This window comes from Loxodonta africana, chromosome 12 (assembly GCF_030014295.1).
Source record: "Loxodonta africana isolate mLoxAfr1 chromosome 12, mLoxAfr1.hap2, whole genome shotgun sequence".
In the NCBI taxonomy this organism is placed as follows: domain Eukaryota; kingdom Metazoa; phylum Chordata; class Mammalia; order Proboscidea; family Elephantidae; genus Loxodonta; species Loxodonta africana.
The window spans coordinates 43,842,180-43,986,358 of record NC_087353.1 but is presented as its reverse complement, the minus strand read 5'-3'; the positions used below and the strand labels follow the sequence as shown (position 1 = coordinate 43,986,358).

Below are 144,179 nucleotides of genomic sequence, written 5' to 3'. Positions count from 1 at the left end.
TTCTGAATCTAATCCTAACATGAGGCCCCAACAAGCTAGGGGAAGCTTTTTACTATCTATACCTTTAAAAGGCCAGAGACACAGTAGGATAAAGTACAAAGCTGAGATCAGAGAATTTTAAACATATTCTGTGAACGAACCCTCTGAACCATACTTAGAAATTAAAGCAGAAAATTATTTGTCCCTCCAGAGCTACAGAAAAAAAGGACTCTACTCTTTGCCTTTTAATTACCCTTTACTTGACCTCCCATCTCTGATAACTCAAGGTAAATAAGTGCTTCATTCAAATGTTAATAAACTTTACACAGTAAAGAACACAAAATGAATAATGATCACATTTCAATTTACATCATCTCCCTTGCATCCAAGCACATTCAGACAGTAAGTTCCAGGAAGATGGGGATGAGTATCTTGAATACTGCTTAAGCCCCTAATGCCTGGCTCAGAGATGGTACTTAGCTATCTGTATAAGAAAGGGAGAAACGAAGGAAGACATGAAGGAAAATCACTGTTTTCTAAAAAGAGAGAAATCGTGCTCCCTATACCACACTTCTTTGGTCTGTTTTGCCATGACCTTGAATGCTACACTACTACTACTCTGGTAGTTACATCTGAGGAGTTGATTCCAGAAAGGATCTCACTATAAGGCCTCTCAGGCCTCTTTTCACTTCCAAGCAAGTAACTGAGGCCACAAACTGAGCTCCCCTGTTCCCCGGCCAGAGTCTTACGGCCTGCTGCGTGCTGTGATTTTTCCATGCCCACCACCTTGCCATTTAGTCACTCCACTCACCTCTACCCCCAATCTTCATCAATCAACATTCCTGCAAGCTGAGAGACCCAACACCCACTCTTACACTCTCTTGTCTCTTCCCCATTCTAACATCTCTAACAGAGTTCTCTCCACACACACAAACTGCTAACCTCAAAGCAGGTTATCCAGTAATTTTCCCCATTTCAAACCACTGACAGCAAAAGGAGCCTGAGACAGAGAACAAGGGACAGTGACCAAGCAGGAGTGGGGTGAGAGTGTGTTAAAAAAGGAAGCACTATAGGTTAAACAGTAATTACAAATTTTTCAAAACTATCCACTATAACCTTTTAATAAAATCCATTGTGAGTGTTAGATAACCAAAAGAAGAAAAAACAAATTATATAATTTTATATCTAACTTAAAATATAACTGATGTAATGTGGCAAAGAACCCAACTCATACTGTGACATATAAATTCGTTTTTTTTTCCTGGTGTTACTTGAAGATTTTAGGCTCCATCGCTTCCGTTTGCATAGATAATTGACAGCAGACAGCCCCAACAAAATGCCAGGTACTAAATATTTAATTTAGATCATTTATGTATCCTCACAAGACACCTTTTATCCTCTTGGAACAAGGTATGAACATGATAGGCAAACATGTGAGCATATATATAAATTTAAGTTTTTATGGATCCCTGGTGAGGCAATGGTCAGGCACTCAGCTGCTAACCCAAAGGTCGGCAGTTCAAACCCACCAACTGCTCCACAGGAGAAAGATGTGGCCACTGGCTTCCATAAAGATTTATAGCCTTGGAAACCCTATCAGACAGTTCTACACCATCCGCAGGGCTGCTATGAGACGGAATCGATTCGATGGCAGTAGGTGAAGTTTTTAAAAGGAAGTAAAGGGATACTATAATATAAAGGCAACTTTGCTGTAAAGGTTATATGTATAAAAAGCATCTGAAGGGAAATATGGATGGTTTTGTTTAGCCATCAGTATAATCCTTACGAAAGTCAAACTATTCCTACTCAGCAACTATACTGAAAAGACTTACTGTGGATAGATATGATGCATGAACCGTTAACACACATTTTAGCCACTGAACCATTAAAAGAGCACTGAAAAAAAAAGGAAAAAATCCAAGTAAACTAGTGTTCACATATTCAAAATTAAATACAACTCAATTCAAAATCAGAAAAACTCTGATAGGCAAAGTGAATATCTAAAAATTGTATTCTGTTAAGATGATTATAATAAATTACTATGAACTTGACCACTCTTTCATTTTTCACTGAGTCTGTCTGAGATTTGTGTTATAATAATCTCTGGTGGCGGGGGGGCACAAAGCAATGGAAACAGGAAAAAATTCTTTCCTCTAAAACAATTCAAGACTAAAACCCACTCATTATTTTGTAATAAACTGGTAACGAGGCAGCAATATTTATCTAAACTGGGCTCAATCAATTTTACATTTTATTAAAGCCCATGTTTGAGCCTATCATCTATTCAACGACAGACACAAACAGTGAAGATTTCTACCCCGACACTAAAAGGTAAGTAAAAAAAAAAAAAAACAGATCAAAAATGTGTGAACTTGGCCTAAATCATGAATTCTTTAGCCTTCTTCCTTTGTGAGCGTCAAAGGCTAATTAATGAAGCTGATCAGGAAAAAAAATTTAGAAAGGACAAACCTGTATATTGTAGACATTGGTAATACTATACTACAAACTTAGGGTCTTATCAAATTACTAAGAAAAAAGACCCCAAAATTTTTGTGTTTTAGCTAAAATATTTTCTTATACTGTCTTAAGCAGATATCAGAGGTCAGCAAGTTCTATGACAACTTTTTATATCATGGTTAAGACTAAACCATTAAATTCACTTAAATAATAGTTGAAATATCTACATAGGAGTTTTCTAAAAGAAAAATGTTTATAATAAAATCTTAGGAATAAGAATCATTCACCTTAAAAAAGGTGAGGGAGCAAATAACATTGATACTTAAAGAGTGTTATTAGTTAGAATTGGGGCTACCCAGTATTGAATTTCATACAGTTTTTTAACAACAAACTCTCCTAGATTTTTAAGAACTATCAAGTCAAGCCGCCTAAACATCTCACCTGTTAGGATGTCCTTGCAGTCTCTTCGTCAGCTGAGGAGGAGAAAAGACCGTTAGCAAACAGCACTTTAGAAGCAACCAGTCACCATCAACTCCCAGGGGACACACATCCACAACAACACAGGAAAACAACTGTGTTAGGAAATCATTATTCCATTTAGTGGTGTATTTTCAACCAAAATAATATATTCTAGGAATACATTTCTATAGCAAGAGTAATTTTGCCTGGGAAAAAAAAAATCTAGCCTAGGATTTATATGAAATGTCCAGAATAGGCAAATTCACAGACAGGAAACAGATAAATGGTTGCAGGGGGGGTGAGAGGGAGATGGGGGAGTGACTGCTAATGGGTAAGGGATTTCTTTTCGGGGTGGTAATAAGCACAATTTCATGCACATACTAAAAAAACAATGAATTGTATGCTTTAAACGGGTAATTTTATGGTATGTGAATTGTACCTCAATTAAAAACATACACAGAAAATAATCTAAGCTAGGCAAAATTCATTTGAGTAAACAATATTCTAAAAACATAACTAGGGCTCTCCTAACACACGATAATAATTTTTTAAATATTAAGGTTCCCTCTATTAATAATGGTAAACCACCCACCTTAATACCAAAACTATGCTCATAAAACATAGTATTTTCAACAAGTATAATCTCCAATCACAAAGGGTCCGTTTTATCTTTAAGCCTAATTTTAACAACGTATACACACTCTTTTAGGGTAGCTTCTGTTAAACTGGAAACCCTGGTGGCGTAGTGGTTAAGTGCTATGGCTGCTAACCAAAGGGTCGGCAGTTCGAATCCGCCAGGCGCTCCTTGGAAACTCTATGGGGCAGTTCTACTCTGTCCTATATGGTCATTATGAGTCGGAATCGACTTGATGGCACTGGGTTTGGTTTTTGTTTTTTTTCTGTTAAATTATGCATGGACTTAAAAGGGATAAAGGAAAATTTTTTTTCTTAAGGTATGTAGCGATTATACAATTATTTGAATTCAACACATGACACACCCCAGTAAACGGTACCTTTACTGGATCTCAAATGCCTCCTGAGCCTAGCATTTGGTTTAGTTTCAGTTCTCCCTTGGTGCCCTTACAGGCTACCAATGACTATACACAGGCTTCCTGTGGCCTGGCACTCCCACTACCCTTTTCTTATCTAGCTGCTACCAACCCCTTTCATAACACCATTTAAAATAGTTACTTAAGCAAAGTCAGTTCAACCACTTGTCAGATAGTAAAAGTTACTCTTAAAGATGCCAGACATGATGCCACTACTAGATAATCTTAATGTCCTCTCCAATTCCATGGAGCCCTGGTGGTGTAGCTGTTAAAAGCTCAGTTGCTAACCAAAAGGTCAGAAGTTCAAATCCACCAGCCGCTCCTTGGAAACCTTGTGGGGCAGGTCTACTCTGTCCTATAGTGTCACTACAAGTCGGAATCAACTGGATGGCAATAGGTTTTTTGGTACATGGAGATTAAGAGCCCTTCTCGGGTTAAAAAAAGAATAAACACAAGTTAGGTTTTTACTTAGAAAAATAAAGGTAAATATTAACGTAACCACAAAGAGGTATAACAACTCCATAACTCAAAATAAAAACCAAGAAAAACGTAACGACTCAGCAAACATAAAGTCAAATACTATGAAAATGAGGAACACACGATTTACAAAGAAAAACGTCTCAGCACAAAAAAGTGGAAAAATGAAATTGTCAACAACACACATAAAAAGGCATCAAAATGACAACACTACTAAACACATACTTATCTATAATTACGCTGAATGTAAATGGACTAAATGCACCAATAAAGAGACAGAGAGTCTCAGACTGGATAAAGAAACACGATCCGTCTATATGCTGCCTACAAGAGACACACCTTAGACTTAGAGACACAAACAAACTAAAACTCAAAGGATGGAAAAAAATATATCAAGCAAACAATAAGCAAAAAAGAAGAGGAGTAGCAATATGAATTTCTGACAAAATAGACTTTAAACTTAAATCCACCACAAAGGATAAAGAAGGACACTACGTAATGATAAAAGGGACAATTGACCAGGAAGATATAATCATATTAAATATTTATGCACCCAATGACAGGGCTGCAAGATACATAAATCAAATTTTAACAGAACTGAAAAGTGAGATAGACACCGCCACAATTATAGTAGGACACTTCAACACACCACTTTCAGAGAAGGAAGGACATCCAGTAAGAAGCTCAAGAGAGACACGGAAGACCTAACTACAACAATCAACCAACTTGACCTCATTGACTTATACAGAAATCTCCACCCAACTAATGCAAAGTATACTTTTTGTTCTAGTGCACATGGCACATTCTCTAGAATAGACCACATATTAGGTCATAAAACAAACCTTTGCAGAATCCAAAACCTCAAAATATTACAAAGCATCTTCTCAGACCACAAGGCCATAAAAGTGGAAATCAACAACAGAAAAATTAGGGAAAAGAGATCAAATACTTGGAAACTGAACAACACCCACCTGAAAAAAGACTAGGTTATGGAAGACATCAAGGAGGGAATAAGGAAATTCATAGAATGCAACGAGAATGAAAATACTTCCTATCAAAACCTCCGGGACACAGCAAAAGCAGTGCTCAGAGGCCAATTTATATCAATAAATGCACATATACAAAAAGAAGAAAGAGCCAAAATCAGAGAAATGTCCCTACACCTTGAACAAATAGAAAGTGAGCAACAAAAGAATCCATCAGGCACCAGAAGAAAACATACAATCAAAATTAGAGCTGAACTAAATGAATTAGGGAACAGAAAAACAATTGTAAAAGCTGGTTCTTTGAAAAAAATAACAAAATTGATAAACCATTGCCCAGACTGACTAAAGAAATACAGGAAAGGAAACAAATAACCTGAGTAAGAAACGAGATGGGCCACATCACAACAGACCCAACTGAAATTAAAAAAATCATATCAGATTATTATAAAAAATTGTACTCTAACAAATTTGCAAACCTAGAAGAAATGGATGAATTCCTAGAAAAACACTACCTACCTAAACTAACACAATCAGAAGTAGAAAAGCTAAATAGACCCATAACAAAAAAAAAGAGATTGAAACGGTAATCAAAAAACTCCCAACAAAAAATAGCCCTGGCCCGGATGGCTTTACTGCAGAGTTCTACCAAACTTTCAGAGAGGAGTTAACACCACTACTACTAAAGGTATTTCAAAGCATAGAAAATGACTGAATACTACCTAACTCATTCTATGAAGCCACCATTTCCCTGATACCAAAACGAGGTAAAGACTTCACAAAAAAACAAAATTACAGACCTATATCCCTCATGAACATAGATGCAAAAATCCTCAACAAAATTCTAGCCAATAGAATTCAACAACATATCAAAGAATTAATCCACCATGACCAAGTGGGATTTATACCAGGTATGCAAGGCTGGTTTAATATCAGAAAAACCATTAATGTAATCCACCATATAAATAAAACAAAACACAAAAACCACATGTTCTTATCAATTGATGCAGAAAAGGCATTTGACAAAGTCCAACACCCATTTATGATAAAAACGCTCTCCAAAATAGGAATTGAAGGAAAATTCCTCAGCATAATAATTTTTTTTTTTACACAAAGCCAACAGCCAACATCACTCTAAATGGAGAGAGCCTGAAAGCATTTCCCTTGAGAATGGGAACCAGATAAGGATGCCCTTTATCACCGCTCTTATTCAACATTGTGCTAGAGGTCCTAGACAGAGCAATTAGGCTAGACAAAGAAATAAAGGGCATCTGGATTGGCAAGGAGGAAGTAAAATTATCTCTATTTGCAGATGACATGATCTTATAAACAGAAAACCCTAAGGAATCCTCCAGAAAACTACTGAAACTAATAGAAGAGTTTGGCAAAGTCTCAGGTTATAAGATAAACATACAAAAATCACTTGGAATCCTCTACATCAACAAAAAGAACATCGAAGAGGAAATCGCCAAATCAACACCATTCACAGTAGCCCCCAAGAAGATAAAATACTTAGGAATAAATCTTACCAAGGATGTAAAAGACCTATACAAAGAAAACTACAAAGTACTACTACAAGAAACTAAAAAGAACCTACTTAAGTGGAAAAACATACCTTGCTCATGGATAGGACGACTTAACATAGTAAAGATGTCTATGCTACCAAAAGCCATCTATACATACAATGCACTTCCGATCCAAATTCCAATGACATTTTTTAATGTGATGGAGAAACAAATCACCAACTTCATATGGAAGGGAAAGAAGCCCCGGATAAGCAAAGCATTACTGAAAAAGAAGAAGAAAGTGCGAGGCCTCACTCTACCTGATTTCAGAACCTATTATACAGCCACAGTAGTCAAAATAGCCTGGTACTGGTACAACAACAGACACATAGACCAACGGAACAGAATTGAGAACCCAGATATAAATCCATCCACATATGAGCAGCTGATATTTGACAAAGGCCCAGTGTCAGTTAATTGGGGAAAAGATAGTCTTTTTAACAAATGGTGCTGGCATAACTGGATATCCATTTGCAAAAAAATGAAACAGGACCCATACCTCACACCATGCACAAAAACTAACTCCAAGTGGATCAAAGACCTAAACACAAAGACTAAAACAATAAAGATCATGCAAGAAAAAATAGGGACAACGTTAGGAGCCCTAATACAAGGCATTAACAGAATACAAAACATTACCAAAAATGATGAAGAGAAACCAGATAACTGGGAGCTCCTAAAAATCAAACACCTATGCTCATCTAAAGACTTCACCAAAAGAGTAAAAAGACCACCTACTGACTGGGAAAGAATTTTCAGCTATGACATCTCCGACCAGCGCCTGATCTCTAAAATCTATACGATTCTGTCAAAACTCAACCAAAAAAGACAAGCAACCCAATCAAGAAGTGGGCAAAGGATATGAACACGCACTTCACTAAAGAAGATATTCAGGCAGCTAACAGATACATGACAAAATGCTCTCGATCATTAGCCATTAGAGAAATGCAGATTAAAACTACGATGAGATTCCATCTCACTCCAACAAGGCTGGCATTAATCCAAAAAACACAAAATAATAAATGCTGGAGAGGCTGCGGAGAGATTGGAACTCTTATACACTGCTGGTGGGAATGTCAAATGGTACAACCACTTTGGAAATCTATCTGGCGCTATCTTAAACAGTTAGAAATAGAACTATCATACAACCCAGAAATCCCACTCCTCGGAATATACCCTAGAGAAATAAGAGCCTTTACACGAACAGATATATGCACACCCATGTTTACTGCAGCTCTGTTTACAATAGCAAAAAGCTGGAAGCAACCAAGGTGTCCATCAACGGATGAATGGATGAATAAATTGTGGTATATTCACACAATGGAACACTACGCATCGATAAAGAACAGTGACGAATCTGTGAAACATTTCATAACACGGAGGAACCTGGAAGGCATTATGCTGAGCGAAATTAGTCAGAGGCAAAAGGACAAATATTGTATAAGACCACTATTATAAGTTCTTGAGAAATAGTATAAACTGAGAAGAACACATACTTTTGTGGTTATGAGGGGGGAAGCGAGGGAGGGTGAGAGAGGGTTTTTTACTGATGAGTTAGTAGATAAGAAGTACTTTAGGTGAAGGGAAGGGCAATACTCAATACATGGAAGGTCAGCTCAACTGGACTGGACCAAAAGCAAAGAAGTTTCCGGGATAAACTGAATACTTCAAAGGTCAGTGGAGCAAGGGCGGGGGTTTGGGAACCATGGTTTAAAGGAACTTCTAAGTCAATTGGCAAAATAATTCTATTATGAAAACATTCTGCATCCCACTTTGAAATGTGGCGTCTGGGGTCTTAAATGCTAACAAGCAGCCATCTAAGACGCATCAATTGGTCTCAACCCACCTGGAGCAAAGGAGAATGAAGAACACCAAGGTCACACGATAACTAAGAGCCCAAGAGACAGAAAGGGCCACATGAACCAGAGACCTACATCATCCTGAGACCAGAAGAACTAGTTGGTGCCCAGCCACAACCGATGACTGCCCTGACAGGGAGCACAACAGAGAACCCCTGAGGGAGCAGGAGATCAGTGGGATGCAGACCCCAAATTCGCACAAAAAGACCATACTTAATGGTCTGACTGAGACTAGAGGAATCCTGGCGGTCATGGTCCCCAAACCTTCTGCTGGCCCAGGACAGGAACCATTCCCGAAGACAACTCATCAGACATGAAAGGGACTGGACAGTGGGTAGGAGAGAGATGCTGATGAAGAGTGAGCTATCTGTATCAGGTGGACACTTGAGGCTGTGTTGGCATCTCCTGTCTGGAGGTGGGATGGGAGGATGGCGAGAGTTGGAAGCTGGCAAAATTGTCACGAAAGGAGAGACTGGAAGGGCTGACTCATTAGGGGGAGAGCAAGTGGGAGTACGGAGTAAGGTGTATATAAACTTATATGTGACAGTTTGACTTGATTTGTAAACGTTCACTTGAAGCTCAATAAAAGTTACTAAAAAAAAAGAATAAGCAAAGCACACAAAAGAACTTTTCACGTTAGGTCAGGGTACTTTGCAGGACATAATGAGAAAAACCAACATGAAAATCTGGGTTCTACACTGGGATTTCTGGAACAATCGTCCTCGTGAAGATGACATCCTGCACGTAAAGCACTCTATGGCTCACTTTAATACTCCAAGTGCCTTTCAGGGAAACTCACACATACTAGTGGAATAAAAATAAAATGCCAAAGTCATTTATTTAAAATAAAAAATATGCCAATGACATTTCCTTTCACTGCCTAAGGAATTCATCAACTTACTATTCTTTCTAAAGTACTTACAAGTTCTTCCCAGTTATTCACTCTCTAAATGCCATGCTACTTACATATTATAAATCCAATTCTCTAAAATACTGAATTTTCTTCTACATATATAGTATTAGAACTTCAAAATGAAAAAAGCAGTTACCTCTTGCAACAAGGGAATAACAGCATGCAAGGGCATCCTTAACACGGTCTTCTTTATTAGGTTTACATTCCTAGTTTGCAGTACTTTCTGCAGGAAAATAAAAGAAGTATAAAGATGGGCATACTCGGAAGCTAATGATATCACAAGGAAAAATGTCTGTAAAAATGGTTAAAGAGACCAAGACAATAAAACTACCAACTCGATTTTAGCCAGCAAAAGTGGGAGGGACTGAATCTGAGTGGACAATGTTATGCCTTATGGTACGGCCTTCAGTTATAAAAAATTTACTTCAATAAACAGGTTTCTTCTCTATAAATTCTAATGTTTTATGAACCAAAATTTTGTTCAAAACACAAAAGAACACCTCCAGACATTTAAGTACAGATACATACACTTTAGAAAACTGAAGTTTCCAAATCTTCGTTTTATGACATTAGAGACAAGTATGGGGCAAACACATACTTAAAAAACAACAAACCTTTTAAAACAAAGCGTCACCTTTTTGACAAAATTTTAAACCATTCAAAAGACCATACAGTCAAAGTCTGAATCAAAACTGCTTTGCCTTTAGGGGAGAATCTATGAGGGAAACGCAGGGTCAAGCCCAGGTTAGAAAAATGGAGGCAAAGCAGATGAGTCCTGATCCTGACACTTTGGACCTGCATCTCCCTGTAGTGGCTGCTCAACTTCTCCAGATCCTAGATGTTTCATCTACAGGACAGGGTACAAAACAGGAACCCCTTCAGGTCTCAAAAATCCTGATCCCCCATCTCTTTCCTCTTAAATACTTTTAAATATTCTTCCAAAATGTTTTGTTCCTAGAGGGACTCCCCTGATGGTGAATGTTTTGTTTTGGTTGTTGGTGTAAGACAGAACAGGACACAAGCACCAGATTGCTGAAGGGCAAAAATACAGAGTTAGTTTCTAACCTATCCTTTCACAATTCCCTATAGCTTTCATTTGCTTATAAAAATATCTTTACACTAATACTCTCCCAAAAAATCAAGTACTATTTAAGAAGTATCACTTATATAGTTAGGAAGTACATAGTTTCTTAAGCAAAAAAAAAAAAAAAAATTATACACAATTACTGGGAAACTGGGAGATGGACTATTTTAATTTGATAGCCTCAATTAACCTAAGTTTTTCATTTTCAAATAATCAGAACACAAGATGCAACGCAAAATATGCTAATCATAACTTTAAAAATTCAGAAGGTGTTTGAGAATATTAAATATTCCTCAAATCCTCTTTATCATATCAGTTATCATAAAATTCCAATGATGTAGAAGCTATAGGAAATATTCCATCTTAACTAGTCTACAAATTACTTTGAGATACGACATGTGCACCCCATCACGAGGCTTCGCTGTCTTACATGGGCAAGTAGAGTAGCAGCATTTTGGGCCAATGAATACAATCTTAAACTTGTTGCTACCCATTATTTACACCAAAAGCTTGGTTAAGAAATATGAGGAGGACTGAAGGTTTAAAAGATGTTTATTCTGTGAAACCTTCTAATACTCTAAAAGTAATGATACAATTTGTCATCTAAACTGGGTCACTTCTGAGAATGAAAGCAATCCTGTTAATAACTACACTAAGATAGCAGGTGAAAAAAAGGACAGGCAAATAAGAATACACGTGGTCTGGCTATTCAAAAGTTATTCCAAACTGGAGGGCAGAATAATTTTTAACAAGTTTTCGGGTAATTCTTATGCCCACTAAAGACTGAGGCTCTTTGGTAACAACTTTCAAATTTTAAAATTAAAACAAAGGTTACCCCAAACCAGCAGCACTGCTTGAATTTTGTTGAGGACATATTTAAAGAAATTCTATAAGCCACAGTTATAACTACCAAGAAGATAATGCTGAGAATGGGTTTTTTTCTTTTACAACTTTATTGCAGTTTAACTGAAACATAATAAACAGCACACTGGTGGCGTAATGGTTAAGTGCTACAGCTGCTAACCAGTAGGTCGGCGGTTCAGATCCACCAGGCGCTCCTTGGAAACTCTATGGGGCAGTTCTACTCTGTCCTGTAGGGTCACTATGAGTCGGAATCGACTCAACAGCACTGTGTTTGCTTTTTGGTTTTTTTTTTTTTTTTGTAAAGTGCACAGTTTGATCAGCCTGGCATACATATACATCCAAGAAACAAACACTACTATAAAAATAAGCGTTCCATTACACTTAAGTCTCCTTAGTCCCCTTTACAATTCATCTCTCCTTCTACCCTCCATCCCCAGGCAACCACTGAACTATATGCTGGCTTGCATTTTCTAGAATTTTTAAATAAATGGAATCATATAGCATGTACGTTTTTTTGTCTGGTTTCTTTCTCACAGAATTATAATTCTGGGATTCATCTATGTTATTGGTGTATCAAAAATCCATTCCTTATATTGCTAAGCTAACAACTGGTTTATCCATTCACCTGCTGAGGGACATATGGGTTCTTTTCAGCTCTGGGCTATTACAAAGCTGTTATAAACATGTATGTGTTAAGTCTTTGACTGAACATACGTTTATTACCTCAAATGGCTAGGTCTCATGGTAGGTGTATGCTTAACTTGGAGGAGTCCTGGTGGGCAGTGGTTAAAGCACTCAGCTAACCAAAAGGTCAGAGGTTCAAACCCAACAGCTGTTCTGCAGATATGGCAGTCTGGTTTCCATAAAGATTTAGAGCCTTGGAAACTCTATGGGGCAGTTCTACTCTTTCTTACAGGGTGGCTACGATTTGGAATTGACTGGACAGCTAGTGGGTTTTTTATGTTTAACTTGAGAGTTTCAAGTTATTCCACATCTTTACTAGTCTTTTTCATTTTAACCAATCTATAATCGGTATACAATTATCTCCCTGTAGTGATAATTTCCATTTCTGTGGATTAATGATATACAGTGCCTTTACATGTGCTTACCAGCCATTCAAATTCTTATGTGAAATGTCTGTTTCAAATCTTTCACCATTTTTTAAAAAATACGTGCTGTTTTAAGAGTTCTTACATATTTTGGAAACAAATCTTTGTCTGATTTTTCCCCCAGTCTGTGGCTTGTCTTTTCATTCTCTGAACAGGGTTGTTTCAAGAGCAGAGTTTTTTAATTTTGATGAAGTTCAACCAACCACTTTTTTCTTTAATGTTTCATGCTCTTTGTGATATATCTAAGAAACCTTTCCCCATCCAAGGTCATGCAGATTTCTCCTGTTTTCTTCTAGAAGCTTTGTAGTTTCGGGTTTCATGTTTAGGTCTAGTGTACTTTGAACTGATTTCTACATGCAGTGTGAGGTAAGAGTTGAAATTCATTTTTCTCCATATGCATATTCAGGTGGTCCAGTACTAATCCACTAATCCTTGAAAAGACTTTGCTTCCCCCCTCCACTGACTCGCCCTGGCATCGTTGCTGAAAATCAGCAACTACTTCTGGACTCTAGTCCCTTAATCTACACCTAATTTTTTTTAACCAATATCAAACTTATTAATTATTACAGCTTTATCTTGAAATGAAGTAGAATAAGTCCTCTTTGTTCCATTTTATAACCACTTTGGTTACGTCATGTCTTTTTGCATTTCCATACAAATTTTAGGGTCAGTTTGTCAATTTCTACTAAGAAGGCTACTGGAATTTTGATTAGTTTGGGGAGAATTTCTCATCTTAACAATACTGAATATTCTAATGCATTAACATGGTTTAACTCTCTATTTGTTTAGGTCTTCATTTAAGTTCTCTCAACATTGTTTTTGCAGAGGTATAGGCATCTTTTTTTAGTTTTATCCTAGGTGTTTTTTAGTACTACCGTAAATGGAATTTTTTAAAAAATGTAATAATTTAAATACTTTTTAAAGATAAATGTAAAATCATCTTGTCTCACGGATACTAAGAATTACATAAACGACTAGGCTTCTCTTTTCGCATAAGCTATAGGGTCAAAATTCTACCTTCCTAATGCCAGAAATTTTAATGTCAAGTTTTTTATGGTAGACATTCTTAACCTCACTTCTGGTCCCATGTTGTATCCCTGCAATTGCTCATTTTACTCGCTTGTTCCTATTTTAATGTCCTCTTATTATAGCTTACGTAACCTCAAAAGCCACCTTTTGAGAATAAGGGAAGATTATTTTTAGGGAAAAAAAATATTTAACATTTTTTTACTGGCCTTTTTCTCTTTAAAGGGGAATGCAGAATGTGTAGCTGCACAATCTCCTAGGTTATACACTATGGAAATATCATCATACTTTCTTTTAAGGGTGTTATTTTAAGCTCTTCACACTAACTTTTCGAGGTCTTTTGCAGCACACAATTTTTTTTAGCATTCAACTAGTTTCAAATTACTTCTACCTAATTAACAAAACAAACCACCTTAAACTCCTTACTAATGAATGACAGTCTTACACGTATGATGTTCTACAATTTAAGATGTGCTTTTGTAAAGAGTATTTCACTTGTCCGTCAAACGATACTGAATTATTACAAGGAAAAATAAACTTCTATGGAGCTATTCCATTTTGGGTTTACCATACTCTAACTGTACTTATTAACTGAAATGAACATATAAATTAATACTTTGCATTCTTAGAAAACTCTGGGACCGTGGAATACATATCAATAAATACGTGCAATTAATTTCTAAGCACAGTGGATTTAATTCCCCTCCCTCTTTCCTTTCCAATGCTCACCTACTTTTTAAACATAAGCAGTTTTATTTTAAACAAAATGATTTTAGATAATTTTTACTATGCTTAAAATCAACTGGCAATGGTAAACTGAAAACACATGAAATAAAATGTTTAAATCCATGTGTTCATAATGTCACAAAGAAAAAGTCATTGGCCTTCTATGGCGGATGCTAAGGAACAAGTTTTCTGAAATCTGGTAAATAAAGGGCAAGAATAAAGCATTTACTAATCCTGCATTTCATAAACAAAGTGTACCTCAGGATAACAGAAAAAGACCACTTTGCAAACTCAAATTACGAGTCTAGGCAATGATCGTCAGCTGCTGCTAATATCACAAAGAAGAGAACGTCAGAGCTCCTGACAGAAGTGCACATCTATAAGCATTCTTGCCAAAAATATTCCAACCTGAATTTCAAGCTTCTAGATCTAACAGTGTACAGGAAATATGACAAGACAGAACATGTTAAACGGCATCAGAGATGCAGTAGGCAAAGTTCAGAATATGCGAATCTCTACAGGGCAAATAATCTAGCTTCTCCAAAACAGAAACTGCAAAAAGAAAGAGAAGAACGAGGCATATCATCCAAATATTTTGTGCACTCCCTATTGGGCTCCTGTTTTGAACTATGCAAAAATAAAACCTGTAAAAGTTCATTAGGCAATCAGGGAAACTGAAACGCTAACTGGATATTTGATGATTTTAAGAAATTACTGTATTTTTTTAGGCATGATAATGAATTTTCATTTTATTTTAAAAAGGAGTTGATATCTGCAGAATTAACAGGGATGTATTTATGGATGAAACGCAGGGCCAGATTAAGGCACACGAGGGCCCTAAGCATTGATAATCTGTGCTGCCCCTTCCTCTGCTTACTCCCGCATTTGAACAGGATGTGTTTTTTGTGTGTGTGTGTGTCTCTCTCTTAGCTACCCATGACGTGACTTCTTTTTAAATGCAACTACAATATTAGTGATCAAACGCAAACCTGGTGTATGTCATTTTAGTGGAATGAAGTAAACAGAATTATAACATTTTTAGTGTATGCTGGGTAGTAATATTTTTACTATATACCGTATTTTCTACAAAAAGAATATTCCACACCCACACCTCCTGTTTACCAAAAAGAAATAGTATGCTCCCAAGAAACCCACTGATAACCAGTTTCAATTACATGGGAGGGGACTGTAGGAGACAGATCCCAACAAAGGTGTTGAAGTGGTAGGGGCCTCATAGCTTAAACAACCTTGCCCATGGGCACCCTCATGACCCTGCGTGAACTTTATTTCCTGCTGGCACATTCTCACTCACTGGAGCTGGTATCAATTCATTTACTGCCTTGCCAGTTCCTTCTACCGCAGCACTCACTTTTCCTTGTGTCCTGTTTGCTTGGCATCTATGGGTCTTTGTTTTGGACAACTGATGTCCCTGTTTTGCTGATGCCCTGAGTACGTGCTTACCTTGCTTACTGGGTAATCTATATTTTATGAAATGATATGTCTGGGATTTGCTTCACCACAGTCTGGGAGTGGTAAGGGCGGGAGGTATGTGGGCAGATGAAGTAAGATTGGCTAGTGCTGATAACTGGTGAACCTGGGTGACTGATTTATGGGACCACTGTACTATTCTTCTGTTTTAAAATTTTTCTTAATAAAGTCAAAAAAAGAAAAAAATTGGTAACTGATTCACTTTTATCTACTAAGGAAAAAGGCTTCAAAGCATAGCTCAATTGCTAATGATGACATATAGGTTATATTACATTTCAAAAACATGGTCAATTGCTTTCTAGCACTTCTTTATTTTTCACCAAATCCTCATCTAGGTTTCTAGTGCAATGGTAAATTAAAATCTGTCTTCCAAAATACATAAAATATTCTCATTTGGATCAAAATATAAATTAGAAAGACACTATTCATGGGTTATGTATAATATTAAAGTCATATCTATACCAAGCGGCGCAATAATTCTGCTATAAATCACTAAAATAAGTGCACTTAAGAAATATAAATGCTTTTACTCTGATCAGATAGTGCTTAAACTCAACTGTTTTTACACTTAAATTTGTTATACAAACAACTGTCAAATTCTGGAATTTAAGAGAACAGAATTAAGTAACTTCATACAAGCAGTCACCAACTTACAAACATAGAAATTATAAATCCCTTTCCCTATACAAAGTTTCTATTACTTTTACCTCTAAATACTTCACAACATCACCCCCAACCCTCTTGAACCTTTCCCCCAAACCTCCTACCCATTGCCAAGGTTCCACCTCACTGCCCCCTTCACGGCCAGGGGGAAATAAGTTTCTGGAATCCAGAGTAAAAACTCAGGAACGCATTTTCCTACAGAAAAAAATATAAATTGTGATCTAGAATGCTGAGTATCATAGTTCAGCTACACTATGTTTATAAAGGCTTTGTGGGTTAAGCCTAAGAACCTAATAACCATTCAGAACAATATTTCTATGAGAAAATGCATTCCAGGTTTAAATTAAACCAACACAATCCCTTTGTAGGTTGGTGACTGTCTGCATAGTGCCACCAAGTGATATATATTTGACTAAATTCATGAAACATTAAATTCAAAACAGCTATACAACATGACTATTCACTCTATAAATATGATAAAATCAATCACTTTGTAAGAAAAATTAATCATATTTCATCCCTTAAAAAGCTACCATAATACTTACATTTAACATTTCAAAATCATTACTTTCTAAGCCCTGTGTAAGAAGAACTGGAAAACTATTCATCTGTGGGAGGTCATCTTTTCCTTTTTTTGAATCTATATCCATTGCTCCCAGGCGTTCTTCAATGCTAACCTACAGAACAGAAATGATCCGGTCAATACTGACTGCACCCTATTATTCAGGTAGATTGATTAGACAGACAAGGCCTAAAGCAGTTTGTTCAAATTACTTTGTGTCTATTTCTCAGAGACAACAAGCAATTGAGGAATAATTTAAGAATGGCGGAATTATCCCTGAGCCTCCTCTACCCAAAAAGTAGGACATTTAAAATCAGCTTTAGAACAGAACCATCTTCCTCTAATGATAAAACACTGAAATTCTAGATTTCTTAGACAAGCGTAGACAATGTAAAGGGTGATGAAAAAGAGGACTCTACATACATACGTACAGGGATGTTTTCGGAGCTGAGAAAGAGGTCTATAAGTCCCTTTTAGACACTACAATGATGACGACTTCTAAAGATCAACAAGGGCTAAACCAGCCAGGAAAACTCAGACAACCAAGAAAAAATGGCATCATTGGAACTCAGCAACATGTAAAACCCAGTGAAAGTCATCACGGCAAGTCCTGGCTTCACTTACTCAATTACATGTTATTCAGCTAACTATTAACAAATGGCCAGAAAAGCACCCTCTTCAATTAATAAAAGTTCTGTCTTCTCCAAAGGTTACAGTCTGGAATTTCAGAACCTACAACGCCAGGGATAAAAGAGGGCAGGAGTAATCTCAACTACATTTCTAAAATTCCAACTTTGGATCTACCCGATATATTTGTCATAATCTCTCAGGTACTCTTACATTTTAAACTCAAATATTTGAGCACAGCCACTGCATTACCTCCTTTTCCCCTAATTTCCTCTTGCTTTCTAATTCCTCAGCTTGTGGAGTAACGGGCTTGACCGCTGCACGATGGCCAGGAATCCCAGGCACCAGAACTTTTACTTCAGAATTCATCACTGGTGTTCTCACCTGTGAAACAGGATGGCAGGGGTATGCCAAAGGAAATTATGCCTTAGTCTTCCCAAGATTTACCCTCAGTGAGAAAACTGACAGCTTCTGAAAGCTTTTTCTATTGAAAAACTCAAAATAATTAACAATATAACATGAATTAAAGATAAATTTTAATTGAATTTGGTAATTAAGTTTTAAAATGATAATCTGAAAGTTCATAGTTTTAAAGCTTAAAATACCACTTAAGAGTAAAATCCAGGGGGCAGGGGGGTCTACAGATTATACAAGGGCATTCTGGTTTAAAAACTACTAGACCGTGCAGTTGCACACTTTCTGACTATCTCCAGTAATCTAACTGCCAGAAATGCTCAGACAGCCAAGAGAAGTGTCATCACTGAAACTCAGCCAGAAGCGAAACCACGTGGATGTCATCACAGCATGTCTTGGCTTTCCTTTTCTCAACAAACTTCCAAACATACAAGATCTACATGTAGTGGCAAAGTTATATTCAAAATAGAGCACCATGACGCTGTTCTTACATTTAACGGTAAATTCCGGACCCATCATGGTTTAATTTCAACCCTGAAATACAGGATCCCTCTCCATCAAACTAAGTACTGAAATTGATTTAAAAAATAATGATAATAATTTCTTAAAAACAAATTTACCTGAGTAAGTCCAAAGCATGTTACTTGAATGTGTATATAAGTATGATTCACAACTCAAATGAGTCAGGAAATAGGGAAGGACTTTGTTCCTTTATACTTCCTTGACACAACTCAGACTATGCCAATTACAAACACATTTCATGTAACTAAATGTAAAGAACTCAAATCTCTTTTTTCTCAACTTCGAATCTGCAATGCACTTACCTTTGTTATGGCAGTTTCTACTTTTGGGGCCCAGCAGTTTGAAACATCTCTTACTAAACACACATGAGGTTCTTTGGAGTTTAAAGCCTGGGAATACATTTTTAAGAGAAAGAGGAGGGATGAAAAAGAAGTGTGTCAAATAAAGCAACTGGGAATAAAAATAAAATGAAAAACAGATGACCAACCGTGCATTTTTACCAAAAAGAAAAATATATGGAAGGCTTCAACACAAAACTGTTGGCCACGATCACCAGGCAGATTGATGGCAGTTGAAGAGAACAAGTAAACTCTAAAGACACGGGGCACAACATTTATTATCTTCAGTTATGAATTTCTTAAATTTTTCACATTTAAAGTTTTAAAAGATCAACAGATTTTTCAAATGTAACAGGTTCCAAAAGAAATCTATCAGTTAAGAAATCACCCGTATAAAAAATAATCTGTGCATACACACAAAAAAAAGGTCCTACCCTAAAACTTGCCACTGCTATCTTTTCCAAAAGCAATCAAAGACAGTAGTGCTGACTAACAAAATGCTCTGAGGCAGGTCCTGACAGGAATGCCCTCGAAGACATATTAAATGGGGGAACAAAAGCCAGATGCAGCAATGTATGTATCTATTTATGGTTTAAGGTTATACGTAATTCTGTATGCCCGTATGAACAACCAGTATCAGTGAAGGGATACCAAACAAACAGGTAACATATGGAATGGAGGCTTATATTTCACACACCTTATGCATTTCTCCTTTTTTTGGTTAAACCATATCTACACATTAATAGGGAACCCTGGTGGCATAGTGATTAAGTGCTACAGCTGCTAACCAAAAGATCAGCAGTTTGAATCCACCAGGTGCTCCTTGGAAACTCTATGGGGGCATTTCTACTCTGTTCTATGGGGTTGCTATGAGTTGGAATAGACTCAACGGCAACCGGTGTATGTATTAATAAATTTTTTTTTTAATAAGTTTTTTTTTTTTTTTTTAATTCAACCAGAGTTTGCTTGGACATGTGATATTCTACTCAGTCTCCCTGAGGGTTTTACTAATATAAATGCATGCTTCAGAAATCATCTGCTATTAGACATGCTCATGATAACTCACTGAAAGCCTTTAAAGAAACATTGTATTAAAAAACATTAAATCACTGCACTGCCCATTGTATTACCACTTAGAAAACTCAATGAGTGCTACTACTAAGGGTTCTTTTATTCAAAGGTTTCCTTTTGTGTAACTGGACCAAGTTCTCACAGAAGTTATACCCATGCTGACCACTAGAGGCACATATGGCTGCTGAGCGTCTGAAATGTGGCTAGTCCAAACTGCGATGGATTTTAAGTGTAAAATACATCAGACTTTGAGGACTTAATACCAAAAAAAAAAATGTGTAAAACTTCTCAAAGTATTTTTCTTTTATACTGACTAAATGTTAAAACAATTATTCTGGATATACAGCACTAAAGAAAATATAAATAGAGTTCTCAGAAATCAAACCACCCCATGAAAGGTCCTCTTATTAAAGGAAAATACACTATTTCTTTTTCAGTGTTCCACTAAGCAGACCAAATAACCATTTTCAAATCATTCTTTTCCATGGACATTTTGATGCTATATTGTTTTACTTCAGAGTAGCATCTACGTACCACTCGCTCAATGGTGGGTTGAAACCAACTGCCATATACAAGCAACAGGGATATTTTGTCTGAGCAAAAACCAGCTGCTAGAATAGGGATGGGTTTTGGTGTAGATTTCTTGCCTTTCCCAGATGTTGCTATCTGAATTGTGCAGTTTGAAGTCAAAGGTTTTTTACAGAATCTAGAAATGAAAAAAATCAGAGAATTTGAAATCAGAACATCTCATACTAATTCTGTGAAGCTGGCATCAAGTCACAAGATGGGACTACCTCCTCCAGCCACTACCCTTCCTTCAAAACTGACCAGGGTCCTCAGACCACTAGCATTCCTGATCAAGACTTCCCCTGCTCCTCATACCCACCAACACTCAAAACTTCACCACCAAAATCTGCCTTGACATCCATCTACTCTTCCATCCCATTTTGTCAGACCCCTCGAGAAGCCTAGGTTCCCAAGTCCCCTCTCATGACCCTGAGCTTCGGACACAGTTTGGCTCTGTATCTGCCCTATTCCAACCAGCCATCTCCTATTGCTCCTACCTCCCAAAAGCCTCATCACAACCTCTTGAATGCAGTCATTGCACCTTCTTGCTCCATCCTGATTCACCCTGGTAACCCTAACAAGTTGTAGCTGTTTTTCCACCATACCCTTTGTGCCTGGGGCCTTGGACGCATATGCTCCTTGTTCTTCAATGACACTTCTCGACAACGATCTTTCCCCTCTGTCTCTAAAACCTTTGAAATTCTTGTAACCAGATACAAGCTACCCCTCCTTCCTCATCTTTGAGTCACTCTGCACATTTCTAAAAAGATTTTAGTGACACACTGTCATTCTTTCCAACACTAAACCCAAAAACCAAACCCACTGCTGGCGAGTTGATTCTGACTCATAACAACCCTACAGGACAGAGCAGAACTGCCCGATAGGGTTTCCAAGGAGCAGCTGGTGGATTCAAACTGCCAACCTTTTGGTTAGTAGCCATGGCTCTTAACCACTGTGTCGCCAGCTTCCCTTTCCAACACTACTCCTACTGAATTCCTTTCTTAATGGTTTCTATATCCAGCAACCAGGCTGATGATCCTCCTAACACGCTGGCCTCTCAGTTCCTTAAGCCTACCTTCACTGTCTCAGCCACTCCTCACACCCTAGACACCTTATTATACTCATTACCAATATGTGCATGCTCTACTTGCTCCTTCTAGAATCCTGACTCTACAACTATCTATACCCAGGATTTCTGGCATCTGCTTTGGTCTTTACCCCTCTATAGTCTATTCTCACTATAACACGTAAAATTACTGTCTTAAAACTCAGGTCAAATCCCATCATTCTGCCCTGCTTAAATACTTTGGTGGTTTACCAATGCCCAAGCAGAAATGCCCAGGTCCTTACCACAGCCCATTTCTGGGCCCCAACTTCTTCTGGGACCTCAATTATCTACTCCATGCATACATAACCCAGTGCCGTCGAGTCGATTCCGACTCATAGCGACTCTATAGGACAGAGTAGAACTGCCCCTTAGAGTTTCCAAGGAGCGCCTAGCGGATTCGAACTGCCTACCCTTTGGTTAGCAGCCGACCCTTTGGTTAGCAGCCGTAGCACTTAACCACTTCACCACGACACCACCAGGGTTTCCATGCATACATATAACTATGTAAATAAAGGCCTCAAATGTTACACACCAAAATGTTCATTAACTTATCTCTAGGGAGTAGAATTCAACGCAGTGGTGACTCAGATTTTACAATCAATTCTTCTATACATCCTGAATGTTTTAAAACGGGTATATATTACTTCCATAATTAGTTTACCTTTAAATAAATGCTTATTCTAGGATTTTTAAAGGACACCAACTGACAATAAAAATTGAAAGTATTTTAAAGTTTAAAATAATTTGCGCATAATTCAGTCTCAGACCGTGTTTACAATATACGGCAGGGGTTGGCTAACTTTTTTCTGTAAGGTGCTAGGAAATAAATATTTTAGGTTTTCCAAACCATCTAAGGACTCTGTGGGAGGCCACAGTTTGCTAAGCCCTGCTCCATGACTACTACACAACCTAACAACAGCACTCCCTCTCTGTCCACCAAAACTCACTCCTATGCTTCCCTGGACTGCATACATGTGGCAAAGGGAATTACAGCACTATCAAAGACAGAAAATAAGGCACTACCCAAGTTCACAAGCAAATCTCTTCAACTTAGCCACTTTCTTTTAAAATTTGTCATTAGAAGTACCAATACTTACTAGGCACACATCCTAAGAAGCCACTCCCCTAACCACAAATACATGAAGAAATGGTTCAAGCCTTAAGACTGCATTCAAAACAATCAAAACGAAAAGTAATACAATGCAAAGTACACTGAGGTAGGATTATAAAGAAGTAACAGTTCAGAGGAAAGAGAAATAAATTTCCACTTGAAAAACTTACCCATTTAGTACGTGTTCAAAAAGATGAACTTGACCATCTCTGCAAACCACAGCTAACCTGACAGGCTGAAAGAAAAATGTAACTAATTACTCGAAAATAAAACATTATACCAGTCAAATCTAACCAGTCTTTAACTTAGGAAAACTCAATTTTCTTCCCACATCTCTAAATAACCTGAGAAAGAGAAGCACAAGAATATACAATTCTTGCAATTAGCTGTCACAATAACAATGATTATTGTTACTGTCGCTCAGATTATAAGCAAATTTTTAGGTCAAGAACAATGCAGCACTGAAGTCAGATGAACAAAGTTACTACCAATCCATAGGTTGGCCACCTGGAATGGACATGACTCACCCACCTCAGCAGTCAGGATTGGTGAAAATGCCCTTTTGCATTGATGGATGGGAAGGAGTGAGGTTGGTGGGGGGGCTCCTAATCCCCCAGGACTGTCCATGCTACTAGCCGGGCTGTCTGGACACTGCACCACTCTCTGCTGTCAGCCCCACACCCCAGCAGTGCCTACAACTCATTTTAAAAGTTCTGAAGCTTTCCTAAAGAAAGTTTACATGAAAACTTAGCACACCCAAAAGGCACTCCCAAAAAGCTGCTATCTCTACTCTAGTTATAAACGTAGTGGGAGGATTCGGGGAGCAGCCAACGTATTGGGAGAAACGGAATTATATAAAATACGTTAAAGCTAACTTTACATTGTGAAAACACTTTAAAGAATTTACTGGTATATCCAAAGATAAAAAATCTCATAAAGGGGAGAAGTAACTAATTTTTATTTTCTTTCTGATGTTTAGCAGCAAATGAAAGTTGCAAAGGAGGTTATTTTTCTCCATCAAGTTTTCTAGTTCTCCTTGCTGCATCCCCCACTAACAGGCACCAAATCCAGCCCCACGAAACAGCTAGAGAGGCTGATATCTTTTTAAGAAAACACAAGCAGAATCGAAGTTTTGTTCTAGAATTTTAATTTGAAATGACTGCTATAACTATAAATTTATATCAAGTGCCAGAATTAGAACATGGCTTCCTGAGAAGTAGATTCCATCACTCCTACTTTAATATCTTAAAAATGTCTAAAAAGTTCTGATGGTGGGCAGGTATACCCCCCTTATTATTGATAATGTTAATGTACGATGTCGGTATTATTCTAAGATCATTTAAATGGAAGATTAACATCAGAATTCAGTCAGAAAAAGAGAAAGCAACAACGCAGTCAATTCTCTAAACAGACTAGGGGCAAGTTTTTGCTATTCCAAGGGAGGCAGACTTTTTATCACATAAATTACCTGGTTAGGAGTTTTAAATAATCACCCACACACACAATAAAAATAATTTTTTAAGTCACTTGAACTGAAATAGTTATGGAGACAAATACCAAGGTGTTTCTGTTTTACTACAGTTTCCTACGCTCCAAAAAAAAAAAAGAAAACCTAAACCCGTTGCCATCCAGTTGACTCTGACTCACAGCAACCCTGAAGGACAGAGGAGAACTGCCCCAGAGGGTGTCTGAGGACCGACTGGTGGAGTCCAACTGCCAGCCTTCTGTTTAGCAGCCATAGCTCTTAACCACTGCGCCACCAGGACTCCACTGCTATGATCAAAACCTCTAATCATCGTATCAGTGTACCAACCACACAGGATTAAAATTTACAGTGCATTACTGTTATAAAACATAGGATTTCTATTAGGTTTTTGTAAAATACTGAAAATAATTCCTGGAGCCCGTTACTCCCAGATCTGAGTCCCTTAAGAGACAAAGGTCTGTACAGGGCATCACTGATGTATCGACACCACCCCCGACTCACCTTAGAGAGCTGAGATTCTTCAGTTTGTTTACTTGCCCTTAGATCACATTAGCAGCAGAATCAAGACTTAAACCAAAAATCTTGATTTTTAAGCCAAAACACTTTCTATCATAACATTTTCAAAACTATCAAAACACGATAAAAAACTATTAAATTATCTCTCCCTATTAGAAGTTTAAATAACATACACATATCAAAACTGAGATTGTGTTACAAGTGAAATGCTCTTAGCTTTCATTTCAGGACTAGGAGTCTGCTCAAATGTAAATCTTAAGTAGCTTTAGTCAAATAGAAACACGAATATGAAGCACTTCCAAGATGTGAGGTTTACCAAATGCTGAAGATATATTGTAATCAAATACCTAATTTTTACATGAAAAAACAAAGTATAAAAAAGTAACTAATAATAATACATCTTAGTCAGGGCCTACAAGATTTTATGACAAAATAAAGCCTCTGATAGAAGAATCACACATAGAACTCCTAGTAACAAAAATCCATCCCGATAAATTTTATTAATGCACATAATAAATTCCAAAATGTACTGCCTTTGCATATAAAATTTTCCCTTCCCCTCAAAACCTTTTCACAGAAATTTAACGATTTTGCTGAACAGTTAAAAAAGATTTTTGTTCAACCATGTAAGATAAAACTATTGGTCTCTAGTCATTCAGAACAAAAGAGATAGAAGGAAACCCAACACTCAAAGAAGAAACTAGTCTACAGAACTAACAGTCTACACAAACCACAGCCTCATTTACACTGAGACTGAAAGAGCTAGATGGTGCCCAGCTACCACTACTAACCATTCTGATCAGGGCCACAATAGATGGACCCTAACAGAATGGGAGAAAAATGTGGAATAAAACCTCAAATTCCATTTGAAAAAAATACAAAACAGACTCACTGGGCCAGGTGAGACTGAAGTAGTCTACAAAGACTACTGCCCTGAGATATTCTTTAAACCTTGAACAAAAACTAGCTCCTGAGGTTACCTTTTAGCTAAATAACACACTGGCTCACAAACAGTACCACCTGTGAGTACTGTGCTTCTTTACAAAATCTAGATCTCTGTGAGACCAAACTGTCAACAATAACTTTAAAACAGGGATAAGCGTGTAAGGGGGCAGGGAAACTAGATTAATGGCAACGGAACAACTGGAACGGAAATGAGAATGTTCACGCATTGTGAAGAACGTAACCAACGGGAACAACTTAGAAAGTTGTACAGAAACTGTTGAATGGGAATCTAATGTGTAAACCTTCAACAAAAACACAATATTACTTAAAAAAGAAAAAAAAAGGCTTTTGCTGTATTTTGCTGTTACACCCTCATGACCCCTCTTTCCCGATGCATTGTTAAATCATCAAAACTCTGATTTAAAAAAAAAATAACGCTTATAAAATCCAAAAACAAATTCTCAAAAATTGAGCCATTTACCTCTTCTTTGTTTTCTGACAAAGTCAGGTCAATATAGACCGGTTCATCTGTGACTGTGAAAGACATCACTGCATTCTTTTCTTTTTTCTCTGACCGGACCTGCCTAGATAACAAAACCAGTAATTAGATGATGAAACAGATTTAAAAAAAAAAAAAAAAGCAAGCACCTAAGGGATAGAGATCACAGCATTAGACTTCCAGTAGGGTTTTCACCAACATAAGATGACAAAGATCAAAATAAGAGGTGTGTTCATGTCACTACCATATAGTATGCAGTACTTGGAAAAAAGGAAAGCATTAATCTGTGGCAGAGTTCAAGAATGCATAGCATTCTATATTCTTCCCACTCATCTATTTGTCTATCTTGATGTCAATACCATAGTGGTCTGCATTACTGTAGCTCGACAGTAAGTCTTGAAATGAGGCTATGTTAGTACTCCAGCTTTGTTCGTCTTCAAAGTTGTTTTGGACAGTCTGTGTCCTTAGCATTTCCATTTGATTTTCGAATCAATTTTTCAATTTCTACAAAAAAGCCACGTCAGATTTTGACCAAGATTGTACCGAATCTAGTTTTTGCATATCCAGAATGCAAAAACATGAACTTCAATGCATTCCTTACAGTATATATAAAAACTAACCCAAAACAGACCGTATGACTAGTAAACGAAAACTAAAACTATAAAATCGAAGAGAAAATTTTCATAACCTTTAGGGTCAGACAAAGATTTGTAAACATGATCTGGACTTCATCAAAACTAAGAACTTCTGCTTTTCAAAAGACACTGTTAAAGAATTAAAGACAAACCCCTGACAACAAAAAAGTATTTGCAAAGCATAAATCTGATAATTCAGAATATACACACAACTCTCAAACCTCAAAAATAACTCAATTAAAAAATGTGCAAAAATATCTGGACAGCTACTTCATTAAAAAACATATCCAGAGGGCAAGTAAGCACATAAGACTCAAAACACTGGCCATTCTAAAACCAACCAAACTCACGGCCATCGAGTTGATTCTGACTCACAGTGACCCGACAGGACAGAGTAGAACTGCCCCATAGAACAGCTAGTGGATTCAAACTGCTGACCTTTGGGTTAGCAGCCAGGTGCTTTAACCACTGAGCCACCAGGTCTTCTTATTAGCCATTAGGAAATTAAATTAAAACACATCTTTTAGAATGGCTAAAATTAAATAACCATACCAAGTGTTGGTGAAGACGTGGAGACACTGGCATCTCATCCATTGCTGGAGGGAACGTAAAACGGTACAACTACCAAGAATCTGGCTATTTCTTCAAAAGTTAAATGTATAAGGTACCTACCGCATGATTCAGCCATTACACTCTGAAGATGTACCGAAGAGAAATGAAAAAATGCCCATACAAAGACTTGTACATAAACGTCCGCAGCAACATTTGTAATGACCCGGAATTATAAACAAGTCTGGAGGCTGGGGTAGGAAGGATTATGGAGGAACAAGAGCAAATTCTTTGGAGCAATGCGTATGTTTATTATCTTGATTGTGGTTATGGTTTCAGTGGTATATACGTATGTTGAAACTTATCAAATTGTACACGTATGTGCAGTTTCTTGTATGTCAATTATACCTCAATAAAACTGTTAAATAGAGATGTAAAAGTGCTGGCACTGGGGCATCGGACTTCCTCCTCTAACTTCACAAGTGGGAAGGAGAATCACAATCACTATCAGCATCAGCCTGTGCGTGATTCCTACAAAGCGAAGTCAGACACACCTCCATCCTCCAAACTTTGTACCGATTCTGACACCAGCCATCCCTCCCACAGCACTCTCTATTTCTCTGCTGCGTTCACTAGTTCACTGCAATGGCCACACAGAACTCACAGATCATACTCACAGTTATGGGGTTTATTAGGGAATAACAGGTTACAATTCAGGATCAGGAACAACTCGGGATACACTTCTTCGGTCAGAACAGCTTCTCAGCTGTACCTGCAGGCAGGCCTCTCTCTAGCTCTCGACTCAGCCTCTGCCCTACTCAGCCAAGTGTTACGAAGCTCTTTAGCTCTGCCAGAAGTGCCCGGGGCACCCTACTCTGCCAGTGAGCCTCGGCCCGAAGGTGCTCAGCTCTCTTGTTCCCCGGGTCTGCGACCCAGCTCCACCAGCAAGTGCCCAGAGCCACCCCACTCCACCAGGAAGCCTTCTGCCCAAAGGCTCTTAAGCTCTCTCACTCCATGGGTCAGCATTCCCACCACTGCCACCTTGCTCCATGGGCCAGGAAGCTCACTGGCCGTCTCAAGCTGGTTTCCTAGTTCTGCTGCTGCCAGTTCTTTGCCGTCACTTCTTGCTGTCTCATGTCATCTCCAGTGTTACAGCTCTCTGTCTCCTGGGTCTAGGAGGTTCTCAGCCCAGGGACCCTGGATCTAAAGGACACGCTCTGCTCCCATCTCTTCTTCTGGGAGGTAGTAAGGTCACTCCTTTCCACCTCTGGGACTGCTCACTTTAAGCCTAGCAGGATGGCAAAACTGACCAGTGCCCTCATTAGGGTTCCATACACCTTATTTGCATGGTCTCATGCCCACAAGCATGCTGTGAACCTTACTGCATTATTTAGAAAGCTGTCCAATCCCCTAGGTGAGCCATATGCACCTTATTTGCATAATCCCATCCAATCATTTGCTGGGAGTTACAAAACCATGGCCAATAAGGCCATATAAAAGTGATCCATTGCACCGCAAGATAAAAATAAAGAACAAGTAATAACATAGCTTACAAGCATGATTCAAAATCAGTTCCTTTTTTATCAATTAGTAAGACTTCATATATTCACCACTAAATATGTTCCAATATTTTGTGTCTGGAAGAAAATTATGAGTTGATTTGATGAACTTCCAATGTTTTCATCAGGAGCCTAGTGGTGCAGTGGTTAAGTGCTCAGCTGCTAAATAAAAGGTCAGTGGTTTGAACCCACCATCCATCCATGGGAGAAAGATGTGGCAGTCTGCATCTATAAAGATTAGAGCCTTGGAAGCCCTATGGGGCAGTTTTACTCTGTCCTATAGGGTCACTATGAGTCAGAATTGACTCGACAGCAACAGGTTTAAATGTTTTCACGCAAACTAAATTCCTAATAAAACAAAATTCATTCTAACATGAAGTCACACACTATCCATGTTCAAAATCACTGCCTTTAGACCACCGTATAAAGATAGTACTATCTCCTTATAGTAACATGAAAACTCAGGACACTATAGACAGGTTCATCTGTAACTATGAAATACATCGCTGCATTCTTTTATCTTCTGACCAGAACCTTCAAGTCAGAAGCAAGAAACCTTCAAATGTTATTTCCTTACAGAAATATGCTCTTCAAAGGTGGCTACCAGGAAACCTCAGACGTACTCTACCCACCAACTCACTGAGTTTGTAGAGCTTCACAAATGGTCTTGTCAGGTAGCCTTGCAATATGGGTTCTAAATTTGTTTGCTTTTTAAATTTATTCTCCGGTTAACAGAAGTTCCAGGTATAAAAGATGCTATTTTCAGGCTCTTACAAAATAGAAATCAAACTCTTCTTTTAGAGAAAGAAATTTTGTAGCTGGAAACCCTTTCATACTAGGAAGCCAAAGAGGTGAAGTATTTACAACTGAAGCACCTCAGTAATGTCAGGAGATCTTGATGGCAGATTTTAGCTTTCTGACATTATTAATTTTTTACATAGTGATAAAGCCTCTAGAACTAAAACACATGAAACAAAATCAAATCAACTTGATTAGAAGTATCACCAGAAACTATGGGCTAGCAGGTGGTTTTAAAGGTGAACAGAGGTACACATTTTGTATCATGAACCTTTCCCCATACAACTATTTTTTAAGGAATAAATGTTTTATGATTCCCACTTCTAAATGAGTATTTGGTATAAATTCATAGTAACTTTATATAAAAGAGCATGTTCAACTAATCATTACTAAGATAAGAAACTACTTCTGTTTTCAAAATCTCTTCAAACACTATACATACTTATTTTGTCTATGAACAGCAGGTTTAAAAAAAAAGTCAACTTCGCCATCAGATGATGTCAAAAAATCCAAGAAAATTGTTCTTCTTATATTTCATAAATTTTCTTTAATGCTAAAACTATTTTTTACTTTTAAAAATAGTTTAAAAAGGAATTAGTAATAAAAACTACTACAAAAAAGGGTTACTGGGAATTCTCAGGCACACCAAGGAACTTAACGATCAATAAATGGACATCAGTTCATTATCCCAACGTGGCACCACCTATTTCTTTTCAACAAAATCAAATGTTTTCCTATTTAAACAAACAAAAGCTATTTTTAAATTACCTAGCCACAAAAAGATTCAGTCAACTATACCTCTAAACAAGCACAGAGGAGGCTACATTATGTAATGCCCTTCATTTTTCTCATAAGACGTTTTCAGGCAGGCTCAATTGTTTACTACAAGTTAATATAAATCCAACATTAAATACAATATAACAGGTTTCATACTCATATTTACAATAACCATGTAAAATAGCCACGTAACCAAATGACAGGGTCATCAAGGTAAAACTACCTCCCCAATCTAAAAGACTAAAAAAAAAAAGACTACATACCAGATATTAAGTAACCGGTCATGTACTGCTCCAGATAAGAAATAAAGACCTGTAATTCCATCAAAGGGTTGGCTCTCATTAGGAGGTCTGATAGTAGTGAACATAAGTGATGAAACTGGCGTCGCATGTCCTGTGAAGTGCTAGAGAAAGCAAAATCTCATTTAGTCTTGACAGGATGGATTCAAAGCAGTAAGAGTCCATACGTATCATAAACAAGACACATGTGATACATACCTGAAAGCAGGACTCCAGACTAAAGGTAACAGTTAAATTTAATTTTAACAACTGAGGTTACTTGGTATGTTCCCCTTACTTAAAAAAAAACTGAAAATACTAAAAATTGAGATGTTCCTCCTACCTCCTATGACTATACCCCACACAGTCCCTATTTCTTTCAATTCTGAGTTAAAGAGTCACTTAATTCTATATTTAAAGGGATACTTTGGGTGCTCAGACACAGCCAAGGAATTGTAGGTCTTCATTTACTCTCAGTGAGTCGAAACCACAATTTTAAGGCATCATCACAGCACCATAAGTTTAGCAACCCCTCAACTAAAATTTGTTTTCCTTCTCAAAAAATACAGTACTAAATCTGAGTGGCACAAATGGTTAAGCGCTCAACTACTAGCCGAAAGGTTGGCAGTTAGAACCCACCCAAGTAAACATGGTGCCTTGGAAGACAGGCCTGGTGACCTGCTTCTGAAAAGTCACAGCCTTGGAAATCCTGCGGAGCAGTTCTACCCTGCATACACGGGGTCAGGATGAGTTGGCACTGATGCAATGGCAACAACAATAAAGCTCTGCATTTAAATACTGTAAGTGGGCAAAATGCTAGATGCAAGTTACAGTAATCACATCAGAGTAAAAGGTTTTTAGTTCAAATTTTATTTATATGTTCTATTCATTTTTCCAACGAATGTGAATGTTTAACATCAATAAAACAGACTAATAAGCTAAGTTTTGTGTATTAATTCTACTAATTGATATACTTGTAAATAAAGAAATTACATCCTTAAACAATACCCCATGGCTCAGATTTCTGCCTTTCTCCATATTTACTCTATATGACTGAGATTTTACTATGCTTGCAACTAATTTGATTCACTCACTCTGTAGACTTCTTTGGTCTCCAAAACCCATAACTTGATTGTTCGACCAGCAGAAAGCAACATCTTTCCATCCGGGCTGATACACAGGGAACTGACGCTGCTATTGTCACCTTTCCATTTGCTGTATTGAGAAGAAAAACAAAAATTTCAATGAGGGAAACCGTTACTCAGAGCATACAAAACAAATAAACAAACTAAGCCTTAAAAATACCACCTAAGGTTCTATGCCAAACTGCATTCCCTAAAAGCTTGTGCCATATAACTAACCCTGGACAATACTAGAGTAAAGCCTCCCCAATGGGTTTCTCTTGACCCAGAGGGATCACCCTTGAGGATAAAGATTCTCAAGGCGTATCAGGAAATGGGTGGGTAAGAGTTACAGGAATGTAAAATGAGGACTTGGTGTATCCTGTGACCTGTAACACAGGTTGTGTTAACGCCCAGGAAACTGCCAGAGTGGCTGGACCTTTACAAGTCTATCCTACCCCCAACGTGTTCCCTGCATTCTCTTGAAGCTTAGCAACATATATAATTTCTCAAGATACAGTCGAGAAAGACTATTTCTAGCCCAAATCCACACAGATAAGTCCCCATCTGATAGGGCCAAGTTAATTAGGCATAGATGATCCCTTTTTAATACCTCAAATATGATTAGACGTTAAGTCTTTGCAGTTCGTTGCACGTTATTAATGCTGCTATGGGCAACAGGGAGCTCAACTATCCACTTATAAAATCAAGAAATAACAGTAGGAAACTTATTACTAAAAGGCAGCAATTCTAGAGTAGGAGAAAAGGTATTGTTCTGTCAGTCACGTTGGAATATGTCAAATTAGTCATTTGGAAAAACAAAGTATCTTACACTACACACACAAAAAATTAATTGATTTAAAAGAATTAAAGTATCAGAAGAATATATAGGGGGATGTTATTTATAATCTTAGGGTAAGGTTTTCTAAAGCAATAACAAACCAGAAATCATAAAGAAAAAAAGACCCGATTTAATTACATAAAACTTCTGTAATGAATCATGGAATTAAAGTACAAGTAAAAGGCTAGGAAAAATAGCAAAAATACATATTATAGACAAAACATTAATACTGAAAATACATAAATTCGTTAAGAAAGATAACTCAAAAGTAAAATTAGACAAGGATATAAGCATGCAATTCATTAGAAATACAAATTGTCAACTAATATGAAAATAATCAACCTCACTAGTAATCAAGAAAATTCACCAATAATGTATGAGAATGTATTTCCTTTACCTTCACCTGTTCCTAAATTTTTTGCCAATTTAGGTTAAAAAAAAAAAAAACTTCTTACATCATATCTCATCGAGTCACATAGCTTCAACTGTGACATTATTCCAAAAGAAAAAAATATATATACGTATGTGTGCATGTATATACGTATACAAAAGACAGGCATGGTCACCACCCAACCTTGAGAAGGCCAACAAACTTCCTGGATCTACTTCCCCACTCAGCTCTGAGAATGCCAGCAGAGAGGCAACCCCACCACCCTATCATCTCCCTACCACCCAGATGAAATGCCTTGCAACTCAAAGTGTAGCTCTCCTGCATCAACATCACCTGGGAGCCACAGAATCTCAAGCCCCAGCTAAGACTTAGTGAATCAGAGTTGCACAAGTGATGTACAAGCATATGCACATTAAAGCTAAAACAGCACTAGGTTAGACGATTCCTCTCTGAAAAATGTGACTGGCTCCAGAGAAAGGACCCACATACTGACATTTGAAGGCGTCCCAATGACGCAAATGAAGCCTAACACAGTTGACAAGCCACACCCACACACAGCCCTTCCAAAGAGCTTTTTAATGCTTTCTTCAAACAGCAACAGACAGCCAAGGATCTCTGCAAGTCATCTGAAGGATGCCTTCAACATGAAAGACAGAGATCAAAATCAAACCAAAAACACCTTCAAAAGGGAGATGATATAAGGAACAAGAGAAAAAAAACTTTAAATCCTATAATTAATATCGTCAGAGAATTAGAAGATATTACATACATCAAAGAAACATGATGCAATAAAAAGAAAAATTAGAGGATACAAATAGCTCCTAGAAATTGAAAATATGCAATTTCAAAAGTAAATATAATATGAAATATTACTATAAATAAAATATTTAAGGAGATTTTTTTAATAGAAGGCTTGGAAGATGAAATTTAAGGAAATCTTCCAGGTAACAGAACAAAAAAGAAAATAAAAGAATTAAGAAACTGAAAGGGTCAGTACAGGAGATACAGAGAACATCCAAATAGCATACGTAGTGCTGGAGAAAGGAGAAAACAACAGGGCTGAAGTGATCAAATTTAAGTGGTACAAGAAAAATGAAGAACAAATTTCCTGACGAATGGTCCCATCAAGTGCCAATGTAATTCATTAGTTAAAGAAGGCACAGGAAAGTTTAAAATGTTAAGTATAATTAACACTGTAAGCTAAAAATAACACAACGGAACAATGCCTTCAAAATCCTGGAACTATTTCAACCTAAAGTTCTATACCCTCAAACTATCAATAAATATCAAGTGAGAAGGTGAAATGAAGACATTAGCAGACAAGCAAAATCTGAAAACATTTACCACCCATACAGGATGCTACCAGATGATGCATTCAACCAAAAGGGTAGAGTAAACCAACAGAGAAAAATGGGACCCAGGAAATAGGGCTCCTGGATTTTCAGGATGATGGTGAAAGGAAATCCCAGGACAATCGCTGTTCAGCAGACCTGGAGTATAACCAGTAGAAAAAGGAAGCAGGCAGAAAAGCCCACCAATAAAATTTTTAAAAACTGGCTGAATAACTGACATGTTTGAAAATAACTGAGATTTACACAACTGTCGGAGCAAGAATGAATTAATGATAGTTATATACAAAACCGAGGAGCCTTGAAGGCGCAAACTTGTAAGCACTCAGCTGCTAATCAAAAAGTTGGCAGTTTGAACCACCCAGTGGCTCCGCAGGACAAAGACCTGGAGATTTGCTTCCCTAAAGATTAAAACCCATGGCCTTTCAGTCGATTCTGACTCATAGGAACCCTTTAGGACAGAACAGAACTGCCCCACAGGGTTTCCAGAGCTGTAATCTTTACGGAAGCAAGCTGTCACATCTTTCTCCTTCAGAGCAGCTGGTAGGTTTGAATTGCTGACCTTTTGGTTAGCAGCCAAGCGCTTAATCACTGCGCCACCAGGGCTCCTCCGTAAAGACTACAGCCTAGAAAATTCTATGAGGCACTTCTACTCTGTCACATGGGGTTGCTGAGTTGCAGATAACTCAATGGCACCTAACAACATATACAAAACTTGTAAAAATGGCGTGGTAGGGGAGGCGTCTGACCTCCTCTAACTTGACAAGGCGGGAGGAGAATCAAGATCAACAGCCCATGGTTGACTGCTATGAGGCAGAGGTCAGACATGCCTCCACTCTCCAACTTTTTTTTTTTTTAACCAATTCTGACATCATCTTGTCCCTCCCATGGCACTCTCTACTTCTCTGCTTGGTTTGATAATTCACTGCAATGGCCACAAAGAACTCACAGAGTACTAGGGAAGTAACAGGTTACAACCCAGGTTCAGAAACGCTCAGGATACAGTTCTTTATCAGCAGGACAGCCTCTTCTCAGCTGTGCCGCAGGTAGGCCTCTCTCTGGACCTCAGCAGCTCGGGCCTCTTGGGCAGGCCTGGTCGCTCCCTTGCTCAAGCTTTACAAAGCGTTTTAGCTCTTTTGGTAACTGTTTGGAAGCACCACGCTCCACCAGCAAGCCTCAGCATGAAGGCGCTCTTGCTCCATGGGTGGGTAAGCCTAGCTCCACCAAGTACTCAGAGGTACCCCACTCTGCCAGTAAGCCTCCTGCCCGAAGGCACTCAGCTTTCTCACTCCGTAGGCTGGGAAGCCCACTGCGCCACCTCCTGCCAGTCCCCTGGTTTTGTTGCCTCTGCTGCTATCTCTCTGCCACTGCTTCTCGCTGTCTCAAGCTGTCACCAAGGCTAAAGCTCTTGCTCCACGTCTCCTGGATCTGGGAGGTTCTCAGTACAGGGATCCCAAGTCTAAAGGACACATTCTACTTCTGGTTCTTCTTTCTTGATGGTCATGAGGTCCCCTCTCTGCTCTGGAATTGGCTCTCTTTTAAGCCTAATGGAACTGCAAAACTAATCAATCCCTTCATTAGGGTTCTATATATTTTATTTGTATGGTCTTACCCCCACAAGGGTGCCATGCACCTTATTTATATTAAGTTATCCAATCCCCTTGGGGGGCTATAAGCACTTCATTTGTATAGTCTCATCTAGTCATTTGGTGGGAGTTACAAAGACTATGGCTAGAAGAACCATAGTGCTAAGCAAACAAAAAATTGGGCAATGACAAACCCCAGGAAAAGCAAAAATTTGTACCAAAAAGAAAACATAAACCTAATACAGTCCAAGGCTCAGCTGTAACAATACCTCAGTCATAATGTAAACAATAAATACTGCTTGGCCAAAAGCTGTGATATTAAGAGGACAAGGAGTGGGGAAGGAGTGAGAACAGTAGATATCAATAGATAATACCTAAAATGGAAAACAAGATCAATTACCAGCAGCCTAAAAATGTTATCTAGAAGCATAGAGGTAAATACCTACAGAAAAGCTAGAGCAATCACCAGTGGTTACCACTAAGGACAAGGTATTGGAGACAGTAAGGTAGGATGGAAATTCCTGTTGAGCTATTTGACTTTTTATAGTTTACTCTGACTAACAAACAAAAAAAAAGGGTAGCCACAGAAAGAAGGATATTTAAGGCAGGACAACATGGGGGCAAGGGGGCAGAACCACAGAAGGGTGTGCATCTGAAGACCGGTAAAGACTGTTCTCTGGGAGGAGAAGCTAAGGACGAAACTGAAGTAGCATAGCTTAGAGAACCAGAGCTCGGGCTCTTATTTAACCTATTTCTCAACTGTGAAATACAGATCTTTCGCCTCATAGTGCTGATTAAGTAAATAACATGCCCAACAGTGCCTTGAACATCACCAGTCACTATGAAAAGGACCTGACTTTGTGAACTCTTATCCAGACAACTTTTTCAAAATACAGTTGCATAGGCCCCACCCCAGCCCTCCTGCAGAATCTGCAGGTGTTTCTGACAGGCCATCAATGTTCAAATTTCTGCTCCAAGTAAATGGGGATAAATGGAGATATTTTTATCCATGACACTTAATGCCAGGCTCTTAAGACACCCATATCCTCTACCAGCCATTACTTCCAAATACGCCCCTAGTTTAAATTCTCAGTTTCAAGTAAATCTTTCACTTCCGTCTCCCAGCCTATGCTCTTGCCATGTTCCCACCCTCCTTTCCCTACCCTTGAAAACATTCTCTGACCCTCTTCTATCCAAATCTTATCTATCCTAGAAAGCCCAACTGAAATGCTTTCTCTTCCACCAGGCCTTCTCAGCATGCTACTACTGGTAATCACATGTTGTCTTACGGCATGTCTTATACCATTATTTTACTCTTTTATATATTGAAATCTTGCATGTCCAATTTGATTACAAGTTCCTTGAGAACAGAATCTATAACCTTATTCAAGCTTACGTTACCCCCCCATACCACAGAACCATCAACGTTACTCACCACTTTACTCTGCATGTCTGTGCATTCCATTCCACAATATGCTTATCATCTGAACAACTATACAAATAGCCATTGTCTTGATGCCACTGTATACAATTGACTTTGTTGTCATGTCCACCGCTCTACAGATTTAGGGGGAAAAAAGATTAAAGCAAAAAATAAAATGTATCCTATGTAACATAAACCTGGAATCATTACCAAACTGTTAATTAAAATGGCCTTAAGCTACATCTATCCATTTTAGTTTTCCAACATCAAAAATGGGGGCTAGAACTTCAAAATGTTAACTTTCCCTTCCCTACTGAAAACATCTTAAGTCAAAGTATACTAGTCCTAAATGCCATTTGCTTTTGATGCAAATGCCAGCTCTAGGTGTGACAAAATATTTTATGTATAACGGCAAAAAGTTTATGACCTACGATGAACAAAGACAATAGAGTTAAAAAGTCAACGCTTAAGACGAAAATCATGTCTAGTCAAAAATACCCTTGGAAATCCCTTTTAAAAGGGCACCAAACCGCCTCTCAAGAAAGAAATCACTGTTTCTTCAAGTAGACATTAAATATTCCCTTATGTTATGAATCATGCCACATGAACAATAAACATACTCAGAATTGGAAGATGCTCACCCACTAAGAGACACACAGGAATGGAGACACGAACTGGAGAAGGGCAAATTCAAGTCTCCCATTTCACACTCAATCCAGGACAAACCCTCTAAGCAGAATGAGGTGCTGAATCACCTACACTGTAAGCAAGTATTATTTTTACTTTTTCTACCTCAATTCACATGGATTAAATACACACACAATGGACCACCACTACATACATATCTAAGCTAAGGATATTGGAGCCCTGGTGGCACAGTTTAAAACCTTGGCTGCTAACCAAAAGGTCAGCAGTTCGAATCCACTAGCCACTCCTTGGAAACCCTATGGGGCAGTCCTACCCTGTCCTATACAATCACTATGAGTCACAATCGACTTGATGGCAACAAGTTTAAGCTAAGGATAAAAGTAAAGTTGTAATTCAAAATCAGTGATGCTATTTCAAATAGACTGTTCTCACTTCAAAAGAAAAAAAAATTCAAAATGTTACATTCAATGAACGTACCATCCCCTCTCATCGGCTGTCTACTCAAAGAACACACACAACGTGCACTGAACAAAGGATAAAAAACAAATTTCATAAAAAGAACTTGGTAAGAAAATACATTAAAACACTCAAACTTGTGAGTCATCAAAGAAATATAAAGCAAAACATAGTAGCATTTTCAGTCTCTTCACCTAACAATTTGTTTAGCATTATAACACACATGCTGGTGAAGTCACAGGACAAACAGCACTATAATACACTGCTTGTTGATTGTTAGGTGCTGTCAAGTTGGTTCCGACTCAGTGATCCTATGTACGACAGAACAAAACACTGCTGGGAGCAGTGAAAATTAGTATACTCTTTTCTAAGGCAATTTGGCACCATGTTCACTCATTCATTAACATACTTATTCAACAAACTTACTAAATATCAACTCCATTCTAGGCACTGCTCTAGGTACTTTCAACGTATTATTTCTCAATCTTATTAAAGTCATGCCAGGAAGACTGTATAATATCCACTTAAGACACAAGAACTTAAATTACTTTACCCATGATCATGTAACTAATGCAACGTCAGTACAGTCTAGCTCCAAAGCCTACTCTCTTTCTGCTTCACCACACAAGCCCACCACGCCTCACCCTTACCCTCACAGCTCCTTTTGATAAATTCATCCCTGTTAAAGATGTATTTATAATCCGGTGAGGTGCTGAAACAATCTGAAAAGAAGTTCTAGGCTCTCTAAGTATCCTGCCTGCAGCACAGAACGTCGGGTGCCTGCTAACCAAAGAGGACTGACCAAATCAAAGGACAAGCTCTAAACTACAGTGGGTAAGACCTCATGTGAGGACCACACTCAACTTGGAGGAGAGGAGGGAGGAGTAATGCGAAATTCCTGTCTTGCTGTATATACTGCTGAATTTTGTTACAGCTGTATATATTACTGTTATAATCTTTAACATAAAACCAAAGAACATATTTTAAATGCATATTTAAAACCAGAAAAAAAATTTCATCTACCAAATTAGCTGGGGTTTGCTGTTGTCACTACTGTTCTAGGGAATATTCAATGGTGGCATAATACTATTAAAATACAGGTACCTTTCCAGAATCGACTTGATGACAACTACCACCACACCCTCCTTCCACTGCTGATATAAGTACAAATAAGGAAAACTCTTTGGGAAGTATTTTTATACGGTGTATAAAGAGCCTTAATGCTGAAACCCTTTGACTCAGTAATTACAAGTTAGTAGTCAGGGAACTCAGGTAAGAAAAGAAAAACATTCATTGTCTTCTAACAACAAAAAAATTTAGAAGCCACCTAAACGGTCAAAAACTAACCAATGGACTATCCAATTCAGTGGAATTTTAGGCAGTCATTAAAAAATGCTTATAACTAGTTTTTGACAAATATGAAAACTGCTTATGAAAATATACTGCATGTTTTTAATGAAAAAAATCAGGGTACAAAATCCACAGACAGAACCCAATCATATTTTTTAAACACGCACATAAAACAAAGAAATACGCAAACTATTAACTACCGGTGTCTTGGTGATAGATTTAGGTATAAGTTTTTTCCCTTTTCAACTTTATGTGGTACCAAATTTTCTATGAGAAAAATTATTTGTTTTATTCGTACATAGTCTACACACAACTCCAGTGAACAACAAAAACATATTGTCATAGATATTGCCTGAAACAAAGTATGCCATGTAAGTGGCTGGCGCAGTGCCAAATCCACCCTTCTTTACACTGCTCTGTGATGTTGGTGCTGAAACTCTGCAATCCACGTTTCTGCTTTGCCAGCTGGATCCCTACCCTAGTAAGCTCTGCCAATAAGGGATGCAAGAGGGAGACTATGAACGCTCAAGGAGAACATAGGATTTGGTCCTTACTGCCTCATTTGCATCACCCCAACAATGTTTTTCACCCCAGCAGCAACAATTGCCTCCAATAGCCGCTAAACCCAATGTGCAATTTTTTCAACACTTGGAAAAACTGATATCCCTTCAGAGATATCAGTTCCAGGCAGCTGCAGGCTCCTCCACAGAGGTCTGGACCCCAAATCCACGGGGTCACGTCTCAAGAACAGCAGCACCAACAGCGCACCACTTCTTCCTAAGAGATCTGAGTTTCAGCCCTACAGTGCTCCTCCGCTTAAGTTTTAATAATTCCAACCTCTTCCTTTGTTCCCCTAGCCCTAAACGTGAGGAGCTGATTCCTGCAGTTGCCTTAGAGATTTTTTACCCTTTTTTACTTGAAGCCTCATTAGCAATTCTTCACGTTAAATTCTCTCTTCAAATAATTAAGGTGGTTTCTGCTACCAACCAGGCTCTAACTGATACTGGCACTCTCAGGCTATAAAACCAGCCTCAATGTGGGAAGTTTAAACACAAGAAAGAACAAGGAAAAGAAGGCATACAGCCACAAACTGCTTTCAATCCATTCTTCTTCCCAGAATCTACTTTTTTGTTTGGCTTTAGGAATCTGGGGTACAGTTTAACAGGAGTAATAGAAGAGGCGGGAAAGATTTAAAAGGGTGATGAGTAATTATCAGAAGATAAAATCCAGTTCTCTTCTTTCCCAGACTAAAAACCACTTAAATTTCCATAAGATCTTCAACTTAAAGAGTACTTTCAATGTTATTTCAGTTAGTCCTCACTGCAAGCTAGTGAGGTAGATATTATCCAAACTTTACTGATGACTGCCAGCATCCAACGAGGCTGCCCGAGGAGTGGTAGAGCTGTGCTGTCCAACACGGTATTCACTAGCTGCATGTGGCTATTTAATCAAATCAGAATTAAATTGCATTAAAATTCAGTTCCTCAGTCATACCAGCCACATCTGAAGTACTCAACAGCCACATGTGGCTAGAGGTTACTGCAATGGACAACACAGATTCAGAACATTTCCATCACCACCAAGAGTTCTATTGGACAGCACTGCGATGGAAAGTACGGCCAGAACCCAAAACTCGGGAACCAAACTTCTAGTTCAACATCTTGCTCTAGAAGTTAACAACTGTGTCACCTTAGGATAGTATGGTACTTAATCCCTCAATTACCCTCCCATAAATTGGGGATAATAACAGGATCCCCCTATTAGTACTGTTGTGAAGATTAACTAAAGTACCTACAACAGTGTCTGACCTATGAGGGCTATGTTATTAGTACTGTTGTGAAGATTAACTAAAGTACCTACAACAGTGTCTGACCTATGAGGGCTATGTTACCTAGTGTAGCTATTACCAAATATTACTATTCAGTACTTTACACGCAGAAGGGGCAGAAAGATGCCTCTCTAGCACAGATCCTACAGCACACTCTGAAGTGCTTTGTTTTTAATATAACTCTAATTATGAGTTTCCCTTTCTTATTTTTATGTATAAAATATATATATACACATATATACTTACTATTAATTTACTGTGTAACTCTCCTTTTACTGTGCTATATAATAAAATGCTACCAACTGCAGTACCAAGAGCCAACAAGTCAACCTGGTCACTTGTTCCTATAGCTTCTGATTTCCTTTTTTTCCTCTGGGGACTTTCCTAGGAAAAAAGAACAAAGTTTTTCATTTAGTATTTCAAACACTAAAACATCATTAAGGCACAAGTGTGAATGTTCATTAGCCCATAAAAGAAATGAGACTGATACTTAGAAACACTTTTTAAAGGGGTGGTCCGGGGGGGGGGGGAACATCTTCCCAGGTGACTTCTTTCTCACGACGTACAGGAAAAAAAAAAAAAGAATAGTACTCCCACGGGAAAAGCAGGAGCTCACCATTCTGCATCCTGTCTCCTGCCCCTCTGGAAGAAGGCAAACAGGAGAGCCTGGTATGATAGGTTCAGCACCTCACTGCTGCCTCCACTTCTCAGAAGCCACCCACCCCGACAGGTCCAAGTGCAACCTCCAGCACCCAGACAGAGGGATCACACTGCCATGCCCGAGCAGACAGCTCTTCCCTTTGGGTCCCCTAAATCTCTTCCTTCTTTCTAGCTTAAAAACCCAGAGAAGTGGGTTCGAATGTCTTAGCATTTATAAACACGCGTTTACTTCCATTTGAGTCAACAAACAGCTGCACCTAGCAGAGAGGCTCAGGGCAAGCATGGGAGAAGTTGCTCTAGTGACTGATCGAGGGCTGGGTTGGGAGCTCCATGCTGCCTTGGCGCTTCTATGGCATAAGAGATACAAGTTTCAAAAGACAGTGACAAGTGCCACAAGGCTTTTTTGACTGATTTTAAAAGTGATAGTAACAAATGGTAACTTTCAAAAAGAAAATCAATGATCACAACTTAAGAGCACTACATTCAGTTTACAGACACTGAAAAATTATTTACAATTTCAGAACGTCTCTTCCACATGTTTGAGTTTTTTTTTAATTAAAGCACCCCAGACTACACATTTTAGCATAAAGAAGTTCTAAAACATCCATTCGTAAATGTAAAACAGACCAATACCTCAGAAAAGAGAACATTTTCTTAATACTGCAGGATCATTGCTCCACAGCACAAAAAAGCAGCCCAGGACACATAAAAATCTGCCCAGCCCAGGAATCACCAATGAAAACCTGCAACGTTATCAATGTACAAAGATAGCAGAGCATATTTATAAGTCATTTCTCTTTTTTTCCCTTTTAGTTATTTTATGGGAATGTTACATTTGAAGACTTTGATTTATTAGACATAGACCAACAAAAAGTAAAAACATTTAACAAAAAAAAGTCAGGTACCTTTTACATACAGGAAAAATAATCCTGAAAATGTATCTAATTAATAGATCCAGAGAAGTTACAATTAAAAGCCAAAGTATAAAGAAGTCTGCAGGTCTCATCAGTAACAATTAATTTGCTTGAAACACTGAAGCTTTAGCACAGCGAGTGCCCTAGTCCCACTGTCAGTTCACATGAATTTCTAAAAGCCACCTCTGAATGGCCCCCGTGGGTAATGGCTGCTGCACAAACTTCTATCTCAGCCAAGGAGAAGGGAAGTATTCACAAAGTATGTTAACCTCATCAGAAAAGTCTTCTCTGAAAGAATCTAGAAAATATTTCTACTCTTTGTTTTTTAAAATCAAACAAAAATTATCTCAACTGAGGTTTCTCAATGTGTGAATAACAGTGGGCCCAAATATGTCTATGGTTTACTACAGATTTGAATTTGCACTAAAAAGGACAAAAATTCTTTTCAAATCAAGCATCACGGTAGTCAAAGCCACAAAGTCCCCGTCAGCAACTTCTTGACATTTTCTGGTAAACACAAGCAAGGGAAGGAAGGAGTATCCACAGGATCTATGCCCAACTTTCAGGCTTACTGGTCTAACTCTAAATAATAATTCAATTAATTAATTAACTGAACTTCAAACTACTGACTCACATGTTTTCTCAGGGTGGAACGATCTCTTTTTTAAACTTCCCATTCAGCAAGGTGAGCATGTCTAAACACATAACACATTGTCAGATCAAAAGTTTATATAACCAATGTGCTTTGGTGAAATCTAATATTTTAAATATTATCCCTTACTCAATATTTCTGAAAAGAAAAGTTTAATGCTACTGATGATTAGAATATAGATTTTAACAGACTTCCGTCGACGTCTGCTATCTGAACCTGTTAACCTCCTATGATGAAAAAACTTCAGTGACTCCCCAGAGAAGAGTAAATCAGTATCAACTCCTCTAAGCATCCGCAATACCTCCAACCCACCTTCTTTTCCAGCTGTATCTCCCGTTTCATCCTTACAGTACACTCCCCCAAACACACACACTTTCCACCTCGCTTTTCCCTCCACCTGGAGGGTCCTTTTCCTACTCACCTCAATTTTTACTGGTTAAAAACCCTATCCATGCTTAGAGATCCACCTCGATACTATCTCCTCCAAAAAAAAACCCTCTTCTTTCTCACATGGCACAAGTCATACTCTGCATTACAGACACGGTGAGTCTGAATTGTCTTTATCAGACTCGTTTTTGTTTCTGCCAATGTGTCTAGCACAATAACATGTGCACATTAATTATACAACTAAATATACTAATTAATGAAAAAGGTAGGCTAAAAACTTAGTTTACATGTTATGATTGGAAAGTCTCAGCTCCTGAAGGCACCAAGGCTGAAGGCTAAAAGGGTGTGTGATTTGTTAAGACTACGGAGTCTTTTCCGCGGTGAAGGACTGAATGGGTTAAGCGATAATTACCAAAATACCTGCCTGAGGAAGCTTATCAGCATTTGATCCAGAACGCAATCAATCAGAAGGCTGAGTAGTCGGAATGGCACATCTGCATGATTTATCAAAGCAGCTAGGACAGAGGAGGTGAAGACACACAAGACAAAAAGCACATCCAGCTGATAAGAGGTGTGTACTTGATCAGTAACTGTCCAGAACGAAGACTTCTAGACTGAGACCCCACAGTAAGAAGAGTTTACACAGACAGCCAATACACACACTCACAAAAACATATGTATGTAACTGAAACAAACTTCACAGAAAAATACTTACCCTTACCATGTGCTAATATGCGGATAATATTTTCTACTCTATTTCATTTTTTCTAACGCTATCACAACCTACTACAGTGTTATCAATTTCACAAGCCACTAATGTATCCAAACCTCCTTGTAAAAAGTACTGACCTCTAGGGTCGCTAGTAGTCGGAATCGACTGGACAGCAATGGGTTTTACACACTGAAAAATAAGGCAGTTTTAAGTTTCATTCTGCAAATTCAAAAAACAAAAAACCAGTTGCCCTCGAGGTGATGCCAACTCACAGCGACTCCATGTGGGCCTCTCTTACTGCCACTTAGTCTGGCATTTAAGTTTCATGGTTAACAGTAAACAAAACCTGTGCCTTTTACATATTATTACATACAAAATTTATACCAGAACAATTATATTCTAATACACAGAAGCTTCTATATCTGCCAATGGGATCTAATCTACAAACTTTACCTTCTTCTGAAGCTTCAATACTGGAGAGACCTCAGGACAGTGCACTGTACAGAAACACATCTCTAACAGATTGAAGTGGGAATACTCAGTTCAGACTTTTCCTAAAAACGCCCATAATGCTAACACACTTGTCCAGTCCAACGTGTGAAAAGCCATGTGCTTCAACAAGTACTGAGCTGTGTGGGGTCATCTCAACTGCAGTGACAGAAAAGCAGCACATATTCACTGAGGCAGCCGAGTAGACAGGGTGTTTCTCCACTGGGGTGTGGGTGGGTGTGTGCATGTGTGGGTGGGTGGGTGTGTGTGGGGGTGTGTGTGTGTGTGTAGGGAGGGACTTAGGGGCAGTGATATAGCAGGGTTAATTCCTGGGTGGTTGAGTCACCTGCTGCGTGGCTTTGGCATGTCATTTAACATTTCAGCCTCAGTTTACATACATAAACCTGAGGAGCTCTAAAAACAGCATCCATCTACAGTCCATCAACCTGTATCCTTGCACTTTCCTAGATTATTTTCTTGTCTCCACCAGAATTCCTCCTCCCCCCAGCTCCATCAACGAATGGAATGCTCACCTGGCTATGCGAAAACCCTCTAAAACTCCTGTGGCATAAATGCAAAGTATTATAATCATTCTGTGACTAAGAACAAAAAACAACAATCTAATTTTCAAAACATTTATAAAACACTGCCTTAACCCATTACCCAAGAAACCCAACACAAATTCATTTTTCTCCACTGATAAGAATGCCTTCAACACATTCTATATACTTGGATGGCAAATTGTCAATTACCGACCAGCATACAGGATTCACTTACAAACTGAATTACATTTAGGAATGTGGCATTAAATGATAAAATGAGCCTGGTAGAACATTCACTGATTCATTCAGTAACAACAACTAACATTTATTGGGCACTTACTACATTACTACATGCCAGGCCATAATCCACCATTCATAGACACTGCCTCGTTTAATCCTCCAAGGGCCCCAAAAGGAGGTGGTATCATCTGCATTTCAGGAACCCTGGTGGTGTAGTGGTTAAGTGCTATGGCTGCTAACCAAAGGGTCAACAGTTTGAATCCACCAGGCGCTCCTTGGAAACTCTATGGGGCAGTTCTACTCTGTCCTACAGGGTCGCTATGAGTCAGATCAACTCAACAGCAACGGATTTGGTTTGGTTTAACGAGATGCAGGGACTACAGGTTTCAGAATAACATCCTTTGAGACTCAATGATGTCAAAACAAAAGGAAGGATTTAAATGAGATGAGGGTATCTGAAACCTTAAGTGGCAAGGAACATAGCCAGGAACCTGGAAGCAGAGCTTGAAGCAGTTGCTACAAGAGACTCTTCATTTTCTATCTTTAAAAATCATGTGACTTTCATTATATTCCGTAACACTTAAGCAAGTTTGTTCTAATACAGAAAAAACACTTCTCTCCCTAATTTTCAAGTAAAACTGATGCTCCAGGAGGATACATTCCCAGATGATGAGGACTTGGTGTCTCTATTTTCCTTCCAGCTCTCAGTACTGTGACTCAAGATGTAAGGTAAAAGGGTTAGGGCACTGGACAAGGAGTCAGAGTACTATGACACTACTGGCCACGGCTACTTTACTAGTTATTAAGGCTTTGTTCAAGACATTTAATCTTTCTTAGTTCTGATTTTCAATCTTTAAAAAAGCAATCATTTCAGGACATTTCATAGGGTTGTGTGGATAAAATGAGAAAGTAAAGGTATATGGATACTGAAATCTACAAAAACTTTTTTTTTAATGTGGCCCAACTCATTTTTCAAATGATGCCCCAAATTAACGTGACTAGCTCAATATGACAAAACCAAGTTTGAAACAGGAATCCTAGTTATGATACAAATCCAGTTATTTTTCTACTTATCAATCCAAAAGAATGATTTTCAACAGAAAATTTAGGATTAGGCAAAAGTTCCACTGCTGGGGTATACAATGTAATTTAAGTCATCAGAAAAGCGAAGCAGGCGACATTTTGCCAACCTAATTTCATTGCAGATAACCAAAACCTGAGCTCTGAAGACCTGAACTCTAGTTCTGGTTTCATTTTTGGCTTTAGGCAAGTTGCTTAGTTCTCCAGAGCCTTGGTTTCCTCTGCTCAAACAAGGTAACAAAGCTTCTTCCCCATCACTTTGTAGAGTTCACCATACAAATACAGGATGTTAGTAACAACAACAATAATGGACACTTACACCGCTTATGCATCAAGAGCTATCCTAAGTGGCTTATGTATTATATTGATATGTTAACCTTACAACCACTCTATGAAGTGGGTACTATTATCCTCTTCCTACAAATGGGGAAATACCGGCACACTTAACTACCATCAAGCAGAGCCTGGACTCAAAGCATAAGCAGTCTAGGCTGGGTCCACGCACCTAACCACTACCCAGTGTTTCCCTCTCAGCATTGTTGTTACTTCCACTTTACAGGCCTGTTAAGATACAAACACAGCAAACAACTTTGGGAAGAAAAAAAAAAAGCATAGCGCTCTAATTTTAATAATGACAACTATGATTTTTTTTTAAAAAGTCTCATTTTGTGTGCTTGATTCAAGAGCCCTGATAAGTTTCTTCCATTACTCAACAGAAGTCACTTCATCTAGAATTTTAAAAATCTAGCTTAAAATCTTAAAAAAAAAATCTAAATATTCAATAAAGTATAGCAAGTTTGATGTATTCCTAGTCCCAACCCAAAAAATTTAGCAGAACTTTCCCTAGAGTAGTCGATGGAGTAAGATCTATCCTAAATACTCATTTTTCAAGTTTTCAACATGGTTACTGATAAACGCTACACACCTCACAATACCTGATGCCTCCAAATTACTTTGGAGTGGTTCAGTCGGCTCCTCTAAAGCTGCAGTTACCACGTGCGTGAGTTAGGGCAGATGTAGTCCAGTGACTCAACACTGAATGGCATCTTACCTGAGATGGTCCCTATCAGTGTGAAAACCTTCCCTAACTCAGCAGCTACCCATCTACAGGAAACTTAACCTGGACTCACATTCAGTAAGTCAAACAAATACTTCATTTTACCTACATATCCTACATGCAAGAAGGTTCAAAGCTTGAGAATAGAAAGGAGCCTGGGACAGTCAAGAGTTTCAAGAGTTAGAGTCCCACGATCTGAACATGAAAGAGAACACGTGGTGAGCCGGCACTCGGTGCGGGGCGGGGGGAGGGGGTGTTCGGAAACAAGGAAACAGACTTGTTCATCCCAAGTGCCCAGGCAAAGCCGATGAGCTGGGTCGCAGTCGGAAAAGAGTACAATAGCCCCAAGACGAGGCTCTGTCAACCGCCAGGGCTCTGATGGGTGCATGCTGGTAAGCGAAGCCGGCAAGAGGAAGCGGCGCTGGGGGGCCAGGGCCCGTGGCGAACATGGCGACATGTCCGGGCAACAGTGGGGCGCAAACCGCACGGAGTCCGTCGGATGAACTCCGGTCCAAGGCCCGCTGGATCGGGCCTCGCCCTGTCCCGCGGCACTCCCGACAGGCCGCACATGGGGCTGAGCGCACGGGCCCAGTCTGCTTCGCCGCCGCCGCGCTCCGTGCCTCCTCGCCCCCGGGCCGCGGAGGCCACGCGCCATATCGGGCCACGCGCCGCCGAGCGGGGGGGCACTAAGGCCGAGCCCAGGCGGGCGCCCGCCCCTCGCTGTCGTGCGCGCTTTACCTTGGCCTGCAGCCGCGCTGGCGCCCAGGCCAGGCAGGTGCAGGTACCGCTGAGGTGCGCGGAAGGCACGTACTCCTGGTGCAGCCGATTGTTGCCTGTCTCCCATACTCGCAGGTGACCGTCTGTAGAGGCCAAAGCAAAGTAGGCCTGGCTTTGCGGGGAGAAGGCACAAGGGACCCCCGCCGGAGACAGTGGGTCGCCGCTACCTCCGCCGCCCGCCGCCATTGCTGCTCTGGCTCCGCGTCAGCCACGTGTTCGTCCGGGCGCAGGCGCACTGGCGCGGGGCGGGGCCTGAAGGAAGGAAACGGGACGGAGGGAGCGCAGGGAGCCGAAGGAGTGGCTCTTCGCAACGCAGGCCAGCGTTGGGCGGGCCCACGTTGTGAACGGTGGCCCTATGGGGCCGTTTGCTAAGTTGTGCTGGAAGGGAGGGAACTTGTGGAGGAACGTGACTGTAGAATGTAGAGCCTGGTCCTTAAAAACAAAAAATGCAAGAGGGAAAAAAACTCTTTTTTTAAATCATGGTTGAAAGAAATGTTTAAAAGAAATATTTCCTTAAAAGTTCCATGATTGTAACAGCTGTTTCCATTTTTTCCTTATTTTCTTCCAATTCTTGTACAGCTGTGATAACAGTTTATTCAATCATGACACCACTGCTGTCCAGTGGATTGTGACTCATAGCGACCTATAGGATAGAGTACAACTGCCCCCGTAGGATTTTCAAGGCTGTAAAACTTTATGGAAGGAGCCCTGGTGGCCACATTTTTCTCCCAAGGAGCATCTGGTGGATCTGAACCACCCCACCTTTAGGTTTGCAGTCTAGCGCTTTAACCACTGTACCACCAGAGCTCCTACAATCATAATAGTGTAAAAATAATAGGAGGAATGGATAGTCCCTCTAATTTGGTCAACATTTTTCCATGTTACTGCTTCAAGTAAACAGTTTAAATATCCCCATAATATTTCACTAAATCGATGCCTTAATTGAAAAAAAAAAATGCCAGGTACAGTTTTGCCCACAAAGAGCTGTTGCCTAGCAAGAAAGACAAAAAACACCATCCTGAGGGCTGTGAAAACCCATTACTGTGAAGTCATTTCGGACTCATAGCAAGACTATAGGATAGAGTAGAACTGCCCCCGTAGGGTTTCCAAGGAGCAGCTGATGGATTCAAACCGCTGACCTTTTGGTTAGCAGCTGAGCTCTTAACCACTATGCCACCAGTGCTCCTGAGGGCTACAGGAAGGCTGATTTTCACAGCTAGGGAGTAGCATGGTAAGATTCGCATTTTAGAAAGATTATTTGAAGGCAGTGTGATGGATTAATTCAAAGGGAGTTAGGCTAGAGGTTTAAAGACTCAGGCAGAGATGATGGTGACTTAATGGATTAGAGAAATGGTAATAGGGATGAACAGTTTCAAGAGCTGTTTAATAAGTACAGTGAGCAGGATTTCAAATGGAAAGTAAGAGGGAGGAAAGGGCCAAAGATGACTACTTGTGCAAGGAGTGCTTGGTGACCCAATTCACTTAGGATCACGAACCTAGAAGAAGAGCAGATTGTTGAAAGAGATGGTGTCTTCAGTCCGGGAATGTTAACTTGAGAAATCTAATTGCCACTTGTATTTATTTGGTAACTTAAACAAATTAAGTGCCTTCTATGTTCCAGGCACTGTTCTTGTGTTTAGGGTCACATCAGGATCCTAAACACAAGATTCCTGCTTTCATGAAGATTGCATTCTAGACAGAGAGGCTCATGACAAAAAAAATTAGCTCTCTCTCTCAGGTAGTCCTAACTACCATGAAGGGAAATAAAGGCCAATAAAGGGAATATATTTTTCTAAAGGAAGGCCTCTCTTGAGCCATGCAAGGTCAGAAGGAAGAGAAGTCAATATACAAGAACTGCAAGTGCAAAGACTCTGAGGCAATCTTAACAGATTGAAGGAAAAGCAAGAATCCCCGGGTAGATACAGTGGACTAAAAGAACTGAAGGTGATAAATGCATTTAGAAGGAACCAAGTAATATAAAACTTAATAACCCATAGTAAAGTGTTTTGACTTTATTCTAAGCATGATTAAAATAAAGCACTAGACAGTTTTGAGCATTAAAGTGATATAAACAGATTTACATTTTTAAAAGACCTACTGGCTGCTGAGTGGAGACTGTAAGTGGGCAAGAATGAAAGCAAAGAGGCAAGGTAGAAAGATGTTGACCAGTAATCCAGACAAAGGACAATAACGGGTAGGACTCAGATGAAAGCAGTGATGGTCAGAATCCAGGTGAAGATAGCAGTGAAGGTCAGCCATGGTCAGAATCCAGATATAATCTGAGCAAAAGCCAACAGGGCCTGCTGAATGGGTTGATTGTGAACGGTGAGGGAAATAGACGAGTGAAGGATGAATCTAAGGAGTGAGTAAATAGTTGAGTGGTGATACCGCTGAGTGTCTGAATTGGAGAAATGTGCTTGGGTGGACTGGAAATCAAGAGTTCTGTTTTGAGCAGTTAAGTTTGAGGGGCCTGTTATACATCCAAATACAGTTGTTCACTAGGAAGTTGGATATATGAGTTGGGAGTCAGGGGAAAAGGTCAGAGTTAGAGTTATAAATTTTGGATGTATTACCACACAGATGCTATTTGAAACTGGGACCGGATAAGATTGTGAAGGGTGGAGTGCAGATTGAGAAGAGAATGAGCCCCAAGCTGCACTAATCTTTAGAAGTAGGAAGAGAAAGGACCAAGCAAAGGAAATTGAGAAGGGGTAATCAGTGAGGCAGGAGGAAAACCCAGGAGAGTGTATCATGGAAGCCAAATTTTATAAGAATTTCGGAGGCGGAATCAAGATGGCAGACTAGTCAGATGCACTATGTCATCCCTGCACAACAAAGACCTGAAAAACCAAGTAGAACAGATAAAGACATCAATCCTGGAACCCTGAACTTTAAGTGAAGGAATAAAGTATTAGGTTGAAAATTACTGGGAAGAAGAAATTGAATACAGTGAACTTGTAGAGATATGGAGTGGAGGTTCCCTGCCAACAAGCACAGCATAGCTCAGCCGTTTTGAAATAAAACCAAAAGCCCCCACACAAAGAGGACAGAAAAGCACCTTCATGGAACTCCCAATAGAAGATAGAGAAACAGCATGGACACACCCAGAGCAAAGTAAGGTCCCATCTGTTGGCTGCAGCTCAAGGAAGTGCCCAGATACTCTCACATGATAACCAGGGGATCACAGTCCTAAAACTTCCACCCTCCGGTGAGTAGTGGTAAGAACCACCCCACCCTAGCAACCCCGACTTCCAGGGATGCAGTACAAACCTATCCTATCCCTCCCAGTCTAGACCCATCCACCTCCCCTTCATGCTCCCTCTTACCCCTCTCTTCCTGTCAGACACACCCCGCTGCACTGCAGCTGATTGACCCGAGTTATGCACACCTCCCTCCCTGACAGCCAGTCCAGCTGTGTCACAGCAGAGCAACCCATCCTGTACCCACTCCATCCCCGCCAGCTCTGCACTGCTGCACTGCAGCCAGGCAACACAGCACAGCACCCATGCCCCCACCTCCCCACCAGCGTTGCCCTGCTACAACACAGCAGAGTGCCTCTGCCCATGTCCCTCTCTCCCTGCTGGCTCTGTCCCTGCTGCACTGTAGATGGGCAACCCAGTGCACACTCCCTCCCTCCCTGCTGTATCTGCACTACTACACTGCAACCAGGTGATCTGGCACAGTGCCCGCGCCCCCTCTCTCCCCACCAGCTCCACCGTGCTGCATTGCAGCAGGGCAACCTGGCCCCGTGTCTGCTCCCTCTCTGCTGGTTGTGCCCCAGTGCCCCACAGCTGAACATCCCGGCCCATGACCCTCCCACCCAGCCAGCTTCACCCTGTGGCTCCATAGCAAAGCAACCCAGCCCTGAGCCCCTCCCCTCTGGAGAGCCATCCAGTTGCACCACAGCCAAGTGACCCAGCCTCTCATCTCACCCTTTACACTGGCTCTGTACACATTCCCTGCAGCTGAGTGTTCCAGCACCATGCCCTATCATGCCATATCAAAACGAAACAAAAAAGCAGGACAAAACAAATATACAATCAATAAATAAAGAAAATAATACCTTAATGCCTCAGAGACAGCAGGCAATATCAAAACATATAAAAAAGCATACAAGGTGGCTCCAGCAAGTGACCAAAATAAAGAATCGGATGACCTTCAGGTAAAGAAAAGGCAGTGGAACTACCTATATGGAACTCGAAAGACTAATAATTAGGGCTCACCAGGAGATTAGGAAAGAAATCAAGGAAAACACAGACAAAACAAAGGAAAAAATGCACAAAACGGAAAATACAGACAAAACCAACAAAAACATAGCCAAAATCAAGAAAACGCAGACAAAGCAATAAGAATTCAGGAAAATAATACTAGAACAAAATGTCAAAATAAACAAACAATTAGAAATCATACAAAAAGAGCAACTAGAAATCCAAAGATAACGCAATTTTAGAAACAGAGAACTCAATAGAAGGTCTTAGGAGTAAATTTGAAACAACGGAAGACAGAATCAGCAAGATTGAAGACAAAGCCATGGATGCCAATCGATTTGAGTAAAAATCAGAGAAAAGAATGAAGAAAACCTAAGAATTATTTAGGACACAATCAAGGAAAAAATTTGGCATGATCAGAGTTTCAGAACAGGGAAGAAAATAGAAAACAGAGAGTGGATTGATGAAGATTTGGTGGCACAAAACTTTCCTAATACCATGTAAGATGAAAAGCCGACCATCCAAGAAGTTCAACAAACCCCATTTAGGATAGACCTCAAAAGAAAGTCACCAAGACATATCACAATCACACTTGCCAAAATGATAGACAAAGAAAGAATACTTGGAGCAGCTCGAGAAAAAAGAAAAGTCACAAAGGAGAGACAGTAAGACTAAGCTCTGATTACAAAGCAGAATCTATGCAGGCAAAAAGGCAACAGGATGACATACATAAAAATGTGAAAGAAAAAAAACCGCCAACCAGGAATAGTATATCCTCGAATACGATGAAGAAATTGGGCCATTTCCAGATAAACCCAAATTAAGGGAATATGTAAAAACCAAAACAAACTCACAAGAAATATTAAAGGGAGTCCTTCAGGTAGAGAACAAACAACATGAGACAAGAACCTGAATCTAGGACACAGGACAGAATCAGCCAGATACAAACCTAGGTAAAGAACTCACAATAATAAAACTAAACTAAAAGAAATAAAACAAGGAACCAGAGATGTGCTTGTGTAAATGTTGACAACATCAAAACAATAAAAGGGGGAATAAACAGTGTAGGTATAGAACTTTCAAATGAACAGCAAATCAAGGCATATCAAGTAATAAATGACTGATTTAAACTTAGGAATATAAATGTAAATTTCAACATAATCACAAAGATAGCTGACAAACCAACTCATCAAAATAAAAAAAGGAAAACAAAGACTCATTAAACACAAAATCTACATTAATGAAAGAAATGAAAAGAAATTCCATTAAAAAAGAAAAAAAAAAAGGAACTCGGCACAGGAAAATAACAGGAACAAAGAAAAAGTCAGCACCACACAAAAAAGTAACAGCAATAAACTTACAGCTGTCAATAATCACACTGAATGTACATGGCTTAAATGCTCCCATAAAGAACAGAGAGCAAGAGAATTGGATTAAAAACAACCCATCAAAAGAGCAATTAGGAGTATATAGCAAGGTGTTTATAAATTTTTGTATGAGAGTCCAACTTGATTTGTAAACTTTCACTTAAAGTACAATAAAAACTTTTTGAAAAATCAATATGCTGTCTACAAGAGACACGCCTTAGACGCAAAGACATAAATATATTAAAAATCAAAGGGTGGAAAAAATATATCAAGCAAACAGCAACCGAAAAAGAGCAGGAGTGAGAATACTAATCTCACATAAAATAGACTTTAAGGCAATATCCACCATAAAAAACAAGGAAGGATATTATATAATGATTAAAGGAACAACCTACCAAGAAGATATAACCTTAATAAATACATATGAACCCAATGACAGGCTCTAACAGCACCAAAAAGAGAAATAGACATTCCACAATAATAGTAGGAAACTTCAACACACCACTCTTGGTAAAGGACAGAACACCTAGAAAGAAACTCAGTAAAGATACAGAATATCTAAAGGTCACAATCAACCAACTTGAAATCATAGCTATATATAGAACATTCCACCCAACAGCAACAAAGTATACATTCTTGTCCAAAGCACATGGAACGTTCTCTAGAATAGGTTGCATTTTAGGGCGCAAAGCAACCTTCAATAAAATAGCGAAATAAGACGAAGCATTTTCTGTGATCACAATGCAATAAAAGTAGAAATTAATACAGGAAGAGCAAGTAAAAAATAAGAAGAAGAAGAAGAACTTGGAAACTGAATAGCACATTGCTTAAAAAAACACTGGGTAATAAAAGAAATCATGGATGGAATAAAAAAAAATTATTGAATCAAACTACATATAAAAGCACATCATACCAAAACCTTTGGGACAGAGCAAAGGCAGTGCTCAGAAGTCATTTATAGCAATAAATGCACACATCAAAAAAGAAGAAAGGAACAAAATCAAAACATTAGCCCCACAACTTGAACAGATAGAACAGTAAAAGAAGCCCACAGTCACCAGAAGAAAGGAAATAATAAAGATGAGAGCAGAAGTAAATGGAATAGAGAACAAGAAAACGGTAGAAAGAATCAACAAGACCAAAAGTTTGTTCTTTGAAAAGATCAGCAAAATCAACAAACCCATTGGCCAAATTGACAAAGAAAAACAGGAGAGGAAGCAAATAACCCAAATAAGAAATGAGATGGGGGACATTACAATAGACCCAACTGAAATAAAAAGATCATAACAGAGTACTAAGAAAAGTTGTACTCCAACAAATTTCAAAACCCAGAGGAAATGGACAGATTTCTAGAAACACACTACCTACCTAAACTAAAACAAACTGAGATAGAAAATCTGAACCGACCCATAACAAGAGAAGCGCTTGAAAAGGAATTAAAAAAAAAAAAAATCCCAACAAGGAAAAATCCTGACCCAGGTGGCTTCATTGGATATTTCTACCACACATTCAGAGAAGAGTTCACACCAGCACTACTCAAACTATTTCAGAGCATAGAAAAGTAAGGGATACTCCCAAATTCATTCTATGAAGCCAGTATAACCTGATACGAAAGCCATGCAAAGATACCCCCTAAAAAAAATTACAGAACAATATCTCTCATGAATATACATGCAAAAATTCTCAATGAAACTCTAGCCAATAGAATTCAGCATCATAAAAAAGTAATATTAATACTCCATGACCAAGTGGGATTCATACCAGGTATGCAAGATTAGAAACCCTGGTGGCGTAGTAGTTAAGTGCTATAGCTGCTAACCAGAAGGTCAGCAGTTCGAATCCACCAGGCGCTCCTTGGAAACTCTATGGGGCAGTTCTACTCTCTCCTATAGGGTCACTATGAGTCAGAATCGACTCGACAGCACTGGGTTTGGTTTTTTTTTTTTTGGTATGCAAGGATGGTTTGGCATTAGAAAAATCAATCAATGTAATCCACCACATAAACAGAGCAAAAGAACAAAATCATATGATCATCTCAATTGACCCAGAAAAGGCATTTGATAAAGTCCAACACCCATTCCTGATTTAAAAAAAAAAACTCAATAAAATAGGAGTAGAAGGAAAATCCCTCAACATAATAAAAGGCATTTTTTATACATAACCAACAGCTAACACATTCTCAATGGAGAGAGGCTGAGAAAGGGAACAAGATAAGGATGCTCTTTAACACCACTCCTATTTAACATTGCACTGGCCGTCCTAGCTAGAGCAATAAGGCAAGAAAAAGAAATAAAGGGCATCCAAATTGGTAAGGAAGAAGTAAAACTATCCCTGTTTGCAGACAATGTGATACTATACATAGAGAACCCTAACAATTCTACAAGAAGACTACTGGAACTAATAGAAAGATTCAGCAGAGTAGCAGAATACGAGATCAACACACAAAAATCAGTTGGATTCCTATATACCAACAAAGAGAACCACAAAAAAGGAAATCAGAAAAATGATACCATTTACAGTAGCACCTAATAAAATGCTTAGGAATAAATCTAACCAGAGATGTAAAAGACCTACGCAAAAACAAACTACAAAACACTATTGCAAGAAACAAAAAGAGACCTACATAAATGAAAAAACATACCATGCTCATGGATAGGTAGACTCAACATTGGGAAAATGTCAATTCTAACCAAAGGGATTTACAGATGTAATGCAATCCCTTTCCAAATACCAACAGCATTCTCTAACAAGATGGGGGGGGGATTAATCATTACGTTTATATGGAAAGGAAAGAGACCCTGGATGAGTAAAGCATTATTGAAGAAGAAGGATAAATTACGCCTCACACTCCCTGGTCTCAGAACCTACTATACAGCTACGCTAGTCAAAAGAGCCTGGAGCTAGTACAAACACAGATACATTGACCAATGAATCAGAACGGAGAACTCAGACGAAAATCCATCCACCTATGGTCAGCTGATTTTTGACAAAGGCTCGAAGTCCATTAAATGGGGAAACAACAGTCTTCTTAACAAACGGTGCTGGCAAAACTGGATGTGCATCTGTAAAAAAATGAAACAGGACCCGTACCTCATACCATACACAAAAACTAATTCAAAATGGTTAAAGACCTAAATACAAAACCAAAAACTATAAAGATCATAGAAGAAAAAATGGGGTCAACATTAGGGCCCTAATATGCAGCATAAATAAGATACAAACCAAAATCTTAAAAAAAAAAAAAAAACACAGAAAATAATATACATTAGAGAGGCTGCAGGGAGACTGGAACTCTCATACACTGCTGGTGGGAATGTAAAATGGTACAACAATTTTGGAAAACAATGTGGTGCTTCCTTAAAAAGCTAGACATAGAAATACCATAAGATCCAGCAATCCCACCCTAGGAATATATCTTAGAGAAATAAGAGCCATTATACAAACAGACATATGCATACCCATGTTCATTGCTGCATTATTCACTATAGCAAAAAGATGGAAACAACCTAAGTGCCCATCAACAGATGAATGGCTAAACAAACTATGGTACATACACACAATGTAATGCTACACGACGATAAAGAACAATGATGAATTTGTGAAACATCTCACAACATGGATGAATCTGGAGGGCATTTTTCAGTGAAATAACTCAGTCACAAAAGGACAAATAATACTGTATGAGACCACTACTGTAAAAACTCATAAAAAGGTTTACACATTAGGAACAAAACAATCTTTGATGGTTATGAGTGAGGGTAGAGTGGAGAAATCACTAACTAGATCGTAGATAAGCGGTAACTTTGGTGAAGGGAAAACAGTACACATTATAGAGGATGACCAAGGCAAAGTCACAGAAATTTCATAGACATATCTAAACACCCTGAGAGACTGAGTTACTGGGCTGAGGGCTGGAGACCATGGTCTCGGGGGGAAATCTAGGTCAACTGGCATACCATAGTTCATATAGAAAATGTTCTACATCTGACTTTAGTGAGTAGTGCCTGGGGTTTTAAAGGCTTGAGAGTGGCCATCTAAGACATATCTACTGGTCCCATCCCGTCTGGAGCAAAGAAGAATGAAGAAAACCAAAGACACAAGGGAAATGTCAGTCCAAAGGACTAATGGACCACAAGTACCACAGCCTCCACTAGCCAGAGCCCACAACAACTAGATGGTGCCCAGCTACCATCACTGATCACTCTGACAGGGATCGCACTAAAGGGTCCCAGACAGAGCAGGAGAAAAATGTAGAACAAAATTCAAGTTCACCAAAGACCAAAGACTGTAGGAACCCCAAGTATGGCCCCTGGACACCCTTTTAATGTCAGAACTGAGGTCACTCCCAAAGTTCACCCTTCAGCCAAAGATTACACAGGTCTATAAAACAAAACAATAACACAAGTGAAGAGCGTACTTCTTAGCTCAATCATATAAATGAGACCAACACCTGCCCAAAAGCAAAGACAAAAAGGCAAGAAGGGACAAGAAAATGGGGAATATGAGGTGGAGAAGTGGAGAGTGTTAACACATCATGGTGATTTGCAACCAATGTTGCAGAAAAACTTGTGTATAAATTGTTGAATGAGAAACTAATTTACTCTGTATATTTTCACCTAAAGCACAATTAAAAAAGAGAATTTTATAAGGATTTCATAAGCAAGACATGATAAAGTCATATCAAATACTATAAGATGAAAAGTGAGAATTGACCAGTGGATTTGGCAGAATCAAGGTCATTGATGACTTTTCAAAAGCATTTTTGGTAGCTGGGGAAAAAATTCACTGGAGACAGAGGAGAAAAAAAGATGAGGAAGTCAATAGAGGATCCCAGACAGAGCTGGAGAAAAATGTAGAACAAAATTCAAACTCACAAAAAAAGACCAGACTTACTGGCCTGACAGAGAGTATGGCCCCTTGACATCCTTTAAGTCAGTACCGAAGTCACTCCTGAAATTTACCCTTCAGCCAAAGATTAGACAGGCCCATAAAACAATAATACAGGTAGCTCAACCATGTGTATAAGACTAAAGGTGCACACCACCCTAGGGGCAAGGTCTAGAGGAGGGGACAGGAAAGCTGGACAAGTAGAAATGGGTAACCCAGGGTTGAGAAAAGGAGAGTATTGACACGCCGCGGAGTTGGCAACCAAAGCCATTATCTCACTCTTGTACAAAGCCACACTGTTTCTTTACATAGAATATCTCATACAGTTCTGTTTGCCACTTTGAGGAGCAAATAACAAAACCAAAGAAAATGCAATTCGGCAATGTTTATTGAGTGCTTTTTATGCATAAACCTGAATATGATAAAAGGAATGTAACCAAATTGTTGCAGGGATTCAGAGGATTAGAACATCTGATTCAGTTTGGGAGATCTGATGAGATATCTTTAAGGTACAAATAAGATTTCTTGAGAGGACATTCCAGGCAGAAGGTACTGCAAGAGCAACGGCATGCAAATAGAAAAGTATGAGGCACATTTAAGGGATGGTATTATTGACTGAAACCAATGATCGATGTCCATGGAAGCAACAGTTAAATCGAATGTTGTATGGCATTGGGCAAATCTGCTGCAAAAGACCTCCTTAAAGTTCGAAAAAGATTGCATCGCTTTGATGACTACAGTGTGACCAACTCAAGCCATGGTGTTTTTAATCAATTAATATGTATGAAAAAGTTGAATCATGAAAAAAGAAGACAGAAGAAGAATTGGTGTGTTCAAGCTGTGTTTTTTGGCAAAGAATATTAACTCTGCCATGGACTGCCAAAAGAACAAACACATCATTCCTAGAAGAAATACAACTAGGATGTTCCTTAGAAACAAGGGTGGTTGAGTCTTTGACTTGCTTACTTTGGTTACATCATCAGGAAACACCAATTTCTAGAAGAGGACACCATGTTTGGTAAAACAGAGGAGCCAACAAAAACAAAGGAAACTCTCAATGACTTGGATTGACACAAAAACTACAACAATGGACTCAAACATACCAGCAGCCATGAAGAAGGCTCAGGACTGGGCAACATTTCATTCTTTTATGTATGAGGTCACCATGAGTCGGGGCGTTTTCTAGGGAAACTAACAACTACAACATTGAGAGGAAATGTGGTCTTGGACCAATTTTAAAAGGCTTGAATGCCAGTAGAAGGAGTAAGAAGTCATTGAAAGTTTGGGGCAGATGAGTAAATCAACTGGAGTTGCACCTTACAAAAATTAGCCACATATCCAACTATCTATAGGGTATTTCCACATGAATAATTTACAGGCACCTTAAACTCAAGTCCAAATGAAATTCCCCGTTATTCCTTTTAAAACATCTTGTGGCAGAGGCAGGTAATTGTCCCCAAATTCTATTTTCCTCTTCTATATTAAAGAACCTTCCATTTTTACCTGCGCATGTGACTACCCAGAACAAAACCAAAAAACAAACCCATTGCTGTGGACTTGATTCCGACTCATAGTGACCCCACAGGACAAAGTAGAACTGCCCCATAGGGTTTCCAAGGAGCAGCTGGTGGGTTTGAACTGCTGACCTTTTGGTTAGTAGCCGAACTCTTAACCATTCCACCATCAGTGCTCCTCCCAGAACAAATACTGCATTTTAAAGCCTACGTTGCAGTAGTAAGAGGCCATTTGACTATCGGCCAGCAGAAAAATATTCTTAAAGTGAGAGGGTATGCTATTCTTCACTGCTTCTTCCTTCTTAATCCCTGGAACATAAGCTGGAACATCCATCTTGGATCTCAAGGAGAAAATAACATGCTGAGAATGGCAGAGCACCAAGATAGAAGGACCTGGGATGCCCTGAAGTATTATACATGCTCTCCACTAACTTCTTTGGATCTCCTTTTTGTGAGAGAAAATTTAACTTTCTTCTGCTTTAAACTACTGTATTTTGGTTTTTCTCACATGCAGCTGATCTAATCCTGCTCCTTATTTTGTGTTCTTTGCCTCAGTGAATGATACCACCAGCCATCCAGTAGTCACTGTAGTAAGTCAGAAATCAGCGTATTTATTACCCAACCCCTTATGTCACTTCCACCCAAACACCTACACATATCCAATCAATCATCAGATTCTATTTTCTCTCTTAAACAGTTCCCAACTCAATTGCCTCGTCTCCATCCAATTCTAGTACCTCTGTTCTCGTATGAGCCCTTATCTCTCTCGCCTAAACTGACGTTGCTGCTTTTAATTGGACTTCCCTCTTTTTTTTTTTTTTTCCCTTGACATGATCTTTGCAAATCATTAATCTGACCATGCCACATCCCTACTTAAAACCCTTCTCAACCTTTCTGACACCTACAGGAGAAAATCTATGCTGTTTAATGCATGTGGATGACAAGACGATCTATAACCTGATCTTTATTGACCTCCCCAGCATCATCTCTCACCATGAATTGCCTCAAATGTCACATTCTAAATCCTGACCTTCTTGTGTTTTCCTGTCCTTACCACACTTGTTCTGGGCTCTGCTGTTTTGCTCAAGCTGTTCTCTGCCTATAAACTAGTCTTCTGATACCTTCTCTGCTCCTGATTGTAGCCTTTCATCCAACTAACAGTTTAACTCAACTAATTCTTCTCAATTATAAAGACTCAGCTGAGGCAAGACAAGCTTTGATTCAAAAGACTTCTCTAATCCTTAACAAAATATTAGCAAACCAAGTCCAGCAACATATAAAAACAGTTATATACTATATGGTTAAGGTTGTGTGTCAACTTGGCTAGGCGATGGTTCTCAGTGGTTTGGCAGATGTATGATGCTGTGATGAGATTTGATATAATGTGATCACCTCTATGATGAGATCTGCTGTGAGTAGCCAATCAGTTGAAAGAGAGTTTCCTTGGGTGTGTGGCCTGCACCAAATATAAGTGGACATTCTGACAAGGCTTATGGGCTTTTGCTCACTCTGGGTTCTGCAGCTGGCTCCTATTTGTCTGACCTACAGTGCTTGGGACTTGAGGTAGCAGCTTACCTGTGGTCTTGCCTGCTGATCTTGGGATTCATCGATCTTAGCAGTCTGTGAGCAAGAGCCCTGCTGTCTGATCTGCCCATCTTGGATTCACCAGCACCTGTGACTACGTGAATCAGGCGAAGTCTATATCCTGACCCATGAATTTGGGATGTTCCAGCATGGATTTGGGACATTCCAGCCTCTACAAACACATGAGCCATTTGCTTTATATAGATATATATGTATATAAGCTTTACTGGTTTTGCTTCTCTAGAGAACTCAGCCTAAAGACGTATACCATGATCAAAATGGGATTTATGCCATGGATGCAAGACTGCTTTAACATCTCAAAATCAATAAATGCAATAAACCATAGAAATAGAATAAAGGATAAAAACCACATGAGCATCTCAAAGATGTAGAAAAAGAATTACACAAAATCCAACATCCATTCATGACGCAAAAAAAAAAAAAAAGTTTAACGAATTAGAATATAAAAGGAAACATCCTCTAAAGGGAATCTACAAAAAAGAAAGAAAGAAAGAACCTATAGGTAACATCATGATAAATAGAGAAAAGATTGAAGTTGTCAAGGATTTCATTTTACTTGGATCCACAATCAACGCCCATGTAAGCTGCAGTCAAGAAGTCAAACGATGTTTTGCATTGGACAATTCTGCAGCAAAAGGCCTCTTTAAAGTGTTAAAAAAATATATATATATATCACCTTGAGGACCAAGGTGCACCTGACCCAAGCCATAGTATTTTCAATCACCTTATGTGTATGGAAAAGCTGAACAATGAATAAAGAAGACCAAAGAAGAATTGATGTTTTTGAATTACAGTGTTGGTGAAGAATATTGACTATCATAGTAAAAAAAACCTGTAAACAATATGAATGTCATAGACTAGTGAGTAAACAAAAAGTGGTATATTCATACAATTACTATTATTCAGCCGCAAAAAAGGAATAAAACACCGATGTATGCTACAGCATGGATGAACCTTGAAAGCAAGCTAAGTGGAAGAAGGCAGATGCAAAATACTACATATTGTATGATTCCATTGGTAGGAAATGCCCAGAAAAGGCATAGAGACAGAAAACAGATTAGTGGTTGTTTGAGGCTGAGGTTACAGCAGAGATTAAGTGCAAGTGGGCATGAAGAAAGTTTTTATGGTGCTAGAAGTTTCTACAATTGGATTGTGGTGATGGTTGCACAACTATAAGTTTACTAACAATCATCGTTTACTTAGAATGGATGGATTTTATGGTATTTAAATTAGACCTAAATGAAGCTTTAAAAAAGAAGTGTTCTTTTTTAACACAGCAGAGTGCCAACAAATACAGAAAAAAACAGGGTTAGAAAATCACCAATGGATGCAAAAACTAATCTCAACCTATCTTCCCCTCAATTACTTACTAATTACAAAGGTGAAAATAGTAATTTTACAGTGGAGAAAACAGCTGTACTTGAACTAAGTGATCAAAGCTAACATCACCAAAATTGGGACAAAATGCCATTGCGTGAATCTTGATATGATGCACTAAGAAGGAAAATCTCATTTTAGTGGCATTTCTAAGAAAAACACATAATTGAATCAGGAGGAAACATCAGACAAAACCAAAGTGATGAAGAGTCTATAAAATAACTGGCCTGCATTCTTCAAAAGTATCAAAGTCAAGAAATAAAGAAAGAGAAAACCAAAGACTCAAGGGAGCAATTAGTCCAAAGGACTAATGGACCACACGAACCATAGCTTACCCCACCCCCAGACCAGGAGAACTAGATGGTAACCGGCTACTACTAGTTACCGCTCTGACTGGAATCACAACAGAGAGTCTCAGACAGAGTGGGGAAAAAATTGTAGATCAAAAAATTAAATTCTCAAAAAAGACCAGACTTACTGATCTAACAGAGAATGGAGGAACCCCAAGACTACGGCCCTAAGATACCCTTCTGAACTGGTACTGAAGCCATTCCTGGAGACCACCTTTTGCCAAACCGTAGTCAGATTCATAAAATAAACAATAACATCTGAGAGGAATGAGTTCCTTAACAATCAATTATACAAGATCAAAAGGGCAACATTTGCCCAAAAGCAAAGATGAGAAGGCAGGAAGGAGTAGAAAATCAGGACAAAAGGAAATGGGGAACCTAGGACAGAAACGGGGAGAGTGCTGAGACACTGTGGGGAATGAAACCAATGTCAAGGAACACTGTATGTGAAAACTATAGAATGGGAGACTAATTTGCTCTGTAAACTTTCAGCTAATGCACAGTAAAAATTTAAAAAAGAAAAAGTACATCTGATGAACAGAGGCCACTCTGAGTCACAACAGTGGTATGTCATACCTCTAAACCAATTCCCTAACCTGAGCCAGTTCACAGGTCTTCAGCCTGAATGAACAAAAAGATAGGGTCCCTTGAAGAAAGAAAAAAGTAGAGGCTGAGAAACTGTTTATTCCAGATTAAAGAGACAAGACAGCTAAAAGAATGTGTGATCCTGAATTGGATCCTGAACTGGAAGAACCATAGCTATGAAGGACATTATTGGGCCGAGTGACAAACTTCAAATATGGTCTGTAGATTAGATAATGGTATTATAAGCCCGTACTATATCAATGATAAGTTGCCTTAATGTGATAACAGTAGTATGATTAGGGAGGAGAATGTCCTTGTTCTTAGTAAATACTCACTGAAGACTGAAGTAATAGGGTTAAAAGGGAACAATATCTCCAACCTGCATTCAAATGGTTCAGAAAAGAAAAGTGTGTGAGTGTGTGTGTGTGTGTGTGTGTGTGTGTGTGTACAGGGAAAGAGAAAATAAAAAAAGCAAAAGGGGTAAAATGAAAAGAATTGATTGTACAGGGAGACTTGGTGCAAATTCAAAAATTACGTAAATATGAAAGTTACCAAATAATTAAGTAAGGCTTCCCTGATCCCCAAACTCACCCTCAGGCGATCCATGTCTGAGCTTTCCCTATGACAATTTCTATCACTGCATTTACCACACTGTCCCAAGGTCAATCAGCCCAGTGACATACCTAGCATACCTGACACCCAAAGTGAAAGTTTTTTTTTTTTAATTGTACTTTAGAAGGTTTACAGAGCAAATTAGTTTCTCATTAAACAATACATATATTGTTTTGTGACATTGGTTGGCAATCTCATGGCATGTCAACACTTTCCCCTTCTGGACCTTGGGTTACCTATTACCAGCTTTCCTGTCCCCTCCTGCCTTCTTGTCCTTGCCCCTTCTTATGCCCATTTATTCTCGTTTTGTTTTATGGGCCTATCAAATCTTTGGCTGAAGGGTGACCCTCAGCAGTGACTTCAGTACTGATTTAAAAGGGTGTCTAGCGGTCATACTCTTGGGTTTTCTCCAGTCTCTGTCAGACCAGTAAGTCTGATCTTTTTTTGTAAGTTAGAATTTTGTTCTTCATTTTTCTCCTGCTCTGTCCAGGACCCTCTATTGTGATCCCTGTCAGAGCAGTTGGTGGTGGTAGCCAGGCACCGTCTAGTTCTGCTGGACTCAGTCTGGTGGAGGCTGTGATACTTGTGGTCCTTTAGTCCTTTGACTAATCTTTCCCTTGTGTCTGTGGTTTTCTTCATTCTCCCTTGCTCCAGGCAGGGTGGGACCGGTGGAGTATCTTAGATGGCAACTCACAAGCTTTTAAGACCCCAGATCCTACTCACCAAAGTAGAATGTAGAACAGTTTATTCATAAACTGTGTTACGCCAGTTGAGTTAGATGTCCCTTGAGACTATGGTCCCCAATCCTCATCCCAGTAATTTGGTCCTTCAGCGAGTTTGCATATGTCTACGAAGCTCCCATGACCATGCCTTGGTCAAGTTGTGAAGGCTTCTGCAGCATTATGTCCTGTCTTACCCTTCACCAAAGTTACCACTCATCTATTGTCTAGTTAGTGTTTTTCCCTTCCACTCCTCCTTTCCCTTGTAAACATGAAAGATTTTTTTCTTTCTGTGTGGAAACCTCTTTGAGAGTTTTTATAATAGTGGTCTCATACGGTATTTGTCCTTTTGTAATTGACTTATTTCACTCAGCATAATGTCCTCCAGATTCATCCATGTTGTGAGATGTTTCATGGATTCATCATTGTTCTTTATCATTGCACAGTATTTCATTGTGTGTACATACCATTGTTTGTTTATGCATTCATCTGTTGGTGGGCACTTAGGTTGTTTCCATCTTTTTGCTGTTGTGAATAACGCTGCAATGAACATGGTTGTGCATGTGTCTATTCCTGTGGCAGCTCTTATTTCTAGCTTTTTAAGGAAATGCTATATCGTTTTCCAAAATGATTGTACCATTTTACATTCCTGCCAGCAGTGCATAAGAGTTCCAGTCTCCCTGCAGCCTCTCCAACATTCGTTATTTTCTGGTTTTTTTTATTCGTGCCAGTAATGTCAGGTTAAGATGGTATCTCATTGTAGTTTTCATTTGCATTTCTCTAATGCCTAGTGTCTTAGGCTGGGTCCTTTAGAGGAGCAAAACCAGTAAAGCATATAAATACATACATATATAGAGAGATTTATATCAAGGAAACAGCTCATGTGATTATACAGGCTGGAACGTCTCAAGTCCATGAATCACGAAAGAGGCTTCTCCTGATTCACATAGCTGCAGGGGCTTGCAAACCCAATGGCATGTCAGAGAGCAGGGCTCTCGCTCACAGGCTGTGAAGGTCAACAAATCCCAAGATTGGCAGGCAAGAACGCAAGGCTTCTCCTGATTGACATAGCTGCAGGGTCTGGCAAACCCAAGATTGGCAGATTGGAGAGCAGGACTCTTTCTCACAGGCTGTGAAGATGGATGAATCCCAAGATCAGTAAGCTACTAGCTCAAGTCCCAAGAACCAGAAGTCAGATGAACAAGAGCCAGCTGCAGGATCCAGAGAAGGCAAAAGCCAGAAAGTCCACTTGTATATGGATGCAGGCTACAGGCCCAAGGAAACTCCATTTCAACTGACTGGCTACTCACAACAGATCCCATCATGAGGGTGATCGCATATAAACACTGAGAATCATGGCCCAGGCAAGTAGATGCACAATCTTAACCATCACATCTAGTGATCTTGAGCATTTCCTCTTGTGTCTGTTAGCCATCTGAATATCTTCTTTGGTGAAGTGTCTGTTCATATTCATTGCCCGTGTTTTAATTGGATTATTTGTCTTTTTGTTGTAAAAGTGTAGGGTTTTCCTATACATTTTAAAGATTAGACCTTTGTTGGATTTGTCATGGTCAAAAATTTTTCCCAGCCTCTAGGTTCTCTTTTTACTCTTTTGGTAAGAATAAGTGTTTAATTTTTAAAAGATCCCAGTTATCTAGCTTATCTTCTGGTGTATATATATTGATAGTTATGGTTTGTATTTTATTCATGCCACGTATTAGGCCTCTAGCATTGACCCTATTTTTTCTTCTATGATGTTTGTGATTTTTGTTTTTATATTTAGGTCTTTGATCCATTTTGAATTAGTTTTTGTGTATGCTCTGAGGTATGGGTCCTGTTTCATTTTTTTACAGATGGACGTCCTATTTTGCCAGCACCATTTGTTAAAAAGACTGTCTTTTCAAGCAAACTTAATGGTCTGACTGAAGACTGGAGGGACCCCAGAAGACATGGCCCCCAGATTCTCTGTTAGCCCAGAACTGAAACCATTCTGGAAGCCAACTCTTCAGGCAAAGGTTAGACTGGACTATAAGACATAAAATACTTATGAAGGGTATGCTTCTTAGCTCAAGTAGATACATGAGACTAAATGGGCAGCTCCTATCCGGAGGCTAGATGAGAAGGCAGAAAGGGACAGGAGCTGGTTGAATGGACATGGGAAATCTGGGATGGAAAGCAGTGTGCTATCACATTATAGGGGGAGCAACTAGTGTCACATAACAATTTGTGTATACATTTTTTTGTATGAGAAACTAACCTGAGGTGTAAACGTTCACTTAAAGCACAATTTAAAAAAAAAAAGGCTGTCTTTTCCCCCATTTAATGGATTTTGGACCTTTGTTTAAGGTCTGATTGCCGTAGGTGGATGGATTTATATCTGGGTTCTCAATTCTGTTCCATTGGTCAATGTGTCTGTTGTTGTACCAGGGCCAGGCTGTCTTAACTACCATAGCTGTATAGTAGGTTCTGAGGTCAGGTACTATGAGTCCTCCGATTTTATTCTTTTTCTTCAATAGTGCTTTACTTATCTGGCGCCTCTTTCCTTTCCATATAAAGTTAATGATTATTTTTTCCACCTTGTTAAAGAATACCATTGATATTTGGATCAGGATTGCATTGTATTTGTAGATTGCTTTGGGTAGAATTGACATTTTCAGCATGTTGAGTCTACCTATCCATGAGCATGATATGTTTTCCATTAATGTAGGTCTCTTTTGGTTTCTTCAGTAGTGTTTTGCAGTTTTCTTTGTATAGGGGTCTTTTATGTCCCTGGTTAGATTTATTCCTAAGTATTTTATTTTTTTAGGTGCTATTATTTTATTTATTTATTTATTTATTTAAATTATAAATGGTATTGCTTTCCTGATTTTCTTTTTGTAGTTCTGTTTATTGGTGTATAGGAATCCAACTGACTTTTGTATGTTGATCTTGTGTCCTGCTGCTCTGCTGAATAGTTCTACTAGTTTTCTTGTGGAGTCTTTTGGGTTCTTTCTGTATAGGATCATATCATCCACAAATAGGAATAGTTTTCCTTCTTCATTACCAATTTGGAGGCCCTTTATTTCTTTTTCTTGCCTTATTGCTGTAGCTAGAACTTCCAGCACAATGTTAAACAGGAGTGGTGATAAAGGGCATCCTTGTCTTGTTCCTGTTCTCAGGTGGAATGTTTTTCAGCCTCTCTCCATTAAGAATGATGTTGGCTGTTAGTTTTGTACTCAAAACAAACCAAACCCAGTGCCGATGAATCGATTCTGACTCATAGCGACCCTATAGGACAGAGTAGAACTGCCCCCATGGAGTTTCCAAGGAGCGCCTGGCAGATTCAAACTGCCGACCCTTCGGTTAGCAGCTGTAGCACTTAACCACTACACCACCAGGGTTTCCTAGATTTGTATTAAAAAAAAAAAAAACCCAGTGCTGTTGATAGTTTTGTATAGATGCCCTTTATTATGCTGAGAAATTTCCTTTCTATACCTATTTTATTGAGAGTTTTTATCAGGAATGGGTGTTGAACTTTATCAAATGTCTTTTCTGTGTCCATTGAGATGATCATGTGATTCTTTTGTTTTATTTATGTGGTGGATTTCTTTGGCTGATTTTCTAATGTTGAATCATCCTTGCATAGCTGGTATGAATTCCATTCGGTCATGGTGTACTATTTTTTTACGTGATGATGAATTCTATTGGCTGAATTTTGTTGAGAATTTTTGCATCTATATTCATGAGAAATAATGGTCTGTAATTTTCTCTTTTTGTGATGTCTTTGCCTGGTTTTGGTATCAGGGTGATGCAGGCTTCATAAAATGAATTCGGGAGTATCCCTTATTTTTCTATGTTCTGAAATAGTCTGAGTAGTACTCATAGAAGCTCTTCTCTGAATGTTTGGTAGAATTCTCCAGTGGAGGCTTCTAGGCCAGGGCTTTTGTTTTGTTTTGTTTTTTAATTATTATTACCTTTTCAATTTCTTCTCTTATTATGTATCTGTTCGGATTTTCGAACTCAGTTTGTGTTAGTTTAGTTAGGTCGTGTGTTTCTAGGAATTTGTCCATTTCCTCTAGGTTTTCAAATTTGTCAGAGTATAGTTGTTCGTAGTATTCTGATACAATTCTTTTTATTTCAGTTGGGTGTGTTGTAATGCCTCTCTTTTTGTTTTGTTGGGTTATTTGTTGATCCTTTCAAAGAACCAACTTTGGGTTTTGTTGATTCTTTCTATCATTTTCCCACTCTATTTCATTTATTTCTGCTCTTATCTTTATTATTTTCTTTCTTCTTTTAGCTGTGGGCTTCTTTTGCTGTTCTCCTTCTATTTGTTTGAGTTGTATAGCTAATGTTTTGATTTCGCCCCTTTCTTCTTTTTTGATTTGTGTGTCTATTGCTATAAATTGAACTGGAGTACTGCCTTTGCTGTGTTCCAGAGGTTTTGGTGTAATGTGTTTTCATTCTCATTTGATTCTAGCAATTTTTTTCATTCCATCTTTGATTCCTTCTATTACCCAGTGGTTTTTAAGCAAAGTGTTATTCAATTTCCATGTTTTTAATTTTTTCCCTTTCTCTTCCTGTTATTAATTTCTACATTTACGTCGTTGTGATCAGAGAAAATGCATTATATTATCTCAGTGTTTTGGATTTTCTTGAGGGTTGCTTTGTGGCCTATGATGTGGTCTATTCTGGAGAACATTCCACTTGTGTTGGAAAAGAATGTGTACTTTGCTGCTCTTGGGTGGAGTGCTCTGTATATGTCTTTGAGGTCAGTTTGGTTGATTGTGGCCTTTAGATCTTCTGTAACTTCACTGAGTTTCTTTCTAGATTTTTTTTTTACCAAGTTGGTGTGTTGAAGTCACCTACTATCATTGTTGAACTGTCAATTTCTCTTTTCAGTGCTGTTAGAGTTCGTTTTATGTATTTTGGAGCCTCATTAGGTGCATAGATATTTATTATGGCTGTATCCTAAAGGTAGATTGTCCCTTTAATTCTTCCTTCTTTTTTATGGTAGACTTTGTTTTAAAATCTATTTTGTCTGAGATTATTATTGCCACTCCTGCTGTTTTTTGGTTGCCGTTTCCTTGATACATATTTTTTCATGCTTTCATTTTTGAGGTGTGTCTCTTGTAGACAGCATAGTGATGGGTCCTGTTTTTTTAATCCGTTCTGTCACTTTCTGTCTTTTTATGAGTGCATTTAAGCCATTTATGTTCAGTGTGATTATTGATAAATATTGAGTTTATTGCTGTCATTTTGTAGTGCTTTTTTGGGGGGCTGACATTTTCTTTGTTTCTCTTACTCTCCTGTGCTGAATTCCTTTTGTTTGTGGATTTTTTTAGTTCCTTCATTTTTGTAGATTTTGTGTTTACTGTGACTTTATATTTTTCTTCTTCTTCTTCTTCTTTTTTTTTTTTTGATGAGTAGGTTTGTTAACTTTCTTTGTGGTTACCTTGAAATTTACCCTTACCTTCCTAAGTTTAAACCAATCTTTTATTACTTGATTACACTTTGACTCTCTCTTCGTTTTAAAGTTCTATACCTACACAGTTTATTTCCTGTTTTATTGTTCTGACATTGTTGTTATTTACTGAATGACCTCTCTGGTTCCCTGTTGTAAACCTTTTAGTTTTGTTTTATCCTTGAGAGTTCATTACCTAAATTGGTATCTGACTGATGCTGTCCTGTGTCTTAGATTCAGTTATTTTTTGCTCTAACTGAAGGTTCCCTTTAGTGATTCTTTTAAGTTTGTTTCGTTTTTTTTTTTCATATTCCCTTAATTTCTGTTTATCTGGAAATGTCCTAATTTTGCCATCGGATTTGAACAAAATGTTGTAGAATATAGTATTCTTGGTTGTCAGTCTTTTTCTTTCAAGTTTTTATATATGTCATCCCATTGCCTTCTTGCCTGCATAATTTCTGCTGAGTAATCAGAGTTTAGTCTTACTGTTTCCCCTTTGCATGTGACTTTTCATTTTTTTTGAGCTGCTCTCAGGATTCTTTCTATGTCTTAGGTTTTAGGGAGTGTGTTATGATATGCCTTGGTGATTTTCTTTTGCAGTATATTCTGTATGGGATTTGTTGAGCTTCTTCAATGGTCAGCTTTTCATCCTTCATGATATTAGGGAAGTTTTGTGTCTGCAGATCTTCAGGGATTTTTCTCTGTGTTTTCTGTTTTCTCTCCTTGTTCTGGAAGTCCAATCATATGCATTTTTTGCTTTTGAGTGTATCCCACATCATTGTCAGTGTTTCTTCTTTTCTCTGATTTTTTCTCAAAGTCGTATCAAAGGATTTGTCTTCAATTTTGCTGATCCTGTCTTTCATTGTTTAAAATTTGCTCCTAAAACCTTCTATTGCACTGTCCATTTCTGAAACCCTGTGTTTGTTTTTTGAATTTCTAATTGCTGTTTTTGTTTGATTTCTAGCTGTTTACTCATTTTGACATTTTGTTCTTGTATTATTTTCCTAAATTCTTCCATTGCTTTGTCTGTGTTTTCCCTGATTTTGTTTGTATTTTTCATTCTTTTGTCTATTTTTTTTTCTTATTTTGTTTGTGTTTTCCTTCATCTCTTGGAAAGCCCTGAATATTAGAGTTTTGAATTCCCTATCAGGTAGTTACAGTGCATTTTCTTCTATCGGACATCATCTGGTGTTTTATTTCAGTCTCTTTGTGGAGCCATCCTTTTTTTTTTTTTTAATATGATTTGATATTGTCTGCTGTCTCCAGGACTTTCAGGAATTATTTTCTTTATTTATTGATTGTAGACTTGTTTCATCCTACTTTTTTGTTTTATTTTGTTATAACTGTGCAGGCGGGCTGTGCATGGTTTGTTGTTTGCTCACCTGTGAGCATGAGACTTCTCATCGCCTTTTCCCAGTGTGCAGGGCTGGTCACTTGGCTATGGTGCAGCAGGGTGGGTCTAGCAGGGGTCGAGGGGCAGAAATGGCTAGTTTGTGGAACAAGCAGGGGCTGATGGGGCAGAACCAGAGGACAGTGCAGGGTGAGGTCCGGGGGACCACATCAGTTTCACTCAGGGATACAGCACTCAGCATATGGTGCAGATAGGCAGGAGGGAATGGAGAGGATGTGATCTGCGGGGCTAAGTGGGTGAGTGAATGAAGAGAAAGAAGAGAGATATAAAATCAAAAAAAGGTGAAATTAATTTAAGAAAAAAATTAAATTAAATGGCAGCATGGTAGAAATTGGTGGGTAGTGGCAGGGCAGACTCAGTAAGGCCATGAGCCCATCACTCTCTAGCAGAGTGGTGTGGCTTGGCCTGTGGAGAAACGGCCTCGGTGGTAAATGGGACTAGGTGAGGAAGAGAAAGGAAACAGAGGAAATAGAAAACCAAGAAGAAAATATAAAAACAACGACAAAGAATAAATAAATATGGTGACGTGGGAGCTGGCTGTTGGGGGTGAGCTGATGTGTCTCTTGCTGTGGGCACAGCATGGCCCATCAGGAAGGGGCAGAGGCAGTGTATGGTCCTGGTGGGAGGGAGAATGGAAAAAAATAAAGAAAAATAAAAAACATGGCACTGAGGGAGCTGGTCTGTGGGGATGGCGCAGTTCAGGGGAGGCCATGTGCCAGCAGCTCTCCAACTCAGCGGTACAGCACAGCCACTAAGGGAGGAGGGCAGTGCATGGGGCTAGGTGGTTTGGGGAAAGGAACAAAGGGCAAGAGAGAAGAAACAAAAAGAAAAATAATAAAATGACACGAGGGAGCTGGCCCGTGACGGTGGTGCAGATCTGGTAGGCCGTGCACAGTGACTCTCCAGCTGAGCAGTGCAGCATGGCCCCTCAAGAAGGGACAGGCGCAGTGCACAGGACTGGGTGGGTGGGAGGAAGGAAAGGAAGAAGAAAGAAGAAACAGGAAAAAAAAGAAAAAGCAAACAAACCAAAAAAATCACAGCCCATCAAGAATGGGAGGGGATGGCACATGAGGCTAGCTAGGCGGGAAAAAGGAAAGGAAAGAAGGGAGAGAGATAGAGAAACAACAAAAAAGCCAAAAATAAAAAAATAGAAAACATACACACAAAATGGTGCTGAAGGGGCCAGCCAGTGGGGGTGGTGCAGACCCGGGTGGCAGTGGGCTCGTGTCTCTCTGGAAAGCTATGGAGACCTCGTAGAGGGAAGAAGGGTGTGTATCCCTGGTTTCTGCGTGCCCTGCCTCCTTTTGGGAGCTCCATGAAGTTGCCTTCCCATACTCCTTGTGTATTTCCCTGGTGGCTGTAGTCCAAGATGGTGAATCCATGTTGTGTTAACTGGTAGGGGACCTCCACCTCATAGCTCTCCTCATTCTCTGTTCTCTGTCAGTTTCTTATTACAACTGGTGCCTGATCGAGTTCTCTATCCCCTCATTTGACACTTAGGGTTCCAGGATTGATATTTGCATCTGTTTCACTTAGTTTTTCAGGTCTTTGCTGCAGAGGGAGGGCATGGTGCTTCTGTCTATACCGCCATGTTGGCTTCACCTCCTTTCTTTTTTAATGGCAATATATGGCAGAATCATTTTTTTATGAATAATCATGAAAGGAAAAAAATAATAAAGAAAAGCAATACACCGATAATTTTCTTTTATTGAACTTCACATTAAAAAAGACAAATAATATAATAAATATTATAGTAAAAAAGAGGAAAAGAGTTATGGATCCATATTTTAATTACATTAAAACATTTTTAAAAGGAGGAAATTTATACCCACATATTGGTCTGTTGTAGTACAGAATAATATTAGTTTTTGTTTTCAAGTCTTTAACTCTGTAGGTTTGTCTATGACTTCAGCAAAATTGATCTTCACATACTCATGTTCAGTAAGTCAGTTCTGCTATATCTACATTTGTACATAATTGCTAGACAACACTTTGTATTAATTTTGAGCAGTTTTTTTTTTTTTTTTAACAAAAGCAAGAGATATAGAAATATTTAGGAAAGGTCTTAAACATAAGTCTGGCAGAGATTCATAAAAATCTCATTTCAAAATAAATTATATCTTGTTCATGTCTTTCTTTGGGTAGCTAAGTAGCTTTCAGATGTCTCTACATTCGAAACATTTTAAACACAAATGAAAATTCAAAGCAGTCACATAGAATGACAGAACTGAAGTAACTCAAGTTCTATTTCTTAATCTTTATGACCACTGTGCTATCATTGTTTATTTCAAATCTCCTGCTTAAACACAAGAATATGTAGTACCACAGGGGTTGGAGACATGAATTGTGCTCACAGCAAGCTTAAATGATTCTGATACTTTAAGAACTTAAAAAGAACATTTGTAACTGAGACCACAATTAGAAGGGTCAACTATATAACTAAGAGTTCTTGGAATTAACTTTCTTACAGAACACAATGTTTATCAAAAGATAAATAACAAAAATGTGCTAATTTGAAGCATATATGGAGGACATGACCTTCTTCCTCTTCCTCCTTCTTCCTGACTGGGATTGGAATATGATGGCTGGAGCTTAAGCACCGTATCAAACTAAGAGGTGAGCTTTGGAATAGAGACTACACCCAGGAGTACCTGACACTTCAGAGTGCCATCTTAGCTCTGAATTGCCTACCTTTGCATGCAGCCACACTGTATCCTATACACAACCTTACCAAATTGTCTGAACTTACAAAGCATATGTGAGTCACTTAATTAGGCAGATTTCTTGTATTGTGAAAGCTCATAATGGTAACACTTGTATATGGTCTTTCTTAGGTGTCACTGAAAGCATTTACTGCTGCTTATGCTCATTCATAATCTATAACAGAAAGAGTAAGTATGAAAAAAAGTGAAAATATTACTGCGATTTTGCAAAAACTAAACAATAAAAGCAATGCATAGATGCAAGATTAGAACAGTATTTGTCTTGGGTGTTCAGGGAAGCCCTTCTGAGATGAGATCTGCATGATTAGGAGCCAATTAAGCACAGTAAATGAATTAATTAATTTGTAGATGGATGGATTTGCCCAAGGTTTTAAGACTTAGAGTTTATTTTATGTACATTCATTATAAGCTTAGTGAACAAAGTCAGAGAACATAAGCAAAAAGTTTAAATGCCTCATACATAATTAACTTAAAAATCAGAGAACTGGTTGTTGAATTCTGCAGTGTGAGATGGTGGCAGCTAAGAGATGGAGGGGGAATGGAGGGACATAGTGAGGTGGTTCTGTGAGGCCAGCAGTGTGAGTGGGAGGGATGGTGGTGCAGAGCCAGTCCATTCTCCAAAACAAGGACCCTGAGAAGGAAAGAGCTGTTGCACATCTTGGATCCTCCTTGAGAGAGGAACCCTAGAGAGGACTGGTCACTTCTTGAGATTCTAAAAAAAAAAAAAGAGAAAAAGGGGAGATTATTACTAGAATTTTGACGGCTCACAGTGTGCTAGTGAACTGATTCTGGATCATCCTGCATACTGTCCTCTGATTCAGGAACAAAAAAGTGTTTAGTGAAGGGTGATGAGTGCTGATAAGTAAGAAGAGCTGATAAGTAAGAAGAGCCTCCGGCTGCATAAATATGCATTTTTTAAAACAGGAACACATATTTGAGTAGTTTTAAAAACTAGATCTGGATTTAGATTTGCAGTTTATGCTAATGTACCAGTAAATCCTAGAGAAGAAGTTCTATAGAGTCTAGATTCAAGTTCAGCAGCAGCTGGGGGAAAAATGAAAAAGAGAAAAACAATTATATTCTTAGACTTAAATACTCTATACTTCGCTAAAGGTCAATAAGAAAACAATCTGTGAATTTCAATAGTTCTGATAAAGAACTAAATACATCTACAGGTACGGAACAAAATATAGCACACCATTAAATTTAACTAGGCCATATTTATACCTTCAATTATTTATTATAGAGGCCAAGGTATCAGGGCTGCATTTTTTCTCATTTGCAATTTTCTTCATTTATTCAACAAATATTTATTGAGGGAATATTGTCTGCCAGGCATTGGAATTATGATGACCAAGACACATCCTCTCCTTAACAATCTTATCCTTTAGCCTGGGAAATGGATAAACAATTTCCATACATTGTGACATGGCCCTGACAGGTATAAAGACAGGGCATTTTGGGAGCACCAAGGAGAGTCTCTTCTCCCAGTGTTTCTGAGTCAGTATTAGCCACCATTATGGTGGTAATGTGAGGTTAATTGCTGAAGGACAAGAGGAAGGTGTACAAAATAGAGGGAGGAAGCACATGCAAAGAGCTAGAGAAGAACATTTGTGGAACTATAATTGGTCTAGTTTGAGTGGAGATTGAAAAACGTCAGTTGTCAGCCACAGTATTTCTTGACCATCATTTGGACTGTAAAGTAATTGCTTGACTACTTGTCACTGGAAGACAATGTCTTCCTTGGACTTATATCATAAACATGATGACTTGATAATGTCTCATATTTTCAAGTTCACAGCTTCATAGGGAAGATGGAAGCAAAAGATGAGCAGAGCCAGAAATAGAAAGGCACATACAGTGACTTTCTTGTTGTTGTTGAGATTTTAAAAGCTCTAAAAACTGTGAATAAGGAAAAATTATACTTTTAAGAATGCACTAATGTATTTCATTAGATGTGTATACCCCAAAAACTCCAGTGCTGTCGAGTCGATTCCGACTCATAGTGACCCTATAGGACAGAGTAGAACTGCCCCACAGAGCTTCCAAGGAGTGCCTGGTGGATTCAAACTGCCGACCCTTTGGTTAGCAGCCTTAACACTTAACCACTATGCCACCAGGGTTTCCATATTGGACAAAATATTTACAACATTGTGTCTGTTATTCAAAGGAAAGATATGATTTATTTCTTAGTTTATTTCAGAAATCAAGGATACTTCACATATTTGTCAATATACCATTTTTTTCAATTCTTGCTCCTTCTGAAATAATAGTCAAATATTGTTTCATTCTTAAGAGACAACAAAGTAGGAATAAGTTTAAAAACCATCATAGGTTTTGGAATTCAGGAGGTTCCAACTTAGACCCATACTTGGAAATGATACCTTTCTTAATTTCAAGAACTTTATATTCAGTAATGACTTTTTCTCCAAGAAAGTCTACAATGAAAAGAGGCAGTGAGAAAAGCCCCATGATCTTGGAAAAGATTGGTCATATAAACTTCCCTGAAAAAAACAAAAATTGAGACACCGCAGTTGGGGGAAGAGGGAGGAGCAGTTTCTTGATCCATTTTTAACATTGAGAAATCCAATAGTTGAGGTCTTACGAAGTGCAGACTAATAACAAGATTTCTTTTATCAAGTTTAAATGGAATTCACACTGGATTCATAGCCCTTTGTATGGACTTTGACTTTAACTTTTCATTTCACTGCACTGTTTATCAATCTTTGAGAAGGCTTTATAGTACACAGAACATGGACTGCTTAACCAGACTGAACTAGGATGGAAAACCCTGACTTTCCACTTGTCAGCTATGGATCTTGGCTAAATCATTCAATTTCCCTGTGCCATTTTTTTTTTTTTTAATGTGTAAAACAGGAATACTAACTTCTAACACAGGGTTGTTGTAAATTTAAATGAAATAAGTATTCACAGTGTCTGGTATTGCTAGACTTTCAAGTGAATTAACATTAAGCAAACAGCAGCTTAGTGATCTCTAATATTAATCTTTGGACTCTATTGTAAAGGTAGATAACTTTTCCTGTTTTACAATGCTTCTATTTAGTTTTTTTGACTGGATGGCAACGGGTTTCGTTTTGGGTTAGTTTTTTCGAAGAATAAGATACTTAGGTAACTAAATATTTTAATTGTTTTTTAAAATCCCGTTAAATAAGCACATAGTCAATAGTGTCTCTTTTCTTGACCTTGTCACACTCTCTGAGCCTTACCCAAACCAAATCCACTGCCGTTGAGTCAGACTCATAGTCCCTGTAGGACAGAGTGGAACTGCCCCATAGGGTTTTCAAGGAGCACCTGGGGGATTTGAACTTCCCACCTTTTGGTTGGCAGCCATAGTTCTTAACCACTACACCACCAGGGTTTCCATTCCCTGGGCTTTAAGTAACAAGGCAAGGGCCACTGGGTGCGGGGCGGGGGAATCAGGCTGGTGGTCACTGCAAGTCAAAAGGGACTTGTCAGATGTTAAGGGCATTTGCTAGACATCAGCTGGCAAAGGGGCGGAGGTCAGTGGGTGGCACACCCAAACGCAGTCTGTCAAACACATCTGGGGCTAGTTTCATTTATACGCCTTGGTGGTGACCCGGTGGCCATCTTGCTAATTTCAGCGAGCTAACCCTGGTATGCTTGCCTGTCAGTTTGTCTACTGGGATGACTTGCGTGTTGCTGCGATGTTGGGAGCTCTGCCACCGATATTTCAAACACCAGCAGGGTCACCTATGGTGGACAGGTGTCAGCGGCTGAGACTGGGAAGAATTAGCAAGTGAAAACCGTTAGGCAGCGGCGTAACACTGATACAGTGCAGAGCCGGGCAGCATTTTGTTCTGTTGTACGTAAAAGGTCCACATGGTCGCTATGACTAGGCACTCACAACCATCCTGCTTTACGGTTTACACAGCGCTTTGACAAGTTTTGTCGCAATCCTACCCCGCTCGAGGCAACCAGGGATTGGTAAACGGTACTCTGCCCTTACTCCACGAAGAGTAGGCCTCCCTCCTCGGAGAGTAACTCAACGCCGCCGGGACGCCCGCGTCCCAGGCGGGGCCTCCGGGTCGCCTCCTCTGCGCGCGCAGCCACAGTCGCGGAGTCCCTCCCACGTCGCTGCGAGTCCCTAGACCGCTACGTAGGAAGATTGAGCAGCAATGGCCGCCGGAAAGGGCGGCCCCGCCCCCGCCGGTACGTCACTTGTCTGCGACGGCGCCTGCACCGGATACTATGCTGCTGGCCGGGCGCGGCTGCCCCCTGCTGCTGCACGTGCAGCACCTTCGGAAGCGACCGAGGCCTGGGCTCTGTTCAATCCGGGTGAACTTGGGCGAGAACCTTTCGGAGGAGCCCGGTCACTATCTTTCGAGTCCTCGCGCAGAGACGCGCGGGATGGAGAAGGAGGGCACGAAGTGGTGCGGCTGCGCGCAGAGTCGCTTCCAGGTCTCTCTCGGCGCCCGGGCATTGGGGTTCGATGTCTTCCGTCACTGGAGAGTGTCAGACCGCTGGCGCCGCGGGAGGTGTCACCTCCCCGGGAGAGCGAGGACTCGAACGGAGCCCAGGGCCAGTTCGATCTCGCACACAGAGGATCCGGGGATCACTCTCAGCCCGCCCTGGATCAGTCCGCTACCGAGGTCGCAGAGCTTCCTGACTCAACTTCCAGGGAGGGCCCCTTTCGGGCTGGGAGCTGATTTTAGCCGAGACTGGCAAGAGAGAAACACAATTTAAAAAATTATTTAGATTGAGCAACGCCGGACATTTAAATAGTAACTTTTTGAGGGCTAGTCCTGTTCAGCGAGATCTTGGGGAAGTTCCCCGGCCAGATGCTGAAGAGTTGCTCGGGTAAGCACTTCATGCTGAGGAGGCCGGCCTTGGAAGACTATGTATTATTGATGAAAAGAGGGCCTTCCATATCATATCCAAAGGTAATGCGACGGGGTTTAGGTGCATGTTGGTTCCAGAAGGAGCAAAGACAATAGTAAGGTCCGCTGTATTGGATGGAGCCCTGGTGGAAACTGGCTCAACCCTACACTCCTGATGAATGTACATAAAGCATGCCTCAGAACATTTAAATTTTTTTCTTGTTCTCAGCCTTTTTTTTTTTTTTTAACCAATGGATACCTTATGATGAAAGTTACCATGTTGCTAATTTTAGGAAGAAACGCTCATAATTTAATTAATTAAAAAAAATTTACCCGAGTATTTAAGACTTACTGGATATGACTGACATTGCCGTTGAGTCGATTCCGACTCATAGCGACCCTATAGGACAGAGCAGAACTGTCCCACAGGGTTTTCAAGGAGCCGCTGGTGGATTCAAACTGCTGATGACCGTTTGGTTAGCAGCCAAGTTCTTAACCACTGTGTCACCAGGGCTCCAGACTGACATACTACCTTGGCCTAATTTCATTTCTATTAATCCATGCTTCTTCCCGTTTAATACTTCTTCTCACTTAAGTAAGGCATGACTATGTGACCTTGGGCAAATTACTGAGCCTCTTTGATTGCTTGTCTTTAAAATGGGGATGATGAAACCTATCTCATATTATTATCCTGATTAAACAAGATAACGTTTGAAAGTAGTTTTCCTAATTATGGAAGCGTGGCACATAGAAAAGTTTCAATAAACAGCTCTTATTCTCATCCATGATATTTCTGTTAACAAGATAAGTCTTCAATTACAGTGTTTGGCAGATGGATCCTCCTGTTTATCCCTAATATTTTAATTGTAAATTAGAGGTTCATCATTTCATGTGGAGATTATAACTTCCTAACTAGTCTTCCTGCCTCTAGTTTTTCTCTACCCTAGTGCATTTTGTATTCCCCTGCTAGATTAATATTCCTGAGATGCCCTTTGTGTCACCTCAGTGGCTTGGCCCAGATGCTTACCAGGTCAAGTTCAAATGCATTAGACTGACATTCAGGTCTCTCCTTTCCTCCCTTCCTGAGATGGGCAAACTGTGTATTTATTCTGTCTCTGCTTTGTTTAAAGCTGTTTCTACTTTGTAGTTATTTCCTCAAATTCTTCATGCCTTTAAGATAGGGCAGTCCGCTGATCTCTTCCTTGTCTGAGCTCCTGTTGTACTTATTGTCTATAATTTCAGCATTATATTGAAGTACTGCCTTATTTGCTAATTGATTCTTGACACTCTCTTATTTTATCTACCAAAATACAAACTTTTTGTAGGCAGGACCAAAGTCTGATCCTATTTTTCACTCCCTTCCTCTCCATATGCAATATAGTATCAGGTACAGAGTAAGTGCCTAGTACGTATTTATTGGTTACTGAGTCACCCAGACTCTTTTTCAATCACAGGATATGAATATGATGCTGCTGCTGATGAATATCAACCCAGGTGATACTGTTTTAGAAGTTGGTTCAGGCTCTGGTGGAATGAGCTTATTTTTATCCAAAGCAGGTAAGAGATTGGGATAAGTGAGCTGGATTTAGAGGACGGAGGAAATACTCAATTCTTTCATAGTAACAAAGTTAAAATACATAAAAATATTTGGGAAAATAATTCATATAACTTTGTGATTGCTTTGAAACCAAATGTAAGCAACTATTTTTCCTCTTTCTGTATATTTGTTCCAGTTCATCTGTTTCTGTCACTTCATTTTCTTTGCTTTCTAATGCTCCCTCCATACTTTCTAATGCTTTTACCTTTTTTATTAAGTAAACTTTTTATTGAAGCATAACATACTTACAATGAGGTACACAGATGATAAGTATATACTTCAGTGAATTTTTATATGGGGAGCACACTCATGTGGTTATTACCCAGATCAAGACAGGGAATGTTAACTGCAGACAGAAGCCTCCCTCAAGCTCCCTCCCAGTCCCTGTCTCCCCCAAAGGTAACAACTACTCTGATTTTTATTACCATTGATTAGGTTGCCTGTTTAGAACCTCATATAAATGGAATCATACAGTTTGTACTCTTTTGATTCTGGCTGCTTTCGTTCAAGGAGCCCTGGTGGCACAAAGGTTAAGTGCTCGACTGCTATCAGGTCGGCAGTTTGAGCCACTAGCAGCTCCTTGAGAGAAAAGACCTGGTGGTCTGCTCCCGTGAAGATTACATACAGCCTGGGAAACTCTATGGGGCAGTTCTACTCTGCCATATATGGTCACTATGAGTTGGAATTGATTCGATGGCACACAACACACATGCAAACTTTAATTCAACATTGTGTTTGTGAGATTCGTCCATCGCATGCAGGAGTAGTTCTTTCATTTTAGTTACTGTGTGGTATTTTAAGTAAATTCCATTCCAATCTATTTATCCATTCTGCTGTTGGTGGACATTTGAGTTGGATATTTCGAATACTCTGCTCTGAACATTATTATTGTGCTTGTCTTTTGGTGCACACGTACACATTTTTGTGGAGGATATACCTAGGAATGAAATTGCTGGGCCATAAGGTATATGTTCTCTCAGGTATAGTAGATACTGCTGAATAGTTTTTCAATGAGATTATACCAATTTACACTTCCATTTGCAGTGTATAAGATTTCCAGTTGTTTTACATCCTCACCAACACTTGGTATCATTGGTTTGTGTTATTTTTATTATGAATATTGTTTTGCTTTTTATTATGGAGAAATTCAGGCGTACACAAAAGTATACAGAATTGTATGAACTGTCATTTTTTTTTTTTTTTTAAATGAACTGTCATATTCCCATTACCCAGCTGCAACAACTGTGGCCACTTCTGTGTCCCCCTGTGTAATTTAACATGTTCCTCTGTCCTTTCTATTGACTTAAATCGGTGACTAGATCTAGAAAAAGTTTTAGAAAATTTTTTCAGTAAAGGGCATATAGAAAACATTTTAGGCTTTGCGGGCCATGTCGTCTCTGTTGCAGCGACTCAATTCTGCTGTTATAGTGCAAAAGCAGCTATAGAAAATACATAAATGAATGAGTGAGGCTGTGTCTAATAAACCTTTATTTACAAAAACAGAGAGCAGGCCAGATTCAGCCTGTGGACCATAGTTTGCTGATCCCAGATCTAGAAGTTTAATAAGGTTTAGGTTGCCTTTTCTTCCCCCAAGATTGCTTCATAGGAAATGTTGTGTTCTTCCAAAAGGAGGCACATGTTTGGTTGTTTCTCTTGGTGGTGGTAGATTTTTTAATTTTAGCCGTTCTATGGCTATATCTCTGTATGGTTTTAATTTGCATTTCCTTGATGACTAATAATGATGTTGAATATATTTTATCGGCCATTTGATATCCTCTTATGTGAAGTGCCTGTTCAGGGTTTTTTTTTTTTTTCATTGTGCGTTAGGTGAAGGTTTGCAGAGCAAACTAGTTTTCCATTCGATAGTTTGTACATAAGGTGTTCCATGACATTGGTTGCATTCCCCACAGTGTGTCAGCACTCTCCCCATTGCCATCGTAGTTTCCCTGTTCCCTTTTGTCCTGGTTTTCTACTCCTTCCTGCCTTCTCATCTTTGCTTTTGGGCAAATGCTGCCCTTTGGATCTCATATAATTGATTGCTTTAAGGAGTGCATTCCTCTTGGGTGTTACTATTTTATGGGTCTGTTTATGGTTTGGCTGAAAGGTGGTCTCCAGGAATGGCTTCAGTTCCAGGTCACAAGGGTGTCTTAGGGCCATAGTCTCGGGGTTCCTCCAGTCTCTGTCAGACCGGTAAGTCTGGTCTTTTTTGAGAATTTGATTTTTTGTTCTACAATTTTTCTCCCACTCTGTCTGGGACCCTCTGTTGTGATCCCAGTCAGAGCGGTTGGTAGTGGTAGCTGGGCACCATCTAGTTCTTCTGGTCTTGGGTTCGTGTATGTTGTAGTTCATGTGGTCTATTAGTCCTTTGGATTAAATATTCCCTTGGGTCTTTGGTTTTCTTAATTCTTCTTTGCTTGGGATGTAAGAGACCAATAGTTGTATCTTAGAGCCTGTTCAGGTTTTTTACCCATTTTTTAAAATGGATGTGTTCCTTATATATTCTGCTTATGAGTCATTTGCTGAAAAATATATATATATATATATATATCAGATATCTTTTTCCTCTTTGTGGCTTGCCTTTTCACTAGCTTAATGGTCTTTTGATGATCATATGTTCTTATTTTTCATGAAGTCAATTTATCAATCTTTTCCTTTATGGTTAGTACCTTTTGTGAGCTAATTAAGAAATCTTTATCTACTCCAAGGTCATGAAGATATTTTCTTATATTATCTTCTGAAAAGTTTGCTTTAGCTTTCACGTTTAAGTCTGTAGTCCACCTGGAAGTGATTTTGGCAGACAGGGTGAGGAGGCAGTCAAGATTTCATTTTTTCTTTATGGTAAACCAGTTGACTCAGAACAATTTATTGCAAAAGCCATTCTTTTTTTCACTGCACTGCAGTGTCGCTCTTGTGAAAAATCAAATGATCATATATGTATGGGTTTGTTTCTAGTCATTGTTTTTTAATTGTGCAAATACTAACAAGTCTTGACATCTGGTAATTTAGTTCCCTCAACTTTAATTTTTTTCTTTTTTCTAAAAGATTGTCATGCTATTCTTGACCCTTTGCATTTCCATATAAATTAATAATCCATACAATTAAATTTACTGGGATTTTGATTGGGATTACATTTAATCTGTAGCTCAATTTAGGTAAAATTGATACCTTAATATTACTGAGCTTTGAGATCTACAAACACAGTATACCCCTCCATATTATGTACGTCTTTCATTTCTCTCAGCAATGTTTCATAGTTTTCTATGTAGCCGTCTTGTACATTTTTATTGGTTTATTACTAGGTATTTGATGTTTTCTCATGCTGTGGGAAATAGTTTAATTTTAAACTTTCACTTTTTGCTTATTGCTGATACATACAAATACAACTGACTTTTTATATTGACCTATTACTAGTTTCTCCCACGTGTCTGTAAGTTTGTCATACTGTGGGGGCTTGCCTTTTGCTGTGATGCCAGAAGCCATGCCACCGGTATTCAGATACCAGCAGGGTTACCCATGGAGGACAGGTTTCAGCTGCACTTCCAGACTAAGACAGACTAGGAAGAATGACCCAGCAGTCTACTTCTGAAAAGCATTAGCCAGTGAAAACCTTATGCATAGCAGCGGAACATTGTCTGATACAGTGCTGGAAGATGAGCCCCCCAGGTTGGAAGGCACTCAAAAGATGACTGGGGAAGAGCTGCCTCCTCAAAGTGCAGTCAGCCTTAATGACGTGGATGGAGTAAAGCTTTCAGGACCATCATTTGCTGATGTGACCCAACTCAAAATGAGAAGAAACAGCTGCAAACATTCATTAATAATCGGAACCTGGAATGTATGAAGTATGAATTTAGGAAAATTGGAAAACATCAAAAATGAAATGGCATGCATAAACGTTGATATCCTAGGCGTTAGTGAGCTGAAATGGACTGGTATTGGCCGTTTTGAATCGGACAATCATATAGTCTACTATGCCAGGAATGCCAACTTGAAGAGGAATGGTGTTGCATTCATCGTCAAAAAAGAACATTTCAAGATCTATCCTGAAGTACAACGCTGTCAGTGATAGGGTAATATCCATATGCCTACAATGAAGACCGGTTAGTACAACTATTATTCAAATTTACGCACCAACCACTAAGGCCAGAGATGAAGAAATTGAAGATTTTTATCAGCTTCTACAGTCTGAAATTGTTTGAACGTGCAATCAGGAGTTGTGCAAGGACATCATACATGAAGAAAGCAAGAGATCGTTGAAAAAACAGGAAAGAAAGAAAAGACCAAGATGGATGTCAGAGGAGACTCTGAAACTTGCTCTCGAATGTCAAGCAGCTAAAGCAAAAGGAAGAAATGATGAAGTAAAAGAACTGAACAGAAGATTTCAAAGGGCGGCTCAAGAAGACTAAGTATTATAATGACACATGCAAAGAGTTGGAGATAGAAAACCAAAGGGGAAGAACACATTTGGCATTTCTCAAGCTGAAAGAACTGAAGAAAAAATTCAAGCCTCGAGTTGCAACAGTGAAGGATCCTATGGGGAAAATATTAAATGACGCGGGAAGCATCAAAAGAAGATGGAAGGAATACACAGAGTCATTATGCCAAAAAGAATTAGTCGACGTTCAACCACTTCAAGAGGTGGCATATGATCAGGAACTGATGGTACTGAAAGAAGAAGTTCGAGCTGCACTGAAGGCACTGTCAAAAAACAAGGCTCCAGGAATTGATGGAATATCAGTTGAGATATTTCAACAAACGGATGCAGCGCTGGAAGTGCTCACCTATCTACGCCAAGAAATTTGGAAGACAGCTATCTGGCCAACCGACTGAAAGAAATCCATATTTATGCCTATTCCCAAGAAAGGTGATCCAACCAAATGTGTAAATTATCAAACAATATTAATATCACATACAAGCAAAAGTTCACTGAAGATCATTCAAAAACGACTGCAGCAATATATTGACAAGGAACTGCCAGAAATTCAGGCTGGATTCAGAAGAGATCGTGGAACCAGGGATGTCATTGCTGATGTCAGATGGATCCTGGTGAAAGCAGACAATACCAGAACATGTACAGTGGTACATGTTTACCTGTGTTTTATTGACTATACAAAGGCATTCTACTGTGTGGATCATAACAAATTATGGATAACATCGTGAAGAATGGGAATTCCAGAACACTTAATTGTGCTCATGAGGAAACTTTACAGAGATCAAGAGTCAGTTGTTCAGACAGAACAAGGGGATATTGAGTGGTTTAAAGTCAGGAAAGGTGTGCGTCAGGGTTGTATCCTTTCATCATACCTATTTAATCTGTATGCTGAGCAAATAATCCAAGAAGCTGGACTATATGAAGAAGAACGAGGCATCGGGATTGGAGGAGGACTCATTAACAACCTGCATTATGCAAATGACATACCCTTGCTAAAAGTGAAGAGGACTTGAAGCACTTACTGCCAAAGATCAAAGACCACAGCCTTCAGTATGGGTTACACCTCAACATAAAGAAAACAAAAATCCTCACAACTGGAACAATAAGCCACATCATGATAAATGGAGAAAAGATTGAAGTTGTCAAGGATTCCATTTTACCTGGATCCACAATCAACACCCATGGAAGCAGCAGTCAAGAAATCAAAAGATGCATTGCACTGGGTAAATCTGCTGCAAAGGGCCTCTTTAAAGTGTTGAAGAGCAAAGATGTCACCCTGAAGACTAAGGTGCGTCTGACCCAAGCCATGGTATTTTCAATCGCATCATATACATGTGAAACCCACTCGACGGCACCTAACGACAACAACGTTATTAGTTTACTATAGGTTCTTTTTAGATTTCTGTGTACATGATGATGATGTCTGTGAATTATTATCATTTCTAATTCCTTTTCCCTCCCCTTTCCTTACTGCAGTGTCTAGAACTTTCAGCTCAGTGTTAAAGAACACGGTGAGATAGAGGGCATCTGTGTCCAATCCCTTTCAGGGTGGGGGGAAGAACTTTCAATATTTCACCATTAAGTGTAATATTTGCTTGTCCCCTGATTCTTCGAAATCCAATATGTCACCACAGTCAAATTCTATCGAATATCTTTTGAACCTACCTTTACTGCATCCTTACTCTCAGGCCTTTTATCATCTTTACTATGTTGCATCCAGATACATAATTATAATAAAATGATAACAAATACTTTAAGTATCAGACACTGTTTTAAACACTATACAGAGAACAGATCGTTCAATCTCAAAATAATCCTGAAATTAAAAAAAAAAACAAACCTGTTGCCATTGAGTCATTTCCAACTCATACTATTATTATCCTCATTGAACAGCGGAGGGAGCAGAAGCATGAATCATTAAGTAACATTCCAGCGCCAACAGCTAGGAAGTGACAGAACCCAGCAACTGTGGCTCCAGAGAACGTGCTCTTAACCCCTACACTGTACTATTTTTTAGTTTCCTTGCCTCCTCTGTGGTTCTTCCAGGTCTTTCTCCAAAGAACGATCTTTCTAAATGCAATCTGATATGCTCTGTTAAAGCTTTGTAAGTGGTTCCGCGGTCTCCTTAGGGTAAAATGCAGTATTTTTAGCAAGGTACACGGGCGCCTAACCATCTGGCCCGTCTCATTTCTCACTATTCTTCATCTCGTATTTTATTCTCCACTAGTATTGACTGGCTTTTAGTCCCCTAAACGACCCAGGCTCTCCCTGGTTCCCCTGCCTTTGCATGCCAGGTCTGGAATGCTCTTCCTCATTTGCTTCCCAGCCAACCCCTCAACCTTCATCTCCTGCCGCATCCAAGGAGCTTCTTCCACCCTTGTGTTCCTCTCCTACACGTAGTCTTGTGTCCTGTACTTATTACTGTGACACAGCTTTGACATTGTCATGTGTTTGTTTACATGTCTGTCTCACTACTGGACTCCACACTGTGAGCTTCTAGAGGGTAAGGAACATGCCTTTGATCTGACAGTAGCCTCACACTTTGTTATAAATTCACATTGTTAAGTGAAAGCATTCATTTATGAATTTGTCACAAATTTGGAAAGAATCCAAATTTGGGTTTGCTGGATTTGAAAATGGGTCATAGATAAGTCATCTGAGCCACTGTTCCTGTTCATGTCTGATGACCCACAGAGGGATATAAACTGGCTGCAGCCTCTCCTCCCCTCTCCGGGAGTCAGGTTTGCTTTGGCTTGTCTGGCTGCTTGTGCCATGTCCCCTTCTTCACCTAATAATAGACTGCCGAGCAGTCACAGCATTCTCTTTGGGTAGATTTTATAAAGATTACAAAAAGAAATAAATTGAAATTAAACCGTTTGCTCTTTGGCCTATTCCCATCACATACACACATAATCCAGATTATACTAGGTTAGTAAATTCATTCTGGTTCCACAGATCTTTTGTTTGACTCTTTTCTGTACATAGTTAAAGGCAGTCATTCCTTCACAATATGTGACAAATTCATAAATGAATGCTTTCACTTAACAATGTGAATTTATAACAAATTGTGAGGCTACTGTCAGAGGAGTATTGTGGCATGAATAGTCCCAAACTATGAGTAGTCAAGAAATTATTGCTATTTAACTTTGGAATGGAGGCCTGGTGGCACACTGGTTGAGAGCTACTGCTGCTATCCAAAAGGTCGGCAGTTCAAATCCACCAGGCACTCCTTGGAAACCCTATGGGGCAGTCCTTCTCTGTCCTGTGAGGCAGCTATGAGTTGGAATTGACTCGACAGCAACAGGTTTGTTTTTGGTTTTAACTTTGGAATGGATGATTTCCCTCCATAATTTTTTCCTCCAATTGTTTAGCTTGTGCTATTATTAACATTAATTTTTATTCCCTGAGAACATAATGACTTACAGCTGGAGTTATGTTTCCAAAGACATTCTGGAATTTAAAGTTTTTCTTAGTAAAATCAGACTGACTGAGGTGGGACAGCCTCCAAATAGTATCAAATTGCCTCAGATAGAAGAGGGTGGAAGATTACTTGGCTTAAGTTAAAATGTAGCAGTCTTCTCTGGAACTGCAGTACTATGCTAAACAGTTTAAAAGTTCTTCTGACACACGTAAAAATACAAATAGCTTTAAATATGTGAAAGACTCAGCCTCATTCATAGCAAAAGAAATGCCATTAAAACTACAGTGAAACCTGTGAGAGTCGAGAGCTCGAAGGGGACTGTTGTGTTTTTCTGGGTCTTGCATGTTTTCTGCCTTTGACAAGGTGCATGTCTTACCACTTTTCTATCATTTCTTTTAGTGGAAGATATTTTAGTTTTCCTTCTCTGACAGGTTGCTGCCTTTCACAGGTTCCAGCTTTTGCAGGTTAACTGTATTCATTATGGAGCCCTGGTGGTGCAGTGGTTAAGAGCACAGCTGCTAACCAAAAGGTTGGCAGTTTGAATCCACCAGCAGCTCCTTGGAAACCCTATGGTGGGGCAGTTCTACTTTGACCTATAAGTTCACTATGAGTCAGAATCGACTCGATGGCAAAGGGTTTGGTTATGGGTTTTGGTATTTATTATTAGAGTGATACAGAAGTGTAAATTGGTACCACTTTTTTGGAGGACAATTTGGTAATAATTTTCAAAATAAAAATACCAATACCTCTTCAGTCAGCAATTCCATTTTTAGGGCTTTATCCTGTAGATATACTGGCTCATTTGTACAAAAACTTAGGCATAAGAATTTTCATCATAGTATTGTTTGTAAGACCATAAGACTGGAAACAGCTAAACGTTCATTGGAAGGTAACTGGTAAATGAACTATGGCGTAGCCATATAATGGAATATAATAACTGTTAAAAAGAATGAGGTAAGTCCATAATCACTGAAATGGTGTTGTTAAGTAAGAAAAGAAGGTACAGGACAATGTGTATAATTTGCCACGATGTGTGTTAAGAACACAGAGAGATACTTGCACACTGGTGTAGGTGTCTACTATCTTGGGAAAGGCAAGTAACTGGCAATATGGCTGCCTCTAATGAGAGATTGGGGTCAGGGATGGGATGGAAACTTTTGTAACCCTGAACTCTTTGAATTATTTTTTCATGTACATGTAATACCCTTGCAAAATTAATGTTTGACACTCTCTTTATAAACTGAGTAGTACTATGAAATGTCATAAGTTATTTTTTATTTAATTAAGTTGGATCAAAAGGGCAAGTGATAAGGTTTGAAATAAGAAAAGACCACCATGATCTGGCTAAGAAGAATTACAAACAATGGCGTGATTCATGGAAAATAAGTCATGTGAAAGAGTGGCCAGACAATGTGGATTTTATTCATAAGGATATTTCAGGAGCAACCGACGACATGAAATCCTTCACATTTGATGCAGTAAGTTTTCGCAAGGAAAGTAGGTCTTATGTTATTAATACAGAGTACAAGAAAAACAGGACCAGGCTTCTTTTGTATGGGCAAAGGTCTTCCTTCATTATTTGCCCCATTTCTGTCTCTAAGGGTGGGAAGAATATTTTCCTTCAATGCCCCTAATGATCATGGTGGGATCTGGAGCAGAGAGAAACATCTAGTCAGGTGCCAAAGTTGTCAATAAATGTGGGGTAACAACCAGAGACTAAGAGGAGTAGTTGGGCATGATGAACCTGAGCGTTTCCAGGATGGAGGTGTGATAACTTGGAAGCAGCATTGGGAACATGTTGAGCCTGACTTCATGTTTTGATATTTGAGGGAATACATAGCTTCCATTTGAGAGGGAGCAGGCAAGAGGCATCTTTAGACAGTTAAGATGTAGAGGAGTGTTCTTTAAAGATGTTGAGGATAGAATTTATCATGAACGAAGTTCAAGAAAGTGGAGAGGAGGGATTTGTGAGGAAGAGGAGCAGTGGAAGGGTGAATTAGGGGAGAAACAGTACACATTATTATGAAGATAAAAGTATAGATAACAAGAGAGAAGGATATTCTAACCAAAGATGGCGGCGACATGGGACATGGAGGGACTAGCTGGCTTCAAAGTTTCAGAATTCTAGTAAAAGCTGCCGCATCCTTGGTGATGCCACTTAACAGCTCACAGCTTGACACTATAGACAGGTTTAGGTAAGGAGTCTCTCTTTCCTTAATTAGCTCCTGGAAAGCTAGATTATCATAGGACCTTAATGAAGAAAGCTAAGTGAGAAATGAGGCACAGTTCACAGAAGAAGAGAAATGATTTTATCAGAAGTGATTCCCATCTCTAGTGGCACAGCTTACTGGACACAAATGCCGTAACTCTCTCCTCATCCTGGTTTGGCCTCATATTTACAGCTCAGTAAGTGGAAATAAGAATTGCTCTATTTCGGCCATCCACAGGAATATCAAAAATACCTGGTGAGATAATTCATATAAAGTACACAGAACAGTGCCTGGTACATAATGAGCATTAAATAAATGGTTTTTTTTGTGTGTGTGTGTGTATTCATCATTATTATTTCTCTTTTTCATTTTTCTCCAACTGCTTAAATTCTTTTCCTTCAAAACTTAGATCATAGGCCATCTCCTTCATGGAATATCTCTTAATCATCTAGCTGGGGGATTATTATCTTCCTCTGAATTACTGAACCCCTTTGTTTCTTAATTCAACAAACATAACCTACACTGTGTCTACATACTATGATAAGTCAGAAATGAATGATACATTTAAAGGAGCAGCACTTTGGCATATAAGTAGTTATTAGAAAAACTCAGAATTATGAAACCCTGTGGCTATAGAATTGGGTACAATGAGTAAGCATGAGGAGATGAAGCTGGAAACACAGTCATGAGGGATTAGATAATGTAGAAATGTTGTATGTATGTCAGGTTAACATATATGAAAATTATCTTGTAGATAATGGAAAACTTGATGAATTTTTAAGTAGGGGAGTAGAATGTCCAGATTTCTGTTTCAGAATAATTCTAGTGGAAGAATGGAGGCTGGAAGTCTCCTTAGGTAGCTGTTGTAATATTTCAACAAGATATGATGAGGTCTTGATCTAAGGCAGCAATAATAGGATGAATTTGAGACGTACTTATGAGGTAGATTTGTAGGGCTGGATCACTTTAATTCAAACAAGTATTAAAACCCCACAGATTGTCAAAAGAGAATTCAACGTAAAGAAAGTGATGACGCTAAGTTTCTAGTTTGAGCAACTGGGTAAATGGTGATGCTGTTAACTGAGAACAGGGCATTCAAGAGCTTTAGCAGGTTTTTTGGTTATCTAACACTGGTCCTTGTCAATAACATAGTAAAACTATTGTCTAAGAACCAGTTTATGTCTGTCATGTTGATTCTTTGAGTCATTCACCACATCCACTGCTATTTACTATTGGAAGCCAACATCATCCTTCCTTGCCCTGTGTATGTTGTTGTTACTTGCTGTCAGGTCGACTCATGGTGACTCCATGTGTACAGAGCAGAACTGCTGCATAGGGTTTTCAAGGCTGTGACTTTTTGGAAGCAGATCACTAGGCCTGTCTTCTGAGGTGCCTCTGGGTGGATTTGAACTGCCCGTTTTTCAGTTAACAGTCCAGTGTTTGGCTATTTGTGCCACCCAGGTTCTCCATTCTATGTATCCCATTGCCTTTGAGTCGATTCTGACTCATAACCCTGTAGCATAGAGAATTGCCCTGTAGGGTTTCCAAGGCTGTAAATCTTTATGGAAGCAGACTGCCACATCTTTCTCCCATGGAGTGGCTGGCAGGTTTGAACTGCTGACCTTTTTGGTTAGCAGCCAAGTGCTTAACGATTGTGCCACCAGGGCTCCTTATTCTTTGTATAAAAAAACCAAAAACCACATCTGGTGCCGTCGAGTCAATTCTGACTCATAGCGACCCTATAGGACAGAGTAGAACTGCCCCATAGAGTTTCCAAGGAGCACCTGGAGGATTCAAACTGCCAACCGTTTGGTTGGCAGCCGTAGCACTTAACCACTACGTCACCAGGGTTTCCCATTCTATGTATAAAACCAAAACCAAACCCAGTGCCTTTGAGTCGATTCCGACTCGTAGTGACCCTGTAGGACAGAGCAGAACTGCCCCATAGAGTTTCCAAGGAGCTCCTGGTGGATTCGAGCTGCTGTCCCTTTGGTTAGCAGCCATAGCACTTAACCACTATGCCACCAGGGTTTCCTATGTATATACTTTGAAAATTAAGGTAGATCATGTCATTCTTTAAAACTCTCCAGTGGCTTTTCTCATTCTGAGTAAAGCTACCAATCAGTTGCTGTCAAGTCAGCTTCAACTCATTGCGATCCCATGTATGTTAGATTAAACTGTGCTCCACAGGGTTTCCAGTGACCGATTTGTGTAAGTAGATCATCGAGCCTTTTTTCCGAAGAGCCTCTGGGCGGACTCGAACCTCCAACTTTTCAGTTAGCAGCTGGGTGCATAAACGGTTGACACCACCCAGGGACTGCTTGATTAAAGCTAAAGCCTTCGTAACGGCCTGCAAAGTTCTACATAATCTGGCCCTCCCCAACTCCTACCATATCCCCACCATTTTACACCTCATATCATTTTCTTTTTTCTCCACTGCAGTGACAGTGGCCTCCTTACTCTTTCTCAGACTCACCAAGTATCCTGTTGCCTTAGAGCATTTGTATTTGCATTCTTACCCTCTAAATTTCCACATGGTAAGCTTAGTCATTTTCGTGAAGTCTCTTCTGTATGCGCTTCCTCTCCCTGCCTTGTCCCTCCCCATACCTCTTATTCTGCTTTATAGTTGTTTGTATTACTAATTACCCTCTGGCATATATGTTTATTTTTTGTTTAATATCTTTCCGTTTGTTAGAATATAAGTTTCTGTGAAAACAAAATAGTATATAAGCTCCTATTCATTGTACCCTTACTACCTAGCAAAATGCTTGCCTTGTAGAAGGGGCTCAATAAGTATTTAGTGAATAAATTAACAGTGAATGATGGCCCTTGGTCCATTAAAAGTTAAAAAATATATAAACAATAGAGTAATTTATCATTTGGTAAGTATATTGATGTGCTAACAACTCTTAGCCTTCTGGTGTTATCCACCAAGAAAAATTATTCTTTTATATTTGACCGTATTTATTTTTGTTTTTAATTATTTGAAAGTTTCAGTCCTTTCTTTACTCATTGTATTCATTGAGCATCTTTTATGAGTACAGCCGTGTACTCTACAATTGAATGAAGAATAAAGAATCAATAAGGGATGTGGTCCTTACATTTTAGAGAACTCTAAAATTAATATTCAAGACTTTTCTTTTGAACATAAAAAATTTTAAACGTATGTGAGATAATGTGAATTTCTATTGGCAAAAGTTGAGATAAAGCATTTAAACTTTATATATGTACATAACTTAAAAATTCCTGTATTATTAGTATTCCCAAGTGTAAGACATGCAATTATGCTTTTTATGTATAGTTAAGTACTATAACAAATTCTATAAAATAAACACCCTTTGCTGAACAGTAAAGTCACAGTTAATAGTACTATATTCTTAAAAGAAATACTTTAACTGGGAAATTGCTTTCCAAAATTATGCCATTTCACCACACTAAGAAAAGAAAACCTGTGCGTTATTTAAACAAAACTCAGCTCAACTCTCTTTTTAACCCCCACAGGTAGCTTTGGATATGTTGAATCCTCAAAGTCGCTTTGCCTGTTTTATACCCAAGTCTTAAACAGGGCGGCATATGTGCTGTATATCTAGCAAAGTGAGTAATGTGGTTTTTCTTTGTAATGTGATTTTTAAACACGCTTTTATTTCATCTAAGTGTCAAATTAAAATTTTCATTTTGTAATTGAGTAGGGTATATGTGTCATAGTAAAACTGTTATAAAATGAACACATGTCCCGAATTCAGTTTACCCAAACCCACTGCTATCAAGTCAATTCTGACTCATAGCGACCCTACAGGGCAGAGTATAACTGTCCCATAGGGTTTCCAAGGCCGTAAATCTTCACAGATATAGACTCCCACATCTTTCTCTCACCGAGTGGCTGGCAGGTTTGAACTGCTGACCTTTCAGTTAGCAGCCAAGCACTTGACCACTGTGCCACCAGGGCTCCTTAATTATACTGCTGTTTAAACCATCCTTTATATAAATGATAATATAAGATGCATATTTCTTCTTAGAATTTGGGAAAAAAAAATTTTAAAGTGTAATGTGGACAGTAACGTTAAGTTATGGTCTCTGTAATTTTCTACTTAGTATTATGTGAAATTGCTTATGTGCCCTATCTTTCATTTTCACTTTTCCCACCCTTGATTTAATTATAGCATTTCAGTTTGGGTAAGAGCTGTAATGAACCTAAAATAAAGCTATTACTTTAGTATAAATTTAAGATATCTTTCCCTTTCCTGAAAGCATTACACAGGTTATTGAACTTTTAACTGGAATTCACATCTGTGAACTTGCTCTCTCGTGTGAAAAGACAAGCGAAGTCATTGGTTTGCTTAGCAAAACAGAAAAATGGAATTTTATATCAAAAAGTAGTACCTAAAATCAGCACAGATTTACAATTATATTCTCAAAAGAAAATTGGAGTTGAAAGTGAGATGTTTCAAGAGGATGACCATGGTGAGCTTTAATTTTATGTTATGCATGTATTTGCAGTAAAAAAAATAGAGAATGAGTGTATTGGCCAATACATTTTAAAAATATTCCCCATTTTATTTTCCTATAGAAATTGAAATGTAGTATTTATTCTGTTAAAATCTGTAAGGGATAAAATAATGACTTTTCCTGCCTTTTCTGTAAACTGATATCTCTGAAGAACTGAGCTTCTTAGAATACTCATATTTTACTTGTTTCTAAGAAGGAGCTTAGATTGTGAAACGGTTTAAATATTCTAAGGAATGTTTTAATTTAGATCAGTGAGTATTACTAAGAGAATGAGTTTAATAGGACCTAACATGCAAATGGAAACCCTGGTGGCATAGTGCTTAAGAGCTATGGCTGCTAACTAAAAGGTTGGCATTTTGAATTCACCAGGCACTTCTTGGGAACCATATGGGGCAGTTCTACTCTGTCCTGTACAGTCACTATGAGCTGGAATTGACTCAACGGATTTGGGTTTGGTTTTGTTTAGTATGCAAATAGCTAATATTCCAAACAACAACTTCTGAAATACTGCTGGAATTCTTCAAAGAACTAAATTTAGGTCCTTGTATGTACACATTATCTAGGCCATGAACAAGTTTTCAAATAGCCATTGATTTATGATATGGACTTATCTCTTTGATTGTATCTATATACAATTTTGTCATATAACACTAACAAATTATTTATGTAAGATAAATGGCAGAGTAGCTCTAAAACAAATGCTGAAAAAAATATCTGGGAGAAAAAACTTACAGTAGAAGCAGTAATTTGTATTTTAACAGTTTTTGTGAACAAATTATAAAAATTTTATTTAGCTTACAGTATATATTTTGTGTTACACCAGAAGAATCCTATTCTGATTTCTCATATGGATCACTTCCCTATATTGCTAGGCCTGTACACTGGCAAACTGGTCACACAGTTGAGTAATGTTTTCAGGCATTATTAAATCATGGTTTTCTTCTAATTATTGAATTGACCTTACTTTTTCCCTTCTTAAATTAGCTTTTCTTGTCAAGTTGAGGAAGTTCAAACCACAACTTAACTGAATATCCCAGATGACAGCAACTGAATTGAAGACTGGAAAGTACCAAAATAGAACTTTATATTGCAAATCACTGCTTTCATAGATTGGTATTTTTAGCTATTACTATCATTGTATAACCTTTTTTACATATAGTTTTGAAAAATAACCAGAGCTAAAGAAAGATGTATGACATTGCAAAACTGCTTAAATGTCCCATTTTGACATCTGTCTTACAGTTAGTTTGACATTTTGCAGTTAGTGATTCCAAGTTTAGTTGAACCATCTCATTCTTCACTTCCTGTAAACCACTCCATAGATTTGTCTTTCTCCATGAAGTTAGTTTTCTTTTCTTTGTTTGATTGATGATCATTGGCTACTGAAAATAAAATAAGCATTTTAAGATAAATTTTATGTATTTGTGTATTTTAAATACATATTTTAATGACATGTATGTATATTAAAAAGTAACAGTGAAATCTAGGTTACAGCAAAAAGTAGGGGAAAACAGAAATACTGGTGTAATGTTATTATGTAAATCAAATGTTTGGGGAAATGTACTTTATAAACAAGAATTAATTAGGAATAGGATTTATTATTCATAGGCAGTAGTTTTGAGCATTTACAATAAGCCATGCATTGTTTGGAAACCCTGGTGGTATAGAGGTTAAGAGCTATGGCTGCTAACCAAAAGGTCAATGGTTCAAATCCACCAGACACTACTTAGAAGCTCTATGGGGCAGTTCTACTCTGTCCTATAGGGTCGCTATGAGTCGGAATTGACGTGACAGCAATGGGTTTGGTTTTTTTTTTTTTTTTTTGGTTTTACACATTGTTTTAAGAAATTTATATATATTATTTCATTTAATATGCACAACTTCTCCTTAAGATTATCCGTATTTTATAAATAAGCAAATAAGCTTAGAGTGGTTAAGCCGTTGTTTACATATGAATGTGTTATAGGTTTTAAAGTAGTAGGGCCTGGGAGGATAAATGCTGCTATTCCTGGATTTATTTTTAAGGCTAAAATTATTTTAAATAATATGTATTCTAAAAACAGTGTACCTATTTCTCAGAATGTGGAAAATTTTCAACTAAAACCCCTGCCTTTATAGACTTTACTGTCTATCGTAGAGCTAGACACTGAATAATCACACAGATATATAACTAAAACTGTTGTAAGTGTTCAAAAGAAGTACAGGGTACTATGAGGGGTTTTGCTCTAGTCAAGTAATTACCCAAGCAAGTGACAACTGAACTGAGATGTGAATGATAAGTAGGAGTTAACTGTGGTGGGGAAAGGCCAGGGATAATGGGGTTGAGTGAAAGGTGGACTGCAGAAGTAAGGCTGGGAAGATAGGCAGGGGTCAGGCCATGCAGGATCTTGTAGGCTTGTGACGGAGTTTGTCTATTCTAAGAAAAACGGGGTACCATTGAAGGATTTAACTAAGTAAAGGTAACATATTTGATTTGTGTTGGAAAAAATCACTTCTAGCTGCAGTTGGGGAGAACTGATTGAATCGGAGCAGGAGTATTCTTCTGGTGTCTTATTTCTATATAACTATCTGAACATTCATTCAACAGTAATGCCTTTATAGTTTTTCTAACATTTTCAGATATACAGAAGCTCCGAAGTACATTTTTAAGTTCTGTCAAGGAATACTCCCCCTTCCATTCTTCTATTTAACTAGTAGCAAAGTTCTGTCATTCATTCATTGTTTTGTTATTCAGTGCTTGTTATGTGCCAGACCCTAATGGTACTACTTGGAGAAGGGGGTAGCTTAAGAGCAAAGAAAACTTCTGCGCTTTACTCCTGTTTCATATAGAATAGTTAAGTTTCTGTTCAGCATACTGTGCTCAGTCGTTGTTGAACTGAACAAAAGCTTTCTAACACCTCTTGACCTCTTTGGTCAGGAGTTGAAGACCGAACTACCTAAGCATTTATCTGTATAGTTAGTCAAAGTCCACCTTAAGCCCTTTCTCCACTCCTCCTCTGAACACTAAGCATGTTTATAGTCTGGCTTATGGGACAGATGCCTTCTTTTAAAGTTAGCTTTCTATGTCTCTGTCTGGCTCTCATCACCATACTGTAAACTCCTAGAGGCTTGGGACTGGCTCACATCTTCCCAGTACCTTCCAGAGGCCCCATTTTTCCATGCAGTAAATGGTTAACAAAAGTTTGCTGACAGCATTAAGCCTACACTGGATCATGTATTGTTTCATATATTACTTCCTCATCAAGTCTCCCACCCCACAGAATTAATTACACAATCCTTTGTGTTTCACCCTAAAACTAACCAGCTGCCATCAAGTCAACCCTGACCCATCGTGACAGAGTAGAACTGTGTTCTATAAGGTTTTCAATGGCTAATTTTTTTGAAGTAGACCACCAGCCTTTCTTCTGAGCATATAATTAGTGTAACCCTTATCACATTACTAATTTATACACCCTGATTATGCCTTCATTAAGTGTAAGAATTTTAACCTGGATGACTGGAATACTGGTGATGACAAAAATAAATAAGAAATTTCAGAAAAGGATTTATTTTTGAGGAAAAATTATTTACTTTTAGAGTATAGCAATTGGAATCAACCATGCCTGCCTATATGATCCAGGGCTATTGCTGCTGTTGTTAGGTGCCATCGAGTTGGTTCCAACTCATAGTGACCCTGTGCACAACAGAACGAAACACTTCCCGGTCCTGTGCCATCCTCACAGTTGTTGCTATGTTTGAGCATGTTCTTACAGCCACTGTGTCAGTCCATCTCTTTGAGAGTCTTCCTCTTTTTGGCTGACCCAGGTCTAAGGCTTGGTATATTTTGCCCCCCTTGGCTTCACTCTAAAATCAGAGAGGTCCTTACATAATACATATCCATTTCTCAAATGGACTAGTCTAAGCCTAGTCCTAGGTCATAAGGCTTAAGTCATAAGTCTTTAAGCCTAGTCCTAGGTCATAAGGCTTAAGACAGTATAAGGTAAGGAGCTTAGAACAGTATAAGGTAAGGAGAAACAATGGTAGTTTAGTTAGTATACAAATGCTGTGTATTCAAATAGAATTCGGTTCCCATACTGCTGTTTTTGTTGCTCCTGCTGCTGTTGCGTTATCTGGTAACTGCATGACTTTACTGAGTTTGTTTCTTCACCAGTAAAGTGAGATTTCTTGCGGGGTGGGGGGAGGTGAAAGGTCAGGTGTTTGAACTTTTATAAATGCCTAGTGCACAGTTGGTGATTTTGATATATTGTATGTGAATTTGTAAAGAAGGCCTCGTCTACCCTCCGAAGATGTTTTAACCCCCACCTTGTCAAAGTGAAAAACATTTTGTTCTTAATAAATGTCATAAACATGTTTTGTAAAAATTTGTTTTTTGAACATGTTCTTTTCGAGAAAAAATCTTTTTAAAGTAAAAAAACGTGTTTTTACCTGAAAAGGGAGAAGCTTCCTGCTTGTGTTTGAAAGAAAGCCTGTGTAAGCACCTGCTAACCATCTGTGCTGAATTTTAACATAAAAACCTGGAGAAGAGTATCCGCTCTCTGTGTCTGAATTGGGTTTTCTGCAACCACATACCAGTTACTGTCTAGTCAGAATTGACTCATGGCGACCTCATGTGTATCACAGTAGAACTCCATAGAGTTCTTAATGGCTGATTTTTTGAAAGTAGATCATCAGGTCTTTCTTTGAGGCACCTCTGCATGAACTCAAACCACTAACCTTTTGGTTAGTAGCCGGGCACATTAACCATTTGCACCACCCAGGGACTCTGCAGCCATATACTATCAGGCAATTTCAGCCACCTCATGTCAACTGGAGGAAGAAAAATTCGCTAGCAGAGGTCACTGATGCATTCTACTGGGACCCTGCAGTTGCTGAGGCAGTGAGAGACTGACCACCATGCCTATCACCTTTACAACCCGCCCCCCCCATTAACTCACTCCCTGCTAAGCTTAATTAAGGAAAATGAATGCAGATATTGTACCGGTCAAGTGTGTATGTGCCATCAGTAACAGAGGGTTTTAAATTTAACCTTGATTTAATACACAGAATAAAGTAATGATGAATAAATACTTGCTCCTTCTAATATGTTGTTGTTAGGTACAATCGAGTCGGTTCTGACTCATAGCCACCCTGTGTACAACAGAATGAAACACTGCCCAGTCCTGTGCCATCCCCACAATTGTTGCTATGTTTGAGCCCATTGTTGCAGCCACGGAGTCGATCCATCTCACTGAGGGTCTTCCTCTTTTTCGCTAACCCTCTACCAAGCATGATGTCCTTCTTCAAGGACTGGACCCTCCTGATAACATATCCAAAGTATGTGAGACAAAGTCTCGCCGTCCTTGCTTCTAGGAGCATTCTGGCTGTACTTCTTCCGAGGCAGATTTGTGAGTGCTTCTGGCCAAAAAAACCAAACCCGTTGCCGTCGAGTTGATTCTGGCTCATGGTGACTCAATAGGATAAAGCAGAACTGCCCCAAAGAGTTTCCAAGGAGTGCCTGGTGGATTCAAACTGCTGACCTTTTGGTTAGCAGCCGTAGCTCTTAACCACTATGCCATCAGGGTTTCTGTTCTGGCAGTCCTTGGCATATTCAATATTCTTTACCAACACCATAATTCAAAGGCATCAATTCTTCTTCAGTCTCCTTATTCACTGTCCAGCTTTTGCATGGGTATGGGGCACTTGAAAACACATGGCTTGGATCAGGCACACCTTAGTCCTCAAAGTGACATTTTTGCTTTTTAACACTTTAAAGAGGTCTTTTTGCAGAGATTTGCTCAATGCAATACATCGTTTGATTTCTTGACTGCTACTTCCATGGGCATTGATAAAATGAAGTCATTTTACTTGGACCCTTCCTATATAGGACCTATGTAGGATCTAAACCAGGAGTTCAGGGCTTTCATCCAGAGATAGGATGAAAGCATAGAGTTCCTTACTCTTTGGATGTACTCCCATCTCCTGTTGAGATGTCAAGGCCTAGAACATACTCCCTTGACATCTACAGGGGTTAGTCTAAATAATATATAATTGCTTCTGTTCTGCTTTTGTAAATTCTTCAGATTGTTGGAATTCTCTCCAACTCACTCCATACAACCTTTCACTGGGGACTTGGCTCTTTGTGTGTGTGTGTGCGTGCGTGCTTTAAGTAAATGTTCACAATTCAAGTCAGTCTCTCATACAAAAACCCATACACACACTTATGTGACCCTAGTTGCTCTCCCTAAAAATGTGACAGCACACTCCATCTCATCACCCTGTGTTTCTTGTGTCCATTCAACCAGCTCCTGTCCCCTTCTGCCCTCTCATCTCGCCTCTGGACAGGAGCTGCCCATTTAGTCTCATGTATCTACTTGAGCCAAGAAGCACACTCCTCACCAGCATCACTTTATGTCTTATAGTCCAGTCTAATCTTTGTCTGAAGGGTTGGCTTCGGGAATGTTTTTAGTTCTGGGCTAAGAGAGAGTTTGGGGGCCATGTCTTCTGGGGTCCCTCCAGTCTCAGTCAGACCGTTGTCTGTTTTCTTTTTTTTAACTGCAATTTGAGTTCTGCACCCCACTTTTCTCCCACTCCATCAGGGACTCTCTGTTGTGTTCCCTGTCAGGGCAGTCATTGGTAGTAGTCGGGCACCATCTAGTTCTTCTGGTCTCAGGCTGATGGAGTCTCTGGTTTATGTGGCCCTTTCTGTCTCTTGGGCTCATATTTTCCTTGTGTCTTTGGTGTTCATTCTCCTTTGCTCCAGGTGGGTTGGGACCAACTGATACATCTTAGATGGCTGCTTGCTAGCTTTTAAGACCCCAGACACCACTCACCAAAATGGGATGCAGAACATTTTCTTAATAAACTTTGTTATGCCAGTTGACCTAGATGATGGGGACTTGGTTCTTAATGTTTTCACCACCAAAGGGAGGGTTTCTTCAAAGGGAGCAGTAGAGCATTGCAGTTAAGAATTCAGGTTCTAGTCTAGTCAGACCTGAGTTCAAATATAGCTTTATCACTTTGGGCAAATAACCTCTCTAAGCCTCATTTTCTTCATCTGCAGAGTGGAATTAGTAGTATTTACTTTAAGGTTGGCTGTGAATATTAATTGACATTATGAATGTAAAACCTTCCAACTAGACCACAACTGGTGTTTTGTTGCAGAAAATCCAATTCAGAGAGCTGATGCTCTGCTTCAGGCTTTTATGCTAAAACTCAGCATAGATGACTACCAGGTGCCTCTACTTAGTACACTGCCTGAAACATTTCAAACTTCCAATAAATATTACTATGATAAAAAAAAAAAAAGAAAAAATTTTTTTCTTTTTTTTTATGATAAAGATCAAAGAATATAGGTAAAAGGATCTGGGGAGGGAGAGGAGGGGTGCTGAAAGGCAATTCTTATAATTTAGCCTGTGGTAAACCTACTTGCCTTCAGACATGACTGAACCGATTAAAAACTATGCTCAGAGGTGCTGAAAAGGAAGAGACTATACTTGTACTGTCATTGAAATCTGTTGACTACTATGGCTAGGGAACAAAACAATGACTGATGCATGACCCCTACCTTCAGAAGTCTTACAGTCTAGTTTCTCTTTTAGTAAAACTTCAGGAGCCACTGTTAATCTCATAAGGATGTGGTAAAACTAAATAGGTGAAAATCTGAAATAATGCAGGTCTGTTCATTTCTCATCATAGAACTAGAAAGGATCATAGGAAATCTGTCAGTCTTATCTTCAAATGGGTGAAGATCTGGAGGAAAGGCTTTGTAAGAAGCAAAAAGAATCACTGCTAGCAGAATATTATTGTACTATTTCAAATCTAGAAGAGATATGCCAGAAAAATGCTATATCTTTATAAAAATAATTTTAGTGAAAATTATAGTGTGATTGACCAAAAGTATTTCCAGTTCATATGATTATTTTGTAATTAAGATACCATTATAAAAGCCACTTAAATTCCAATGAAAGTGAAATATGCAACTAAATTATGGTACATATATCATACCATATCATGTTTAAAAACCAGATTTTAAAAGATTATTTAATAGCATGGGGAATGCTTTTTTAGTGAAGAAAGGCAGGCCTAGATATAGTATGGTTCTAATTTTGTTAAAAATAGAAAATAGCAACAGAAAAGTGTATAGAAGGAAACACAATAGTTAATCAGTCAATAAGGCTGGAGTATGAGATTACATATAAATTTATTTTCTTCTTGCAACCACGTCTGAATAAAATAAACATTTCAAAGAAAATGGTTCAGGCTCTTATAATACTTATAGTTGAAATACCTGAAGCTTATGGTGTATTAAGCTTCATTTTAACATAAGTCACAATAAAAATCCTTTTAGGTAGGCTACCACAAAACAGATAGGGATATAAGACAAAAAATGATAACTGAAAGTGGGAAAACTTTCACTACTAATTTAACTCATGTCGTTTTAGTATATAAATTATGTATCTCTGACTGTAAGGATCACTAGTGCTCAATAAATAACATGCATAAATCTAATTCGGATATATCACTAAATCATACCTTGAAAATAGCTATCAGCTTGAGAAGGATCAACTGCTTTGTTCATTGAGAACGAGTTGTGTGATTCCTGAGAATGTTTTTGCATCACTTCTGCTATACCAATGGACGAAGATGACGATGAAGACAATCCTAGTCTAACATATCTTCCTTTTTTGCCACAGAGTGAACAATCTACTGGTGTGGCACTAGGTCCCCGGGGCAGTTGAACTTCATCTCTGTTGTAGTTTCTCACAGCTCCACTGTGATGCACAGAGCGTTCCCGCTGCCATATATAGTGGGTTGGTGCAATGGCCATAACCTATAGTGGAAAACTTACTTTTAGAATTTTATAAAAATTTTATAGTTTAGTAAAATTAAGAACAAACATTTTAACTCAAGAATAGCTATCTCTAAAACTAAGTTAACAATGTTAAAATAATAATGTATTTCCAGATCAGGCAGTGTTACCTATAAAGTGATCCATTGCTTGGATCCTTAAGACAATAATTGAGAATGTATTTAAATTATTTCAAATAGGAAACAGGACTGAAGCAAACTGCCAGGCTATCAGGGTATTTATTTTTCAATTCTTAAATATTCTGAGTTTGGGAAAAATGAAGTTAACCCAAAACAAAATATAATTCTTAACTTTGGAAGGTGCTGGGATTAAAAAAAAAAAACAAAAAACTTTGAGGTTCTAACTATGTGTATTAGGCTACTCTTAAAATGTTTGCAATTATGGTAAGAAATATGGTGACTAAGAACACAGGCAAGTTACTTAACCTTTCTGTTCCTCAGTTTCCTGATTTGTAATATGGAGATAATAATACTGTTCATCTTAGAGGGTTGTTGTGAGGATTGGATGAGGTATTATTTGTAAAGCACCAACAGTCCTCACTACATGTCAAGCATTATTCTATAAGGTTTGTTAAATAAATGGGCTTTGGAGTCTGGATAGACTTTGCTTCTTATCCTGGCTCTGCCACTTGTTCGCTATATGCTGGGCATATTATTTAACCTTTCAGAGGTTTCCTTTGTACATACCTAAAATGTACATCATAGGATTGTTGAGGATTAGAGGAAATGTATGTAAGTCTTTATCACATAGCATCTAGCAAATATGAGCCATTTTCTTTAAGAAGTAAGCAATACAGTAATGCTAGGAAGTGTACTTAATGTGCTGACCTCATGACTGAAGTTTAGAACTTCTAAGCATTCTAAGCAAAAATGTTTAGTTCCATTTATCAATAACCCAACATAAATGAAAACTGTAGAATTTTAGAGCTTGATGGAGCCTTATTAATTACCTAGACTACTGATATCCAAACTGTTTTGAGCCCTAAGTTTTCACAGAGGTATATTAGGGACCCCAGGAAAGGGTAAGGGAAGACTGAGCAGACAGAGCAGCTCAATACTTATTTTATATGGGAATGTGTGTAAAATTTTGTTAGGAAAGAAAGGCTTTTGCCGTTAAAAAGAAAAATAAAAACCTTTAAAACCCCAGATTTAGACCAGTCCCCTCAGAAAAAGGGGTTACTCTGTCCTCCCCCCACATGAAGAATACTAGCTATGCTAATTTGAAAAAGGATATTTTAGAATTGAATTTATTTTATAATCCACTTCTTAATCCTTCAAAACATTTCAACCAAAGACCTAATAAAGTTACGTACATTCAAAAATAAATAAATAGATAAAGATATTACCTATAAACATTTCTATGACAATGTAAAACTAGGTTCAGAGTTTACTAAGGTGATGAAGTAGAATATTAGAATTTCTTATTCCTTCCACATTGATCTACTCATCTTCCCCAACACTTCTGTATCTTTATTTCCCATGTCTTGAGTGTCCCCTCCCTTCATCTGTCTTGGCATTGCTTCAATTCCTGGCATAAGTCCCAACTTTCTAACAACTCCAGCTTTCAGGTTTTCTTGTCTCTTAGGGCTTTAAGTGTAAAACTGTCTAGTACTAGATACACCTTTTTATGCACGTAACCTACATTAAGGAGCCCTGAGGGCATAGTGGTTAAGAGCTCAGCTGCCAACTGAAAGGTTGGCAATTCGAACCCACCAGTCGCTCAGAGGAAGAAAGATGTGCAGTCTGCTTCTATAGAGATTTAGCTTGGAAACCCTCTGGGGCAGTTCTACTCTGTCCTGAAGGGTTGCTGTGAGTCAGAATCCACCCGACGGCAACGGATTATTTTGGTGTTTGGTTTAATCTCCTATACTAAATGCCCCCTCAGGGCAGGAATTGCCTCTCATATACCTCTGTACCAAATACTCTCCACACAACATTATGCAGTCAGTAAATATTTTTTAATGGTATATGAAAATAAGAATTGGAGGCCACCTTAACCAACATGATTTTTGTAGTGATCCTACAGCAAAGTTTAGTGAGAAGAGCAGAGGGAAATAGGAAGGGCACAAAATAGCAGGTGTGGTAAGCTCAGGAATTCAGGAACCTGTTATTTCTGCAATAAGCTAGGCATCGTGGTCTTTCCACATACTAGATCAGCTCGCTAGAAAAATATACATGCACTTATTTTTTAACATACAGTAAAATCTGAGAAAGCTGGAACCTGTGTAAGGCAGAAACCTGTCAGAGAAGGAAAACCCAAATATTTTCCATTAAAACAAGCAATAGAAAAGTGGTAAGACTGCACCCTGTCAACGGCGGAAAATTTTCAATACCTGGGAAAACAAGGCAGTCTGTCAAGTTCTGGCTCTTACAGGTTTCACTGTATATTCTGTTTACATATATTTTATACTGATATATATAATGTTATTGTGGTAACAACAGTGAATTATATAACTTCCTGGGCCACAGGGCACTTTTTTTTTTAAATAATTTTTATTGTACTTTAAGTGAAAGTTTACAAGTCAAGTCAGTCTGTCACATATAAGCTTATATATACCTTACTCCATACTCCCACTTACTCTCCCCCTAATGAGTCAGCCCGCTCCCTCCTTCCAGTCTCTCCTTTTGCGACAGTTTTGCCAGTTTCTAACCCTCTCTACCCTCCCGTCTCCCCTCCAGACAGGAGACGCCAACACAGTCTCAAGTGTCCACCTGATTCAAGTATTTCACTCTTCATCAGCATCTCTCTCCAACCCATTGTCCAGTCCCTTCCATGTCTGATGAGTTGTCTTCGGGAATGGTTCCTGTCCTGGGCCAACAGAAGGTCTGGGGACCATGACCGCTGGGATTCTTCTAGTCTCAGTCAGACCATTAAGTCTGGTCTTTTTATGAGAATTTGGGGTCTGCATCCCACTGTTCTCCTGCTCCCTCAGGGGCTCTCTGTCAGGGTGCCTTTTTTGTATGAGAAAAATGAGGTCACCTTCAGTCCTCAAGTTCTATGATTCTGTGGAAGTGACTTCTCTGAAACATTGGTAGCGGTTACTGTACTAAAAATGTTATCCTCGTTTTTGCTTTATCTTACTCTCTGCTATTTCCACGTTTTTTTTGTTGTTGTTGTTGTTGCCTTTGATGGGTGTTGCTAAAATTTAATTCTTGGCCCTTTGTTTTTCTCTCTTTATACTCTACCTCCCTGTTGTCTCGAGAGGTGTTAAAAGCACTGACTCTGGAGTCGGACTGCCTGGGTTTGAATGCTGATGTGCTGCTTTTCTCCACTGGAATAGTCACTTCTTTGTGCTTTAGTTTCCTCATCTGGGGTTACCTAGCTCTAAAAATTGTTATCAGAGTTAATATTTAGAAGTGTCTGGCAAGTATTACCCAAAAAGTACTAGTATTACTTCGCAAGTTCAAAAAGTATTAGTATTACTTTTACCTTGGATCTCTTATCTACTAAGCTTGAAACGTCACTTATATGTAGACTCACCTTACCATACGTGTTGACCATTCACTTAACTATTCAGTTACCACTTTAAATTCATTATGTCTAATACCAAATTCCTTATCTTCCCAATAAACCAGTTTCTTTCTCTAGCCTTCCCTATTTCCATTATTAATCCATTATTTTCCTTGTTATATAGATTTTTAACTCTGATACCTCCCTCTCCTATATGCCTTATATCCAACTGGTCACCAAGCAGTGATGATAATAATTTTGTTATATTCTAGCACTGATTCTTTTTCTTCACCACTGCCATGAATGTAGTTAACACCCTTGCTTCTCTATATTGGGTCTCTTCTGCATACTGTCACTGGATTACCCTGCCCAAAACGCTCCTTACATCTCACCACTGCTTTCTAAATTCCTAATCTGGAATCAAGTAGTAGCTGATGGAGAACTTGGCTGTGATGATTTGTGGGATCTAGGCCAGACAGAGTACATAAGTGGAATAGAGAAAAGCTTCCTTCTGATTAAATAGCTACCTGCCATGATGCATGAGATTCTCTTTCTCATCAGATAGGCATCCTCCATAATCTGTGAACTAGGCTAGAAATTAAGCCATTACAAACCAAGTAAATTCCACCTCTGAGGAGCTGATGTCAAAAAAGGTAACTGATCGTAAGAAAGTAAGATCAGAATAAGTAGGGAAACAGTCTTTACTCTTTTCTGGAGAAGACCTTCGTATTTTTCTAATTTAATCACAACCCACCTCTTCCCAAAAAAGGATTTGAGCTAACTTACAAAAAGAGCAACTGCAAAAAAAAAAAAAAAGATTAAACTAGGACCCAAAAGGGAAAATTGAGCTAAGGGGAGGTAAAAGCAGATACGCCAGCAATAAAGGGTTACAAGTTGACCAGTTGCCATCAAGTTGACTCCTGCTCATGGTGACCCCATGTGTGTCAGAGCAGAACGTACTCCATAGGGTTGCCTTGCTGCCCAGGTTAAAAAAGGAAAAGAAACAACTTACAAACTCATTATTATCTGAGAGAATATGTTCTTTTTTTGACAGTGGAGTATAATGGAAAGTCTGCTGAGTTTAATGACAATGACAAGTCACAACCTTTCTAAGCCAAAGTTTCTTAATCTGTGAAATAGAAAGAACATTTATGCTATTTATATCCCAAGACACAATGATAAAAAATATACATTTTTTAAACTAACAAATAATGAAACTGTTTATGAACTTGGAGAGTACTATACCCAAAACCCATTGCTCTAGAGTGGATTCCAACTCATAGCCACCCTGTAGGACAGAGCAGAACTGCACAATACAGTTTCTAAGGCTGTAATCTGAAGAGTGGCTGGTGGATTCAAACTGCAGATCTTCATCAGTTAGCAGCTGAGCACTTAGCCACTGTGCCACCAGGGCTCATTAAAGTACTATACAAATGTAAAATATTATTGCAAGCCAGTTGGAAGCTACTACCCTAACATGGGTTTATTTTAGGATATGGGACCATAGAAATGTGTAGCAGTATGCCAATACAGGGCTCTCAAAACCAAATGCATAGAATGTTTGCCTAATTTTCTAACAGTATGTCTTGCTACTTCAGTGCAGCAAACTGCATCCCTTCAGCAAACTTCAGGAATGATGTAATACTTATTTATAATAAACTTGATGTCTTACTCATAAATGAACTGTTGATTGAATACTTAGAGAACAAGATAAAATCTATGAGGTAGTTGCCTTTTCTATACACCAACATGATTCAAAGCCTTTCTGAAAAAGACATTTTTATCACTATAAAGGGTACCTACTTGGAACAGCCAAAAAGAAAAAAAAAAAAAAGCTTATCTATCTGCCACTGGAGTAGGGGGGTGGTGCTAAGTGAGCTCAGTGAAGACTTGTTTTATAGTTTATTGTTTTTCTATTTCATTGATAAGGTTAAGTACAAAAAAGAACTGGAAGTCATTCCATTCATTCCATCAGTCAGTAAATATTTATTGAGTACTACTAGGTGCCAGACACTATTCTAGGCACTGGAGACACAGTAAAAACAAAATATCTTGTCTTCTTGGAATTTATATCCTGGTGGGGGGAAATAAACATTAGCAAGATAAATAAAACAGTATATTATATGGTGATTAAATGCCATGAAGAAAACTGAAATCAGGAAAGGGAATACAGAGTAACAGCAGGAGATATTAGTTGTTATTTTAATAGCTTTACTGAGATAAAATACCACACCATTCACCATTTAAAGTGTAACATTCAATGGCTTTTAGTATATTCACAGAGTTGTGCAACCATCACCATAAAAAGAAACCATCGTCCCCAAAAGAAAGCAGTCACACTCTTCCTCACTCTTCCCAGGCAGCCACTAACCTTTCTTTCTCTAGCCTTTGACATCTCCCTGCCACTTCTGTCCATTCTGGACATTTCATATAAATGGGATCACAAAACATAAAGTCCTTTGTGGTTGGTTTCTCTCACTTAGCATGTTTTCAAGGTTCATTTGTGTTGTAGAATGTATGTTTCATTTCTTTTTCTTGCCAAATAATATTCCAGTGTATAAATATGCCACAGGTTGTCTATCTGCTCATCAGCTGATGGACATTTGTGCTGTTTCCACTTCGGGCTACTATGAATAGTGCTGCCAGGGACATTCATGTACAAATTTTTGTGTGCACAGAAGATTGCACTTTCCTTGGGTCCTGGATCATACGGTGACTCTATGTTTAGTCTTTTTGAGAAACTGCCAGAGTGTTTTCCAAAGCAGCTACACCATTTTGCATTCCAGAAGTGTATGAGGGTTCCAATTTCTCCACATCGGCACGTCTTTTTTATTATAGCCATCCTAGTGGGTGTGACGTAATATCTCATTGTGGTCTTGACTTGCATTTCCCCTGATGGCTAATGATCTTGAGCTTCTTTTCATGTGCTTGTTGACCATTTGTATATCTTTTTGGAGAAATGTCTATTCAGATCCTTTGCTCATTTTTTAATTGGTTTATTTGTCTTTTTATTATTGAACTGTTTCTTCATATATTCTAGGTGCAAGTCCTTTACCAGATATATGATTTGCAAAAATCTTCTCCTGTTGTGTGGATTATCTTTTTCACTTTCTTAATGTTGTCTTTTGAAGGACAAAAGTTTTTAGTTTTGATGATGTCTAATTTATCTATATTTTCTTTTGTTTTGGTGTCATATCTAAGAAACCTATCATGAAGATTTATCCCTATGTTTTTTTTCTAAGAGTTTTATAGTTTTGGCTCTTACATTTAGATCCTTGGTCCATTTTGAGTTAATTTTTGAGTACAGTATGAGGTAAAGGTATAATTTCATTCTCTTGTCCGTGGATATCCAGTTGTCGGAGCACTATTTATTGAAGACTGTTCTTTGTGCATTGGATTTTCCTGACATCTGTCTTAGTTATCTAGGGTTGCTATAACAGAAATACCGCAAGTGGATGGCTTTAACAAACAGAAGTTTATTCTCTCACAGCCTAGTAGGTTAGAAGTCCTAATTCAGGGCGCCAGCTCCAGGGGAAGGCTCTCTCTCTCTATTGGCTCTGGAGGAAGGTCCTTGTCATCAATCTTCCCTTGGTCTAGGAGATTCTCTGCACAGGAACCCCAGGTCCAAATGATGTGCTCTGCTACCAGTGCTGTGTTCTTGGTGGTATGAGGTCCCCCGTCTGTCTGCTTGCTTCTCTCTTTTATATTGCAAAAGAAGTTGACTTAAGATACAACCTAATCTTGTAGATTGAATCCTGTCTCATTAGCATAACTGCTGCTAATCCCACCTCATTAACATCATAGAGGTAGAATTTACAACACATAGGAAAATCACATCAGATGACAAATGGTGGACAATCACACAATACTAGGAATCATGTCCTTTCCAAGTTGATACACATTTTTGGGTGACACAATTCAATCCATAATAGCACCCTTGTCAAAAACCAGTTAAACATAAATTCTATTCTAGTGAGGGAGATACTTCTTTACACAGGGTGGTTAAGAAAGGTCTCTCTGAGGTAATATTTACATACAGTACTGAAGTGAAGCATACTGATATCTGGGGGAAGAGTATTTCCAGCAATGGGAATGCCAAGTACAAAGATCCTGAGGCAGGAGTGTGCTTGATATGTTTGAGGAACAGCAAGGAGGCCAGTGTGACTGGAACAAAGTGAGAAAGGATAGGAGATGAGGTCAAAGAGATAAGGTGGAAAGAGTTGGCAGACCATGTAGAGCCATGATAAGGCCTTTGACTTTGACCCTGTGCAATGGGAAACCACTGGAAGCTTTTGAGTAGAGGAGTCATGATATGACTTACTTTTTAAAAGGTATACTCTGCTGCTGTATAAAGAATAGACTATAGGGGAGAAAGATTGTAAGAGACCATGTGGAAGACTATGGCAATAATCAAGGCAAGAGATGACAATCACTTAAAGGAGAGTGTTAGTGGTGGAGGTGGTGAGAAATTATGGGCTCTAGATAATTTTTTCAGATATGCATATGAGAAAAAGAAGAGTCAAGGATGACATATATTAGTTTTTTGGCCTGAGCAACTGCAAGGATGGAGTTGCCATTTATTTATTAAGATGTAGAAGACTGAAGAAGGAGGTTTGGAGGTCTGTCGGGGGGGGGCGGAAATCTGGAGTTCAATGTCTGGCACGTTAAATTCAAGATATCTATTAGACAATGAAGTGTGAGTAGGCAATTAGACATGTAGGTCTGGAGTTAAAGATCAACTGGTAAGTGGTCCCAAAAGAGAAGAGATCCTAGGACTGAACCCTGGGGCACTTTACAAGATTGGTGGTGTGAAAAGGAACTGGCAAAGGTGAGTGAGAAGAAGCTGGCGTCCTGGAAACCAGGTGAAGACAGTGTTTCGGGAAGAAATGAGGGATGGTGTCAAATGCTTGCTGCTGCTAAATTGCATAATCTGAGGACTGAGAACTAACCTTTGGATTTGGCAATACAGAGATCTTTGGTACCTGACAAGTTTCTATGGAGTGATGAGGAAAAGACTGAAATAGGTACAAGGAGAATGGAAGGAGAGGAAGTGGAGACGGAGTACAATGACACTTTTAAGGAGTTTAATTGTAACGGACATGGGCAGTGAAATTTTGTTTATTGGAGATCTTAGAGTAATTTTGTATTGTTGGCAGTGATCCAATAAAAATAGAAAATGTGAAAATGCTGGAAAGAGGCTGTAATTACTGGAGTGATGCTCTTTAGAAGGCAAAAAAAGGATGAGCTCTAGTGCACAAGTAAAGGGAATGGACTTGGGTAGAAGCAAAGATAGTTCTTTCATAGTAACAAAGGGAGCACAGATTCATGGGTAAATACACGGTAGGAGGGTGGATAGGGTGGGAACATTTGGTGTTCTTTTCTGGTTGCTTCTATTTTCTCAGTAAATGAGAACGAAAGCATGATACTTGTCAATGGAGTGTGACAGAAGTGGCAGGGAGATGTTAAAGGCGTACTATATTTTTGACTTCATTAAATTTAGTTTACAGTTTAAAGAGACAACAAACAAATAATTCTTAATTCTGTTAAGTGCTATAAAAGGAAACAAACAGGGTACTGCGATAGAGGATAAAGGGATGAAACTCATTTAAATAAAGTGACCCTTTTGAGGAGGCAGTACTACTTAGGTTTCATTTATCTTTTTTGTGTGTTTCATTCATCTTTAATAAAATGTTGATACGTTTTAAAAGCATAAGTAAATAGTATAGCAAATATCCATATTCCTACCTCTCAGAATTAACAGCTGTCAATATTGCTATCTTTGCTTCAAGCCTTTTTAAATGACAAGAAATAAAATAGTTTAGTGTCTGGTAGATACTAAGTTCTCGTTAAATAAATATTTGCTGAGTGAATGAATGGATTCTAGCAATGTTAAGGAGCGGCCTAGCTTGCCCAGTAAGAGCGTAGGCAGTAAATATTTATAAAATATAACTGCAATTTCAAAATTTAGAGTTGGAAGAAACTTTAGTGGCCATCTAGTTTAATTGCTTACCTGAAGCATGAATTCCCTCTATAACATAACCATCTATGTGTTTAAAAAAAAAAATCATTAGTGAGACAGGAATCACTGCTTCAGGAAAAGTCATCTCATTTTTTAGAAAGATATACAACAAAACATATGCCAATTCAACAATTTCTACACGTATAATTCAGTGACATTGATTATATTCTTCAAGTTGTGCAACCATTCTCACTATCCTTTATCAAATTATCCCACCACCATTAACTTAAACTCAATGCTCCCTAAAGAAAAACTCCCCTTTTCCATGCTGGTAACCACTAATAATTTTTGGTTTCTATATATTTACTTATTTCATATAATCATACAATATTTGTCCTTTTGCTACTGACTTATTTCACGTGGCATAATGTTTTCAAGGTTCATCCATGTTGTGGCATACATCAGGACTTCATTTTTCTTTGTGATCATGTAGTATTCCATTGGATGTATATACCACATTTTGTTTATCCATTCCTCTGTTGAAGGGCATTTTGGTTGTTTCTGCATTTTGGCTATCGTGAAAAGTGCTACAATGAACGTTGGTGTACAGGTTTCTGTTTGCATTCCTGCTTTTACTTCTGGGTATATACCTAGGATTGGGATTGATGGGTCATGATAGTTCTATGTTTGACTGAGGAACTGCCAAACTTTTTTCCACAGCAGCTGTACCATTCTACACTACCACCAGCAATGGATAAGCATTGCAGTTTCTTAAGAACCTTGCCAACATGTATTATTTTCCATTTTTTGATCATTATCATTCTGACGGGGTAAGGTGGTATCTCATTGTGATTTTGATTTACATCTTCCTAATGGCTAATGAGAGGCCCTGATGGTGCAGTGGTTAAGAGCTCAGCTGCCAACCAAAGGGCCAACAGTTGAAATTCACCAGCCATTCCTTGGAAACCCTACAGGGCAGTTCTACTCTGTCCTATAGGGTCACTATGAGTCGGAATCAACTCAATAGCAATAGGTTTAATGGCTAATGACACTGAGTATCTTTTCATATCCTCTTTGGTGAAATGTCTCATTTTCAGATACCTGTTAAGATGATATTCTTCATATTGAGCTACCTTTCTCTTTTACTTTTCCATCCACAGATCTTAGTCCTCTGCTTTACAGTCAAAAAAAGACAAATCAAATCTATTTCCTGTCCAACGTTGGCCCTTTAAATATCTGAAAGTAGGTAGCAAGCTTCCTGAATCTTCTCTTCTTCATACTAAAAATATCTAATCCTTTCTATCATTCCACATATGACATTTTTCTTTTGAGACTATTCTCTCGTCTGGATAGAGAGCTGTTGGTCAATGTCATCAAATGTATGTTATGTATAATCTATTTATCCTCCTTTTGTGGACACTGGAGTCCTTGGGTGGTGCAAATGGCTAATGTGCTTGGCTGCTAACTGAAAGGTTGGAGGTTTGATTCCACCCCGAAGCACCTTAGAAGAAAGACCTGGAGATCTACTTCCGAAAAATCAGCCAGTTGAAAAGTCTAAGGTGCACAGAGCTATTCTGACACACATTAATTATTAATGCAGCCAAAGTCTACATAAACTTTTCTGTCAGTCCCATTACACAACCATGTTTACAAGTGTCTAAAACTCTTTAAGTCTTTTACACATATATCATTAAACCACATCATTGTCTTTTGCTCTTTAGTAGTCTGGTATCAGTACCTGCAGGAATTCTCAGCTCCAATAGTGTATATTAAAGTTGATGCAGTTAAAATGATAATACTTGTTGTATCTTTTTTATCTTGGAAGGGGTTGGGTAGTCCACTGGGAGGCAAGTCACTGCCTATCCCCACCTATTGCCTCTGGTGTTCCCTCTTTGTTCTTAGCTAAGTGTCATGTATTGAATTTTGTCCCCCCAAAATACGTGTCAACTTGGCTAGGCCACCGTCTTAGTCATCTAGTGCTGCTGTAACAGAAATACCACAAGTGGGTGGCTCTAACAAAGAGAAATTTATTTTCTCACAATCTAGTAGGCTAGAAGTCCAAATTCAGGGCATCAGCTCCAGGGGAAGGCTTTCTCTCTGTTGGCTCTGGAGAAAGGTCTTTCTCATCAATCTTCCCCTGGACTAGGAGCTTCTCTGCACAGGAACACCGGGTCCAAAGGATGCGTTGTGCTCCCGGCACAGCTTTCTTCATGGTATGAGGTCCCCACTCTCTGCTTGCTTCCCTTTCCTTTTATTTCTTGTAAGATAAAAAGTGGTGCGGGCATACTCCAAGGAAACTCCCTTTACATCAGATCAGGGATGTGACCTTAGTAAGGGTGTTAAAATCCCACCCTAATCCTCTTTAACATAAAATTACAATCACAAAATGAAGGACAATCACACAGTACCGGGGATCATGGCCTAACCAAGTTGCCACATATTTTTGGTGGACACAATTCAATCCATGACAGTCCTGATTCCCAGTAGTATATAATTATCCTCCATTCTGTGATCTGATTATCCTCCATTTTGTGATGTGCTGTAAATCCTAGCCTCTATGCCTGTGGTTATGGTCCCATTTGGGAGTGAGGTGTCTATTATGTTAATGAGGCAGGATTAGGTCATGTTAATGAGGATTAGGTTATGTTTGTTATGTCACTGAGGTAGGATTAGGGTGGGTTGTATCTTGAGTCACCTCCCTTCACCACCCTGCAAGAGATAAAAGCAGAGAGAAGCGAGCAGAGAGAGAGGACCCACTGCCACCAAGAAGAGCTAAAAGTGAAGCATGTCCTTTGGACTGGGGATCCCGGGGCTGAGAAACTCCTAGACTCAGGGGAAGATTGATGAGAAGGACCTCCCCCAGAGTCAATACCCTGGAGTTGGAACCCTGAATTTGGAGTTTTAGCCTCCTGAACTGTTTGAGATAAATTTGTTTGTTAAAGCCATCCACTTGTGGTATTTCTGTTATAACAGCACTAGATAACTAAGACAGTGTCCCATGGGGCCTAAAGTGTCTACTTTGAAAAAATTAGTGTTCAAATCAGGCCCACTACCAAATCCAAGGATGGCAGCAGGTGTGCAAATTACCCACTGTTGACACAGGAAGACAGTGACAAAATAACAATAAAGAACTCTTTCAAGGCCGTGTAATTGGAATGAGTCTACCTTAAATGCTTTAATGAGGACCCATTCATTTCAGGCGTGTATACACCAATCTTGACGTCTTTTTCTATTAAATTTAATCTTGTACACTCTTGCTGTACAGTCTTCTAAGTTATTTCTGAATCCTTGCATTTCCTCAACATTTAACAATCCTAATTTAATCCATAAATAGACATATTTGCCATATCTTCATCTCATTAAGAAATGTAATTAACATGGTTAGTTCTGGAAAGAGTTCTGTGACAAACCACTGAAGTCTTCCCTCAGGTTTGATATTAACCCATTAATTGTCTCTCTGGGGCAATAGTCATTTAACTGGATATGACTTCACTTAATTACAAGATCATGTAGCCTACATTTATCAAACTTTTCTGAACTAATACTGGCTTACAGTGATCACTGCTTTCCATTTAATTTTCTAGAATTTTTTTTTAGTTTAAAACACGAGCTTTCTTCTTTATTGAAAACCAAAGCATTTGATAAAACAATTGATCTTTTAAATGTTAGTGTCCCGCTGCTTTATCATAATAGAAACTGCCATCAAGGAAACTTACTTTATGAAGTCTATGTTAAAAGAGGTATGGTTTTTAAACAAATTTAATTAAAAAAAATTTTTTTATACCCTGTGGTTGGTATTTCAATCTTAGGAACTTGAAACTACACATTCTTTAATGTAAATTATTATTCAATTCCAGTGTTATTACCATTCTCAATAAGATATTTTGGTATGTTCATATCACCCTCTCCCAATATATTGATGATCTTTTAGATAGGAGGAACACACTAAAATAAACATGCTTGTTACAGAAATAGGCTGCCCTGAAATACAGAAATGACAATTTTTAATTATTGTGATACAAAATTAAAATGGCAACATTTTAATCATGATAATGATCAAGGATAATGGTCTACCCTTACATACACAAAAAGTGAAACATCAGAAGCACATTAAAAATAATACAAAGAAAATTACACGACCAGATGATAGAGATAACATATATACTTTAAAATCCTTACCTCCTCACAGCATCGCCTGCTTACAATAGCCCTATAGTCAATTCTATCCCAGAGTTGGTCCCTTAACTTTAAGAAATTAGGGAACAATTTTCTCCAGTTTTTTCCTAAAGCCCATGGAAAAATTTCATACTTCGATTCTTCTTCATCTTCTTCAACTGTATTTGCCAGATACCTAACAAAGATCAACAATCCAAAAAAGAAATGGGTAAAGGACAGGAACAGATAGTACACACACACACTCACACACACACACACACACAGCTTATAAACACATAAAAGATATTCAACCTTACTCACAATTCAAGAAATGCAGAGAATTCAAGACACCAAAAAATGAAAATACAGAGAATTTTACCTTGTTTGGTTCTGGATATTTTTGTATTTTTATAAATCTTCTTAAGGTTTGTTCTCAGATGCAGTTGTTACTTGGATACAGCCTGATCCTTTCAGGTCTTGTTTTTATGACTTGTTAGGTGGATTTGGGGCAATCGCACCACTTTTCAGTATAGAGCTAATTATTCCCCACTTTTTTATGAGTTGGAATCGACTCGATGGCACTGGGTTTCGTTTTTGGGTTTTTACTGAAATAAGACTTTCCTGAGTACTCTATTCAATGCTCATAATTTTTTTTTTTTTTTCAGTTTGGCTGATGGAAACAGGCACTATTATTAAGTGAATATTACTGTGTGAATGAATGTCAGGCACTGTTCGCTCTAATCCTTTATTATGGTATTTCCCCAGAATTAGGTAGTTTCCTTATACACATAAGGAAATTAGTACTCTGCTTAATACTTGAGGGGGACAAGGCGTACATAGAAGCATACATAACATGACCCATAATAAGAATAATACTAAACTAATACACATTAATACACATGGTGGAAGTAACAGACAAGGATATTATAAGTTGTAACTATTCCAGATGTTCAAAAAGTTAAGTAGACACATTGAAGATGTAAAAAAGACCAAAATTGAACTTCTAGAGATGAAAACTACAACGTGTGTGATTAAAAAAAATACACTGAATGGGATTAATGACAGGTTAGGCAATGCAGAAGGAAAAAAAATTTTTTTTTCCTGATTGAATATATATATATATATTTTTTTTAATTGTATTTTAAGTGAAGTCAATTTCTCATACAAAAATTTATACACACATTATTATGTGACCCTAGTTACTCTCGCTAAAATGTGACAGCACAATCCTCCTTTCCCTTGTCCATTCAACCAGCTCCCGTCCCATTTTGCCTTCTCATCTTACCTCCAGACAGGAGCTGCCCATTTAGTTTCGCGTATCTACTTGAACTAAGAAGCACTATCTTCATGACTATCATTTTATGTCTTATAGTCCAATCTAATCTTTGTCTAAGGAGTTGGCTTTGGGAATGGTTTCACTTCTGGGCTAACAGAGCGTCCAGGGGCCGTGTCTTCAAGGGTCTCTCCAGTCTCAGTCAGACCATTAAGTCTGGTCTTTTCAATAGAATTTGAGTTCTGCACCCCACTTTCCTTCTCCTCCGTCAGGGGCTCTCTGTTGTGTTCCCTGTCAGGGCAGTCATTGGTGGTAGCTGGGTACCATCTAGTTCTTCTGGTCTCAGGCTGATGGAGTCTCTGGTTTATGTGGCTCTTTTAGTCTTTTGAGCTAATATTTTCCTTTTGTCTTTGGTATTCTTCACTCTCCTTTGCTCCAGTTGGGTTGGGACCAATTGGTGCATCTCAGATGGCTGCTCGCTAGCTTTTAAGACCCCAGATGCCACTCACCAAAATGGCACACAGAACATTTTCTTAATAAACTTTGTTATGCCAATTGACCTGGATGTCCCTGGAAACCATGGTCCCCAGATCCTTACCCCTACTACTCTGTCCATCTAAGTGTTTGGTTGTATTCAGGAAACTTCTTAGCTTTTGGTTAAGTCTAATTGTGCTGACTTACCCTGTATTTGGAAACCCTGGTGTCATGGTAGTTAAGAACTATGGTTGCTAACGAAAAGGTTGGCAGTTCGAATCCACCAGGTGCTCCTTGGAAACTCTATGGGGCCATTCTACTCTGTCCTGTAGGGTCACTATTAGTTGAAATCGACTCGATGGCAATGGATTTTTTTTTTTTACCCTGTACTGTGTGTTGTCCTGCAGAAGAAAAATTTTGTGAATTTGAAAACATAGCAATAGTTGTTGTTAGGTGCTGTCCTTGGCTAAGCCATGATTCCCAGTATTGTGTGGCTGTCCTCTATTTTGTGATCTGATGAAATTATCCTATGTGTTGTAAATCCTAGCTTCTATGCCTGTAGTTATGATCCTGTTTGGAACTGGGCTGTTCATTATGTTAATGAGGGAGGACACAATCTACAGATTAGGTTGTATCTTGAGTCAATCTCCTTTGAGATATAAAAAAGAGAAGCAACCAGAGAGGGACCTCCTACCACCAAGAAAGGAGAGCTGAAAGAGGAGCATATTCTTTGGACCTGGGGTCCCTGAGCTGAGAAACTCCTAGACCCAAGGGAAAATTGATGACATGGACCTTCCTCCAGAGCCAACAGAGAAAGAAAGCCTTTCCCTGGAGCTGGCGCCCTAAATTCAAACTTCTAGCCTCTTAAACTGTTAGAGAATAATTTTCTCTTTGTTACAGCCATCCACTTGTAGTACTTCTATTGTAGCAGCACTAGATAACTAAGATACTATGTTTGAGCCCATTGTTGTAGCCACTGTGTCAATCCACCTCGTTGAAGGTCTTCCTCTTTTCATAGACGCTCTACCTTACCAAGTATGATGTGCTTCTCCAGGGACTGGTCCCTCCTGATAACATGTCTAAAGTACATGAGATGAAGTCTTCCCATCCTCACTTCTAAGGCGCATTTTGGCTGTACTTTCTCCAAGACAGGCTTGTTTGTTCTTCTGGAAGTCCATAGTATATTCAGTTTTCTTCACAAATACCATAATTCAAAGGCATCAATTCTTCTGTCTTCCGTATTCATTGTCTAGCTTTCACAAGCATATGAGGCAACTGAAAATACCATGGCTTGAGTCAGGCACGCCTTAGCCCTCAAGGTGCCATGTTTGCCTTAACACTTACAAAAAGAGGTCTTTTGCAGCATATTTACCCAACACATTATGTCGTTTGATTTCTTGGCTGCGGCCTTTATGGGCATTGATTGTGGATCCAAGTAAAATGAAATTCTTGACAACTTCAATATTTTTTCCTTTTATCATGATGTTGCTTATTGGTCCAGTTGTGAGAATTTGTTTTTTCTTCATGTTGAGGTGTAATCCATACTGAAGGCTGCATTCTTTGATTGTCATCAGTAAATGCTTCAAGTCCTCTTCACTTTCAGCAGACAAGGTTGTGTCATCTGCATATTGCAGGCTGTTAATGAGACTTCCTCCGATCCTGATGCTGCATTCTTCTTTGCATAGTCCAGCTTCTCAGATTATTTGCTCAGCATACAGACTGAATAACTATGATGAAAGGATAAAACCCAGACATATGCCTTTCCTGATTTTAAACCATGCAGTATCCCCTTATTCTGTTCAAATGGCTGCCTTTTGGTCTATGTACAGGTTCCACATGAGCACAATTAAGTGTTCTGGAATTCCCATTATTTGTAATGTTATCCATAATTTGTTAAGATCCTGTCATGGATTGAATTGTGTCCCCCCAAAATATCTGTCAACTTGGCTAGGTCATGATTCCTTTGTATGATTGTCTACCATTTTATCATCTGATGTGATTTCCCTTTGTCTTGTAAATCCTATCACTATGATGTAATACAATTGATTAGCAGCAGTTATACTGATGCAGTCTACAAGATTAGGTAGTGTCTTAAGCCAATCTCTTTTGAGATATAAAAGAAAGAGGTGAGCAGAGAGACATGGGAACCTCATACCACCAAGAAAGCAGCACCGGAAGCAGAGTGCGTCCTTTGGACCTGAGATTCCTGCGCTGAGATGCTCCCAGACCAAGAGAAAACTGATGACAAGGACCATCCTCCAGAGCTCACAGAGACAGAAAGCTTTCCCCTGAAGCTGATGCCCTGAATTTGGACTTGTAGCCTATTAGACAATGAGAGAATAAATTTCTCTTTGTTAAAGCCATCCACTTGTGGCATTTCTGTTGCAGCAGCACTAGATGACTAAGACAGATCCATACAGTCAAATGTCTTTGCATAGTCAATAAAACACAGGTAAATATCTTTCTGGTATTCTCTGCTTTCAGCCAAGATCCATCTGACATCAGCAATGATATCCCTCTTTCCACGTCCTCTTCTGAATCCAGCCTGAATTTCTGGCAGTTCCCATTTTTGAAATTATCTGTAGCAAAGGAAACTATCTAAAATGAAACACACAGAGAATAAGAAACAAAAGTACTGAAGAGAGCATCAATGAGCTGTGGGACAACTTCAAGCAGGCTAATTTAGGTGAAATTGGGGTCCCCGGGGAGGGGGGGGAGGTGAACAGAAAAAATATTCCAGGAAATAATGGCTGAATATTTTTCCAAATTTGATAAAAACTATAAACCTACGGATCCAACAGAAGACCCAGCGGTGCAGAAGTTAAGAGCTTGGCTGCTAACCTAATGGTCAGCAGTTCATATCCATCAGTTGTTCCCTGGAAACTCTATGGGGTAGTTCTACTCTGTTCTACAGGGTCACTATGAGTTGGAACCGACTCGATGGCACCTAACAACAACATGGATCAAAGAAGCCCGATGAACCCCAAAGCACAAGAAACATGAAAAATAAATCAATGCACGTCATAATCAAATTGCTAAAAACCAGTAATAAAGAGAAAATCTTAAAAGCAGTCAGAGAAAAAAAGACATGTTAGATAACACAGAAACAAAGATGAAGGAGACTTCTCATCAGCAATAATGCAAGCCAGTGTAGTACCATATTTAAAGTACTGAAAGAAAGCAACAAACCTGTCAGCCTAGAATTCTCTCCCCAGCAAAAACATCTTCCAAAAATGAAGACAAAATAATAGGAGGAGGAGAAAATGGAATGTGTGGCTAATTGCCTCCATGACCAACTGCCTCTTTTGCCATGACACCAGAAAAACTGGATGCTACTCAGCTACCATTACTGAACATTTTGATCAAACATTCTATAGAAGAGTCCTGATCAAATAGGGGAAAATATAGACCGGAATTTCAAATTCTCATGGACTCCAGACTTTCTGGAGTCATGGAGGCAGAATGAATCCCTGAAACTACTGCCCTAAGATAATCTTTAAACTTTGGACCAAAAATATCCTCTGAAGTCTTCTTAAAACCAAAAAATAGTTTAGCTTAACTAGTAAAAAAGTCTGCGTTCAGTATTACGCACTCTTAAGAACTATCTATATGGGATCAAAGTGACAACAGCAACTCAAAAGATTAGATAGGAACCTTAGGGGGCAGTGAGTTTATGTTAATGGGAGAGGAACAATTCAGAAAAGGAAGGTGAGGATGGTTGCACAACTTGAAGAATATAATCAATGTCACTGAATTGTACATGTAGGAACTGTTGAACTGGTTTATGTTTTGCTGTGTATATATTCTCAACAATAATATAAATAAATAAAACTTTTAAGAATGAAGGCAAAATAAAGATGTTTTCAGATATACAAAAGCTGAAATAATCACCAGCAGATCCACACTACGAGAAATGTTAAAGGAAGTCCTCAGGCAGAATTAAAATTATACCAAATGAAAATATGGATTTATCCATACAAATAAAAAGCACCAGAGATGGTAAATATATGGGTAAACACATAAGATTTTTTTAAAAATCTCTTAAAAAGATAACTGTTTAAGCAATAGCATAGAGGCTTAGAGGAGAGAAACAGAAGTATTTACTGTGAGGTTCTTAATACATGTGAAGTGGTATAACAACATTTGAAGGTAGGCTGAGATAAGTTAAAGATGTATACTACAAGTCCTGCAGCAGTCACGAACATAACAAAACAGAGTTATGGCTAATAAGTCAACAAAGGAATTGAGAGGAGTGTGTATTTAATAAAATGGAGTCATAATAAATAATCCAAAAGTCAGAAAAAAGGAAACAAAGAACAGATGGGACAAATAGAAAACAAACAGAAAGATGATATCTTTAAACCTAACCATATCAATAATCACATCAAATATAAATGGCCTAAACACTCCAATTAAAAGGCAGAGTGTGTCAGACTGGATAAAAAAGCAAGACCCAACTATATGCTGCTTATAAGATATATACTTTAAAGACACATATAGATTAAAAGTAAAAAGGATAAACAAACAGAAAGATGATATCTTTAAACCTAACCATATCAATAATCACATCAAATATAAATGGCCTAAACACTCCAATTAAAAGGCAGAGTGTGTCAGACTGGATAAAAAAGCAAGACCCAACTATATGCTGCTTATAAGATATATACTTTAAAGACACATATAGATTAAAAGTAAAAGGATAGAAAACTAATATTCTAACACTAGTCAAAAAAAAGCTAGAGAGGCTATGTTAGTATCAGATAAAGTAGATTTCAAAGCTAAGAATATTACCAGGGATAAAGGATATCAATTCATATTAACAAAGGGGTCAATTAATTAAGAGGATAATAATCTTAAATATGTAAGCCCCTAAAAACAGAGCTACAAAATATATGAAGTAAAACCAGACAGAACTGCAAAGAGACAGACAAATTCACAACTGTAGTCAGAAATTTCAATACCTCTCTTAATTGATAGTACAGTAGACAGAAAATCAGAGATACAATAGATTTGAACAACACTATTAACCAGCTTGACCTAACTGAAATTTATAAAATGCTCCACCCCAAAACAGCAGAATACATATTCCTCTCACGTACAGGCAGAACATTTACTGAGACAGACCATAATCTGGGCCATAAAACAAGTATCAATAAATTTACAAGGATTCAATTCATACAAAGTATGTTCTTTGACCACAATGCAATTAGATATTAATAACAAAAAGATCTCTGGAAAATCATCAATAACCTGTAAACTGAATAACATATTTTTAAAGAACTCATGGGTCAAAGAAGAACTCAAAAAGGAAATTAAAAATTATTTTTGTACTAAATAAAAATAAAAACAGCATATCAGAATGTGTGAAATACCACTAAAGCACTACTCAGTGGGAAACTTACAGCACTGAACACCTATATTATAAAAGAAAAATTTCAAACCAATGACATCAACTGCCACTTTAAGAAACTAGAAAAAGAACAAATCAAATTCAAAGCAAGCAAAAGAAAGTAAATAATAAAGATCAAAGCATAAGCCAATGAAACAGAGAAAAGTCAATGAAACCAAAAGTTGCCTCTTTGAGAAGATCAGTAAAATTGACAAACCTCTAGCAATACTGATGAAGAGAAAAAAAAAGAGATGACACAAATTACTAATATCACAAATGAGAGATGTTTTCAATACAGCTATTAAAAGGATAACAAGGGAATATTATGAAAAAATGAGATTTTTTTTTAACCAGGAGATTGGTAGAGAAAAATCTGATAGTATATAGTGGTTGTAACAGCATGGAGAAAAAGACCCTCTCATAAATTGTTGATGAGAATGTTGCCTCTTTGAAGGAGATCTGGACATTTATTAATTAAACATACACAACTCTTTGATTAAACAATTCATTTATGGAACTTTATCTTACAGCTGCACTTTAAAAAAAATATTTTATTGTGTTTTAGGTGAGAGTTTACACAACAAATTAGGTTCCCATTTAACAATTTTTATACAAATTGTTCCTTGACATCTGTTACAATTCTTGCAATGTATCAACATTCTCAGTATTTGTTTGTTCTGATTCCACTGATACAGCTCTTCTTCTGCTCCTTGCCTTCTCATCTTTGCTTCTGGGTAAATGTTGACCATTGGTCTCATATAGTTGAGTGTTTAAGGGAGCATATTACTCAAGGGTCATATTGTTGATTTTATAAGCCAATCTATTATTTGGCTGAAAGGTGACTGCCAGGAGTGGCTCCAGGGCCAAATTCAAAGGGTACCTTAGGGCAATAGTCTCAGGGGTTCCTCTAGTCTCTAACTGCCCAGTAGGCCTGGCCTTTTTTTTTTTTTTAGGAATTTGAGTTTTGTTTTATATTTTTCTCCCATTCTATCCAGGATCTTCTACTGTGTCCCTGGTCAGAAAGATTGGTAGTAGTAGCTGGGGCTATCTAGTTCTTCTGGTCTCATGTTAGAAGAGGCCATGGTTTGTGTGGGTTATTAGTACCATGGACTAGTTTCTTATTTGAGTCTTTAGTTTCCTTCATTCGCTTTTGCTCCAGATGAGTAGACACCTAGATATACTTTTACATGTGGGCAAAGATAGGTATATGGTATCTAATGTATTACAAAAAGATGGGAATTAATCTGATATCCACCAGTAGGAGCCTAGTTAAATGAATACAGTTAATTCCAGGTCGGGGACAGGATATATATAAGATGAGCCTGGAATATCTTCTCATACCAGAAATTAAGGGAGTTTATGACCTGGAATTAACTGTATTCATTTAACTAGGCTCCTACTGGTGGATATCAGATTAATTCCCATCTTTCTGTAATACATTAGATATACCATATACCTATCTTTGCCCATTTTTTTTTTTTTCATAAGCCAGTGAGATCATGTCAAAAAGACTCAGGAGTTAACTTGAATTGGCTCTCCCAGGCCAAAATGAGAAAATTTGAGCATGAATAATAACTGCAATGAATTGAAATATATCACACATATTTAAATTTACGAGTTAATAATTCTAAAAAAAGTCACTTTGGGGGAATGTTAGGGAGCCGACTCATCATTTTTAAAATTTGTAAAGAAAGGAAAATAATCTAGTTATTTTTTCTGCTTTCCATACATGAACTGGTATCTTTGAGTAACCAAATAATTGAGGAGGGGAAGTTTCTCTTTTTTGAAATATGCTAATAATAGTAAATGAAGCTAATAATAAATGAAGAAGAAATGGCAGAGTTAGAATATCACCATTTTTCAGCCCCTTCTGAAATAATCGATCCAGGTGATGACCATCAAAAGAGAACTAGACAATATGTGCCACCTGATAAAAGTACAAAAAAAAAAAAAAAACCTATAAAGTATTTTTGGGGGTGAAGGAGAGGAAAAAGAGAAAGAACTTGAATCTGATAGAGCCTTATTTACCTTTACACAGAAAATACAGGGGACAGAGGAACATATTAAACAATATCATGGGGGATACTCAGCAACATCTGTGACTGTGAGAAATTCCACAGGACAAATGACCTGCTTCCTCCCCTCCCCCCAAAAAAATAAACTGCAAGGAAAAAAAGGAAGGGAGACCTATCTATTAAAAGAGACTTAAGGACCTATCAGTCACAATGTATGGGCCTTTCTGGGATGGGGATTTAAACACATCAAGAGAGGGGAGTAGAGAGGTGCAATCTAAACACTGACTAGATATTTAATGGTACTAAGGAATTAATGGATAATGAAATTATGGTTATGTTTTAAAGAAAAAAATTCCTCATTTTTTAAATATGCGTACTGAAATATATGGATGAAATTATAAGTGTGGGATATGTTTAGAAATAATGGCTGGAGAGAAGTGGGTGGGGTATTAGTGAAACAAGATTGATCATGAGCTGGTAACAGGACGTAAGGGCTTATTATATTATTCAGTCTACTATGTATATCCTGCAATTTGCCACAATAAAAAGATGCAAAATACTTCTATTTCTGACAATATGGCAGACTAGATATGCTGGATGATCACCTGATGAAAACAACTAAAGGGATGAAAAAAAAAATTTTTTTTTTTAATTAAATGTCATTGAGTTGACAGGAATGGAAACCACAGAAAAAAAAACTTAAGGCATCTGAGGAATCCAGGAAGGTAAGTGAGTGTCAAAACTGGCTTTCATGATGAATTTTCTGCTGAATGCTGAAACAAGAGCTTCTGCTTAGACAACTGAATAAAGTCCAAGGAGCAAACTTCATGAACCACCTAAGACAGGGAATAAAAAGGAGACTTCCTGTCTAAAGCTGGAACTCCAAAAGGCTATGCCCACAGTGTAAAAGTGAATGGTAAACCCTGCTGTGCATAAAAGAATAGTAAGGAAACATGTTTGAATCAACCCTGGCACTAGATGGAGGAGGAAAAAAAGTGTCTCCTGAGAATACATCATCAAAAAAATGGCACTTTCATTAGTTTTCCATTCATACTGAATCCTGGTTCCCTGCATAGTTCAGAAAACCTCGAAGAAAGAATTGTGTTTAACATGATCCCAAGTAGGAAGCACCAGCTCTGGACAACTGGTGGGCACAAATACATATCCTCTCTGGAGGAACTCTGCTTCAACCTAGGCTTCAGAGAAGCCTCATAGATGACTTTCCCAGAAAAATGAGTAATTTACAATAAAAAATTACAAAGTCACATATGAAAACAAGGTACTATGAGCAGAAACAGACCCTGAAGTCTGAAGATACTGGAATTAATATACACTGAATAAAAAATTAACTATGTCTAATATGTATAAAAAAATTAAGAGAGTACATTGAGAATATGACTAGGGGATAAGTACATTTGAAAAATAAACAAATGCAACTTCTGTAAGGGAAAGATACTATAGAAATTAATTTCCATATTAGACATTCATGACAATCTAATTAATGAACTGGAAGACAGATCTAAAAAAATTATCCAAAATGCAGCCCAGAGAAACAAAGATAGAAAATGTCAAAGATAGGTTAAAAGATACGGAAGACAGAGTGAGGTATTATGTGTTTAAATGGAATTTCAAAAGGGAATAACAGAGAAAATGGAGAAGAGGAATATTTGATAGATAGTGGCTAACATTTTTCCAAGAATGATTGAAAGACACCAACATTCAAATTCGAGAAGCCCTTGAAATCCCAAGCAGGTGATAAAAAAGAAACCAATGCTTCAGTAACACATAGTGGAACTGCCAAACATCAAAGAAAAAGAGGTCTTAAAAGCAGCTAGAAAAGTTATAGAAACAGTAAAAAAAATCAATGGTTGTCAGGGGTTCAGAGGGTAGGAAGGAGAGATGAATAGGTGGAGCACAGGACATTTTTAGGACAGTGAAACTATTTTGTATCATACTGTAAGGGCGGACACATGACATCATGCATTTGTCAAAACCCACAGGACTGTATAACACAAACAGTGAACCCTATCTTTAATAATGTATCAATATTGGTTCATCAATTGTAACAAACATACCACATGAATGCAAGATGTTAATAAAAGAGATACAATTTTCAGGGGAGTAATGAGTATATGGGAACTCTGCACTTCCAGCTCAATTCTTCTATAAACCTAAAAGTGTTCTAATAAACACCAAAACCAAACCAAACCTGTTGCTGTCGAGTCAATTCCAACTCATAGTGACCCTATACAACAGAGTAGAACTGCCCCATAGGGTTTCCAAGGAGTGGCTGGTAAATTCGAACTACAGACCTTTTGATTAGCAGCCGAGCTCTTTGCCACTGTGCCATCAGGGCTCCGATCTAATAAATAGCCTATTAAAAAAAAAGGGGGGGGGCAGCCCGAAAGAAAGGAAAATAATCCTAAGCGGAAGGTTGCATATGCAAGAAGGAATGTTAAGCAAAGATATAAACATATGGGTAAATTTAAACAAATATTAAATGTATAAAACAATAATGACTAATGAGGGGCATCAGGTAAAACCATAAAATTGCAAGATAGGAGATTATAAATTGGGAAGGGGGTGATCAGCATTAAAGTATGCAAGATTCTTAAAATAAAAATAAGGATGGTAACTGCTAAAAGAATATATGCAGGCTGCATCATTTCCAAACATGTAAAGGAAAAAAAGGTCGCAAAAAGAAAAATATAAAAACCTCGATCAAAAAGAAGATAAAATGGAGGGGAAAAAAGAAATAGAAAAAAAAAATGGGACAAATAGAAAGTACTTGACAGGATAGTAGGAAAAATCCAAATATATAAGTAACAATAGAATATATTATTCTGCACTGAAAATGAGCTGCATCTACCATGCAATACAATATTTGTATTGTATACACGCAGGTTGTCCTCTAGTTTGAACTAGTCAGATTTCCTTGGAGCAGAGTCCATTTCTTTTGTATAATAGTGATATTTATTTAAAAAGGATTAAGAACCTCCTATATATTAGCCATTAAAGGATATGAAAAATAATAAAATATACATTTCTTGACCTTAAGGAGCCTATAGTCAAGTTAAGTATGAAACAAATACCTGTGAGATAGAATATGGAAGAAAAGTAATAAAAGTTCAGTGTTATAAGAACTCTATATAAGAATATATAGAAATGTTATAAGAATACATAGCAAGGAAAAGAACTTCAGCTTTAGAACTGTAGCTGAGAAAAATATTTAATGAGAAAAGAACTATTGAGTAAAGCTATATAGAAGGTATTATTAGACATAAAATGGAAATTATACTTCATGTTATTTTGAATATGGAGCTTATAAAAATCTAAAATGCAATGCAACTGTTATGGATTGACTTGCATACCTCAAAAATGTGTGTCAATTTGGCTATGCCGTGATTCCCTGTGCTGTGTGATTTTCCACCATTTTGTTATCTGATGAGATTTTCCTCTGTGTGGTAAATCCTACCTCTACGATGTTAATGAGCCAGGATCAGAGGCAGGTATGTCAGTGATGCTGTGTCCTGAGTCAATCTCTTTTGAGATACAAAAGAGAGAAGTGAGCAGAGAGACAAGTGGACCTCACACCACCAACGAAGTAGTGCCAGTAGAACCTTTGGACCCGGGATCCGTGGGCTAGGAAGCTCCTAGATCAGGGAAAGATTAATGACAAGGACCTTCCTCCAGAGCCAACAGAGAAAGAAAGCCTTTCCCTGTAGCTGGTGCCCTGAATTCAGAATTCTAGCCCCCTAAACTGTGAAACGATAAATTTCTCTTGGTTAAAGCCACCCACATGTAGTATTTCTGCTATAGCAGCAGTAGATAATTACAACAGCAACCTTCAGTGTAAGCTGACATAGTGCTTTACTAGTAATAACTACAAAGCAAAGGAGACAAATCCAATATCAGTCATATTAAACTAAAGCTTCTTTGGGTTTGTTTTTAATTCTCAGGTGAGAAAAAAAACTACAAAATAGATATTGCTTAATCTAACCTAACCTTGACATCAAGTTGATTCCAACTCATAGCAACCCTATAGGACAGAGAAGAACTGCCACATAGGGTGCCCAAGGAGCAGCTGGTGGATTTGAACTACCAACCTTTTGGTTAGCAGCCGAGCTCTTAACCACTGGACCACCAAGGCTCCAGATATTGCATAGACATACAGATAAAATGCAAAGCTTCAGACATGTAAGTAGCAATATAGCTTAGTGGTCAATGGCTAAGACTTTGGCATCATGCCTGAATTTATGCCCCAGCTTTGCTGCTTACTAACTTTTGTGATCTTAGAAAGTACTTATCTTCCTAAGTCTCAGTTTCCTTATCTGTAAAATGGGGGTTAAGGGAAAAAAAAAAGGTATATTGTAAAGAAGATTAAATGAGTTAATGTATTTAAAACATTTTTGTGGTGCCTCGCACATAACCCTTACACATAAGTATTAGCGAATACCATTATGCTGTTGTTGTTAGGTGCTGTCGAGTCAGTTCTGACTCATACTGACCCTGTGTACAACAGAACGAAACACTGCCCAGTCCTGCACCATCCTCACAATTGTTGCTGTTTGAATTCATTGTTGCAGCCGCTGTGTCAATCCATCTTGTCAAGGGTCTTCCTCTTTTTCGCTGACTCTCTACTTTACCAAGCATGATGTCCTTCCCCAGGGACTGATCCCTCCTGATAACATGTCCAAAGTATGTGAGATGTAGTCTTGCTATCTTTGCTTCTAAGGAGCATTCTGGTTGTACAGATTTACTTGTTCCATTATATGTCTCCCCAATTTTGCAATCACAAAATTTTACATATGCTGACTGTTATCGAGTTCATTTTCCCCTAATTCACTAGAAAATGTGTCCCCTGAATACATGGAGAGATCAGTTTCTTCTAGCCCTACTTAATAACTCTTTGATTCTGAATTAAACACACTTGAGTAAAAAATTATTCTTCAGGACTGACAGCTACTGTAGTATTCAACGTAAATATTTTTATATGTGGTTCCCTAGTAAAGTACTTAAAATCATAATCAAACATTACAACTGTATCATTATATTCAGGTATAGGGTAGGTATGGAAATATATTCTTAAATTACATTGATTCTAGCAGCATTCTGACCTATTGATTAGAAAACCATGTCATTAAAACCATTTAACAGATCACAAAGCTAGTATGAAGTATCTAACATAAAATCAACAGAAGAATTGGGAAACAAACTATTCCTTTGTCACAGTCCATTGTGTTCAGTAAGATAGTGAATATTAATGGTATCAGATATAAATAACTCCTTATGTTATACACATAATTCCACAAAGAGCGTTTCCACAAGCTGTTCAATGTAAAACGACAATGATGATGATGATTTTACTATATATTAACTGGAAATCTCAGAGAATACTCTAGCTTTAAAATAATATCTAAGTCCAAAAGAGACAAATCTGAGATAATTTATATGGGAAAACTCTGAAAAAGGCTAACAGACACAATACAAACTCAAGTGCAATATGGAACTATAACAGCACGATGAGGTCAGTGAAAAGAACATAGAAAATACCCTAGGAAGGTAAAAATGTAATGCTTTTATACAGGAAGACCTATTCAAAGATTATATAAGACTTTAAAAAGCCTGTTTTAAAAAAGGTTACATACATTATAAGTAACTACCACAAAAATCACTTAGTAGAAAGCATACTTACAGAGCAATAAAGAAATTTATCCTGGTGTGCTCATTTATAGTAAATTTAGCCCTCTTGAAATAAACAAAGGTCATAGCCAGAAGATACTATAGGAAAAAAGTTAAAGATTAATATTAATAGTTTGTTTTAATAAGTAAAACTGCATTAAAATAGTTAACTTTTAAAATTTTTGATGAATAAGTGAAAACAATAGAACATTATTTATTTATCCTTATTATAGAATTATCTATTTATTTGAGCACTTTTTTTTGTTTTCTGTAATCTATATGAACAATGAGAAATAGTTCTTGACCATCTATCATAATTAAAATTATAACTAGATGAACTTCTAAATTTTATATTGCCAATATTTTTTAACTAAAAACTCAATTTTTCCCTAACTTAAATTTCAAACCTATAGAGAAGTTGGAATACTAAAATGAATAACCATATATCCATTACCTAGAGTCAATATTTTGCCATGTTTGCTTGGTATCTATGATGTATGTATATATATATACATATATATACATATTTCTTTCTTAAACCTTTTGAGTTTGTTGCACACATTCATACTCACTTTTTAAAATGACCGCCTAATCAGAAATTAGAATAACTTTGCTGTTTTCATGGGGAAAAGTCATTTAAATGCATTATCATAAAGATGTCTAGTCTGCTATTAGGACATTATGTCAAGTTCTGACTATTCAAATTACAAACAAGTTGTAATTTGATGTATTAGATTCCCTACCTAAAATGCCTATTCATCTCATCTTCACAAGCTTGGCCACAAAGATGATTCCAAGTTTTCCAGGTAACTTTCAGTAGCAAGCCAAAACCAAACCCGTTGCCGCTGAGTGGATTCTGACTCATAGTGACCCTACAGGACAGAGTAGAACTGCCCCCTAGGGTTTCCATGGAGCAGCTGTTAATTGGAATTGCTGACATTTCGGTTAGCATCCAAACACTTAACCACTGTTTCAGCAGAGGACTCTTGAAACAGTGTTAAAAGATATAGTACTCCTGGTTACTTTTCAAACACTGCCCCCTGCTGTCCAATGACTGTAATGTACTCAACTCAAAACATTTAAAAAAAAAAAAAAAAACTAACTTCACATGAACTGGGTATTTGATAATATTAAGGCATTAGTGATCATTTTCAAAAGTATTAGTGACACGGCCTCCACCAGACTGAGTCCAATACAACTAGATGGTGCCTGGCTACCACCACTAACTGCTCTGATAGGGATCACAATGGACAGTCCCAGACAGAGCTGGAGAAAAATGTAGAACAGAATTCTGACTCAAAAAGAAAGTCCAGACTTGCTGCCCTGACAGAGACTAGAGAAACCCTGGGAGTATGGCCCCTGGAAACCCTTTCAGCTCAGTAATGAAGTCACTCCTGAGGTTCACCCTTCAGCCAAAGATTGGATAGATCCATAGAGCAAAATGAGACTAAAGGGGGATACCGGCCCAGGGGCAAGGACTAGAAGGTAGGAGGGAACTGGAAAGGTGGTAACAGGGAACCCAAGGTTGAGATGGGGGAGCGTTGACATGTCATGGCGTTGTTAACCAATGTCGTAAAACAATATGTATACTGTTTAATGAGAAACAAGTTTGTTTCAGTAAACCTTCGTCTAAAGTACAATATAAAAAAAAAAGGATTAGTGACATCATGATTGTTTAAAAAGAGCCCTTTTTTCTTTTTTTTAATTTTTATTGTGCTTTAAGTGGAAATTTACAAATCAAGTCTCTCACACAAAAACTTATATACACCTTGCTACATACTCCCAATTGCTCTCCCCCTAATGAGACAGCCCGCTCCCTCCCTCCACTCTCTCTTTTCGTGTCCATTTCGCCAGCTTCTAAATCCCTCTGCCCTCTCATCTCCCCCCCAGGGAGGAGATGCCAACATAGCCTCAAATGTCCACCTGATCCAAGAAGCTCACTCCTCACCAGCATCCCTCTCCAACCCATTGTGCAGTCCAATCCATGTCTGAAGAGTTGGTTTCGGGAATGGTTCCTGTCCTGGGCCAATGGAAGGTCTGGGGGCCATGACCACCGCGGTCTTTCTAGTCTCAGTCAGACCATTAAGTCTAGTCTTTTTATGAGAATTTGGGGTCTGCATCCCACTGCCCTCCTGCTCCCTCAGGGGTTCTCTGTTGTGTTCCCTGTCAGGGCAGTCATCGGTTGTGGCCAGGCACCATCTAGTTCTTCTGGTCTCAGGATGATGTAGTCACTGGTTTATGTGGCCCTTTCTGTCTCTTGGGAAGGGCCCCAATCTTTTAAAGATACACCAGGAAATATTTATTGGTAAAATGTTAGAATGTCTGGGATTTGCTTCAAAATAATCCAGTTTAGAGAGGAGAGTTTAGAAGAAACAGAATGGCCAAGAGTTGATGATCGCTGTAGCTGGATGATAGGCACATGCAGGTTCTTTGTTCTATTCTCTCTACTTCAAGTTGTAAATGTATGAAATTTTCCAAAATAAAAAATCTCCAATTTTACCTTTGTCTTCTTAAGCTTGAAATAAAAATGTTCACATCAATACTAAATTGGTATTTGATCACAAGCTAGTCTCTGTTCATTCCCTTTTCTGTAGGTTGTCACAGTACTGTATGATGTGAAGTCATGCTGAATTTTCTAATATGTCTAAAATGACATTTACAAAGCTGAAATCTTGACCATTTAGCTAATTCTTAAGGGTATAGAAACATCACTGTTCCTAGTATATTAAGCTAGTGGCATGATCTTCTTTTATGAAACACTGATTTCTAAATAAAGAACGTGTTGAACAAATTTTACCTTACAAGATTATTGGAATTTGCTTTATGTAAATTACTTACAAAATATTAAACATTAATATGTGTAACAGGTTTAGTGGGGTAAATCTCAGAATATTCTTTTTCCACAGCCTGATGAAAGATAACAATTCTAACAAAAAATATATTAAGTCTATATTGCTTCTTGCTTCCAATTAAACAAATATGAACTAAAGGCCATTTAAATCTGTCAACAATGTTCTACAATTCCCTGAGTATAGAATGGATCTATGGTGCATACTAATTTAAAAAGTTAATGTGTAAGGATTCTAGTTTGAAGGAACAATGCAGGTTCATTCTTTCCTAACTTTAATAAGACAAAATTCTTAAAAGGTCTCATTAACATTCTGAGGGCTCAGGAACACAATGCTGGTTAATGCTTTTGTTACCAAATTTACCTTGTCTGCAATTTTACAGCAGCAGTCCATCCATAAGAAATCTTGAATTAAATCATCATCTACAACAAAAGACAGCTATGACTTGTCTTTTAAAGGCAGAATGTTTCTTTCTGAAAAATTAATTTCTACATAAGATTATAAATGATGCTTAGAGATCAAAGGCAAATGCACGTACCAGTGTTATCTAAGGTGCAGTTTCCAGCTCTTTGGTGTATTTACTACCATTACAAGCACCGGACAGACAAAAAGCTACCACCTCATTCTCTGTCTTCTCATCTGATTTGCCTTAGCGTATACCTCAGATTGGAGGGGTGTTAGAATTGTTTGATTTATTTAATGTCCATTAGCACTTTGAGAAACGCGTCTTGGGTAGTTCTAAACTACCTCTTCATTCCTTTACAAAATCAGTCTTTAACAGGTGGTAGCTAACTCAGTCTCTGCGAGATCATGACTTAATGAGTACTCTGTTTTCTAAATATGTTTTACTTTTTCTACTCCTTTCTCCTTTTAGGCTCCAGGGTATTTTTAGTTTTGGATTCTTCTTCTCTCCTACTTACCTCTGTTCCACTTATCTATTATTTGAATTTACATGAGAATATTTACGTAAAAAGGTTCACAATTCATTAACAACTTATAATTAACATTTGAAAACTGAGTATCTGACAAAAAGATCTACAAAGAAAAATACTGTTAGAAAAAGAATAATATCCAAAAAGTAGGTCAAAACATTTATTGCAATTTTCAAGGGCTAAAATATATTGGTAGTTGTTAGAATATAACCTGGGAAAATCTGCTTTTTCCCCATCTCTTCTACTCCCTGCATTTTAAGTTAAGCAACAAAGCATAACTTCTTTATATTCATTTTACACCTCAGAAATCTCCAAGAATAGTTATTTTCTGAGAATAATCAATTTCTGTGACATTAATTACATTTCCATTTTTTAAGTGACCTAAAATGGCACAGCCAGGTATTTTCTCTTATTTCTCATGATCACTTATGGGTACTAAAAAAGTTTTTGGGTAGTAATTTTGTTCTACCCATAATAATGACAGAGAAACTTGTATTAACAGCATTCTAGATCCTGATGTTTTTCTATTTACATTCCCTATACAGTTTTTTTTTCTTCTAATCTCATCTTCTCATTTTGCTTTTCTTTAAATCTTAACAAGTTTGTGCCCCCCCCGCTTTAAAAAAAAAAAAAAGATTTATGTTCTCTCAGGAGTCCAAAGACTCTTGTCCCCAGTTCACTTCTTTTATATGCAGCACCTGGCCGTCCTCTACAAACAAGGAAGCCTGTTACAAGGATCTACAAGACTTTGCTTTCTACCTGACCAGATTTGTTCCATTCCCACAGATATTTACCAAAATCCGTAAATCCTACCCCTTTTTCTAATCAATTCTATCACTGTCACTGTCTACTTGCTACCCTACCTAAACAGCAACAACAAAAAACAAAACCCCTTCTCTTTCTTGGCCAGTAGGAGTACTTATAACAAGTTTCATTTTGGCTATTTGTAAAGTAAAAAAAAAAAAAAAAGTTCTTTCTTTTTTTTTTAAAGAGATTTATCAGAAAAGTAGCGTTGTCTCATGCTCTGAACAAATTCAAACTAATTTTCATTATATGAGCATAATGACAAAGGACAGTTAATTTTTAAGCAATATTTCCAAGGTGCAATACTGAAACTTCTCCCATTGGCCCTATTTAATACTGACAATCTCAGGAAACCCCTCAGGGCCCGGCAAGCTGAGCCGGTCTGCTCACCTAAGACTTCATGCAGTAGTATTACTTTAGGTCAAGCAAAAGTCATGCTATGAACCTGAGCTGCCCAAAACTTACATTTGACATCTGGACCTAAGTAGTCTTAGAAGCTAGATAAGTCTGAATTTTTAATCCAAAAGCAAGCAAATTAAAACCCAACATAAAAAAAAAAAAAAAAAGATAAAGCAAAAACAAATATGGTCAAAGATGGGAAATGTGACATAGAAAATAACAGCATTCTCTTTAATTACTTGAAAATGATAAAAATAGATATTTACATTCTAAATAAGTACTTTACAATTACCAGTTTTGCAATATTTTAAACCTACCAAATAATTTAAAGAAAGCTGTCATTTCCTGACGCTGTATAACTAGACAAGGTCCTTTGGGGCGTTTAGATTTGCTGTTACTTTGTGCATTTTTTTCAGATGCTTGCCAACTATCTTTAAAAATAGGACGCTTCAGATTAATGGTTTTTTTAGGCTGATGTGATCTATTTGACCCTGATTTTACATGAACAGTGACAGTAGGTGGTGTCTCACAACACATCTGATTGTGCCTCATTTTGGTTTCCCAAGATTCCTGTGAAAATAAAAAATACAATTATTTATCATACTCTTACTCATTTCTACATAAAAACAACTAACTCAATGAAGCTACAAGATGCATTCATATAAAATGTTACTGAACTTGTTATTAAAATGTTGTGACAGCAACTCAGTGGGAAATTACTTTTAGAATTTAGTGCTAGGAAAAAGCTGTGTTTCCTCTGGGTAGCTGATATACTTCCTCTTCCCAAGTACTAAGAATTATATAAGAGATTCTGTATACCATTTTTCTTTGGCTACTAGGAAAGTCAAAACCAAATTTGAAAGCTAATTATAGAAATTATGCTAAGTTTATAATCTATTGGTGATGTTCTTTTTTTCCTGACAGTTTTTTATTCTACTTATATAGTAATATAATTTTATTATGTTATTTATGTTATATGCGACCTCAAAATTTTTACAGAACAAGGCAAACTATTTCTAGAACTTAATTATTATCAGTTTTACTTTTAAAAGTAACAGCCCCTCAACAAAAACATATTTTCTTATTGGTAAATTCTTTGGTATGTTCAACAAGCATTTATTGGTATTTGTTAAAAAATTAAAAACAATTCTAACAAAGAAATGTGTGATGTATGTGCTTTGAGGGATTCTCATAAGTTGAGAATCTAATTTTTAAAGTTATGAGACTATGACAATGCTATGTGAGTAGCTGATTATAAGTATATATGAAATTGACTCCATGGCACTGGGATAATGTTATTACTGAATAAGCCTGAAAGGAAGTTAATCCACCAATATTTAACCATATGCAAAAATGTTACCATGTTTGGTGGTAATTAATAAACATTATACTATAGTTAGGGAAATGGAGGTATGAAGAGACAAAGCTGAAACTACTCTAAGACCCTAATGAGAACCTGAATCCATAACTCACAGTGACCCTGGCAGCCATGTCTCCCTTGGTGTTCAAGGAGTTAGGTACAGATTCTCCTTCCTGACCCTCAGAAACTTCCCTGCTGAGGAAGGAAGGGAAAATAAGACTGGAGGTAGTGGGGCTAGATGAGCACTGTGCAATATAGTGAAAGCTGTATATGTAAGTTCATATATTTTAAAGAAAAGAAAAAAAAGAAATATTTTAAAGCCACATTAAAAAAGTACAAATAAACAGGTGGAATAAATTTTAATAGTACATTTTATGTAACCCAGTAATCCAAAACATCACTTCTACATGTAATCAGTATGTAAGTTAATAATGAGATATATTACATTCTTTTTTTCATACTAAGTCTTTGAAATCTGGTCCCTTACACTTACAGCACATCTCAATTCAGATGCTAAATTTTCAACAGTTAAGGTGAAATTCAGTCCTACCAAAACCATGCAGTGGTTAAGGGAAAAATATTTTACATTCCTTAAGTTTTAAAGTTTAAAGTTCAGTTCTTCAGTTGAACCAGCCACATTTCAAGTGCTCAAAAGCTGTATGTGGCTAGTGGCTACTGTATTATACAGTCCAGGGCTAGATTATGAAAAAATTATACTTAATCCGTTTTATAATTGCTTCTTTTCCCCTACTTTGCTTCCCTCCTCTTCCCCATCTTCCTAGATCTTAAGGTCTAGGCAAATTAAAGACAATTATGGAGTTGTGGATGGGGTTGTACAAACTCCATAGAAAAAGGAATAGGTGGTTGAAGCTCAAATTGAGCCTTGAAACTTGTGTAAGAACTTCCTGCTCTTTCCTACCCACCTCATCTGGGAGACAGCTGGAGGTCTCATCTGTATCTTTTTTTTGAAGAATAGCCTTACATCTAGATGGAAAAAACTAAGTAGTAGTTAGTCATACTTCTGAAATTGGGGTGTCAGGGCTAGAGCGAGTGTACCAGAATATAGAATACATCTTCTGGGAAGTCAATTTTACTCAATGGTTGTTCTTGTTGGTAGCTGCTGACAAGTCGGCCCCAGACCCCATGCACAACAGGATCAGATCATTCTGATTTTCATAGGCTGACTTTTTGGAAGTAGATTGCCAGGCCTCTCTTCCTACTCTGTTTTAGTCTGAAAGCTCTACTGAAACCTGTGCAGCAGCATGTTGTTAGTTGCTCAGAAGTCCGCTCTGACTCATGGTGAACTTTTGGATATAACACAATGAAATGTTGCCTGGTCCTGTTCCATATTCATGATCGTTGGTATGTTTGGGTCCATTGTTGTGGCTATTATGTCAACCCACCTCATTGAGGGTTTTCCTCATTTTCTTTGACCTCAACTTTATGATGTCTTTCTCTAGCAATTAGTCTTTCTTAATGGCATGGCCAAAGTAAGTGAGCTGAAGTTTCATTACCCTTTCTTCTCAGGAGCTTCCAGATTAATCAGACTAGGAAGAAAGGCCTGGCAATCTACTCCCCAAAATCAGCCAGTGAAAAGCTATGGATAACAACAGAACATCCAGCATCACAGCATGCTTAAAAGAGTGTTTATATATTTTTTAAAAATGGATATATCATGAAATAGTAAATTTTCTATCAATCAAAAAGATAAAATACAATAAATGTCATACTCGCAGTACGCCTTTCACACTATTCCCCTAAACACTTATGGATATATTGGGATACTTCATATAAAAATTTGAGAAAACAGGAAGGAAATTTCTGAAATGTCCCAAATAAAGATTCCTTGGGGTTGATAAGAAAATACTGGAGAGGATTTGAGGATAGAAGATATCAATGGTTCATTTTTGGTCAAATTTCACCTTGAGGTAGCTTTTAATTTTGCCTCAAGTTTAGATATACTAAGTGAATGAGAGTTCTGATGGCAAGCAAGAGGAGAAGAATGAATGGTAATTTAATATATAGGCCATTTGGGAAGGGCAAGAGACAGGAAAGGGAAGCCAGGTGAAACTATGCTCGTATGACAAAATTCTTTAATGAGTTTAACATGAACTGTAGCAGTGGCATAGCGGTTAAGAGCTATGGCTGCTAACCAAAAGGTTGGCAGTTCAAATCCACCAGGTGCTCCTTGGAAACTCTATGGGGCAGCGCTACTCTGTCCTCTAGGGTCGCTATGAGTCGGAATCAACTCGATGGCAACAGGTTCTTCATTTGGTAGCAATATTAAGAAAAATCATAGCAGAATTTTTACTTGAACAGGATGTCTGGGATTTTTCTTTTTTGTAAATAGACCACGGTTAATCTTTAGGCATCTGAAATAATTTCTTCTCCCTGGGGGCTATATAAAGAGTGGTGGTGGTTTACAGAATCATACAATGGAAGAAGTAGAAGTAGTTTGGAGATTCATTTGAGTACATAGCCCCCATACTCTTTAACCATTAAAGAGCTGTTTAAGGATTAAATGAAATCATATGTAAAACACTTATAGTCCCCTTGCCAGGAAACATAAACCCAACTATAAGGCTATGTTGTTGTTGTTAGGTTGTTAGGTGCTGTCTAGTCAGTTCCAACTCATGGAGACACTATAGGACAGAGTAGAATGGTCCCATAGGGTTTCCAAGGAGCAGTTGGTGATTTGAACCGCTGACCTTTTGGTTAGCAGCCAAGCTCTTAACCACTATGTCACCAGCGCTCCTTAAGGCTATAAAAAAAAAAAATAGTTTATATAAATTTAATTCTAGCATTAGCAGTGTAAATGTACACAATGCAATGTGACTTGGTTAAATAAGTCATTACTGTGGGAAAGAAAGACTGGCTTATCACCTTTTTGCTAAAACAAAATAACTCTTAAAAAAAAGAATTCTTATTGATATGTCTATAGCATTTTTTTTCCCACCATAACCAGGAGAATCTAATTATTGACAAACAATAGAGTAAATTTAACAAAAATATCCTGGACTGTGGCTATTATCAAAGCTCTAATTTTTCTAATTTAATCAATCATCTAATTGTTATACTTTTGGCCCCAGCCAGTGCTAGGTGCTATGGTGTCTGTAAAATAAACACTAAGGCATGGCTGTTTCCATAAGTTCAAATCTGATTGGAAATTCAACCCATGAGTGAATAAAGCAGTGTTACATTTTT

At 38.3% G+C, this 144,179-nt stretch overlaps 3 protein-coding genes and 3 non-coding genes across 6 annotated transcripts in view; 1 reads left to right on the top strand and 5 right to left on the bottom strand.

The window, feature by feature from the left end:
• Positions 1-49,784, bottom strand: part of WDR43 (WD repeat domain 43) — a 58,324-nt gene extending 8,540 nt beyond the window's left edge. The window contains exons 1-14 of the mRNA XM_064295176.1: positions 49,528-49,784; positions 42,303-42,440; positions 37,787-37,908; positions 32,158-32,278; positions 31,049-31,188; positions 26,450-26,552; positions 23,192-23,256; positions 20,770-20,941; positions 19,129-19,215; positions 18,143-18,274; positions 17,247-17,378; positions 9,878-9,964; positions 2,878-2,909; positions 1,812-1,875 (exon numbers count right to left, since the gene is read on the bottom strand). Coding sequence (XP_064151246.1) covers positions 1,812-1,875; positions 2,878-2,909; positions 9,878-9,964; positions 17,247-17,378; positions 18,143-18,274; positions 19,129-19,215; positions 20,770-20,941; positions 23,192-23,256; positions 26,450-26,552; positions 31,049-31,188; positions 32,158-32,278; positions 37,787-37,908; positions 42,303-42,440; positions 49,528-49,752 — 1,620 coding nt within the window. The 5' untranslated portion in view covers positions 49,753-49,784. The remainder of the gene's footprint in view (positions 1-1,811; positions 1,876-2,877; positions 2,910-9,877; positions 9,965-17,246; positions 17,379-18,142; positions 18,275-19,128; positions 19,216-20,769; positions 20,942-23,191; positions 23,257-26,449; positions 26,553-31,048; positions 31,189-32,157; positions 32,279-37,786; positions 37,909-42,302; positions 42,441-49,527) is intronic.
• Positions 17,794-17,870, bottom strand: LOC111751201 (small nucleolar RNA SNORD53/SNORD92). Its single transcript, XR_002786298.1, has one exon. It is a non-coding gene; the product is annotated as a small nucleolar RNA SNORD53/SNORD92 (small nucleolar RNA).
• Positions 18,621-18,696, bottom strand: LOC111751198 (small nucleolar RNA SNORD53/SNORD92). The gene has a single exon (XR_002786296.1). It is a non-coding gene; the product is annotated as a small nucleolar RNA SNORD53/SNORD92 (small nucleolar RNA).
• LOC111751199 (small nucleolar RNA SNORD53/SNORD92) lies at positions 31,495-31,578 on the bottom strand. Its single transcript, XR_002786297.1, has one exon. It is a non-coding gene; the product is annotated as a small nucleolar RNA SNORD53/SNORD92 (small nucleolar RNA).
• A 30,648-nt stretch (positions 49,785-80,432) lies between the features above and the next one.
• Positions 80,433-98,364, top strand: TRMT61B (tRNA methyltransferase 61B). Its single transcript, XM_023550561.2, is given in 10 exon segments — positions 80,433-81,044; positions 81,047-81,138; positions 81,140-81,286; positions 82,678-82,780; positions 91,958-92,148; positions 96,382-96,408; positions 96,410-96,474; positions 97,129-97,206; positions 97,208-97,341; positions 98,210-98,364. Coding segments are annotated over 10 exon segments (1,446 nt in total). The 5' UTR covers positions 80,433-80,521; the 3' UTR covers positions 98,296-98,364.
• Positions 97,515-140,547, bottom strand: SPDYA (speedy/RINGO cell cycle regulator family member A). Its single transcript, XM_003411953.4, has 6 exons — positions 139,933-140,547; positions 137,844-137,902; positions 134,645-134,730; positions 119,823-119,994; positions 105,898-106,195; positions 97,515-98,768 (listed from the first exon to the last, which is right to left on the bottom strand). Exons 1-6 carry the CDS (start codon positions 140,165-140,167, stop codon positions 98,677-98,679), a joined length of 942 nt encoding a protein of 313 aa, XP_003412001.1. The 5' UTR covers positions 140,168-140,547; the 3' UTR covers positions 97,515-98,676.
• Between the last annotated feature and the right edge of the window lie 3,632 nt (positions 140,548-144,179).

Excerpts from the sequence above, each read along its gene's own strand:
- SPDYA (XM_003411953.4), bottom strand. The coding sequence starts at position 140,167 with ATGAGGCACAATCAGATGTGTTGTGAGACACCACCTACTGTCACTGTT. Across the intron at positions 137,903-139,932 it reads AGCTTTCTTTAAATTATTTG|ATGATGATTTAATTCAAGAT; the intron begins GTAGGTTTAAAA and ends CTTTTGTTGTAG. Across the intron at positions 98,769-105,897 it reads AGCTGATAGCTATTTTCAAG|TAGCCAATGATCATCAATCA; the intron begins GTATGATTTAGT and ends TTTTATTTTCAG.